Source organism: Somniosus microcephalus, unplaced genomic scaffold (assembly GCF_052327205.1).
Source record: "Somniosus microcephalus isolate GS21.2 unplaced genomic scaffold, FLI_Smic_1.0 unresolved_chr2, whole genome shotgun sequence".
Lineage (NCBI taxonomy): Eukaryota > Metazoa > Chordata > Chondrichthyes > Squaliformes > Somniosidae > Somniosus > Somniosus microcephalus.
In genome coordinates, this window is record NW_028225180.1 from 93,998,790 (window position 1) to 94,142,968 (window position 144,179).

The 144,179-nt window shown below is 49.1% G+C and overlaps 1 protein-coding gene across 2 annotated transcripts; it reads left to right on the forward strand.

Moving 5' to 3' along the window:
- Window positions 1–31,021: 31,021 nt before the first annotated feature.
- LOC147093046 (NACHT, LRR and PYD domains-containing protein 3-like) lies at window positions 31,022–99,995 on the forward strand. Of its 2 annotated transcripts, XM_085976371.1 has the most exons (9): window positions 31,022–31,106; window positions 35,248–35,414; window positions 41,681–41,852; window positions 41,958–42,023; window positions 74,380–74,652; window positions 77,915–79,382; window positions 99,340–99,426; window positions 99,568–99,735; window positions 99,908–99,995. In XM_085976371.1, exons 1-9 carry the CDS (start codon window positions 31,043–31,045, stop codon window positions 99,993–99,995), a joined length of 2,553 nt encoding a protein of 850 aa, XP_085832497.1. In that variant the 5' UTR covers window positions 31,022–31,042. The 2 variants fall into 2 exon arrangements, with proteins under 2 accessions (XP_085832497.1, XP_085832499.1); XM_085976373.1 differs by lacking the exons at window positions 99,340–99,426; window positions 99,568–99,735; window positions 99,908–99,995 and having other exon boundaries at window positions 31,028–31,106; window positions 77,909–79,386.
- The last annotated feature ends 44,184 nt before the right edge of the window (window positions 99,996–144,179 follow it).

The window sequence follows — 144,179 nt, forward strand, 5'->3', positions numbered from 1 at the left end:
GTCAGTGGGGTGTGGGGCTGGGTCAGTGGGGTGTGGGGCTGGGTCACTGGGGTGAGGGGCTGGGTCAGTATGTGTGGGGCTGGGTCAGTGGAGTGTGGGGCTGGGTCAGTGGAGTGCGGAGCTGGGTCAGTGGGGTGCGGGGCTGGGTCAGTGGAGTGCGGGGCTGGGTCAGTGGGGTGCGGGGCTGGGTCAGTGGGGTGCGGGGCTGGGTCAGTGGGGTGCGGGGCTGGGTCAGTGGGGTGCGGGGATGGGTCAGTGGGGTGCGGGGCTCGGTCTGTGGGGTGGGGGCTGGGTCAGTGGGGTGCGGGGCTGGATCAGTGGGATGCGAGGCTGGGTCAGTGGGGTGCGGGGCTGGGTCAGTGGGGTGCGGGGCTGGGTAAGTGGGGTGCGGGGCTGGGTGTTTGGAATGTGAGATTGAGTCAGTGGGGTGTGGGGCTGGGTCAGTGGTATGTGGGCCTGGGTGAGTGGAATGTGAGATTGAGTCAGTGGGGTGTGGGGCTAGGTCAGTGGGCTGTGGGGCTGTGCGAGTGGAATGTGAGATTGAGTCAGTGGGGTTTGGGGCTGGGTCATTGGGGTGTGTGGCTGGGTCAGTGGAATGTGAGATTGAGTCAGTGGGGTGTGGGGCTGGGCCAGTGGGGTGTGGGGTTGGGTGAGTGGAATGTGAGGTTGAGTCAGTGGGGTGTTGGCCTGGGTCAGTGGGTTGCAGGGCTGGGTGAGTGGAATGTGAGATTGAGTCAGTGGGTTGTGGGGCTGGGTCAGTGGGGTGTGGGGCTGGGTCAGTGGGGTGTGAGGCTGGGTCAGTGGGGTATGGGGCTGGGTCAGTGGGGTGTGGGGCTGGGTCAGTGGGGTGCGGGGCTGGGTGAGTGGAATGTGAGATTGAGTCAGTGTGGTGTGGGGCTGGGTCAGTGGGTTGCAGGGCTGGGTGAGTGGAATGTGAGTTTGAGTCAGTGGGGTGTGGGGCTGGGTCAGTTGGTTGCAGGGCTGGGTGGGTGGAATGTGAGATTGAGTCAGTGGGGCGTGGGGCTGGGTCAGTTGGGCGTGGGGCTGGGTGAGTGGAATGTGAGATTGAGTCAGTGGGGTGTGGGGCTGGGTCAGTGGGGTGTGGGGCTAGGTGAGTGGAATGTGAGTTTGAGTCAGTGGTGTATGGGGCTGGATCAGTGGGTTGCAGGGCTGGGTGAGTGGAATGTGAGATTGAGTCAGTGGGGTGTGGGGCTGGGTCAGTGGAATATGAGACTGAGTCAGTGGGGTGTGGTGCTGGGTCAGTGGGATGTGGGGCTGGGTCAGTGGGGTGTGGGGCTGGGTGAGTGGAATGTGAGATTGTGTCAGTGAGGTGTGGGGCTGGGTCAGTGGGTTGCAGGGCTGGGTGAGTGGAATGTGAGATTGAGTCAGTGGGGTGTGGTGCTGGGTCAGTGGGTTGCAGGGCTGGGTGAGTGGAATGTGAGTTTGAGTCAGTGGGGTGTGGGGCTGGGTCAGTGGGTTGCAGGGCTGGGTGAGTGGAATATGAGTTTGAGTCAGTGGTGTGTGGGTCTGGGTCAGTGGGTTGCAGGGATGGGTGAGTGGAATGTGAGATTGAGTCAGTGGGGTGTGGGGCTGGCTGAGTGGGTTGCAGGGATGGGTGAGTGGAATGTGAGATTGAGTCAGCGGGGTGTGGGGCTGGGTCAGTGGGTTTCAGGGCTGGGTGAGTGGAATGTGAGATTGAGTCAGTGGGGTGTGGGGCTGGATGAGTGGAATGTGAGATTGAGTCAGTGGGGTGTGGGCTGGGTCAGTGGGTTGCAGGGATGGGTGAGTGGAATGTGAGAGTGTGTCATTGGGGTGTGGAGCTGGATGAGTGGAATGTGAGGTTGAGTCAGGGGGTTGCAGGGCTGGGTGAGTGGAATGTGAGATTCAGTCAGTGGGGTGTGGGGCTGTTTCAGTGGGTTGCAGGGCTGGGTGAGTGGAATGTGAGATTGAGTCAGTGGGGCGTAGGGCTGGGTCAGTGGGTTGCAGGGCTGGGTCAGTGGAATGTGAGTTTGAGTCAGTCGGGTGTGTGGCTGGATCAGTCGTGTGTGGGCCTGGTCTGTGTGGTGTGCGGCTGGATGAGTGGTATTTGAGGTTAAGTCAGTGTGTTATGGGCTGTGTCAGTTGGGTGTGGGGCTGGGTCATAGGGCTGTGGGCTCGGTCAGTGGTGTGTGGGTCTGTGTCAGTGGGGTGTGGGGCGGGGTCGATGTGGTGTGGATCTGGTTCATTTGGGTGTGGGGCTGGGTCAGCGGGATGTGGGACTTTGTAAGTGCGGTGTGGGGCTGGGTGAGTGTGGTGTGAGGCTGTGTCAGTGTGGTATGGGCTGGGAAAGTGGGATATGTAACTGGGTCAGTGGGGTGCGGGGCTCGGTCAGTGGGCTGTTGGCTCGGTCAGTGGTGTATGGGTCTTTGTCGGTGGGGTGTGGGGCTGGGTCGATGTGCTGTGTAGTTGGTTCATTTGGTTGTGGAGCTGGGTCAGTGGAGTGTCGAGCTGCGTCAGTGGAGTGTGAGTTTCTTGGCTGGGCTATTGGTGTGTTGGGCTGTGTTTGTTCGGTTTAGGACTCGGTCAGTGGGCTATGGATCTGATGTAGTGGGGTGTCTGTGTTGGGCTGAAACAATGTGATGTGGATATGCATCAGTGGGGTTTGCGGCTGGGTAAGTGGGGTGTGGGGCTGGGTCATTGGGGTTTGGGGCTGCGTCATTGGGGTGTGAGTCTGGGTCAGTGGGGTGTGGGGCTGGGTCAGTGGGGTGTGGGGCTGGGCCACTGGGGTGTGGGGCTGGGTCAGTATGTGTGGGGCAGAGTCAGTGGGGTGTGGGGCTGGGTCAGTGGTGTGTGGGGCAGGGTCAGTGGAGTGTGGGGCTGGGTCAGTGGGGTGTGTGTCTGGGTCAGTGGTGTGCGGGGCTGGGACAGTGGGGTGTGGGGCTGGGTCAGTGGGGTGTGGGGCTGGTTCAGTGGGGTGTGGGGCTGGGTGAGTGGAATGTGAGATTGAGTCAGTGAGGTGTGGGGCTGTGTCAGTGGGTTGCAGGGCTGGGTGAGTGGATTGTGAGATTGAGTCAGTGGGGTGTGGGGATGGGTCAGTGGGTTGCAGCGCTGGGTGAGTGTAATGTGAGATTGAGTCAGTGGGTTGTGGGGCTGGGTCAGTGGGTTGCAGGGCTGGGTGAGTGGAATGTGAGTTTGATTCAGTGGTGTTTGGGGCTGGGTCAGTGTGTTGCAGGGATGGGTGAGTGGAATGTGAGATTGAGTCAGTGGGGTGTGGGGCTGGGTCACTGGGTTGCAGGAATGGGTGAGTGGAATGTGAGATTGAGTCAGTGGGGTGTGCGGCTGGGTCAGTGGGTTTCAGGGCTGGGTGAGTGGAATGTGAGATTGAGTCAGTGGGGTGTGGGGCTGGATGAGTGGAATGTGAGATTGAGACAGTGGGTGTGGGGCTGGGTCAGTGGGTTGCAGGGATGGGTGAGTGGAATGTGAGAGTGAGTCAGTGGGGTGTGGGGTTGGATGAGTGGAATGTGAGATTGAGTCAGTGGGTTGCAGGGCTGGGTGAGTGGAATGTGAGATTGAGTCAGTGGGGTGTGGGGCTGGGTCAGTGGGTTGCAGGGCTGGGTGAGTGGGATGTGAGTTTGAGTCAGTGGGGTGTGGGGCTGGGTCAGTGCGTTGCAGGGCTGCGTGAGTGGAATGTGAGATTGAGTCAGTAGGGTGTGGGGCTGGCTCAGTGGGTTGCAGGGCTGGGTGAGTGGAATGTGAAATTGTGTCAGTGGGGTGTGGGGCTGGGTCAGTGGGGTGTGGGGCTGGGTGAGTGGAATGTGAGATTGAGTCAGTGGGGTGTGGGGCTGGGTCAGTGGGTTGCAGGGCTGGGTGAGTGGAATGTGAGATTGAGTCAGTGGGGTGTGGGGCTGGGTCAGTGGGTTGCAGGGCTGGGTGAGTGGAATGTGAGATTGAGTCAGTGGAATTTGAGATTGAGTCAGTGGGGTGTGGGGCTGGGTAAGTGGGTTGCCGGGCTGGGTGAGTGGAATGTTAGATTGAGTCAGTGGGGTGTGGGGCTGTTTCAGTGGGTTGCAGGGCTGGGTGAGTGGAATATGAGATTGAGTCAGTGGGGTGTGGGGCTGGGTCAGTGGGGTGTGGGGCTGGGTCAGTGGGGTGTGGGGCTGGGTGAGTGGAATGTGAGATTGTGTCAGTGAGGTGTGGGGCAGGGTCAGTGGGTTGCAGGGCTGGATGAGTGGAATGTGAGATTGAGTCAGTGGGGTGTGGTGCTGGGTCAGTGGGTTGCAGGGCTGGGTGAGTGGAATGTGAGTTTGAGTCAGTGGGGTGTGGGGCTGGGTCAGTGGGTTGCAGGGCTGGGTGAGTGGAATATGAGTTTGAGTCAGTGGTGTGTGGGGCTGGGTCAGTGGGTTGCAGTGATGGGTGAGTGGAATGTGAGATTGAGTCAGTGGGGTGTGGGGCTGGGTCAGTGGGTTGCAGGGATGGGTGAGTGGAATGTGAGATTGAGTCAGCGGGGTGTGGGGCTGGGTCAGTGGGTTTCAGGGCTGGGTGAGTGGAATGTGAGATGGAGTCAGTGGGGTGTGGGGCTGGATGAGTGGAATGTGAGATTGAGTCAGTGGGGTGTGGGCTGGGTCAGTGGGTTGCAGGGATGAGTGAGTTGAATGTGAGAGTGAGTCATTGGGGTGGGGAGCTGGATGAGTGGAATGTGAGGTTGAGTCAGTGGGTTGCAGGGCTGGGTGAGTGGAATGTGAGATTGAGTCAGTGGGGTGTGGGGCTATTTCAGTGGGTTGCAGGGCTGGGTGAGTGGAATGTGAGATTGAGTCAGTGGGGCATGGGGCTGGGTCAGTGGGTTGCAGGGCTGGGTCAGTGGAATGTGAGTTTGAGTCAGTTGGGTGTGTGGCTGGATCAGTCGTGTGTGGGCCTGGTCTGTGTGGTGTGCGGCTGGGTGAGTGGTATTTGAGGATAAGTCAGTGGGTTATGGGCTGTGTCAGTGGGGTGTGGGGCTGGGTCATAGGGCTGTGGGCTCGGTCAGTGGTGTGTGGGTCTGTGTCAGTTGGGTGTGGGGCGGGATCGATGTGGCGTGGAGCTGGTTCATTTGGGTGTGGGGCTGGGTCAGCGGGATGTGGGACTTTGTAAGTGCGGTGTGGGCCTGGGTGAGTGTGGTGTGAGGCTGTGTCAGTGTGGTATGGGCTGGGAAAGTGGGTTATGTAACTGGGTCAGTGGGGTGCGGGGCTCGGTCAGTGGGCTGTTGGCTCGGTCAGTGGTGTGTGGGTCTTTGTCGTTGGTGTGTGGGGCTGCGTCGATGTGCTGTGTAGCTGGTTCATTTGGTTGTGGAGCTGGGTCAGTGGTGTGTCGAGCTGCGTCAGTGGAGGGTGAGTTGCTTCGCTGGGCTATTGGTCTGTTGGGCTGTGTTTGTTGGGTTTAGGACTCGGTCAGTGGGCTATGGATCTGATGTAGTGGGGTGTCTGTGTTGGGCTGAAACAATGTGATGTGGATATGCATCAGTGTCGTTTGCGGCTGGGTAAGTGGGGTGTGGGGCTGGGTCATTGGGGTTTGGGGCTGCGTCATTGGGGTGTGAGTCTGGGTCAGTGGGGTGTGGGGCTGGGTCAGTGGGGTGTGGGGCTGGGCCACTGGGGTGTGGGGCTGGGTCAGTATGTGTGGGGCATAGTCAGTGGGGTGTGGGGCTGGGTCAGTGGTGTGTGGGGCAGGGTCAGTGGAGTGTGGGGCTGGGTCGGTGGTGTGTGTGGCTGGGTCAGTGGTGTGCGGGGCTGGGTCAGTGGGGTGTGGGGCTTGGTCAGTGGGGTGTGGGGCTGGGTCAGTGGGGTGTGGGGCTGGGTGAGTGGAATGTGAGATTGAGTCAGTGAGGTGTGGGGCTGGGTCAGTGGGTTGCAGGGCTGGGTGAGTGGAATGTGAGATTGAGTCAGTGGGGTGTGGGGCTGGGTCAGTGGGTTGCAAGGCTGGGTGAGTGGAATGTGAGATTGAGTCAGTGGGGTGTGGGGCTGGGTCAGTGGGTTGAAGTGTTGGGTGAGTGGAATGTGAGTTTGAGTCAGTGGTGTGTGGGGCTGGGTCAGTGGGTTGCAGGGATGGGTGAGTGGAATGTGAGATTGAGTCAGTGGGGTGTGGGGCTGGGTCAGTGGGTTGCAGGGATGGGTGAGTGGAATTTGAGATTGAGTCAGTGGGGTGTGGGTCTGGGTCAGTGGGTTTCAGGGCTGGGTGAGTGGAATGTGAGATTGAGTCAGTGGGGTGTGGGGCTCGGTGAGTGGAATGTGAGATTGAGTCAGTGGGGTGTGGGGCTGGGTCAGTGGGTTGCAGGGATGGGTGAGTGGAATGTGAGAGTGAGTCAGTGGGGTGTGGGGCTGGATGAGTGGAATGTGAGATTGAGTCAGTGGGTTGCAGGGCTGGGTGAGTGGAATGTGAGATTGAGTCAGTCGGGTGTGGGGCTGGACCAGTCGTGTGTGGGCCTGGTCTGTGTGGTGTGCGGCTGGATGAGTGGTATTTGAGGTTAAGTCAGTGGGTTATGGGCTGTGTCAGTGGGGTGTGGGGCTGGGTCAGTGGGCTGTGGGCTCGGTCAGTGGTGTGTGGGTCTGTGTCAGTGGGGTGTGGGGCTGGGTCGATGTGGTGTGGAGCTGCTTCATTTGGGTGTGGGGCTGGGTCAGCGGGATGTGGGACTTTGTAAGTGCGGTGTGGGGCTGGGTGAGTGTGGTGTGTGTCTGTGTCAGTGTGGTATGGGCTGGGAAAGTGGGTTATGTAACTGGGTCAGTGGGGTGCGGGGCTCGGTCAGTGGGCTGTTGGCTCGGTCAGTGGTATGTGGGTCTTTGTCGGTGGGGTGTGGGGCTGGGTCGATGTGCTGTGTAGCTGGTTCATTTGGTTGTGGAGCTGGGTCAGTGGTGTGTCGAGCTGCGTCAGTGGAGGGTGAGTTGCTTGGCTGGGCTATTGGTGTGGTGGGCTGTGTTTGTTGGGTTTAGGACCCAGTCAGTGGGCTATGGATCTGATGTAGTGGGGTGTCTGTGTTGGGCTGAAACAATGTGATGTGGATATGCATCAGTGGGGTGTGCGGCTGTGTAAGTGGGGTGTGGGGCTGGGTCATTGGGGTTTGTGGCTGCCTCATTGGGGTGTGAGTCTGGGTCAGTGGGGTGTGGGGCTGGGTCAGTGGGGTGTGGGGCTGTACCCCTGGGGTGTGGGGCTGGGTCAGTATGTGTGGGGCAGAGTCAGTGGGGTGTGGGGCTGGGTCAGTGGTATGTGGGGCTGGGTCAGTGTGTGTGGGGCTGGGTCAGTGGGGTGTGGGGCTGGGTCTGTGTTGTGTGGGGCTGGGTCAGTGGAGCGTCGGGCTGGGTCAGTGGGGTGTGTGGCTGGGTCAGTGGTGTGCGGGGCTGGGTCAGTGGTGTGTGGGGCTGGGTCAGTGGGGTGTGGGGCTGGGTCAGTGGGGTGTGGGGCTGGGTCAGTGGGGTGTGTGGCTGGGTCAGTGGGGTGTGGGGCTGGGTCAGTGGGGTGTGGGGCTGGGTCAGTGGGGTGTGGGGCTGGGTCAGTGGGGTGTGGGGCTGGGTGAGTGGAAAGTGAGATTGAGTCAGTGGGGTTTGGGGCTTGTTCATTGGGGTGTGGGGCTGGGTGAGTGGGTTGTGGGGCTGGGTGAGTGGAATGTGAGATTGAGTCCGTGGGGTGTGGGGCTGGGTCAGTGGTGTGTGGGGCTGGGTGAGTGGAATGTGAGATTGAGTCAGTGGGATGTGGGGCTGGGTCAGTGGGCTGTGGGGCTGGGTGAGTGGAATGTGAGATTGAGTCAGTGGGGTGTTGGGCTGGATCAGTGGGGTGTGGGACTGGGTGAGTGGAATGTGAGATTGAGTCAGTGGGGTGTGGGGCTGGGTGAGTGGAATGTGAGATTGAGTCAGTGGGGTGTGGGGCTGGATCAGTGGGTTGAAGGGCTGGGTGAGTGGAATGTGAGTTTGAGTCAGTGGGGTGTAGGGCTGGGTCATTGGGTTGCAGGGCTGGGTGAGTGGAATGTGAGATTGAGTCAGTGGGGTGTGAGGCTGGGTCAGTGGGTTGCAGGGCTGGGTGAGTGGAATGTGAGTTTGAGTCAGTGGGGTGTGGGGCTGGATCAGTCGGGTGTGGGCCTGGTCTGTGTGGTGTGCGGCTGGATGAGTGGTATTTGAGGTTAAGTTAGTGGGTTATGGGCTGGGTCAGTGGGGTGTGGGGCTGGGTCAGTGGGCTGTGGGCTCGGTCAGTGGTGTGTGGGTCTGTGTCAGTGGGGTGTGGGGCTGGGTCGATGTGGTTTTGGAACTGGTTCATTTCGGTGTGGGGCTGGTCAGTGCGATGTGGGACTTTGTCAGTGGGGTGTGGGGCTTGGTGAGTGTGGTGTGAGGCTGGCTCAGTGTGGTATGGGCTGGGAAAGTGGGTTGTGTAACTGGGTCAGTGGGGTGCGGGGCTGGGTCAGTGGGCTGTGGGCTCGGTCAGTGGTGTGTGGGTCTGTGTCGGTGGGGTGTGGGGATGGGTCGATGTGGTGTGAAGCTGGTTGCTTTGGGTGTGGGGCTGAGTCAGTGGCGTGTCGAGCTGCGTCAGTGGAGGGTGAGTTGCTTGGCTGGGCTATTGGTGTGTTGGGCTGTGTTTGTTGGGTTTAGGACTCGGTCAGTGGGCTATGGATCTGATGTAGTGGGGTGTCTGTGTTTGCCTGAAACAATGGGATGTGGATATGCATCAGTGGGGTGTGCGGCTGGGTAAGTGGGGTGTGGGGCTGGGTCAGTGGGGTGTGGGGCTGGGTCAGTGTGGTTTGGGGCTGCGTCATTGGGGTATGTGTCTGGGTCAGTGGGTTGTGGGGCTGCATCACTGGTGTGAGAGCTTGGGTCAATGGAGTGTGGTGCTGGGTCAATGGGGTGTGGGGCTGCTTCAGTGTGGTGTGTGTTGCTTGGCTGGGCTATTTGTGTGTTGGGCTGTGTTTGTTGTATTTGGGACTCGGTCAGTGGGCTATGGATCTGATGTAGTGGGGTATCTGTGTTGGGCTGAAACAATGGGATGTGGATATGCATCAGTGGGGTGTGCGGCTGGGTAATTGGGCTGTGGCGCTTCATCAGGGAGGTGTCAGATAGGGTTTGGATCAATCTGGTTTCAGTGCTGGGGATTGGTCGGTGGGGTGTGGGGCTGCGTCAGTGGGGTGTGAGGCTGGGTCAGTGGGGTGTGGGCTGTGTCAGTGGGGTTAGGGGCTTTATCAGTGTGTGTGGGGCTGGGTTAGTGGGATGTTCGTCTGGGAAGTGGGGTGTGTGGCTGCATCAGTGGGATATTGGTCTGTTCCAGTGTGGTTTGGGCCTGTGTCAGTGGGGTGTGGGCTGGCTCAGTTCGGTGTGGGCTGTATCAGTGTGTTGTGGCGCTGGGTCAGCGGGGTGTGCGTCTGGATCAGTGGTGTTTTGGTCTGTGCCAGTGTGGTGTGGGCCTGTTTCAGTGGGCTGTGGGCAGGCTCAGTGGGGTGTGGGCTGTATCAGTCCGGTGTGGGCCTGTGTCAGTGGGGAGTGGGCTGGTTCAGTGGGGTGTGGGCGGTATCAGTGTGTTGTGGGCTGGCTCAGTGGGTTGTGGACTGTGTCAGGGTCGTTTTAGTGATAGGTCATTGGGATGTCATTGTTTGGCTGGGCCACTGGGTTTTGGGACTGGGTCAGTGGGGTATGGCGCTGGGACAGTGGGATGTGTGGTGGGTCAGTGGGGTTTGGGGTTGGGTCAGTGGTGTGTGAGGCTCTGTCAGTGGGGACTTGTTCTAGGCCAGTGTGGTGTGAGCCTGTGTCATAGCGGTGAGGGCTGTTTCAGTGGGGTGTGTGCTATGTCAGTGGGGTGCGGGTCTGTGTCAGTGGGTGTGGGGCTGGGCCAGTGTGGTTTGGGGGCGGGGCTGCGTCAGTGGGGTGCGGGGCTGTGTCAGTGGGATGTGGGCCTGGGTCAGTGGCGTAAGGGTCTGTGTCAGTTGGGTGTGAGGCTTGGTCAGTGGGATGCGGGACTTTGTCAGTGGGGTGTGGGGCTGGGTGAGTGTGGTGTGAGGCTGGGTCAGTGTGGTATGGGCTGGGAAAGAGGGTTGTGTAACTGGGTCAGTGGGGTGCGGGGCTGGTTCAGAAGGTTGTGGGACTAGGTCAGTGTGGTGTGGTGCTGCGTCAGTCGGGTGCGGGTCTGGGTGAGTCGAATGTGAGGTTGATTCAGTTGGCTGTAAGCCAGTGTCAGTGGGGTTTGGGCCTCTGTCAGTAGGGTGCTGGGTTGGGAGTGTGGGGTATGGGGCTTGGTCAGTGGGGTGCGGGGATGGATGAGTGGAATGTGATTTTGAGTCAGTGGTTTGTGGGTCTGGGCAATTGCAGTGTGGAGCTGCATCAGTGGGGTATGGGTCTGGGTCAGTAGGGTGTGGAGCTCCATCAGAGGGGTGTCGGTGCGGTGTTGGAGCAATCTGGTTCCTGTGTTGGGCTGGACAAGTGAGGTGCGGCGATGTGTCAGTGGGATGCGGGCCTGGGTCAGTGTGGTGTGGGGCTGGATCAGTGTGGTGTGGGGTTTGGTCAGTGGTGTGTGCGGCTGGGGCAGTGGGGTGTGGGGCTGGGTCAGTGGGGTGTGGTGCTGGGTCAGCGGACGGTGGCACTGGGTCAGTGGGGTGTCTTGCTGCCTCAGTGGGTTGTAGGGGTGGGTCCGTTGGATGTGGAGTTCGGTCAGTGGTGTGTGAGGCTGTGTCAGTGGGTTGCAGGGCTGTGTCAGCGAGGTTTGGGGCTGGGTCAGTGTGGTGTGGGGCTGGGTAAGTAGGGTGTGGGTCTTAGTCAGTGTGGTTTGGGGCTTGTTATGTGTGGTGTTCGCCTGCTTGTGATCTTTGGTCACTCATGTGTTCGTGTTGGGCTGGGCATTCAAGTTTCGGTGGGAGCTAGGTCAATGTGGGTGGGGCTGGATCACTGGTGCGAGGTGCTGTGTCAGTGGGGAAAGTGGGGCTCTGTCAGTGGGGTGTGCGGCTGGGTCACTGGGGTGTGTGGCTGAGTCAGTGGGGTGTGGGACTCTGTCAGCGGGGTATGGGGCTGGATCAGTGGTGTGTGGAGCTGGGTCAGTGGAGTGTGGGGCTAGGTCAGTGGGGCGTGGGACTGTGTTTTTGGGGTGTGGGGCTGGGTCAATGTGGTGTCGAGCCTGTTCATTTGTGTGTGGATGGGTCAGTGCCGTGTGGAGCTGCGTCAGTGGAGTGCGGGTTGCTTGGCTGGGCCAGTGGGGTGTTGAGCTGTGTTTGTTGGGTTTGGGACTCGGTCAGTGGGGTGTGGATCTGATATAGTGGCGTGTCTGTGTTAGGCTGAAACAATCGGGTGTGGATCTGCTTCAGTGTGGTGTGCGGCTGGGTGGGTGTGCTGTGGAGCTCCGTCAGGGAGGTATTGGAGAGCCGTTGGATCAATCTGGTTTCAGTGTCGGGGCTGGACAAGTGCGGTGTGGCACTGGGTCAGTGGGATATGGGGCTGAGTCAGTGGGTTGTGGGGCTGTGTCAGTGGGGTGTGGGCTGTGTCAGTGGCGTGTTGGGTGTGGGCTGTGCCAGTAGGGTGAGTGGCTGGGTTAGTGGGTGTGGGACTGGTTCAGTGGGTGTGGTGCTGGGTCAGTGGTGTGTGTAGCTGCGTCAGTGGGCTGTTGGTCTGCGCCAGTGTGGTGTGGGCTTGTGTCAGTGGGGCGTGGGCTGGGTCAGTGGAGTGTGGGCTTTGTAAGTGGGGTGAGTGGCTGGGGTGCTGGGTAAGTGGGGTGTGTAGCTGTGTCAGTGGGCTGTTGGTCTGTGCCAGTGTGGTGTGGGCGGTGTCACTTTCGTTTTAGGGATGGATCATTGGGATGTCATTGTTTGGCTGGGCCACTGGGTTTTGGTACTGGGTCAGTGGGATATGGGGCAGGGTCAGTGGGATATGGGGCTGGGTCAGTGGGGTGTGCAGCTGGGACAGTGGGGTGTGCGGTGGGTCAGTGGGGTTTGGGGTTGGGTCAGTGGGAATGAGGCTGCTTCAGTTTGGGTTTGGCATGTGTCAGTGGAGTGCGGGGCTGGGTCACTACGGTGTGGGGCTTTGTCAGCGGGATGTGGGACTTTGTCAGTGGGGCTGGGTCAGTGCAGTATGAGCTGGGAAGCTGGTTTGTGGAAATGGGCCAGTGGGTTGTGGGTCTTGGTCAGTGCGATGAGGGGCTGGGTCAGTCGTGTGTGGGACTGGGTCAGTGTGGTTTGGGGCTGCGTCAGTTGGGTGTGGGGCTAGGTCAGTGGGGTGTGAGGCTGGGTCCGTGTGGTGCGGGTCTGCGTTAATGGAGTGTGGGTCTGTGTCAGTGGAGTGTGGGTCTGTGTCAGTGGGGTGTGGGTCTGTGTCAGTGGGGTGTGGGGCTGGGAGAGTGGTGTGTGCTGCTTGATCAGTGGGGTGCAGGGATAGTTGAGTGGTTTGTGGGTCTCCACAAGTGCAGTGTGGAGCTGCGTCAGTGGTGTGTGGGGCTCGGTCAGTAGGGTGTGGAGCTCTGTCAGAGAGGTGTCAGAGAGGGGTTGGAGCTATCTGGTTTCTGTGTCGGGCTGGACAAGTGGGGTGTGCTGATGGGTCAGTGGGGTGTGCAGCTGTGTCAGTGGGATGTGGGCTGGGTCAGTCAGGTGTGGTGCTGGATTAGAGGAGTGTGCGGCTGGGTCAGTGGGGTGTGGGGCTTGGTCAGTGGGGTTTGTAATGATCAATAACATGTCATTCTAGAGTGGTACACTAGGTGCAGCTGTACAGCTGTATAGAGCTGTATATTTAGTTGTATGTGTTTAAGACTACACTACCCACAATGCCGTAGGCTACCCAGAATGCAGTAGTCAAGATGGTTGCCTGCACACAGAAGTACGCATGCTGAATCTCTACAGATGCTGTACCTAGAGAATGTGTACTGAATAAATGACTAGCTAGAAGCTAGCTGTTCATAATAAGAAAGTCTAGTTATTAATGAACATAACACGGTACCAGGATTGGTGAAGATCTGCTCAAAATTGTGAAACGCGACATGGAGAATTTGAAGCCACCGGAGTTTTTGAATCTCACGGGAAATGTCGACTACAATTGGCGGACATTCAAACAACAATTCGAACCCTACATTGCTGCCATCTGGTTCAGTACAAGCCAGACGCAAGGAAGGTAGCGTTGCTGCTCACGGTTGCAGGCCCACAAGCGATAGAGGCATTTAATACATTTGTATTCAATCCAGAGGAGAACAGAGAAAAATTATACGATGTGCTAAAGAAATTTGATACATATTGTTCTCCCAAAAAGAATGAAACCTATGAAAGTAACGTGTTCCGTTCAAGGACAAAGCAGCAAAATGAGACTTTTGATAACTTTGTGACCAGTCTGAAACTGAAAGCACAGACATGTAATTTCTCTGAACTAAAAGCATCCATGATTCGTGACCAGATTGTGTTTGGTATTCAGGATAAAAAGGTCAGGGAACGTCTGTTGAGAGAAACCGAACTGACATTGGAAAATGCTGTGAAAATATGCCAAGCCAGTGAGCTAGCTCGACAGCACGCGAAAACATTCAGTGAAATCAATAATGTTGCGATTGTCGTAAGTGCTGCTGTCGGTGCTGTGTCCTAGAAAGGGAAGAAACATGGGCAGAACAGAAATAAAAAGCAATCGGAGGAAGGAATTTTTAATTGTAAACGCTGTGGTTACAAACACCAGTTAAAACAATGCCCAGCGTTTGGAAAAATATGCACAAAATGTCTTGGAAGGAATCACTTTGCCAAACAATGCTTTACAAAAGTAAAAACAAAGAAAGGGCAACGAGTTAATGTGATTGAGGACACTGATTTAAGTGAGACATTTTTTGTAGGAATGGTGTCATGTGACAATATAGAAAAGGATACAGAAAATGTGCAGCCCTCAGGAATAAACAATGCTGAACATAAACTTAATGCAGTAAAAGAGGACAAATGGATGATCCCACTGCAGGTAAATGGAGCATTAGTTACATTGAAACTAGATACTGGGGCAAAAGCAAACTTAATCAGTATGAATGACATTAAAAACATGAAAGAAAAGCCCAAAATACAGAAAAAGTCAGTAATACTGAAGAGCTATAATGGACAGAAAATAGATAGCTTAGGTGTATGCAGACTTAAAGTGACAGTCAAAGAGAAAGTGCATCATCTCATGTTTTCTGTTGTGGCTGAAGGACTTGATTCACTAGTAGGTGACAAAGCTTGTGAAGACTTAGAACTGGTCAAGAGGGTCTTCCGTATAAACTGTGCCATAAGCAGACCAGATGACTCGGTGGATTCTGTAGTAAATAATTTCCAGGATGTGTTCAAAGGATTTGGAGTTCTACCATTCACTTACAAGATCCAGCTAAAGGAGGATGCTCAGCCAGTGGTACATGCTCCACGAAGAGGTCCAGCACCCCTGCGTGACCAGCTCAAGAAAGTACTGGACAGAATGACTAAACTAGGAGTCATCAGGAAAGTCGAAGAGCCAACAGACTGGGTTAACTCCATGGTATGTGTAAAGAAAAAGAACAATGATCTAAGAATATGCATGGATCCAAAGGACTTAAATGCAAACATAAAACGTGAACACTACCAGATTCCCAAGCGAGAAGAAATCACCAGTGAAATGTCAGGTGCCAGATACTTTACAAAGCTCGATGCCTCAAGGATTTGGCAACTAAAACTGGATGAAGAGAGCAGCAAATAATGTACCTTCAACACACCATTTGGCAGGTATTGTTTCCTCAGAATGCCTTTTGGGATAATATCTGCATCTGAAATCTTTCATCGAGCGATGGAACACATAATTGAAGGTCAGGAAGGAGTCCGGGTCTATGTTGAAGACATCATCATCTGGGGCTCCACACTGAAAGAACACAATGTGCGACTGACTAAAGTGCTACAGAGCAAACGCCGGAATGGACTGAAGCTCAACAAAGCCAAGTGTCAGTTTGGCGTCCAGGAAGTCACTTTCCTAGGAGATATTCTATCTGGTAAATGAATAGAGCCAGATATGGAAAAAGTAAATGCCATACTCAAATTGCCCCGACCCACTGACAAAAAAGGAGTACTACGCATCATGGGGATCCAGGCCGCACCTGGAATACTGCATACAGTTTTGGTGTCCATACTTAAGAAAAGACATACTTGCTCTTGAGTCAGTACAAAGAAGGTTCACTCGGTTAATCCCGGGATGAGGGGGTGGTCATATGAGGAGAGGTTGAGTAGATTGGGACTCTACTCATTGGAGTTCAGAAGAATGAGAGGCGATCTTATTGAAACATATAAGATTGAGAAGGGGCTTGATCGGGTGGATGCGGTGAGGATGTTCCCAATGATGGGTGAAACTAGAACTAGGGGGCATAATCTTAAAATAAGGGGCTGCTCTTTCAAAACTGAGATGAGGAGAAACTTCTTCACTCAGAGGGTGGTAGGTTTGTGGAATTTGCTGCCACAGAAAGCTGTGGAAGCTGCATCATTAAATAAATTTAAAAGAGAAATAGATAGTTTCCTTGAAGTAAAGGGAATTAAGGGTTACGGGGAGCGGGCAGGAAATTGGACATGAGTCTAGGTTCGGAATGGTCATGGCGCTGTGGGTAGTGGAGTGGGCCCAGGGGCCGTGTAGCCTGGTTCTGCTCCTACTGTGTTCTAATTCTGTGTTAGATTTCAGGAGATGGTTTTATTCCTGTTCCTGGCTGGGGTGGAGATCGCCTTTACAGAAGGCAAGTACTGTCGAAAATATAGGGACAGAGTGATCTCCTGGAAGAATTTCTATCGCCTAGATGGGTCGGAGAGTAATTTCCCAGATTTTTTTCTCCCAAATTGGCCAGTGGGTCTTTATCTGGTTTTTCGCATCTCCCGGGAGATCACATGGGTTCAGGTGGATGCACAGTGATAGAAGATTTGAGGTTAGAATCAGATCAGCCATGATCTTATTGAATGGTGGAGCAGGCTCGAGGGGCCGATTGGCCTACTCCTGCTCCTATTTCTTATGTTCTTATGAAAGTTAATTCCTAACTTGTCAGCCAAGACAACCTGTCTGCGAGACCTGCTACATAAAACAAATGAGTTCACATGGACAGAAAGTCATGAACAAGAGTGGATGAACCTCAAAACAGTGCTGACAACCACACCTGTACTCACTTTCTTTGACCCAACAAAGAGAATCAAAGTGTCAATGGATGCATCAAAGGATGGCCTAGGCGCGGTCTTGCTACAAGCAGAGGGTGACATTTGGAAGCCAGTTGCCTATGCCTCCAGGTCTATGACTGATACTGACTGTCGATACGCCTAGATTGAAAAGGAATGTCTAGGCTTGGTAGTTGGATTAGAAAAGTTCCATGACTACATATATGGACTTCCCACCTTCACAGTTGAGACAGACCACAGCCCACTGGTTGCCATCATAAAAAATAATCTGAATGAGATGTCTCCAAGGATCAACGACTCATGATGAAGCTGCAAAGATATGACTTTGAACTGATCTACACACCAGGCAAATTCATAGTGTTAGCAGATGCACTATCCTGAGCACACGCAATGAGTCATGTGAGCTCTACTGAAGAAGACGTGGATGTTCATGTGAATATGGTCACTGCTGCACTGCCCCTGTCAGACACAAAATCAAAGCAAATAGCAGAAGAAACAGTAAAAGAAACAGTGTTACAAACAGTAATAGAGAACATTCATCATGGTTGGCCAAAAGGTTCCTGTCCAAAATACTATCACATAAGGTCAGATGTGAGTGTCGTAAGTGGACTATTACTAAAACAGAACAGAATAGTCATTCCACAGGCTCTACGTCAAGACATGCTCAAAAGGATTCATGAGGGACACCTCGGAATTGAAAAATGCAAAAGGAGAGCAAGAGACACTGTTTATTGGCCTGGCATAAATAAGGACATTGAGAACATGATAGGCAAATGTGAGACATGTCAGAATCACCAAAACAAACAAACAAAGTAACCAATGATAGTAGCTGACTTACCAACAACACCATGGCAAAAGTTTGGTATGGACCTCTTTCATTTAAATGGTAAAGACTACCTAATAGTGATTGACTGCTATTCTAACTATCCTGCGATGGCGCTGCTCTCAAGCACCACAGCAAGCAGACATGGAATTCCCAGGATTGACATTAGCGACAATGGTCCGTGCTTCAACTGTAAGGAGTGGCAACAGTTTGCAGCACATTATGACTTTCAGCACATCACATCCAGTCCTTTGTATGCTCAGTCAAATGGTAAGGCAGAGAAAGGTGTTCAAGTTCTCAAGCAGCTGCTGAAGAAAGCGACAGAAAGCAAGTCTGATCCTTATCTCGCCCTGCTGAGCTACCAAGCCTCACCTTTAGACTGTGTTTCTTCACCTGCTGAACTACTAATCGGTCGCAAGTTGCGCACCACGCTACCCTGCTGTGCAAAAGATCAGCAAAGTAAGGAACTGAGACAGAGACTTCAACTGTTAAAGCTGAAACAGAAATCATACGATGGCAAGTCATCCAAAACTCTAAAACCATTGACAAGGGATGATGTTGTCAGGATTGAGGATCCAGATGCATGGAACAGGAAAGCTACAGTTCTTGAGGAAGTACGACCAAGGTCATACACTGTTAGAACTGAGGAAGGACAGATTCTCAGGAGGAGCCGCCGTTCCCTCCTGAAAACACAAGAAACTATCCAAGAGCAGATTGATGACAATGCCGCAACTGAATCTTGTCATTCACCACCAGAACAATCTCATGAAAACACATCAGACTTACCCGTGCTGAGAAGATCCACACGCGAAGTAAAAAAGCCTGATAGACTTAATCTTTGAGTACAAAGAAAAACTATATTGAAAATGTATTGACTGTTGTGAAAATGTTTATGTTTATAGAGCACTAACAAAAGTGTTACTGATATCATCTTTATCGTTTTTCTTGAAAGTTGATTGATATTGATTTTGTTAACCTCAAAGAAAGAGGGATGTAATGATCAATAACATGTCATTCTAGAGTGGTACACTAGATGGAGCCGTAGAGCTGTATATTTAGTTGTATGTGTTTAAGACTACACTTCCCACGATGCACTAGGCTACCCAGAAGGCAGTAGTCAAGATGGCTGCCTGCACACAGAAGTACACATGCTGAATCTCTACAGATGATGTACCAAGAGAACATGTACTGAATAAATGACTAGCTCGAAGATAGCTGTTCATAATAAGAATGTCTAGTTATTAATGAACATAACAGGGTTTGGGGCTGGGCCAGTGCGGCTTTGTTAGAGGGGTCTAGTGGTGGGTTAGTGAGGTACAGTGCTTGGTCAGTGGGATGCGGAGTTGTGTCAGTGGGGTGTGGGTCTGTGTCAGTGGGGTGTGAGTCTGCGTCAGTGGGGTGTGGTGCTGTGTCAGTGGGGTGCGGGCCTGTGGCAGTGGGGTGTGTGGCTGGGTCAGTGGGGTTCGGGACTGTGTCACTGGAGTGTGGGTCTGTGTCAGTGGGGTGCGTGGCAGTGTCAGTGGAGTGTGGAGCTGTGTTAGTGGGTTGTCTCTGTTGGGCTGAGACAATGGGGTGTGGAGCTGCAACAGTGGGGTGTGGGGCTGGTTCAGTGGGTTGCAGGGCTGTGTCAGCGAGGTCTCAGGCTTGGTCAGTGTGGTGTGGGGCTGGATAACTGGGGTTTGGGGCTGGGTCAGTGGTGTGTGGGGCTTGGTCAGTGGGGTGTTGGTCTGGATGTGATCTTTGGTCACTCGGGTGTTGGTGCTGGGCTGGGCCGTGCAGTTTCGGTGGGAGCTAGGTCAGTGTATGTGGCCTTGGGTCAGTGGGGTGAGGAGCTGGGTCAGTGGGGTGTGGGGCTGTGTCAGTGGGGTGCGGATCTGGGTCAGTCGGGTGTGGAGCATGAGACAGTAGTTTGCGTGACTGGATCAGTGGGGCGAAGGACTTGCTCAGTGGGGTGCGGGTCTGTGTCAGTGGGGTGTGGAAATGCTTCACTGGGGTGAGCGGCTGCATCAGTGGTTTGTGTGACTGGGTCAGTGGGGAGTGTGGCTGGGTGATTGGGTGTTGGGTTGTTTCAGTGCTTTGCGGAGCTGGGTCAGTGTGGTGTGGGGCTGTGTCAGAGTTATGTGGGGCTGGCTCATTGGGGTGCGGGGCTGTGTCAAGTGAGGGTGTGAGTCTGGGTCACTGGCAGGAGTGGCTGAGCCACTGGTTTCTGGGGCTGGGTGAGTGAGGTATGGGGCTGTGTCAAGTGGGGTGTGGTGCTGGGTCAGTGGGGTGTGACATAGAACATAGGAGCAGGAGTAGGCCTATCGGCCCATTGAAACTGTTCTGCCATTTAATGAGATCATGGCTGTTCATCCAAATTTTGTACCCTGTCCCTGCTTTCTCCACACATCCCTTTATCCTTAAGAAATATATCTAACTGCTTGTTTGATGTATTTATTGAATTGGCCTCAACTGCCCTATGTGGTAAATAATTCCACAGGTTCACCACACTGTGGGTGAAGAAATTCCTCCTCATCTGAGTCCTAAATGGCTTACCCCTTAACCTTAGACTGTGCCCCTGGTTCTGCACTTCCCCTCCATCAGGAATTTACTTCCTGCATCTAGTCTCTCTAGTCCTGTTAGAATGTTATAAGTTTCAAGGAGATCCCCTCTCATTCTTCTAATTTCTAGCGAATACAAGCCCAATAGACCCAATCGCTCTTCATACGTCATTCCCGTCATCCCAGGTATTAGCCTGGTGCATCTTCGCTGCACTCCCTCCATGGCAAGAATATCCTTCATCAGATAAGTCGACCAAAACTGCACACAGTACTCAAGGGGAGGTCTCATCAAGGCCATGTACAACTGCAGCAAGGCATCCAAGCTCCTTTACTCGAATCCTCTCGTTATGAAGGCTAACATACCACTTGCCTTCTTAACCGCCTGCTGCACCTGCATGTTTACCTTCAGCGACTGGCAGGGCTGTGTCATTGGTTGTGGGCCTGGGTCAGTGAGCTGTGTGGGGCATTGGTATGTGAGGCTGGGTCAGTGTGGTGCAGGGCTGGAGCAGAGGAGTGTGCGGCTGGGTCAGCGGCCTGTGGGGCTTGGTCAGCAGAGTGTGTGGCTTGGTCAGTGTGGTGTGGGCCTGGTTCAGTGAAGGTTGGGCCTGGATCAGAGGAGTGTGAGGCTTGGTCAGTGGGGTGTGCTGCTGGGTCATTGGGGTATGGGGTTGGGTCAGAGGGGTGTGGAGCTTGGTCAGTGGGGTGTGGGGCTGGGTCAGTGGGGTGTGGGATTGGGTCAGTGGGGTGCAGGGCTGGGTCAGTGTGGTATGGGGCTGGGTCAGTGTGGTGCAGGGCTGGGTCAGTGGAGTGTGGGGCTGGGTCAGTGGGGTGTGGGACTGGGTCAGTGGGGTGTGGGGCTGGGCCAGTGGGGTGTGGGACTGGGTCAGTGGGGTGCGGGGCTGTGTCAGTTTGTTGCGGGCCTGGGCCAGTGGGGTGCGGGACTCGGTTAGTGTGGTGTGGGGCTGGGCCAGTGGGGTGCGGGGCTGGGTCAGTGGGGTGAGGAGCTGGGTCAGTTGGGTGCGGGGCTGGGTCAGTGGGGTGCGGATCTAGGTCAGTGAGGGGTGGGGTTGAGTCAGTGGTGTGTGGAGCTGAGTCAGTGGGTTGTGGCGATGGGTCAGTGGGTTGTGAGGCCGGGTCAGTGGGTTGTGCGGCTGGGTCACTGGGGAGTGGAGCTGGGTCAGTGGGGTGCGGGGCTTTGTCAGTGGGTTGCATGGTGTGTCAGTCGAGTATGGGGCTGTGTTAGTGGGGTGCGGAACTGTGTCAAGTGGGGGTGTGAGTCTGGGTCGCTGGCGTGTGTGGCTGGGCTACTGGATTGTGGGGCTGGGTCAGTGAGGTATGGGGCTGTGTCAAGTGGGGTGTGGTGCTGGGTCAGTGGGGTGTGACATAGAACATAGGAGCAGGAGTAGGCCATCCGGCCCATCGAACCTTTTAATGAGATCATGGCTGATCATCCAAATTTGGTACCCGGTTCCTGCTTTCTCCCCATATCCCTTGATCCCTTTAGCCTCAAGAAATATATCTAACTTCTTGTTTAATGTATTTAATGAATTGGCCTCACCTGCCCTCTGTGGTAGAGAATTCCACAGGTTCACCACTCTCTGGGTGAAGAAATTCCTCCTCATTGCTGTCATAAAAGGCCTACCTCTTATCCTTAGACTGGGTCAGTGGGGTTCGGGGTTGTGTCAGTTCGGTGTGGCTGGGTCAGTGGGGTTTGAGACTCGGTCGGTTGGTTGTGGGGCTCGGTCAGTGGGGTGCGGGGCTGGCTCCTTGGAGTGTGGTGCTGTGCCAGTGGGGTATTGTGCCAGGTCAGTGTGGTGCGGGACTGGGTCAGCGGGGTGTGGGGCTTTGTCAGTAGGGTGTGTGAGGCTGGGTCAGTGGGTGCGGGGCTGTGTCAGTGGGGTGTGGGCCTGTGTCAGTAGGGTGTAGGGCTGGGTCAGTGGGTGCGGGGCTGTGTCAGTGCCGTGTGGTGCTGTGTCAGTGGGGTGTGGGGCTGGGTCATTGGCGTGTGGGTCTGGGGCAGTGGGGTGTGTGGCTGGGTCAGTGGCGTGTGGGGCTGGGTCAGTGGCATGTGGGGCTGGGTCAGTGGCGTGTGGGGCTGGGTCAGTGGCGTGTGGGGCTGGGTCAGTGGGTGCGGGGCTGTGTCAGTGGGGTGTGCAGCTGTGTCAGTGGTGTGTGGGGCTGGGTCATTGGCGTGTGGGGCTGCGTCAGTGGGGGTAGTGGGGCTGTGTCAGTGGTTTGTGTGTCTGTGTCCGTGGGGTGTCTGTGTCAGGCTGGACCAACGGGGTGTTTGCTGGGTCAGTGGGGTGCGGGGCTGCGTCTGTGTTCTGTGGGTCTGAGTCAGTGGGGTGTCTGTGTCAGGCTGGGTCAGCGGGGTGTTTGCTGGGTCAGTGGGGTATGGGACTCGGTCAATGGGTTGTGGGGCTCGGTCAGTGGTGTGTGGTGCTGGTTCATTTGGGTGTGGTGCTCTGTCAGTGATGTATTGTGCTGGGTCAGTGTGGTGTGGGGCTGGGTCATTGGCGTGTGGGGCTGGGTCAGTGGGATGTGTGGCTGGGTCAGTGGGGGTGGTGGGGCTGGGTCAGTGGTTTGCGTGTCTGGGTCAGTGGGTGTTGGGGCTGGGTCAGTGGGGTGTGGGGCTGTGTCTGTGGAGTGTGGAAGTCAGTAAGTAATTTGCAGGGCTGGGCCAGTGGTGTGGGTTGTTCTGCTGTGTTAGTTTATTTTGGGACAGTGTCTCTGGGGTGTGGAGATGATTAGTGGAGTGTCTGCGTTGTGCTGAATCAATGGGGTGTGGGGCTGGGTCAGTGGGGTTGGGACAGTGGCGTGCAGGTCTGGGTCAGTGCGGCGTGAGGCTGTGTCAGTGGGGTGTTGGGCTCTGTCATTTTAGTGTGGGGCTGTGTCAGTGCGGTGTGGGGCTGTGTCAGTGTGGTGCGGGTCTGGTCAGTGTGGTGCGGGTCTGGGTCAGTGGGGTGTGGGTCTGGGTCAGTGGGGTGCAGGGCTGGGTCAGTGGTTTTCTGGGCTGGGTCAGTAGCTGCTGGGGCTGGGTCAGTGGGGTGTGGGGCTGTGTCAATGGAGTGTGGGTCTCAGTTAGCATTTTGCGGGGATTGGCCGTTTATGTGGGGTGATGTGCTGTGTTAGTTTGTTTTGGGCAGTGTCCCTGGGGTGCAGAGATGATTTAGTGGCGTTCTGTGTTGGGCTGAATCAATGGGGTGTGGATCTGCATCAGTGGTGTGTGGGGCTGGGTGAGTGGGGTGTGGGGCTGGGAGAGTGTGGTGTGGGGCTGGGACAGTGGTGTGTGGGGCTGGGAAAGTGGGGTGAGCGGCTGGGTCAGTGGGTTGCAGGGCTGGGTCAGTGGGTGATGGGGCTGGGTCAGTGGGTGCTGGGCCTGAGTCAGTGGGTTGAGTGGCTGTGTCAGTGGAGTGCGGCACTCGGTCTGTATGTTGCGGGGCTGGGTCAGTGGTGTGGGGTGTTGTGCTTTATTAGTGTGTTTTGGGACAGCGTCTGTAGGGTATGGAGATGAATTAGTGGCGTGTCTGTGATGGTCTGAATCAATGGGGTGTGGGGCTGGGTCAGTGGGGTGTGGGGCTGGGTCAGTGGGGTGTGGGGTTGGGACAGTGAGGTGCGGGGCTGGGTAAGTCCAGCGTGGGGCTGTGTCAGTGGGGTGTTTGGCTTTGTCATTGTAGTGTGGGGCTGGTTCAGTAGTTTGCTGGGCTGGGTCAGTAGGTGTTGGGGCTGGGTCAGTGGGGTGTGGAGCTGGGAGAGTGGGGTGTGGAGCTGGGTCAGTGTGGTGTGGGGCTGGGTCAGTGGGGTGTGTGGCTGGGACAGTGGGTATCGGGGCTGGCTCAGTGGGTTGTGGATCTGTGTCAGTGGGGTGAGGGGCTGGGTCAGTGTGGTTTGGTGCTGTGTCAGTGGGGCATGGTGTTGGGTGAGGGTGATGTGGGGCTATGTCAGTGTGGTGTGGGATGTGCCAGTGGAGTGTGGGGATGTGTCAGTAGGGTGCCGGCCTTGGTCCGTGGGGTTCGGGGCTGTGTCAGTGGGTTGCGGGTCTGGGTCAGTGGGGTGTGCGGCTGTGTCAGTGTAGTGTGGCAATCGGTCAGTATATTGTGGGGCTGGGTCAGTTGTGTGGGGTGTTGTGCTGTGTTAGTGTGTTTTGGGAAAGCGTCTGTGAAATAGAGAATAGATTTGCGTTTCTAATCTAGGCTTTATTAACTTAAAAATCCTGTAGCACATCTTCAACACCCAGTCCCAACTAAAGGCTGGAAAGAACTGAATTTAAGATGGCCACCACAAATCACATGACATCAAGTACCAATGAGATTACAGCATATATCCCAAGGCAGGAAACAAACAACCAATCACAATACTTCTGACTAAACATAAAGAATAATCACCACATTCACCCCTCCTTTTAAAATATACTCCAATCTAAATAACCTTTACAATTTACAATTATTTACAACTAAAACTATGCACAGACAAAATAAAACTATTCAACATGACACAATACTAAGTGAGCAACAACAAATAGTAACATTGCCCAGAAGTATTAAGTATCTCTCAACTAAAACAATATAATATAATATAATATAATTTTAAAACATTACTATCAATTTAAATGTCCATTTTCAATCGGTCGACCGGATATCTTGTTTGTGTCGACCTTCTTAACCTTGGTGAAATTCCTTGCCCTCCCACACCAGGAGACAGAGAAGTATCTTCTGCAGGAAGGCTATCCATATCCCGATTTTCAACGGTTTCCGGATTAGAAATCCCATCAGGAGGTAAACTGGGATGATCATGAACTTCCATCAAGGGCTGACTAATAGAAGTATAATTATCTGCAGTCGGATTGGAAATATTCGTAGTATCTGTAACAGCATCCACATTACCTGAATCATGACTATTGTTAATATCCTCAGAAGAGGGCAGGCCACCACAAGAAGCCAAGTCTTTAATTGAAACGGTACTTTCTTTCCCATCTTGGAATCGAATATGAGCATATTGGGAATTTGCCTCCAACAGCTCCACCTCCTCCACTAAAGGATCATATTTTGACAATCTAACATGGCGTGGAAGCAGCACAGGTCCCTGCATAGTAAGCCATGAAGGTACCGAATATCCCGTAGTAGATCTCCGTGGATAGTTAAAGAGCCTTTCATGGGGGGTCACATTAGTAGCCGTTGAAAGCAATGATCTAATGGAATGCAGGGCATCAGGCAGTATCATTTCCCACTGTGTATTCTTAAGGTTCCGGGATGTCAAAGCCAACATAACTGCCTTCCAGATCACCCCATTGTATCATTCGCACTGTCCATTACACTGGGGATTATACGGGGTAGTTCTGCTAGCAGAAATTCCCCGACTCTGAAGGTATTCCTTCAACTGGGAAGACATAAAAGAACTTCCCTGATCCGAATGGATATACGCAGGCATCCCAAAGATGACAAAAAGTTGAGTCCGACATTTGATAACTGTAGCAGCTGATACATCTGTGCAAGGAAAAGCAAAAGGGAACCTTGAAAACTCATCCACAACAGTAAGTATATATCGGTTTTGAGTCGTTGAAGGAAGAGGCCCCTTAAAATCGACGCTCAAACGTTCAAAAGGAGAAGTAGCCTTTATAAGATGAGCTCGTTGAGGCTTAAAGAAATTCGGTTTACACCGAGCACAGATAGAACATGATGAAGTCATTCGCTTGACGTCTTCAACTGAAAAGGGCAAATTCTTACTGCGTACGAAGTGTATCTACCTCGTAACCCCAGGATGGCATAAGGCATTGTGAAGATTAATAAGCGTATCTCCGTGAATAACAGAACAATAAGCCCTCGACAGCGCATCAGCAGCAACATTATCCTTCACGGACGATAAACTATATCAAAATGGTAACATGCCAACTCAATCCTCCAGCTCATTATTTTATCATTCTTAATCTTTCCAAAATGTTTGACATCAAACATAAAGGACACAGACTTTTGATCAGTTACCAACGTAAAATGTCGCCCCGATAAATAATGTCTCCATTTACGCAGTGCTTCTACTATTGCATATGCCTCTTTCTCTATTGAAGAATGCCTTTTTTCACTATTGTTCAAGGTACGTGAGAAAAAGGCCACAGGTCTTCCATTTTGGTTCAGAGTAGCCCCAATTGCATAATCAGAAGCGTCCGTCTCAATCACAAAAGGAACCTGCTCATCAATAGAATGCACAACTGCTCCAAGGATATCCTTTTTAAAATTATCAAAACACGTTCTGGCCTCCCATGATAGAGGATATGTCGTAACCCAAATAAGAAGCCGGATCTTCTGTGAAAAATTTGCAATCCAATTAGAATAGTAAGAAAACAGTCCAACAACTCGTTGCAAAGCCTTAGAATTAGTAGGACAAGGTAAATCAATCAATGGTCGCAGACGTTCTGGGTCTGGTTTAATCTTGTTTCCCGAGATAATGTACCCCAGTAGATTTACCTCAGTGGTCGAAAAGGTACACTTCTCTTTATTGAAAGTTAAACCAACTTTTTCTGCAGCTTGAAGGAATCATTCTAAATTAGAATCATGCTCCACCCTTGATTTGCCACACACCGTGATGTCATCTAAGTATGAAAAGGTATCAGAGAGAGAGTTATCACTTATAAAAGCATCCATTGCCCGTTGAAAACAAGCAACATCATTAGTAACACCAAATGGTATTCGGCAAAACTGATACAGCTTTCCACCAGCCTCAAAGGCCGTATATGGTTGATCCTTCTTAACAATAGGAATCTGATGATAAGCACTCTTTAGGTCAATAGTGCTATAAACCTTATACTGAGATACTTTATTGATAAGCTCATCAGTCTTAAGCAAATGGTACGCATCTAATTGAGTATACCTGTTAATAGTTTGGGAATAGTCTATCACCATTCGTTTCTTATGTCTCATTAGTCGTGACAACTACCTGTGCCCACCAAGGCGAACAACTAGGTTCAATGATTCCTTCCAATAAGAGACGTTGAACTTCAGAATTAATAAATTATCTATCCTGACTGCTATACCTTCTTGACTTGGTAGCAATTGGCTTACAATCCGGCATCAAATTGGAAAAAAGTGATAATGGAGAAATGGATAAAGAGGTTAATCCACAAATAGATAAAGGTGGCTTAATCCCTCCAAATGAAAGACTGAGAGACTCGTGTAACTGAAGCACATCATGATCAATCAAAATATCCACACAGAGATTAGGCAAAACAGATAGGCGTATATCAGTATACGTATTACCTAGAAGAATCAATTTCACAAGGCAACAACCAGCTACTTGTGAAGTGAGAGTCGTCTGAGCCATACACACCTGATAGGAAACAGGCGAAATTTTCAAATGCTTCTCCTTTGCAAACTGAAGACTTATAAAACTCTGGGTACTGCCCGTATCTATAAGGGCCTTCACTTCCAACCCATTAACTTGGGCTGTAAATATAGCTTTGTTTAGGCCATGAGCAAATGCAGCAGAAATTGATGCAATAAATGCCCTATCTAAAGGCTGAATAATCACAGAGGAGGTAATTGAACCTGATGATTTACACACACGTGCTTAATGACCTCTCTTGCCGCATTTACTACACACAGCCTCCCGAGCAGGACACTTCAGACGAGGGTGCCGGACGTTCCCACAAAAATAACACTTCTGAATCCTAGAGGCAACAGCCGCTGAAGTAGAAACTATTTCAGAATCTAGTAAACCACTCCTATTAAGCCCACATAATTCCTTTTCATCCAGAACTGCCGAAACCTCAGTCACAGGCCGATTAAAAAGAGCATAAGAATCCGAACTTCTCTGAGCCACATCCAATGTAGAAGCTTGCTCAAAAGCACTCTTAAGATCCAAAGTCTTATTTTCTAACAACCGCTGAGGAATTGATCTAGACAGTAATCTATTAATAAAAGCATCCCGTACCGATTCTTCCTTATATTCTTCAGCCGTCACGGCCTTATAATTACAGTTAACACTAAGGCACCGAAGTGCTTGTAAATAAGTATCCAAAGATTCTCCCACCTGCTGCCTACGGGCAGATAGAAGGTGACGTGCAAATACCTCATTCTTTGGTTTAACAAAAATCTTTTCCAATGTAGAAATAGCCACTTCGTAAGTTTTACAGTCCAAAATATACTTATACACATCCGGAGCAATGTAGTTGATCAGCATATTCAGCTTATTTAGAGACTCCTGATCCAACACGCCCAAAAAGTTTTTAAATGTACAATACCAGTGTTTCCATTTATCATCCACTCCTGCAGAATTAGGGTCAGCATTGAATCGTTCTGGTTGTAGATATCGCTCCATTCTGACATAAAGTTAATAAATTGAAATAAAGAATAGATTTGCCTTTCTAATCTAGGTTTTATTAACTTAAAAATCCTGTAGCACTTCTTCAACACCCAGTCCCAACTAAAGGCTGGAAAGAACTGAATTTAAGATGGCCACCACAAATCACATGACATCAACTACCAATGAGATTACAGCATATATCCCAAGGCAGGAAACAAACAACCAATCACAATACTTCTTACTAAACATAAAGAATAATCACCACAGTCTGTCGGGTGTGGAGATGAATTAGTGGCATGTCTGTGTTGGTCTGAATCAATGGGGTGTGGATCTGCGTCAGTGGGGTGTGGGGCTGGGTCACTGGGGTGTGCGGCTGGGTCAGTAGGATGTGGGGCTGGGACAGTGGGGCGTTGGGGTGGGTCAGTTGAGTGTGGGGCTGGGATAGTGGGATTTGCGACTAGGTCAGTGGGGTGTGGTGCTGGTTTAGAGTGGTGTGGAGATGGCGCAGTGATGTGTGGAGCTGGGTCAATGTTGTGCGGAGCTGGGTCAATGTTGTGCGGTGCTGGTTCAGTGGGGTTCGTGGCTGCGTCATTGTGTTCAGTGCTGGGTCTGTAGGGATCGGGGCTGGGTCAGTGTGGTGTGGGGCTGTGTCAGTGGGGTGTGGGGCTGTGTCAGTGGGGTGTGGGGCTTGGTCAGTGGTGTGTGGGGCTGGATCAGTGGTGTATGGGGCTGGGTCAGTGAGGTGCGGGGCTGGGTCACTGGGGTGTGGGGCTGGGTCAGTGGTGTGTGGGGCTGGGTCAGTGTGTTGCGGGGCTGGGTCAGTGGGGTGTGGGGCTGGGTCAGTCATGTGTGGAGCTTGGTCTGTGTCAGTGTGTTGCGGGGCTGTGTCAGTGGGCTTCGAGGCTCGGTCAGTGGGGTTCTGGGCTGGGTCTGTGGGGATCAGGGCTGCGACAGTGTGGTGTGGGGCTTGGTCAGTGGGGTGCGGGGCTCTGTCAATGGTTGGGCGCAGCTGGCTCACTGTGGTGTGTTTCTGGGTCAGTTGGGTGAGGGGCTGGGACACTGGGGTGTGTGGCTAGGTCAATGTGGTGCGGGGCTAGTTCAATTTTGTGTGGGGTTTGGTCAGGTGGGTGCGTGGTTGGGTCAGCGAGGTGCGGTTCTGGGTCAGTGTGGTGTGCGGCTGTGTCAGTGGGGTTTTGGGCTGTGTCTGTGTGGTGCGGGGCTGGGTCAGTGGGGTGCGGGGCTGGATCATTGGTGTGCAATGCTGGGTCTGCGGGCTGCAGGACTGGGTCAGTGGGGTGCGGGGCTGTGTCAGAAGGGTGTGTGACTGGGTCAGTGGGTTTGGGTCTGTGTCATTGGGGTGTGGGCCTGCGTCAGTGGGGTGTTGAGCTGGGTCTGTGTGTTGCCAGGATGGGTCAGTGGGATGTGGGGCTGGGTCACTGGGGTGTGGGACTTGGGCAGCGGTGTGTGGGACTGCATCAGTGTTGTGCGGGGCTGGCTCAGTGGGGATCGGGGCTGGGTCAGTGGGGTTCGGGGCTGGGTCAGTGGGGTTTCGGGGCTGGGTCAGTAGGGTTTCAGGGCTGGGTCTGTGGGGTTCGGTGCTGGGTCAGTGGGGTGTGCGTCTGTGTCAGTTTGGTGTGGGGCTGTGTCAGTGGGGTATGGGGCTGGGTCAGTGGGGTATGGGGCTCGGTCAGTGAGGTGCGGAGTTGGCTCAGTGGTGTTCCTGGCTGGGTCTGTTGTGTGGGTGGCTGCGACTGCGGTGTGAAAAAAAGCATCAAAACTCTGCTCACAGATCCCCCCTGTCCTTGCGAACTTGCAATGGCTCGTGGATCCCCAGCACATGCAAATTAAAACAGACAACATCGTTTAAATTCCGTCATGGTCTTCTCCCTCCCTGTCTCTGTATTCTCATCCAGCCCTACAATCCAGCACCACCAAGATCGCTCTATTCCTGCGGCTCTGGCCTCTTGTGACATTTCGCCCACTCCTCCCCATGTCTATGGCGACTGTACCTTCCGTTATCCCAGCTCAATGCTCATCAATTCCCCACGTAGACCTCTCCAGCTCCCTCCTCCTTTAGAACCCCCCGAAACTCACTGCTGTGACCAACATTCTGACCACGCCTCCTTCTACCTCCTTTAGTCTGAGCCCATCTTTTGTCATGCTTGGCTTCTGTGAAGCACCTTGTGATGTGTTTCGATGGAAATGTAAGTTGTTGTTGCTGTGTGTTTATTGTGCCAGTGGCAGCGTGAGTGACACAGCAGATAACTGAATCTTACAAGATCTCAAACTTGGTTATAATTTAATGCGGGAGAATAACTTCAATTACATTTTGGAGGTATTACTGATCCGAGACTGAATCACTTTTACATTTCCCCAGTGGGGAAAGGAAAGGTCACTGATTGAGAATTTGATTGAACGCACGTACGTGGACACACATACAGCGAGACACGCGTACAATTGCAGAATTGTGTTTGTTAAACAGCAGGCAAATCCACCACTTATATATACATGGCCAATTTTGAGATTGCAAGACCCCTAAAGATAATCCACAAATCAATGTTGAGCAGCATCTTAACATTTAAAGTTACATGATGCACTTCATTATACATTGGTGTTAATATTAGTGGAACAGCGGTAAATGCCCTACAGTGATCAATAGTCGGTGCTGACACCATGAGAGATATGCTGAATATATTCAAATATAAACACCAACCAGGACACGTCTGCATGAAAACACGGACAATGTCACTGCCCATAGAGACCAGAGCGATCACACCCAGCTATATATTGTATATGTGGATAGATGTCATATTCATAAAGCACCAGAATTTAATATCAAAACTCAATCTTGTCATTCAACACAAATCTGTGCTTAAAAATAATCCAATTCCACCAGACTGCGAAAACCTACTGGTGGATTATTCAATTCATCAATGATCGCCCCACTCCATATTTCCCTGCAGAATATTCTCTACCTCAGGAATAAGGCTGGTTTTCGCCTGCACTGTGTGAGTAAATCTCACCAATAGGCGCTCCCAGTGCGGAGTCTTGGCCGATGCGAACCCGTCAGGAACTGGGTTGTGGAGATTAGCGGAACTCACTGGATTTCACTGGGCAGCTGTCTGTGTCACACCTGATGTGGAGAGTTGATCATAACACTCGGGAAATGCTCGATCCCGGAGCTAACAGCTGTTGTACTGATGGGGGAGGAGGGATTGATATCATGTTTAACAAGGCAATATTCTCCATCTCATTTTATTATTTCCATCTATCCCTCCTAATATTACATTTATTACAGGGAATAAGAATCTGGGAACGCCTGTCACCACAATGGCTGAAGGTCCAACCAGGGGAGAAGATCGAATAACTTCAAGAAGAATGAGAATGGACACAGGTTGGTTCACAAAATTCCTTAGAGTTTTATGTTCGTCCTGACAAAAGGTCCAGATCTCCAGCAAGAACCAACAACTCACACCGGGTGAGGGAATAGGACAGGAGCTGAGTAAAAAGAGGGCAGTGACTGATTTTCCACTGGGGCATCACAGTCACAGTTGTAGGGAGCCCCTGAGTACTGGAACTGTCCAATATGTACTTGGTATTGGAGCTTATAAGGTGGATAGAGACAGTGATTCAGAGGAGTGTTTTCCTGAGCAACAGTTTGACACCAGGGAGCAGGAAACCACCCCAAGTTTGGCTGAGGTGAGGGGCAGGTTGCGAACATGTATAGCAGAGCGATAGTGACGGGAGATTTTACAGTCAGGGGGATACACGTACTCTACTGAAGCCCTGACCAGGTCGCGAATGGTAAGTTTCCTCCATGGTGCCAGAGGGAAGAACCTACTGGAACGGGTTTGACCATCTCTGGAAAGGAAAGGAGAGCAGAATTTATCCATGGTAGGAACCGATAACTTAAGTTTATGAAGGGAATTTTAAGACTTCTGCACTAGACTACAAACAAGCTCTCAGTACAAGAACACATTCGTAATCTTGCAGATGGGACAGTTAAGTGGGAAATGAAATTTAAAATAGATAAAACTGTGGTGATGCACTTTGGTAGGAAAAATAGAAACATCACCTACACCTTAGAAAATACAAAGTGAATGAGATAGAATGGAAAGATAACTAGGAATACAGGTAAACAACTCCTTAAAACAGTTTCAGAGGTCAGAAAAACATTTAGATACCCCAACAAACACTGGGTTTATTTCTGGGGGTTTAGCGTTCAATATTAATGAAGTTATTTTAAACTTGTAAAGAAACCTGGTCAGGCAGTACTTCGAGTACAGTGCACAGTGCTGGTATCCAGAATATACAAAATAACATTCAAGCACTGAAGAAAGTGCAGAAAAAATTATAAGGATGGTACTAGAACTGAGGGGTTACAGCTGTCGGGAAATATTGAACAGATCAGGACTTTTCCTTAGAAAAAGATCTTAGATGCGACCTGATAGAGTTCTTCAATATTTTGAATTGTTTGGACAGTGTAGATGTGGAATGAATGTATCCATTTGTGGGAAAATCCAAAACTAGGGTCCATAAGTACAAGACAGTTAATAATAAATCCAATAAGGAACTAAGCAGAACTTTCTTCCCTCAAAGAGTGGTTAAAGTGCGGAATTTGCTATCGCATGAAGTGATTGAAGTAAATAGCTTAGATGCTTTCAAAAGGAAACTAGATGAGTACGTGATAGAAAAAAAAAGATTGTAAAGAGGGGCTGAAAGGCTGAGGTGACGTAGATAGAATTGAAGGGGAATCATGTGGTGTGTAAGCACCAGCACAGACTAAAATAGCCAAATGAGCTGTTTCTATGCTGTACATTCAGTGTAATTCAAGGTGGTGATCTACAGATTGTTTTACACTGTTTCGCTTCAGTAGTGCAACATGGGGCAGTTCAATGTGCGGCGGCAGGGCTGGAGCAGAAGGGAAGTGTTCACGTTCTTGGGACACTAGAGTGAGTTCAGGTAGAATGGAATGGATGGCCATGATCTGAACCGATAGCCAACAATGGTTTTGCATAAAAATGAATGGAGCAGTGAGAAGCTGATAGGAATGGAAGTTGGGAAATTTCAGGATCTGAGACTAGAGAGAGGAATTATTAAAACTGTTAGAGATGGAACACAAGATTATGAAATAGTGAAAAGCCATTACCAGGAAAGAAGGAAAATATTTTCAAGTAGTGAGCGATAAAGTCACTTGCTATTAAATGAAAAATGAAAACGGGTAAATATTCAAAGGAAATGGAATTTGGATTGAGTGCTTTGCCGGTAATATGTGCAAATCACTCCAAACACATATGGATCTTAAGAGGCATGTGAGCTGTGATTTGGTATCTATAAGACAGTTTTTTTTTAAATTCATTGATGGGATTGGGCGTCGCTGGCTAGGCCTGCATTTAGTGCCCATCCCTATTTGCCCTTGAGAAGATGGTGGTGAGCCGTCTTCTTGAACCGCTGCAGTCCATATGGTATAGGTACACCCACAATGCTGTTAGGAAGGGAATTCCAGGATTTTGGCCCAGCGACAGTGAAGGAACGGCGATACAGGTCCAAGTCAGGATGGTGTGTGGCTTGGAGGGGAACTTGTAGGTGGTGATGTTCCCATGCGTCTGCTGCCCTTGTCCTTCTAAGTGGTAGAGGTCGCGGGTTTGGAAGGTGCTGTTGAAGGATCTTTGGCGAGTTGCTGCAGTGCATCTTGTAGATGGTACACACTGCAGCCACAGTGCGTCGGTGGTGGAGGGAGTGAATGTTGAAGGTGGTGGATGGAGTGCCAATGAAGTGGGCTGCTTTATCGTGAATGGTGTCGAGCTTCTTGAGTGTTGTTGGAGCTGCACTCATCCATGCAAGTGGAGAGTATTCCATCACACTCCTGACTTGTGCCTTGTAGATGGTGGAAAGGCTTTTGGGCGTCAGGAGGTGAGGCACTCGCCACAGAATTCCCAGCCTCTGGCCTGCTCTTGTAGCCACAGTATTTATATGGCTCGACCAGTTCAGTTTCTGATCAATGGTAAGACCCAGGATGTTGATAGCGGGGGATTCAGCGATGGTAATGCCATTGAATGTCGAGGGCAGATGGTTTGAGTCTCGCTTGTTGGAGATGGTCATTGCCTGGCACTTGTGTGGTGCGAATGTTACTTGCCACTTGTCAGCCCAAGTCTGAATGTTGTCCAGGTCTTTCTGCATATGGACACGGGCTGCGTCAGTATCTGACGAGTCTCGAATGGTGCTGAACAGTGTGCAATCATCAGCGAACATCCCCACTTCTGATCTTATGATGGAGGGAAGGTCATTGATGAAACAGCTGAAGATGGTTGGGCCTAGGACACTGCCCTGAGGAACTCCTGCAGTGATGCCATGTGATTGAGATGAATGACCTCCAACAACCACAGCCAACTTCCTTTGTGCTAGGTATGATTCCAACCAATGGAGAGTTTCCCCCTTGATTCCCATTGACTTCAGTTTTGCTAGGGCTCCTTGATGCAACACTCGATCAAATGCTGCCATGATGTCAAAGGCAGTCACTCTCACCTCACCTCTTGAGTTCAGCTCTTTTGTCCATGTTTGGACCAAGGCTGTAATGAGGTCAGGAGCTGAGTGGCCCTGGCGGAACACAAACTGGGCGTCAGTTAGCAGGTAATTACTGAGTAAGTGCCGCTTGATAGCACTGTCGACGACACCTCCCATCACTTTGCTGATGATTGAGAGTAGACTGATGGGACGGTAATTGGCCGGGTCGGATTTGTCCTGCTTTTTGTAGACAGGACATACTTGGGCAATTTTCCACATTGCTGTGTAGATGCCAGTGTTGTAGCTGTACTGGAACAGCTTGGCTAGGGGCGCAGCTAGTTCTGGAGCAGAAGTCTTCAGTACTATTGCCGGAATATTGTCAGGGCCCATAGCCTTTGCAGTATCCAGTGTCTTCAGCCATTTCTTGACATCACGTGGAGTGAATTGAATGGGCTGAAGACTGGCATCTGTGAAGCTGGGGACCTCAGGAGGAGGCCGAGATGGATCATCCACTCGGCACTCCTGGCTGAAGATAGTTGCAAATGCTTCAGCCTTGTCTTTTGCATTCATTTGCCTGGATTTTCACAGAATTCTAGAAAAATATTCCGGTCATAATGTTTTGAGAGGAGAAAGAAACAACCGTGGATGCCACTATTAAGAAAGGGTTCCCTGATGGCACCAGAAAAGAAGGGTGTGTCGGGAGTTTTGTTAAGATAAAATCCTTATGTACGGACGTAGTTGAGGAATAGGAAGGGAAATATCACAATTCTCGGTGGGCATTGCTGGCCGTGCAGCAGAGATGAGATAGAGGGGAAGATTCACAGACACTGCAGGGACCCGTACAAGAACAACAGGACTTTAATACTGGCAGTCGCAACTGTCCCAAAATATAACCTGCGGTGTATGTGCGTTATCAGAAGCTGTTTGATAATGTGGCTCACAGGAGCTTTCAATCGTTTGATATTAGAGGGAATATAGCCACCCGGATAGAAAGTGTTAAAGTATTTAGTTTTCTCCATTTGTGTTCACAGATCCGAACACTACAATCACTTGGTTCTTGACGAAGTGTGACGATTACCAGCTGTTCCAGTTGACGAAATTCTACCGGGACAGTCTAGAACAGGCGATCGAAGAAGGTGTGGAGGGACTCGGTCTCTGGTTAACAGGAGAGGACCATTTCAATTCACAAGAATATCACGTAAGTGAGAGAGACGCAGATTGAGTTTAGTTTATTCTATCATCACAGAACTAACAAAATATCAAATTTTAGAATTATAGAATGTTATGGAATTGAAACCGGCAAATGGGGGAATAGAGGATAAAACTGCAAATATTGTGAATCTGAAACCATGATACGAAAAGGTGACAACTGAGTGCAAAAGAGGAAATCCTCTGGCCCTGTGCTCTTGGTGGGGAATGTCAGTCCCCAGAAGGGAATATGAGATTGAGCTCATTCCGTGTGTCATTTCCTGGTCCTGTGCTCTTGGTGGGAATTGGCACTTCCCAGCAGAAAGAGGAGACTGAGCTCATTCAGTCTGTCATTTCCTGGTCCTGTGCTCTTAGTGGGGAATGTAAGTCCCCAGAATGGATATGAGATTGAGCTCATTCAGTCTGTCATTTCCTGGTCCTGTGTTCTTGGTGGGGAATGTCACTCCCCAGGAATAATATGAGATTGAGCTCATTCAGTCTGCCATTTCCTGGTCCTGTGCTCTTGTTGGTCAATGTCACTTCATTGAGTCTGTCCCACACAATTGCGATACCTTGTGTATCACAACATATAGGCCTAGAAATTCAGTGGTGTTAGCGCCCACTTAGCGCCTAAAGAGGTCTTTTGCGCCGGCGCTGTTGGTAGCCTGGAATTCAGTGTAGCGCAAATGGTGGCATTAGCCGGTAGCGCTGTGCCGGCAGCGATGATGTCATCGGTGTGCGCAATGCCCCAGTTCCAACGCGATGCCGGCCCGACACCCAAATTCAGTTGCCGCCACCTCTCCCGTAGCGGGCGCAAAGAGCGTTTGTAAAACGGGGCCTTGCAGCTCCGAGAGGCCGGGGCATAAAGGTGGAGGTGCGGCCGGCCGCTTTCCCGGCGGCCGCTTGGCCGCACCTTCCTCCCCGGACTCCCACACCAACCCCCCCCGCGGCATTGGTCTCTGACCCCCGCGAGCCCGGCACTTCTCCGTGGTGCCGGGCTCATTTGCCGGGGGAATCCAGCGGCGATCTCACGGCTGCAGGCAGCTCCTCCTTAAGAGAAGGAGGAGGCCTGCAGTACCCCAGCCTGCCGCACCGCATCGGGTGGCGCTGCGGCAGCTGGACGCCTGAAATTGACTTTCGGCGCCCCAAGCGGAGGCGGCCAAACACTGCAATAGCGCCCGCCTCCGTCTTGGGGCGCTGCAACTGAATTTCAGGCGGGCGCTACGGGAATCCGGGCGTGCGCTAACTTTCGGGCGCTAAAGACCTGGCGCGGCGATAGCGAATTTCTAGGCCATACACTCCTCCCCACCCCAACCGAAACCATGTGATCTCCTGGGAGAGGCAAAAATACAGGTAAAATTCCAGGTCAATTTGGGGGAAAAAATCTGGGAACTTCCTTTCCGACCCATCTGGGCGATCGAAAAAAGTCCAGGAGATCACTCTGACCCAGAATTCCCTGCAGTACCTACCTTCTGTAGGAGGTGATCTCCACCCCATCAGAAACAAAAAAAAGGGTATCAGGATGCCAAAAGGAAACAGACACTGTGGATAGAGGATCACTTCCGCAACAACTCGGACACCCGGCGCATGTGGCAAGGCATCCAGTCCATCACTGACTATAAGGGCAAAAACACCAGCCCCCTGGCTAGCGATGCCTCTCTTCCGGAGGAGCTTAACAACTTCTACGCTCGCTTCGACAGGGACAACAGGGAGCCGGCTACCACAGCCTTGCCTCCCCCGGAAGACCAGGTGCTCACTCTGTCGACATCCGACGTAAGGGGTGTTCTACGCGGAGTGAACACACGAAAGGCTGCTGGACCGGATAGCATCCCTGGACGGGTACACAAGGAATGTGCTGATCAGCTGGCTGATGTCTTCACAGCCATCTTCAATCTGTCATTGGCCCAGGCAGTTGTCCCTACATGCTTCAAGACCGCTACCATTATTCCTGTGCCAAAACAAACGGCTGTGACGTGCCTGAACGACTATCGACCTGTCGCACTCACACCCATCATAATGAAGTGTTTCGAGAGACTGGTCTTAGCCCACATCAAAGCCAGTGTTCCTGCCTCTCGTGCAAACAGATCAACGGAGGATGCAATCACAACTGCTCTACACTCGGCACTGAATCACCTAGATGGTAAGGAGACCTACATCAGAATGCTGTTCATAGACTACAGCTCAGCATTCAATACTATCGTCCCCAACAAGCTGGCCAGCAAACTCCAAACTCTTGGCCTGAACACTTCCCTCTGCAACTGGACCCTGGACTTCCTAACAAACAGACCCCAGTCTGTCAAATTAGGTAACCACACCTCCCCGCCCTAACCCTGAACACGGGGGCCCCACAAGGATGTGTGCTGAGCCCCCTCCTCTACTCCCTCTGCACCCACGACTGTGTGACTGTTAATGGTTCCAACACCATCAAGTTTGCAGATGACATCACGGTAGTAGGCCAGATCACCAACAACGATGAGTCAGCCTACAGGGAGGAGGTCCAGCATCTCGTGAAGTGGTGCGCCGATAACAACCTGGCCCTTAACATCAAGAAAACCAAAGAAATCATTGTGGACTTCAGGAAGTCCAAAGGCGGAAGTCACACCCCCATCCACATCAATGGGGCTGTGGTGGAAAGGGTGGACAGCTTTAAGTTCCTCGGAGTCCACATCACGGAAGACCTCTCCTGGTCCCTCAATACCTCCTCTCTGGTGAAGAAGGCCCAGCAGCGCCTATATTTCCTAAAGAGGCTGAAGGGATGTAACCTGTCTCCCCTGATCCTCTCTAACGTTTATCGCTGCACTATGGAGAGCATCCTGACAAACTGTATCACAGTATGGTATGGCAGCTGTAGCTACTATGATCGGAAGGCCCTGCAGCGGGTAGTCAAAATTGCCCAACGCATTACCGGCACCCGGCTACTGACCATAGAGCACATATACCAGAAACGCTGTCTACGGAGGTCACAGTCCATCATCAAAGACCCTACCCACCCCAGCCACAGTCTGTTCGCCCTCCTGCCATCTGGGAGACGCTACAGATGCATTCGCACCCGTACGACCAGATTTAGGAACAGCTTCTTTCCCAGGGCTGTCATCCTACTGAACTCCACAAATAAACTCTAAAGCCTGCACATCTGCCAATGCACTTTATTATGATTATGTTTATGTTAATATACTACAAGCCAAATGTATGTTGAATGTTTAAATGTCTTAATCCAAATGTACACTCTCGGGAGCCGTAAGCCTACATTTCGTTGTACTGCACTTGTGCACTAACAATGACAATAAAAGTCGATTTGATTTGATTTGAACAGGTCCAGCCTGTTCCAGACATCCACTGTTCTCTGGGAAAGAACTACCTCCTGACATCTAACTTAAATCTAGCCTTATACAACTTAACTTTGTGACCCTAGGGAACAGCAGTAAATTGAGCTCATTCATTCTGTAATTTATTGTCGGTTAACTTTAATTTGGTGGTAGTTTGATTATGGAGATAGTGACTGAGAGATTGGTAGCTAAGTCTTTTTATATTCTTGCACTGGTTAGCATCTGTATATTTCTTTAGATCATGCCGTTTATTTAGTTTGATTGATTTCCAGTTAAATATTGGGAAGACTGAATCATCATCTAATATCAATCCCACAAACTCTGTCTTCTCACCGCTTGATTACATTCCCCTCCCCGGCAACTCTCTGGTGCTAAACCTAAATGTTCACAACCTCGGCATCCTATATTCTCTAGAAATAAGCTTTCGACCCCACATCCTCTCCATCTCAAATACCACATCTTCACCTTCATAACATTGTCCACCTCCACTCCTACCTCAGCCCATCTCCTGCTGATACCTCATCCGTGCATTTGTCACCTTTATCCTTCATCATAATAATGCTCCCCTGGCCGACCGAACTTCCTGAGCCCTCCGTTAACGTCAGCTCATCCAAATCTTTGCTTGTACCCTGTCCTGCCGCAAACCCCGTTAACCAACGCTCATGTGCTCTTTCCCGGTCCTCGAATGCCTTCTGTCCATCTTCCAATATAAATTCCTTCACCACCTCGCCCTCTCCTATCTCTGTATCCAGCTCCAGTGCAGAAACCTTCTGCAGGCCTAGGATTGCCTGTTCCACGATCTCTGGCCTCTTGTGCACCCCTCGACCTTCTGCTTACCAGTGGTGGTACAGCATGCATTTGCCTTAGGATCTACGCTCTGGAATTCACTCACTAGATCGCTCCACCTTTCCAGCTTCATTTCCTCCTTAAAACTAAACACATACTTTCTGCTTTCTCTCAACCCTACTCGGTAAAATGCTGCATTGATGTCAAGGACAATCACTCTACCTTCACCTCTGGAATTTAACTCTTTTGTTCATGTTTGGACCAAGGCTCTGATGAGGTCTGGATCCAATTGGTCCTGGTAAAAACTAAATTAAGCACCGGTGAGCTGATTAATGGTGAGTAAGTGCTGCTTGACTGTATTTTGATGACTGCATCCCTCAATTTGCTGAAGATTGAGAGTTGTTTGATAGGACATTAATTGGCTGGATTGGATTTGATCTGCCTTTTGTGAACAGGACTTATCTGGGCAATACACTACATATTTTGTTATCAAAAGTTATATTTTATAATCCATAATAATGATGTAGCAATTCACACAAGCCTCAAGCGATACATACAACCTTTATACCAAGGAATCCATGTCAAGGCAGCAGAGTGATCAGCTCCCACCTGGCACTTTAGGTTCTTCGAATGGGAAGCCCTCGTCCACGGCGCAGCCAGTGTCAGAGCAAGGAAGGACATACCGCAACTTCAGGATGTCCAGATTTAGATGCCCATGTGCTAAATCCTGATGTTGTGGTCATTTTCAGTGGTGTAATAATGGCGAACGCTGATAGGGCCGTTGTTTTTGCAGTGAGGAAAGGCTGAACACCTCAGCAGTTTTTGATCATTTGGTACATTTTATAGTTTATTATTCCTGTCCCAATTGCCTCCTTACTTCCTTATCAGTAGTTTTTGCAAACGAGACGCCTGCTACTAAACAGTTATTGAATATTCTTAAAGCCGCTAAAGTGATTTCAGTGACAACACACTGCCATTTTTGCAGTTTAAACTATCAATGCCCAAATGGATTTTCGAGTATTTACTTTACCACCACCTACAAGGCAAAAGTCAGGAGTGTGATGGAATACTCTCCACTTGCCTGGATGAGTGCAACTCCAATAATACTCAAGAAATCTCGACACCATCCAGGACAAAGCAATCCACTTGACCAGTACCACTGGCGGAAGGTGGTTGAAGTGTTTATCAGCTACAAGATGAACTGCAGCAACTTGCCAATCTTCTTCAGCAGCACCTCATGAACTCTTGACCTCTATCACCTAGAAGGACAAAGGCAAAAGGAGCAGGGCAACATCATCATCTGCAAGTTCCCCTCCAAGGAATACACCATCCTGACTGGGACATATATTGTTGTTTCTTCATCATCGCTGGGTTGAAGTCCAGGAACTCCCTCCCTAACATCACCGTGGGAGTACCTTCACCAAATAGACAGCAGCGCCTCAAGGAGGCATCTCACCCCTACAATCTCAAAGGTAACTAGAGATGGGCAATAAATGCTGTCCCCATCAGTGACGCCCACATCCTGTGAATTAAAAAATGGAATTAAAAAAGACGACATATAAATTTAGGCTATTGTCGATGAAAGTGCCCCATTGCTGGACATGTGCTCCTGGTTATCGAGGTTTCATACTGGCAGCGGGTGTGCAAAATAATATTTCAATTACTGAGGGGGAACAAGAGATTAGAGTGAAGGGAATTTTCATTGTTAGAATTACTGGTCGATTCTCCACACCGATAACCACCAATGGTTGTTTTGATCAGTCGGTGTAAATTCTCAGCCAGTTTTCTAGCTGCTTCCCTCACTTAACATTAGACCGAGTGCATCATCTTATCAATCAGTAATCTGATGTCATGTTAGAGACGGAAGGGCAGAGAAAATTAATCCCATTGAAACTATTGCAGATTCTCAGTGATTCCTGACTTTCCAGAAATGATATTTCTGATTTTATTTTAGTTTCTTTACATGTATGTCCCGTTAATGAGTGGATCAAGATGTTTACAGAATATTGTCCCCCTGGTCAGAATGGATCAGTACCCGGCCTTGTGATTGTTTTCTTTGATCAAAACAAATTGGAGATCCCATCACTGAGCAGATCATTTCCTTCCCATTCTCACTGTTTGTCTTTCAATGCGGTCCTCAATATATTCATTAATGTTTTAAGAGACAATAACTGAGCTCGCGGAGAAGGGAAACCGGGAGGACAGTTCCAAACTTCTTCTAAACCTGGTGATGGATAAAGGCTCTCAGGCCCTAAGGGTGATGTGGGAATCATTTGTGAAAATGCGCCACAGGTTACCAAAGCTGAACAAAATACTGATAGAAATACAGGAACATGGTACGGTAAAATCACACACTGAAAGCAAATTCAGATTCAAACACTGAAGACTTTATTATAATGTTACACAGATATGATTCCATGAAGTTTAATTGATTTAAACAGGTTTTGATCCAGTTGATTACATGAACATCGCACGAGATTTATCCGAAATACCCAGTCAACTGAAAGGTAAGTGATGGAATGGAGATTAAAAAACGTTTATTTACCTTCGGAAAATCGGAATGATTGAATGTAGCCATATGTTTAGAGATTGTCAGAATATGGGAATCAGAGGCGCAAAGTCTGGGTAAACAGGATTGAACGTGGTTTGGATTTGTCATCAATTCTGAACTACTCACTGTCAATTCAAGTTACAATTAATATGATTTTTATTGTTTCCTGTAAACGTGCTCTAAATTCAGCTGCTGATCGCTATCACTTGTGAAGTGTTAAGTACAACTGACAAGTACCTGATACACTGTCAAACCCCATACACACATGGCAGGATCCTGATACACTGTGAAACCCCATACGCACCTGGCAGGATCCTGATACATTGTGAAACCCCATACACACCTGGCAGGATCCTGATACACTGTGAAACCCCATACACACCTGGCAGGATCCTGATACAATGTGAAACCCTATACACACCTGGCAGGATCCAAATACACTGTGAAACCCCATTAACACCTGGCAGGATCCTGATACACTGTGAAACCCCATAAACACCTGGCAGGATCCTGATACACTGTGAAACCCCATACACACATGGCAGGATGCTGATACACGGTCAAACCCCATACACACCTGGCAGGATCCTGATACACTGTGAAACCCCATACACACCTGGCAGGATCCTGATACACTGTGAAACCCCATACACACATGGCAGGATCCTGATACACTGTGAAACCCCATACATACCTGGCAAGATCCTGATACACTGTGAAACCCCATACACACCTGGCATGATCCTGATTCACTGTGAAACCCCATACACACATGGCAGGATCCTGATACACTATGTTCCCCATACACACCTGGCAGGATTCAGATACACTATGAAACCCCATACACACCTGGCAGGATCCTGATTCACTGTGAAACCCCATACACACATGGCAGGATCCTGATACACTGTGAAACCCCATACACACCTGGCAGGATCCTGATTCACTGTGACACCACATACACACATGGCAGGATCCTGATACACTATGTTCCCCATACACACCTGGCAGGATTCAGATACACTGTGAAACCCCATACACACCTGGCAGGATCCTGATTCACTGTGAAACCCCATACACACATGGCAGGATCCTGATACACTATGTTCCCCATACACACCTGGCAGGACCATGATTCACTGTGAAATGCCAGACACACCTGGCAGAATCCTGATACACTCTGAAACCCCATAGGGCAGAGATGGGGAAGAATTTCTGAAGAGTGTTCAGGAGAACTTTCTTGATCAGTATGTTTCCAGTCCAATGAGAGAGGAGGCATTGCTGGCTCTGGTTCTGCGGAATGAGGTAGGACAAGAGGAGCAAAGTGAATATTTAGGGATCAATGGTCATAATATCATAAGGTTTAGATTAGATATGGAATAGGACAGGGAGCAATGTGGAGTTAAAATACTTAATTGGTGGAAGGCAATTTTCCGTGGAATCAAAACAGACCTGGCCCGTGTAAATGCGATCAAAAGAGTGGCAGTCAAACCTGTAATCAAACAATGGGCTGCATTTAAAGAGGAAATAGTTTGGATACTGTCGAGGTACATTCCCACTGGGGCGAAAGGTAGGGCAAATAATGTCAGAGCTCCGTGGATGACGAAAGAGATAGAGTGTAAGAAAAAGCAGAAAAAGAGCACTTATGACAGATTTCAGATCGAGATTACATCTGAGAATCAGGCAAAATATAGAAGCTCAAGCAAGAGCTGCAAAAGAAAATAAGAGGGGAAAAGAGAAGGTATGAAAATAGAATGGCAGTTAACAAAATCATTCTAAAAGTCTTCTATTGGCATATAAATAGTAAGCGGGTAGTAATAGGAGGGGTGGGGCCGAGTAGGGACCAAAAAGGAGACCTACATATGGAGGCAGAGGGCATGGCTAAGGTGCTAAATGAGTACTTGCATCTGACTTCATCAAGGAAGCAGATGCTGCCATAGACATATTGAAGCAGGAGGTATAGGAGATAATGGATGGGGTAAAAATGATAAAGAAGAGGTAATAGAAAGGCTGGCTGAACTTAAAGTAGGTAAGTCACCACGACCTTATGGGATGCATCGTAGGATACTGAGGGAAGTGTAGAAATAAATCACGGAGGGACTGGACATAATTTTGCAATCCTCCTTAGAAACGAGAATGGTGTGAGAGGACTGGAGAATTGAAAATGTTACACCCTTGCTCAAAAAATGATATACAGATAAACCGAGCAACTACAACCACGGAAGTGGGCATTCTTTTAGAAACAATAATCAGGGACAAAATTAAAAGTCACTTGGACAAGTGTGTATTAATTAAGGAAAGCCAGCACGGATTTGTTAAAGGCAAATCATGTTTAAACAAATTGATCGATTTTTTTGATGAGGTAACAGAGAGTGTTGATGAGGGCAATGAAGTTGACATGGTGTACATGAATTTCCTAAAGGCGTTCGACAAAGTGCCACATAAAGGCTTGCCAACAAAGTTGAAGCCCCCGGAATAAAAGCGACAATGGCAGCAGTGATAAGAAATTAGCTAAGTGACAGCAAACAGACAGTAGTGGTGAACGGTTGTTTTTTGGTCTGGAGAAAGGCCATAGAATCATAATGGCGCAGAAGGAGCCCATTTGGCCCATGGAGTCCGCCCCAGCTCCCTGTAGAGCAATCCAGTCAGTCCCATTCCCCCGCACTATCCAAGTAGCACTGCAAGTTTATTTCCATAAAGTGCCTATCCAGTCTCCCCTTGAAAACATTGAGCGTCTCTGCTTCCACCACTTTCGTTCACAGTTAAGCCCAGGTCACCACTCGCTGTGTAAAAAAGCGTTTCCTCATGTCCCCCCTGTATCTCTTGCCCAAAACCTTAAATCTGCAGCCATTAGTCCTTTTACCATCAAGTAGTGTCAACATCCTTTCTCCATCTAGTCTATTCAAACCCGTCATAATCTTGTACACCTCTATCAAATCACCCCTCAACCTCCTTTGCTCGAATGAAAGGAAATCCAGCTTCTCCAACCTGTCCTTGTAGCTAAGATTCCTCATCCCCGGAACCATTCTGGTAAATCTCCTCTGCACCCTCTCAAGGACCTTCACATCCTTCCTGAAGTGTGGTGACCAGAATTAGAAGCATTGGTTCAGTTGTAGCCTAACCAGTGCTTTATAAAGGTTCAGCATAAGGTCTCCAATTTTGTGCTCAATACCTATATTTATGAAGCCCAAGATACAATGGCCTAGAAATTCAGTTGGTTGCGCCAGCAGTTAGCGCCTAAAGAAAAGTGAATGTCGGGCGCTATGCGTGTTGCGCCCGGGCGCAGCGCAGTTTGCGCCTCTCCCCAAATTAAGTTGGCCGTTAGCGCCGGCGCAAAGTTTTGCGCCCGCCCGGATGCGCACGCAGAAAATGACGTCACATCCTCGTGCAACGCCCTTTGGCCGCCCCGATTCCAAACTTCAGTCGGACCGCCCCATTGTGCGGCTGGCGGCCGGAGCATTTGAAAAAGGGAACACAACACAGCCAGCGCGGGCCCCAGGGGGCGCAAATTAAAGGGGACGTACCCTCCAGTATAAAGGCCAGCCATTTTGTAGCAAACACTCTTGTGCAACGCATTTCTGGACACACAACAAGGAGGATAGCTAGCTGGTTTCAAGCAGCAACAGCTCAGGTATTTTTGGACTCAGGCCAGAGCGCTGCAAGTGGCCTTTTGGAAATTTGACTGTTTGCCAGGATTTGATGGGGGTTGCATGGGGTGCCAACGCGGAACTGCAGCGCCATGTCCGTAGGGCTCGCAGACACATTGTGAGAGGGGCATCCCTGGCTAGAGGCAGAGGGGGCAACAGGCGTCGGCCACGTAGGCTTTACCCAGTCAGGCTATACCGCCAGCAGCGCTCCTACCTCAACATGACTGGCGCGTGATGTGTTAGAAGGCTCCGATTCCGAAAAGAGGTGGTTGCAGAGATCTGCCACCTGCTTCGCAGAGATCTGCGTCCAAAGCTCACGTGCAGGATGTCTCTGTCGGTGAAAGTGAAGGTGATGGTGGCATTGAACTTCTATGCCACCGGCTCCTTCCAATCCGCTGCTGGGGACATAGCTAACATCTCCCAGTACGGCGTGCATCACTGCATCCACCAGGTGACCGAAGCACTGTTCAGAAGGAGACGCCAATTCATCTCCTTCCCCATGGCCCTGGAGAGCCAGCATCAGCGCGCATTGGGATTTGCAAGACTCGTGGCCTTCCCCTTGGTGCAGGGCGCCATTGACTGTACGTATGTGGCTTTGCGGGCCCCTCTGGAGCATGGCGAGCAGTATCGCAACAGGAAGGGCTACCATTCTCTGAATGTGCAGCTGGTGTGTGACCACAAGCAGCGCATCATGGCTGTCAATGCCAGCTTTCCAGGCAGCAGCCACGATGCGTTTATCCTGCGGCAGAGTACTGTGCATGACATGCTCGAGGCACAGCCTCCCCCAAGAGGATGGCTACTCGGGGACAAAGGCTATCCTTTGTGTACCTGGCTCATGACCCCGCTCCGCGCGCCCAGGACCGCTGCTGAAGAGGCATACAACGACAGCCATCAAACCACCCGCAACATCATCGAGCAAACTATTGGGGTCCTCAAGCAGCAGTTCCACTGCCTTGATCACTCCGGAGGATCTCTGCAGTATTCGAAGGACCGGGTCTCCAAATTTGTGGTAGTTTGCTGCATGCTACACAACCTGGCTATCTGCAGGACTCAGGCACTGCCACCTGATGTTGGACCACCACCTCAGGAGGAGGAGCAGGAGGAGCAGGAGGAGGAGGAGGAGGAGCTGGAGTACATTCCCAGGAGGGAGCGACCAGGGCCAAGGGCCATGCGACGCCACTTTATTACACGTTACTTCTAAGCCCCCTGTCAGGGAATGCCTTGTGGCCATGAGGGAAGATGAATGCAGCCGCTCCGCAAGCCCTCAGCCAGAGAAGCCAACAAACACTGACAAGAATAACCATGGAGACTCTATGAATAAAGATAATTATTTATTACACAAAAATGAAAACCCCTTCCCACATGAATCCCCAAAAACAATCAATGGGCCCCACAAAAGCCCAACGAACGACTCACTCCCACAAACTGGGGAGGAGTAACTCCACATTTGTACAAACCTGGCCTCAACCTCGGCCTTAACGCAAAAAATAAGCCCACGAACCAAACAACCATGGGCAAAAATAAGATGGCCACCGCCATATAAAATGAAAGCTGGCCACACCCTCTACTGAGTGGCCCGCGAGGGCGAGACCTTGTCCAGCCTTTTGCCTCCCCTGCCCGGCCTGCTGCTCCTTCGCAAACTCTGCCCAGTGGCTGCTGCGAGGCTGGGGGAAGGTGCCTGAGGCTCAGATGTCCTTCCGCCAGATGCCCTTGGGGGGCGGCATACACGGCCTTTGGGCCTCGAGGGGCCGGCTGCTGAGTGGCGCACCTGAGCCTGGCCACCATCAGCTCCAGCCGCTTGCCCTTGACGCCCCAGTGGGGGAGTGGCAGCGACGGATGGCACAATGTGGGTAAGCTGGTGTCTGGGATGCGCTGGCTGGTGCTGTGGCGCGCTGGCACTCGGCCGGGCCCGCACTGCAGGATCCGCACCAATCAGCCGAGGAGCGGCTCGCTGGGATGCTGCAGTGCGGCGGGTGCCCTGGCGATGCCTGCCTGAGACAGCGCGTGTGGTAGCAGTGAGTGCCCCTGTTGTCCTGGTGTGCGCCCGCATCACACCCGCCAGGGACTTGACGGCATCAGTGAGCATGCGGCCACTCGCGGCAGTTGATGCCCCGAACTCGCGCACACTGTTCGCCAGCGACTCGATGGCCTCAGGCATGCGCCCCACCACACGCATGAGCTCCGTGTGGCGCCGGTCCGAATCCTCTGCCATCTTGTCCAGCTTCCGCGCCTCCTCCGAGGTGAAGGTGTCCGGACTGGAGTCGGGACTCTCTCGCTGGGGAGCAGGGGACCGAACTAGGGGAACCTTACCACGTTGGTGGCAACGAGTGTCCCGATCAACTGCACTCCCCTCTGATCCTTCCCCCCTTTGGGGGAAGGCCGCGGCCCATGCGCAGGGCTCCTGGGTGGCTAGACGCCACTGGTCCCAGCAGCTGCAATCCCCTGCGACAGTTGGTCCAGGCACTCGTGCAGTGAGGACGTGTCAATCATTTTGTCCTCTCCTGCGGGATCTGAGAGTTCCCCTGATGGTCCGGCTTGCTCTTGCTCCTCCTCCTCCTCCTCCTCCTCCTCCTCCTGCTCGGAGGGGCTGTCACTGGCAGCTTCATGGACCTGGTGTCACCAGCTGAAAGCAGGAATGCACATGAGTAGCTTTAGAGTGAGGAGACGGCATCAGCGAGGGAGTCAGGACTGGTGGCATTCAGCGCATTGGTGGGACAGTGGCAAAGGATGTAGCTCGGATGCGCAAGTGTGACGCAAGAGGGCCAAAAGGCGAGGTCCTTACCATTGCCGGGCAGTGGAGGGTCGGCTACTCCGCACGCTGTGGGCACGATCAGCCGGGCTCCCATGAGCCCACTCACGCGATCCTCCAGGGGAGTGAGCTTCTGCAGCTTGGCGTGGCCTCCCCTGGTCCTGGCACGGGCCTGGGACTTATTGGCAAGTTTAGCCTGCAAGAGAAAGGACGGGCTGTAAGTAAGGAGTGTAGCCCTGATGTAGTGTGCACTGCCTCCCATGGTGGAATAGCTTGGCCAGAGTGTAGCCCTGATGTACTGTGCACTGCCTCCTATGGTGGAATAGCTTGGCCAGAGTGTAGAGTGCAGAATGGGCAATTGATGCTCATGACAGTCCCAAAGCTGCTGGCTGAGGGCTGGCCATTAGGCCTTTCAGCTCCCTTTGCCCATCATGTCAGGTGTACATGCAAGAATGAGAAGGAGACTGGAAAGGGTACTCACCCTGACAATCCTGGTCAGGTCGTTGAATTTTTTCCGACATTGGGTGTGGGTCCTGGGGGCATCGCCGGTGACCGTCACCCTGTTGGCGATCTGCTTCCAGGCTCTGGTGTATTCTTGCTGGGTCGGATTCCTCCCAGTCTCTGGGAACAAGATCCTGCGCCTCTTCTCCAGAGCTGTCACCATTATTCCCAGATCACGCTCTGAGAAACGCAGGGCACGCTCACGGGCCTTCTCTGGCGTTGCCATGACTCCCTGGGGCTGAGCAGCAGTGTTGAGGCCTATTTGCAAAGCTGCAGTGTGCAGGGCGTGGCAGCAGACCAAATCGTCCCTTCCCCCTTTAAGAGCTGGTTGGCGCCACGGGTTCGGCTGTCAATCAAAAAATGACCGCACCCGCGCTGCGCCCCGCCTCGGCGCTATCCCTCTGCACCGCCGACTTAGCGCCTAAAGATGGTAGGGGAACGCCTCTTTTAGCGCTCCAGCAACCTATTTGGGTGAAGCGACTGAATTTCCGGCAAGGTGGTGCCACTTTGGGGCGGGCGCTAACTTCGGGCGGGCGCTAACATTAGCGCCCCAAAACTGGCTATACTGAAATTCTAGGCCAAAATGCTTTGTTAACCACTCTCTGAATATGTCCTGCAACCTTCAAGGACGTATGCACATTAACTCCAAGTCCCTCTGTCCCTACACACACTTTAAAACTGTGCCATTAAGTGTATATTTCCTCTCCCTGTTCCTTCTGCAAAAATGCATCACCTCACACTTCTCTGTATTAAGTAACATCTGGTAAATTTAGATATTCTACACTGTATTCCAATATCCAGAGTCACATATATTATATATATATATATAAAAAAGCAATGGCCCTAGTATTGGCCCCTTGGGGAACACCAATGTCTACCATCCTCCAGTCTGAAAAACGGCCATTTAAAAAAACTCGCTGTTTTATGTCCTTAAGCCAAATCCTTACCCACGTTGCCACTGCCCCATCTATTGCATGAGCCTCAATTTTGTTAATCAGCCTTCTATGTGGTACTTTGTCAAACGCCTTCGGAAAATCAATGTGGACAACATCTATTGCATTCCCTTCATCAATCCTCTTTGTTGCTTCATTAAAAAATTCAATTAGATTCGTCAAACACGGTCTGCCTTTTACAAATCCGTGTTGGCTCTCCTTAATTAGGGTAATACTCTCCAAGTGGCTGTTAATTTTTTCCTTCATTATTGTTTCTAAAACTTTACCCACCACTGATGTTAAACTGACCGGCCGGTAGTTACTCGGATTGTTCTTGCACCCTTACTTGAATAATGGTGTCACATTTTCCACTTTCCAATCCTCCGGCACCCCACCCGCATCAAGGGAAGATTGGAAAAATTGCAAGCCCACCCGCTATCTCCTCCCACAATTCCCTCACTAACCTGGGATGCAAGCCGTCTGGACCAGGCGACTTCTCCACTCGAAGCATACCCAGCCTTTCTAGTATATACTGTCTATCAATCTTCACCACTCGATTGCTTCTACCTTTTCCACTTCTACTGATATTTTGTCAGCATCCACTTCCTTAGCAAACACTGATAAAAAGTGCACGTTGAGTATTCTAGCCTTGCCCTGCACCTCTAAGCATGTATCTCTCCTTTGTTTCTAATAGGCCCCACCACAACTCTTATTACACGCTATATAATAGCAAAATACTGCAGACACTGGAAATCTGAAATAACAACAGAAAATGCTGGAAATACTCAGCAGGCCAGGAAGCATCCGTGGAGAGAGAAACAGGGTTAACGTTTCAGGTCTGGGACCCTTCATCAGAACTGGAAAAAGCTGGAAATGTAACAGATATTAAGCAGGTGCAGAGACAGGGGGGCGGGGTGAGGGGCTTCGGAGGGGAGGAAGGAATTGAAAGAACATGCTGTGAAAATGTTGCAAATGGGAATGGCAGAATCATACTGCATGAAAAATGGGGGCGGGGATAATAATCTGAAATTGTTGAACACTACGTTGAGTCCGGCAGGCTGCAAAGTGCCTAAACGAAAGATGAGGTGCTGCTGCTCGAGCTTACGTTGAGCTTCATTAGAATGTAAGAGGCCGAGGACAGAGAGATCAGAGTGGGAGTGAAGTGGAGAATTAAAGTGACAGACAACCGGAAGCTCAGGGTCACCCGTATGGACTGAACGGAGGTGTTCTGCAAAGTGATCGCCCAATCTACGTTTGGACTCCCCAATGTAGAGGAGATCGCATCGTGAGCAACGAATAGAGTATATTAAATTGCAAGATGTGCAAGTAAATCGCTGTTTCACCTGGAAGGGGTGTTTGGGGCCCAGGACAGTGGGAAGGGAGGAGGTAAAAGGGCATGTGTTGCATCTCCTGCATTTTCACGGGAAAGTGCCAGGTGAAGGAGAAGGGCTGTTGGCTGTGATTGAGGAGTGACCAGGGAGTCACGGAGGGAGCGGTCCCTTCGGAATGCTGAAAGGGGAGGTGAGTGGAAGATGTGTTTGTTGGTGGGATCACGTTGGAGGTGGCGGAAATGGCGGAGGATGATCCATTGAATGTGGAGTCTGGTGGGGTGAAAGGTCAGGACAAGGGGAACCCTATCATGGTTCTGGGAGGGAGCGGAAGGGGTGAGAGCAGAAGAGCGGGAAATAGAACAGACACAGTCAAGGGCCATGTCAACCGCAGTAGAGGGGAATCTTCGGTTGAGGAAAGAGGAAGACATGTCGGAAGCACTGGTATGGAAGGTGGCATCGTCAGAACAGATGCGGCAGAGATGGAGAAACTGGGAGAATGGAATAGAGTCCTTACAGGAAGCTGGGTGGGAGGAAGTGTAGTCCAGGCAGCTGTGGGAGTCGGTGGGCTTGTAGTGGATGTTTGTCGAAAGCCGATCGCCAGAAATGGAGATGGAGAAGTCAAGCAAGGGAAGGGAAGAGTCGAAGATGGACCATGTGAAGGTGAGGGAAGGGTGGAAATTGGAAGTAAAGTGAATGAACTTATCTAGTTCAGGGCGAGAGCAGGAAACGGCACCAAAACAGTCATCGATGTACCGGAAAAAGAGGTGAGGGAGGGGACTTGAGTAGGACTGGAACAAAGAATGTTCCACATATCCCATGAACAGGCAGGCATAGCTAGGGCCCATGCGGGTTCCCATAGCAACTCTTTTAATTTGCAGGAAGTGAGTGGAGTCAAAGGAGAAGTTGTTCAATGTGAGACCAAGTGTGAGTTCAACAATTTCAGCTTATAATCCCTGCCCCCATTTTTCATGCAGTATGATTTTGCCATTCCCATTTGCAACATTTTCACAGCATGTTCTTTCAATTCCTTCCTCCCCTCCTAAAGCCCTCCCCCCTCTGTCTCTGCACCTGCTTAATATCTGTTACATTTCCAGCTTTTTCCAGTTCTGATGAAGGGTCCCAGACCTGAAACGTTAACCCTGTTTCTCTCTCCACGGATGCTGCCTGGCCTGCTGAGTATTTCCAGCATTTCCTGTTGTTATTTCTTACTACACGCTTACTGTTTACATGCTGGCAGAAAATGTTTGTGATCCCTTTTATGTTAACCGCAATTCTACTCTCATGTTCTCTCTTTGCCAATAATATTTTCAGCTTCACAGCCCCTCGCAACTTATTGTATTTGGTCTGGTTCTCCCTTGAAGAATTCACATTACATGCATCATATACCCAGTTTTCTTGTTTCATCGTCTTCTCTATCTCCCTCGTCATCCAAAGATCCCTTGCTTCAGTTCCCTTACTATTCCGTCGTGTTGGAATATACCTCGCCTGTACGTGGATCATCTCCTCCCTAATGATCACCCATTGTTCCATTACAGTTCTTCCTGTCTGCCTTTGGTTCCATTTTACCCTTCTAGATCCTTTTGTATCCCATTGAAGTTAGCCCTATTCAAGTTTAGAAGTTCCACTCTAGATTGTTCATTGCTCCTCTCCATTGCTAATCTAAATCTTAATACAGTGATCCCTCGTAGCCAAGTGTTCTCCCACAGACACTTGGTCGTCCTGGTCCACCTCATTCCCCAGCACCAGATCGAGCAATGCCTCCTTCCTAGTTAGGCCAAGAACATACTGGTAAAGGAAATTCTCCTGAACACATTTCTAAAATTCCTCTCCTTCCTTTCCCTTTACCCTAGCATTATCCCAATCGACATTTGGATAATTAAATCCCCCAATATCAGCACTCTATATATTTTGCTTACCTTTGCGATTTATCTGCAGATTTGCTGCTCTACCTACCTCTCACTATTTGGAGGCCTATAGAATAACCCCTATAGCGTGCTCATAAGCGTTTTGCTCCTCAACTCTAACCAGACGGATTCTGTCCTTGTACCCTCAAGAACACTCTCTCTTTCCAGCACCACAATTTCTTCCTTAATCAGCACTGCCACCTCACTTCCCTTCTTCCTTACCTCTCTTGTCTGAACACCTTGTACCCTTGTATATTAAGTGCCCAGACCTCTCCGTTTTTAAGCCACGTTTCTGTTATTGCCATAACATCAAATTGTGCTTGTAGCTCACCAACCTTACTCACCACACTTCATGCGTTTAAGTACATGCATTCATAAACCAATTTTTTAATTTTCCATCGTCTTTCTGTTTGCTCCGATCTAATATGGTTCTGCAACCGCCTATAGTACTACTTTCTCTAGCACTATCCAACACACTCAATTGTTAATGCAACTTATTCCTCTTTTCTACTCCTATATGCTGCTGCCCATTCCCCTGCCAAGCTAGCTTAAACCATCCGCAACAGCACTAACAACCTCCCCGCGGGAATATTGGTCCCGGCTCTGTTGAGGTGTAACCCGTCCAGCTTGTGCAGTTCACACCTTCCCCAGTAATGGTCCCAATGCCACAGGAATCTAAAGCTCTCCCTCCTGCACCATGTCTCCAGCTATGCATTGATCTGCTCTATCCTCCTATTCCTCTACTCACTAGCAGGTTGCACCAGGAGTAATCCGGACATTACTAACTTTGAGATCCTGCTTTTTAATCTCTCTCCTAGCTCCCTAAATTCTGCCTGCAGGACCTCATCCCTCTTTCTGCTAATGTTGTTTGTACCAATATGGACAATGACCTCTGGCTGGTCACCCTCCCCGCTCAGAGTGTCCTGCAGCCGTTCAATGACATCCTTAACCCTGGCACGAGGGAGGCAACATAACATCCTGGAGTCACATCTGCGGCCGCAGAAACGCCTGTCTGCTCCGCAAACTATCGAATACCCTAACACTATTGCTCTTCCAGTTGTTTTCCTCACCCACTCTGCAGCTGAGCCTCCCGTGGTGCCCTGTACTTGACCCTGGCTACACTCCACAGAGGAACCATCGCCCTCACTTGTATTCAGAACAGAATACTGGTTGGAGACAGCGATGCACTCCGGGTCCTCCTCTTCTGTCAGGTGATTACCCATTCACTCTCAGCCTGCATACTCTTAAGCTGCGGGGTGACCACCTCTAGAAACGTGCTATCCACGTGACACTGAGCCTTACGGATGCACTGCTGTGACTCCAGCCGCCACTAAAGCTCTGAAACCTGGAGCTCGAGTAAGAGTAGCTAGCAACAACTCCCGCACATTTGGTCGTCCAGACTACTTGAAGTGTCCAGGACTTCCCACATGGCACAAGATGTGCACTCCACTGGACTGAGCTGTCCTGCCTCTATTTAATAGACTTAGAACTAACCCAGCAGAAATAAGCTTATAACATAAAACACACTCCCCAGCTACTTACCATCATCACTTTCCCTCTATTTAATAGGCCATTAACAAACTTAGCAGAAATAAACTTATAAACTTAAAAAAATACACTTACCAGCTACTCGCCATTCAGCTCCTTCCCTTGTGTGATGTCACTTTTTCAAATACTACCTCCGTTGATTTGCTGCCGCTCCTTTTAACTGCTCCACTCTCGCAGTGCTCCCTCCATGACTGCTTCTTCCGGTATCGGGCTCCTTCCACTCAGGGCTGCTCCTTTTAACTGCTCCACTCTCACGGTGCTCCCACTCTCGTGGTGCTCCCACCAGGACCGCTCCTTCTTGTATCAGTCTCCTCTGCTCGGGACAGCTCCTGTTAACTGCTCCGCTCTCGCAGTGCTCCCTCCAGGTCCGCTCCTTCCGGTCTCAGGCTCCTGCCACTCAGGACAGCTCCTTTTAACTGCTCCGCTCTCGCAGTACTCCCTCCAGGTCCGCTCCTTCTGGTCTCAGGCTCCTGCCACTCAGGGCAGCCCCTTTTAACTGCTCTGCTCTCGCAGTGCTCCCTCCAGGTCCGCTCCTTCCGGTCTTAGGCTCCTGCCACTCAGGGCTGCTCCTTTTAACTGCTCCGCTCTCGCAGTACTCCCTCCAGGTCTGCTCCTTCTGGTCTCAGGCTCCTGCCACTCAGGACAGCTCCTTTTAACTGCTCCGCTCTCGCCGTGCTCCCTCCAGGTCCGCTCCTTCCAGTCTCAGGCTCCTGCCACTCAGGGCTGCTCCTTTTAACTGCTCCGCTCTCGCAGTACTCCCTCCAGGTCTGCTCCTTCTGGTCTCAGGCTCCTGCCACTCAGGACAGCTCCTTTTAACTGCTCCGCTCTCGCAGTACTCCCTCCAGGTCCGCTCCTTCCGGTCTCAGGCTCCTGCCACTCAGGACAGCTCCTTTTAACTGCTCCGCTCTCGCAGTGCTCCCTCCAGGTCCGCTCCTTCCGGTCTCAGGCTCCTGCCACTCAGGACAGCTCCTGTTAACTGCTCCGCCATCGCGGTGCTCCCTCCAGGTCTGCTCCTTCCGGTCTCAGGCTCCTGCCACTCAGGACAGCTCCTTTTAACTGCTCCGCTCTCGCTGTGCTCCCTCCAGGTCTGCTCCTTCCGGTCTCAGGCTCCTTCCACTCGGGACTGCTCCATTTAACTGCTCCACTCTTGCTGTGCTCTCACCAGGACCGCTCCTTCTTGTATTAGCCTCCTGTGCTCGGGATTGCTCCTTTCAACTGCTCCGCTCTCACTGTGCACCCACCAGGTCCGCTCCTTCTGGTGGTGGTCTCCAACAGCGGTCAGTTCTAAGAAACAAATAACTACATATGGGTATGATCTTGTGGCCATTACAGAAACATGGCTGCAGAGTGACAATGCCTGGGAATTAAACATACCAGGTTATTTAACGATCAGGAATGACAGGAAGGAAGGGGAGGTGGCTATGTTAATAAAGGAAGGAATCACTGTAATACAGAGAAATGATATTGGGTCAAAAGATCAGGATAATGAAACAGTTTGGGTGGAGGTAAGGAATAATAAGGGGAAAAAAACACTAGTGGGCGTAGTCTATAGGCCTCCGAACAGTTGCAACTCTATTGGACGGAATATCAATCAGGAAATAGTTGAGGCTTGTAATAAGGGAACATCTATAATTATGGGGGATTTTAACTATCATATTAATTGGACAAATCAAATTGGGCAGGGCTGCCTTGAGGATGAGTTCATTGAGTGTGTTAGGGATGGGTTTCTTGAGCAGTATGTAACTGAACCGACCAGGGGGCAAGCAACCTTATATCTGGTCCTGTGTAACGAGACAGGATTAATTAAAAATGTCCTAGTAAAGGATCCCCTTGGAACGAGTGACCATAACATGGTTGAATTCCATATTCAATTAGAGGGTGAGAAGATTGGATCTCAAACAAGCGTGCTAAGCTTGAATAAAGGAGACTATGAAGGTATGAGAGCGGAATTGAGTAGAGTGGATTGGGAAAATAGATTAAAGGGTAAGACGATACATGTTCAGTGGTGTACATTTAAGGAGTTATTTTACAACTTCCAAAAAATATATATTCCACTGAGAAGAAAAGGGTGTAAAAGAAAAGACAGCCATCCGTGGCTAAGTAAAGAAATTAAGGATAGTATTCGACAAAAAACAAGGGCATATATGGTAGCCAAATCTAGTGGGAGGATAGAGGATTGGGAAAACTTTAAAAGAAAGCAAAAAATAACAAAAAGATTGATTAAGAAAGGGAAGATAGATTATGAAAGTAAATTAGCAAAAAATATAAAAACAGATAGTAAGGGCTGAAAATTCAGTAGGGTTAGCGCCCATTTTGCGGCGCTAGAGGGCCTAGCACCGCAATGATAGCCGTTTCTGAAATTCACTTCGGCGCTGCCATCGGTGTTCGCCGGTTGCGCTGCGCCGGGACCGATGACATCATCGGTGTGTGCAGCATCCCGGTTGCCGTGGCAACGCGCCCGAACGCCGAAATTCAGTTGCGGCCGCCTCGCCCGTGGCAGCCGCAACTAAGACTCTGGCAACCGAGTCTTACACAAGTTAGCGCCGGCGCATTAAGGTCGGGCGGTGGCCGGCCGCTTTCCCGCCGGCCGCCTGCCCGCACCTCCCTCCACGGAGTCCTCCACCACCCCCCCACGGAACAGATGCGTCTGCCCTGCAAGCCCGGCACTTGTCCGAGGATTCCGGGCTCATTTTTGAAAAAATCAAACGGCCAGCAATCGGGTGAAGGCAGCGCCTCCTTAACGGGAGGAGGAGGCCTGAACTTCCCCAGCCTGCCGCACCACATCGGGTGCCGCAGCGCCGGATTAGCGCCGCAATGCGGCACTCAGCGCCCATTGGGAGACACTCACGCCCGCCAGTAGTGCCGGCAGCCGTCTGGGCGCGGCGCTACTTAATTTTTGGCGCGCGCAAGGGAATTAGCACCAGCGCTAAATTTCCAGCGCTAAAGCCCTGGCGCTGCGTCAACTCAATTTCTATGCCTAAGAGTTTTACAGTTATATGAAAAGAAAAAGGGTGGCTAAAGTAAATGTTGGTCCCTTAGAGGATGAGACCGGGAAATTAATGGTGGGAAATATGGAGATGGCAAAAAAACTGAATAAATTTTTTGTTTTAGTCTTTACAGTAGAGGACACTAAGAATATCCCAACACTGGACAAACAGGGGGCTATAGTGGGGGAGGAGCTAAACATGATCAAAATCACTAAGGAAGTGGTACTCGGTAAAATAATGGGACTCAAGGCGGATAAATCAGCTGGACCTGATGGCTTACATCCTAGGGTCTTGAGGGAAGTTGCGGAAGGGATTTTGAATGCATTGGTAATAATTTTCCAAAACTCCCTGGACTCAGCAAAGGTCCCGGCAGACTGGAAAACTGCTAATGTAACATCCTTATTTAAAAAGGGCAGTAGACTGAAGGCTGGAAACTATAGACTGGTTAGCCTAACATCCGTGTTAGGTAAAATTTTGGAGTCCATTATTAAGGAGACAGTAACAGGACATTTGGATAATCATAATTTAATAGGACAAAGTCAGCATCGTTTTATGAAGGGGAAGTCATGTTTGACAAATTTGCTGGAGTTCTTTGAGGAAGTAACATATAGGGTTGATAAAGGGGAACCAGTGGACGTAGTGTATTTAGACTTCCAAAAGGCATTTGACAAGGTGCCACACAAAAGATTATTGCTTAAGATAAAAAATCACGGGATTGGGGGTAATATTCTGGCATGGATAGAGGATTGGCTATCTAACAGAAGGCAGAGAGTTGGGATAAATGGTTCATTCTCCGACTGGCAATCAGTAACTACTGGTGTTCCGCAGGGGTCAGTGCTGGGTCCCCAACTATTTACAATCTATATTAATGATTTGGAGGAGGGGACCGAGTGTAACATATCAAAGTTTGCCGATGATACTAAGATGGGAGGGAAAGTAGTGAGTGAGGAGGACATAAAAAACCTGCAAGGGGACATAGACAGGCTAAGTAAGTGGGCAGAGATTTGGCAGATGGAATACAATACTGGAAAGTGTGAGGTTATGCTCTTTGGCAGGAAAAATCGTAGAGCAAGTTATTATCTTAATGGCAAGAAACTTTAAAGCACTGAAGTACAAAGGGATCTGGGTTCCCTGATGCACGAAACTCAAAAGGTTAGTATGCAGGTGCAGCAAGTGATTAAGAAGGCCAATGGAATGTTGGCTTTCATTGCTAGGGGGATAGAATATAAAAATAGGGAGGTATTGCTTCAGTTGTACAAGGTATTGGTGAGACCGCACCTGGAATACTGCATACAGTTTTGGTGTCCATACTTAAGAAAAGACATACTTGCTCTCGAGTCAGTACAAAGAAGGTTCACTCGGTTAATCCCGGGGATGAGGGGATGGACATATGAGGAGAGGTTGAGTAGGTTGGGACTCTAGTCATTGGAGTTCAGAAGAATGAGGGGCGATCTTATTGAAACATATATGATTGTGAAGGGTTTGGATTGGGTGGATGTTCCCGATGATGGGTGAAACTAGAACTAGGGGGCATAGTCTTAGAATAAGGGGCTGCTCTTTCAAAACTGAGATGAGGAGGAACTACTTCACCCAGAGGGTGGTAGGTCCATGGAATATGCTGCCCCAAAAAGCTGTAGAAGCTACATCATTACATAAATTTAAAACAGAAATAGACAGTTTCCTAGAAGTAAAGGGAATTAAGGGTTACGGGGAGTGGGCAGGAATTTGGACATGAGTCTAGGTTTGGATCGGACATGGCCCTGTGGGCAGCAGAGCGGGCCCAGGGGCCGTGTAGCCTGATCCTGCTCCTATTTCATGTGTCTAATTCTGTTAGATTCAGGAGATGGTTCTGTGATAGTGGATTGGCGGTTAGGATCAGATCAGCCATGATCTTATTGAATGGCGGAGCAGGCTCGAGGTGCCGATTGGCCTACTCCTGCTCCTATTTCTTATGTTCTTAAGTTCTTATGGATGTGGGTGTACAGGGCACAATTTCAAAATTTGCAAATGACACAATACTTGGAAGTATAGTGAACAGTGAGATGAATAGTGATAGACTTCAAAAAGACATAGACATGCTGGTGGAATAGACAGAGACATGGCAGATGAATTTTAACACAGAAATGTGCGAAGTGTTACATTTTGGTACACAGAAGGAAGAGAGGATATATAAACTAAAGGGTGCAATCCTAAAGGGTGTGCATTAACAGAGAGACCTAGGGGGATATGTGCACAAATCATTGAAGGAGGCAGGGCAGGTTGACAAAGCAATTTAAACAGCTTACGGGACCCTGGGCTTCCTGAGTAGAAGTATAGAGTTCAAAAGTGTGGAGATTATCATTGAATCATAGAATCATAGAAATTTACAGCACAGAAGGAGGCTATTTCGGACCATCGTATCTGCGCCGGCCAACAAGCAGCTATGCAGCCTAATTACACTTCCCATCTCTTGAGCCGTAGCCCTGCAGGTTACAGCATCTCAAGTGAACATCCAGGAAATTTTAATTTGTGGTTAGTGTTCCTGCCTCTACCAGCCTTTCAGGCAGCGAGTTCCAGACACCCACAGCCCTCTGGCTGAAGAAATTTCCCCTCAAATCTCCTCTAAACCTTCCACCAATTACTTGAAATCTGTGCCCCTTCATTTTTGACCCATCTGCTAAGGGAAATAGGTCCTTTCTATTCATTTTATCTAGGCAGCTCATAACTTTATACACCTCAATAGGGTCTCCCCTCAGCCTCCTCACTTCCAAGGAAAACAAACCCAGCCTATCCAGTCTTTCCTCATATCTAAGATTTTCTACACCCGGCAACATCCTTATAAATCTCCTCTGTACCAACTCTAGTGTAATCACATCTTTCCTGTAATGTGCTTACCAGAACTGCATGCAGTAATCTAGCTGAGGCCAAACTAGTGTTTTATACAGTTGAAGCTTAATCCCCTCCTCTTGTATTCTATGCCACGGCTAATAAGGGCAAGCATTCCGTATGCCTTCTTAACCAACTTATCTATCCGGCCTGCTACCTTCAGTGGTCTGTGGACATGCACTGCAAGGTTCCTTTGTTCTTCTACACTACTCAGTGTCGTACCATTTAACGTGTATTCCCTTTCCTTGTTGGCCCTCCCCAAATACATTACCTCTCCCTTCTCCGGATTGAAATCCATTTGCCACTGTTCTGCCCACCTGTCCAATTTAATGATATCGTCCTGCAGTCTACAGCTTCCTTCTTCAGTATCAACCACACAGCCGATTTTAGTATCATCTGCAAACTTCTTAATCATACCCCTTATATTCAAGTCTGGATCATTGATATATACCACAAAAAGCAAGGGACCTAATACTGAGCCCCGCGGAACCCCACTGGAAACAGACTTCCAGTCAAAAACACCTATCAACCATTATCCTCTGCTTCCTGCCTCCAAGCCAGTTTTGAATCCAACTTGACACTTTGTCCTGGATCACATGGGCTTTTAACTTCGTGACCAGTCTGCCATGTGGAACCTTATCAAAAGCCTTGCTAAAGTCCATATACACTACATCAAATGCACTACGTGCATCTACCCTCCTGATTATCTCCAAAAAAATTCAATCAAGTTTATCAGACACGACCTTCCTTTAACAAATCCATACTGACTATCCTTGATTAATCCGTGTCTTTCTAAGTTAAGATTTATCCTGTTGTTCAGAATTCTTTCCAATAATTTTCCCACCACCGAGGTTAGGCTGACTGGCCTGTAATTAATCGGTTTATCCTTTTCTCCCTTTTTAAACAAGGGTACTACATTAGCAGTCCTCCAGTCTTCCGGCACCACACCGGAAGCCAGAGAGAATTGGAAAATGATGGTCAGAACCTTTGCTATTTCCTCTTTTGCTTCAGTTAACAGCCTGGGCTACATTACATTCGGGCCTGTGGATTTATCCACTTTTAAAGCTGCTAAACCACTTTTTACTTCCTCTCTCACTATGTTAATTTCATCTAATATTTCACACCGCTTCCCCCCTGATAGCAATATCTGCCTCGCCCCTCTCCTTTGTGAAAGCCGATGTAAAGTATTCATTAAGAACGCTGCCGATGTCTCCCGCCTCCACACACAGATTACCCTCTTGATCTCTAATAGGCCCTACCCATTCTTTAATTTCTGTCTTAATCTTAATATATTTATAAAATATCTTTGGGTTTTCCTTGATTTTACTTGCCAAGAATTGTTCCTGCTCTCTCTATGCTTTCCTAATATCCTTTTTAATTGCACCCTACACTTTCTGTTCTCCTCTAAAGATCCTGGTAATCGGTCAAACACCTCCCTTTTTTCTTTATCCTATCCTGTAATCCCACCTTTTTTCTTTCAGGGCACTTATTTGGTCTGAACCATTTGGACCTCCTCCTTGAATGCTTCCCACTGCTCTGACAGTGATTTACATTCAAGTAGCTGTTTCCAGTCCAATATGGCTAAGTCCCCTCTGAGCTTAGCAAAATTTGCTTTTCCCCAATTTAGAAATGTTATTCCTGGTCTATCCTTGCCCTTGTCGAGAACTAGAGGACAAAGATTTAAGGTGATTGGCAGAAGAACCAAAGGCAAAATGAGGAAAATATTTTTTACTCAGCGAGTAGTTCTGATCTGGAATGCACTTCCTGAAAGGGTGCTGGTGGCAGACTCAATCCTGGCTTTCAAATGGGAGTTGGATAAGTACTTGCAGGAAAAAAATTGCAGGGCTATGGGGAAAGAATAGGACAGTGAAGACTGGCTGAATGCCGAGAGCCGGCACGGATTCGCCGGGCCGAATGGCCTTCTTTTGTGCTGTAACCATTCTATGATTCTACAGACCTGGCAAGATCGTGATTTACTATGAAACCCCAAGACAATACTTATGGTGTGTAGGACGTTATTGGCGAGCTTCCTAATGGCAGTGAAAGGGATAATATTAATATTCCTATTGTCAGCATTTTCCTTCATTTCAGATATCATTCTAGACCCAATGGAATATCTAACAGCAGCAAATATTTAATTTCCCAATTCTGCATTATAGAAAACTAAGTCCAAAATTAAACCTATACTTTTGGTAGATCTGAACGAATTCTGCTCTAACATTACATTTAAAAAAAACAAGAAAATGCTGGAAAAACTCAGCAAGTCAAGCAGCATCTGCAGAGTGAGAAACAGAGTTAACGTTTCAGGATGATGACCCTTCGTCAGATAAGAAGTATGGAAGAGCATGCCAGGAACAGCACCAGGCGTAGCTAAAAATGAGGTGCCAACCTGGGGAAGCTACAACACAGGTTTACATGCAAGCAAAAAAGTGGAAGCAGCATGCTTTAGACAGGGCTGAGCGATGCCAGATTCAGCGGAACAGCTCCAAGCTCTGCAGTCCTGCCACATCCAGTTGTGAATGGTGGTGGACCAATAAACAACTGGAGGAGGAGGCTCCCTGAATATCCCCATCTTCAATGTTGGTGGAGCAACAGACAAGGCTCAAGCGTTTGCAACCATCTTCAGCCGGAATTGCGAAGTGGATGATCCATATCGGGCTCCTACTGAGGTCCCCACCATCACAGAAGCCAGTCTTCAGCCAAATCGACTCACTGCACGTGATATCAACAAACGACTGAGCGCACTGGAAACAGCAAAGGCTATGGACCCCAACAACATCCCGGCTATCATGCTGAAGACATGTGCTAGAGAACTAGCCGTCCCTCTAGCCAAGCTGTTCCAGTACAGCTACAATACTGGCATCTCTGCAACAATGTGAAATGCTGCTCATATATGTCCTTTCCACAAAATGCAGGACAAATCCAATCCGGTCAATTACCGCCCCATCAGTCTACTGTCAATCATCAGCAAAGTGCTGGAACGTGTCATTGACAGTGCTATTACATGGCTCTTACTCACCAATAACCACCTCACTGATGCCCAGCTTGGTTTCCCCCAAGGTGTCTCAGCTCCCGACCACATTACAGCCTTCGTCTAAACTTGGACAAAAGAGCTAAATTCCAGAGGTGAGGTGAGAGTGACTGCGCTTGACATCAAGGCAGCATTTCATCGAGTGTGGCACAAGGAGCCTGGGAAAACTGAAGTCAGTATGAATCGGGGATAAATCCCCACTGGCTGGCGTCATACCCAGCACAAAGGAAAATGGTTGTGCTGGTTGATGTTCAATCATCACAGCCCCAGGACATCGCTGCAAGAGTTCCTCGTGGCAGTGTCCTATGCCCAACCATCTTCAGCTGCTTCACCAATGACCTTCCCTCCAACAAGAGGTCAGAAATGGGGATGTTCGCTGATGAGTGCAAAGTGTTCATTGGCATTCATAACTCCTCAGATATTGAAACAGTCCATGCCCCGCATCACAGATGCCAGTCTTCAGCCCATTCAATTCACTCCACGTGATGTCAAAAAATGGCTGAAGACACTGGACACTGCAAAGGCTTTGGGCCCTGAAAACATTCCGGCAATAATATTGAAGACTTGTGCTCCAGAACTAGCTGCGCCCCTAGCCAAGCTGTTCCAGTACAGCTACAAAACTGGCATCTAGCCGGCAATGTGGCAAATTGCCCAAGTATGTCCTGCCTACTAAAAGCAGGACAAATACGACCCAGCCAATTATCGTCCCATCAGTCTACTCTCAATCATCAGCAAAGTGATGGAAGGTGTCGTCGAAAGTGCTTGGACAAAAGAGCTAAATTCCAGAGGTGAGGTGAGAGTGACTGCGCTTGACATCAAGGCAGCATTTCATCGAGTGTGGCACAAGGAGCCTGGGAAAACTGAAGTCAGTATGAATCGGGGATAAATCCCCACTGGCTGGCGTCATACCCAGCACAAAGGAAAATGGTTGTGCTGGTTGATGCTCAATCATCACAGCCCCAGGACATCGCTGCAAGAGTTCCTCGTGGCAGTGTCCTATGCCCAACCATCTTCAGCTGCTTCACCAATGACCTTCCCTCCAACAAGAGGTCAGAAATGGGGATGTTCGCTGATGAGTGCAAAGTGTTCATTGGCATTCATAACTCCTCAGACATTGAAACAGTCCATGCCCCGCATCACAGATGCCAGTCTTCAGCCCATTCAATTCACTCCACGTGATGTCAAGAAATGGCTGAAGACACTGGACACTGCAAAGGCTTTGGGCCCTGAAAACATTCCGGCAATAGTACTGAAGACTTGTGCTCCAGAACTAGCTGCGCCCCTAGCCAAGCTGTTCCAGTACAGCTACAAAACTGGCATCTAGCCGGCAATGTGGCAAATTGCCCAAGTATGTCCTGCCTACAAAAAGCAGGACAAATCCGACCCAGCCAATTATCGTCCCATCAGTCTACTCTCAATCATCAGCAAAGTGATGGAAGGTGTCGTCGACAGTGCTATCAAGCGGCACTTGCTCAGCAATAACCTGCTAACTGACGCCCAGTTTGGGTTCCACCAGGGCCACTCAGCTCCTGACCTCATTACAACCTTGGTCCAAACATGGACAAAAGAGCTGAACTCAAGAGGTGAGGCGAGAGTGACTGCCCTTGACATCAAGGCAGCATTTGATCGAGTGTGGCATCAAGGAGCCCTAGCAAAACTGAAGTCAATGGAAACCAAGGGGAAAACTCTCCATTGGTTGGAATCATACCTAGCACAAAGGAAGTTGGCTGTGGTTGTTGGAGGTCATTCATCTCAATCACATGACATCACTGCAGGAGTTCCTCAGGGCAGTGTCCTAGGCCCAACCATCTTCAGCTGTTTCATCAATGACCTTCCCTCCATCATAAGGTCAGAAGTGGGATGTTCGCTGATGATTGCACACTGTTCAGCACCATTCGAGACTCGTCAGATACTGACGCAGTCCGTGTCCATATGCAGCAAGACCTGGACAACATTCAGACTTGGGCTGACAAGTGGCAAGTAACATTCGCACCACACAAGTGCCAGGCAATGACCATCTCCAACAAGCGAGACTCAAACCATCTCCCCTTGACATTCAATGGCATTACCATCGCTGAACCCCCCACTATCAACATCCTGGGGGTTACCATTGATCAGAAACTGAACTGGACCAGCCATATAAATACTGTGGCTACAAGAGCAGGCCAGAGGCTGGGACTTCTGCGGCGAGTGTCTCACCTCCCGACTCCCTAAAGCCTTTCCACCATCTACAAGGCACAAGTCAGGAGTGTGATGGAATACTCTCCAGTTGCAGGGATGAGTGCAGCTCCAACAACACTCAAGAAGCTCGACACCATTCAGGATAAAGCAGCCCGCTTGATTGGCACTCCATCCACCACCTTCAACATTCACTCCCTCCACCACCGGCGCACTGTGGCTGCAGTGTGTACCATCTACAAGATGCACTGCAGCAACTCGCCAAAGCTCCTTCAACAGCACCTTCCAAACCCGCGACCTCTACCACTTGGAAGGACAAGGGCAGCTGACGCATGGGAAAACAACACCTACAAGTTCACCTCCAAGCCGCACACCATCCTGACTTGGACCTGTATCGCCGTTCCTTCAGTGTCGCTGGGCCAAAATCCTGGAACTCCCTTCCTAACAGCATTGTGGGTGTACCTACACAATATAGACTGCAGCGGTTCAAGAAGGCGGCTCACCACCATCTTCTCAAGGGCAGTTAGGGATGGGCACTAAATGCAGGCCTAGCCAGCGAAGGCCAAATCCCATCAATGAATAAAAAAAATAAAAAAAATAAAAAAATGCTCGCATGCAACAAGACCTGGATAACGTTCATGCTTGGGCTGATAAGTGGCAGGTAACATTTGTGCCAAACAATTACCAGGCAATCACTTTCTCCAACAAGTGAGAGTCTCACCACCTCCTCTTGACATTCAACAGCATTACCATCACTGAGTCCCCCACAATCAACATCCTGGGGGTCACCATTGACTAGAAACTTAACGGGACCAGCCACATAAATACTGTGCCAACAAGAGCAGGTCAGGGCTTGGGTATTCTGCGGTGATTGTCTCACCTCCCGCCTTTTAACCATCCACAAGGCACAAGTAAGGAGTTTGATGGAATACTCTCCACTAGCCTGGATGAGTACAGCTCCAACAGCACTCAGGAAGCTCGATACCATCCAGGACAAAGCAGCCCGCTTGATTGGCATCCCATCCACCACCTTGAACCGTCACCCCCTCCACCACCAGTGTACCGTGGCTGCAGTGTGTACCATCTAAAAGATGCACTGCCGCAACTCGCCAAGGATTTTTCGACAGCACCTCCCAAATCTGCGACCTCTTCCACATAGAAGGACAAGAGCATCAGGTGCATGGGAACACTGCATGTTCACCTCCAAGTCACACACCATCCTGGCTTAGAAAAAATCGCCAATTCTTCATCGTCGCTGGGTCAAAACCCTGGAACTCCCTACCTGTCATCAATGTGCGAGTACTTTCACCACACGGACTGCAACGGTTCAAGCAGGTGGCTCACCACCATCTTCTCGAGGGCAATTAGGGATGGGCAATAGATGCTGGCCTTACCAGCGGCGACAACATCCCAGAAATGAATAAAAAAATCAAAAAACTTTAACTCTGTTTCTCTTTCTACAGATGCTGCCCAACCTTTTGAGTATTTCCAGCATTTTCTGTTTTTAATTCAGATTTCCAGCATCCGCAGTATTTTGCTTCTGTGTTACACTGAGTGAAGTGGGTGACAGTTCTATTTCTAATTCCAATCAGAGATATGACAGGATTGTTATAAAAACAATTGTAATGAATGTATGCATAAATCTGCTGCAAAATATTTCATAATTTATGAAGCAGATGTAATATAGAGTCATAGAGTCGTAGAGTTATACAGCACAGAAAGAGGCCCTTCGGCCCATCGCGTCCGCGCCCGCCATCAAGCCCTATCTAATCTAATCCCATTTTCCAGCATTTGGTCCGTAGCCCTGTATGCTATGGCATTTCAAGTGCTCATCCAAAAATTCTTGAATGTTGTGAGGGTTCCTGCCTCTACCACCCTTTCAGGCAGTGGGTTCCAGATTCCAACCACCCTCTGGGTGAAAAAGTTTTTCCTCAAATCCCCTCTAAACCTCCTGCCCCTTACCTTGAATCTATGCCTCCTTGTTATTGACCCCTCTACTAAGGGGAAAAGTTCCTTTCTATCCACCCTATCTATGCCCCTCATAATTTTATATACCTCAATCAGTTCCCCCCTCAGCCTTCTCTGCTCCAAGGAAAACAACCCAGCCTGTCCAGTCTTTCTTCATAGCTGAAGCGCTCCAGCCCAGGTAACATCCTGGTAAATCTCCTCTGCACCCTCTCCAAAGCAATCACATCCTTCCTATAGTGTGGCGACCAGAACTGCACACAGTACTCCAGCTGTGGCCTTACCAGCGTTTTGTACAGCTCCATCATAACCTCCCTGCTCTTATATTCTATGCTTCGGCTAATGAAGGCAAGCATCCCATAACCCTTTTTAACCACCTTATCCACCTGTTCTGCTACCTTCAGGGATCTATGTACATGCACACCAAGGTCCCTCTGATCCTCTGACTTTCCTAGGGTCTTACCATTCATTGTGTATTCCATTGCCTTGTTAGTCCGTCCAAAATGTATCACCTCACACTTTTCAGGGTTAAATTCCATTTGCCACTGTTTCGCCCATCTGACCAACCCATCTATATCGTCCTGTAGCCTGAGGCTTCCCGCCTCGCTAATTACCACCCTAACAATTTTTGTGTCATCGGCAAACTTACTGATCATACCTTTTACATTCACATCCAAATCATTAATGTAGACAACAAACAGCAAGGGACCCAGCCCCGATCCCTGCGGTACCCCACTGGACACAGGCTTCCAGTCACAAAAACAACCTTCCACCATCACCCTCTGCCTTCTGCCACTAAGCCAGTTTTGGATCCAATCTGCCAAGGCACTCTGGATCCCATGGGCTCTTACCTTCCTGACCAGTCTCCTATGTGGGACTTTATCAAAATCCTTACTGAAATCTATGTAATCCACATCCACTGCACTACCCTCATCCACACATCCAGTCATCCCCTCCAAAAATTCAATCAAATTGGTCAAACATGATCTTCCCTTGACAAAGCCATGCTGGCTATCCCTAATTAATCCCTGCCTCTCCAAGTGGAGACCAATTCTGTCCCTCAGAAGTTTTTGCAATAATTTCCCTACCACTGATGTTAGGCTCACTGGCCTGTAATTCCCTGGTTTATCCCTACTACCCTTCTTGAATAATGGTACTACGTTAGCTGTTCTCCAGTCCTCTGGCACATCCCCTGTGGCCAGAGAGGTTCTGAAAATTTGTGTCAGAGCCCCTGCAATCTCCTCCTTTGCCTCACATAGTAGCCTGGGATACATCTCGTCCGGGCCTGGGGATTTATCCACTTTTAAGCCTGCTAAAACCGCTAGTACCTCCTCCCTCTCGATGCTAATATGTTCAAGTATATCACAGTCCCCCTGCCCGATTTCTATGTCCACATCGTCCTTCTCCATAGTGAACACAGATGCAAAAAATTCATTTAAAACCCCACCTAAATCCTCTGGCTCTACACACAGTTTGCCACTTTTGTCCCTAACGGGCCCTACTTTTTCCCTAGTTATCCTCTTGCCCTTAATATACTTATAAAATACCTTAGGATTTTCCTTTATTTTGCTCGCCAGTGTTATTTCATGGCCCCTCCTAGCTCGCCTAATTTCTTTTGTTAGTATCCCCCTGCACTTTTTATACTCTTCTAGGTCTTCCTCTGTCTTTAGTCCTTTGTATCTGCCAAAAGCTCCCCTTTTTTTCCTAATCCATTCTCGTATATCCCTTGACATCCAAGGTTCCCTGGGCTTGTTGGTCCCACCCTTGACCTTTACATGTTGCCATTGTACTCTCTCAATTTCCTTTCTGAAAGACTCCCATTGCTACGATGTGGATTTTCCTTCAAGTAGCTGATCCCAGTCCACATTGTCAGAGCCTGCCTTATCATATTAAAATCGGCCTTCCCCCAATTTAGAACATTTATTTCTGGTCCATCCTTGTCCTTTTCCATGACTACCTTAAATCTCACCGAATTATGGTCACTGTCACCAATGTGCTCACCTACTAACACTTCTACCACTTGCCCGGCCACATTCCCTAGAATTAGGTCCAGTACCGCCCCCTCTCTTGTAGGACTTTCTACATGCTGGCTCAAAAAACTCTCCTGGATGCACTTTAAGAATTCTGCACCCTCTAAGCCTTTCACACTCTGACTATCCCAGTTAATATTGGGGAAGTTGAAATCCCCCACTATAATTACACTATTATTTGCACACTTCTCTGAGATTTGCCTGCATATCTGTTCTTCTATCTCCCCCTGGCTGTTTGAGGCCTGCAGTACACTCCCAGCAAAGTGCTAGCCACCTTTTTGTTTTTAAGTTCAACCCATATGGCCTCATTAGAGGAATCTGCTAATATATCATCCCTCCTTACAGCAGTAATTGTTTCCTTAATTAATATTGCGACACCCCCTCCTCTTTCCCCACACCCCCCCATCTCGCCTGAAGATTCTATACCTCGGAATATTGAGCTGCTAGTCTTGCCCCTCCCTCAAACATGTATCCGCGATAGCAACAATATCATACTCCCATGTGTTCATCAACACCTTCAGTTCATCCACCTTATTCGTAAGACTCCTTGCATTAAAAAACATGACATTTAGCCTTGCCCTACTCCCTTGTGCCGTTACATATTTGCTCTGCCTTCCAGTCTGACTTATTTTTTCCTCTATACTTTGCTGTACATCACCCCCTATTATAGCTCCACTCTGTATCCCATCCCCCTGCCAAGTTAGTTTAAACCCCCCCGAACTGTGCTAGCAAACCCATCCGCAAGGATATTTGCCCGCTCTGGTTCAGCTGCAACCCGTTCGACTTGTACAAGTCCCACCTTCCCCAGAAGCAGGCCCAGTGATCCAGGAAACTAAAGCCCTCCCTCCTGCACCAAATCTTTAGCCACGCATTCATCTGCTCTATCCTCCTATTCCTATACTCACTAGCTCGTGGCACTGGGAGTAATCCAGAGATTACAACCTTTGAGGTCCTGCTCTTTAGTCTGCTGCCCAGCTCCTTAAATTCTTGATGCAGGACCTCATCCCTCTTCCTACCCATGTCATTGGCCCCAGTGTGAACCACGACCTCTGACTGTTCACCATCCCCCTCAACAGTATCCAAATCGGTATACCTGTTTGAGAGCGGGATGTCCACAGGGGACCCCTGTACTACCTGCCTGCTTCTACTGCTCCGCTTGATGGTCACCCATTTCCCTTCTGCCTGTGCAGCCCTTACCTGCGGTGTGACCAACTCACTAAATGTGCTACTCACGACCCTCTCAGCATCGTGAATGCTCCAAAGCTCATCCATCCGCAGCTCCAGCGCCGCAATGCGGTCTACTAGTAGCTGCAGCTGGATACATTTCTGGCACACATGGTCGTCAGGGACACAGGCAGCGTCCCTGAATTCCCACATAGAGCAAGAGGAGCATAACACGGGGCTGGGCTGTCCTGACATGACTTACCCTTTAATTAATTTAAATTAATTCAATACCACCAATTAAAGATATACACTAGGGCGCTTGTATGGTTTACCAACAGTCTCCGCTACACCAGAAAGATCTTAGCAACTATAAACCAGAGTTAAAGTTTAAAAAATAGAGAAATACTCACCAACCAATAAATTACCTTCTCCCTGGTGACGTCACACTCTGATTACTTTTTACCTCTCTCCCCGCTGCTGGGTTGGTATGCCTCGCTGCTGCCGCCGCTTTTCTGCTCCGCCTCGGTCACTGCTCTCCCCCAGATCCAGCCGCTTTGGTCGGGCCTCGCTGCTGCTGCTGCTTTTATGCTCCACCTCGGTCACTGCTCTCCCCCAGGTCCAGCCGCTCTGGTCGGGCCTCGCTGCTGCCGCCGCTTTTATGCTCTGCCTCGGTCACTGCTGTCCCCCAGGTCCAGCCACTGTGGTCCGGCCACGCTGCTGCCGCCACTTTTATGCTCCGGCTCGGTCGCTGCTCTCCCCCAGGTCCAGCCGCTGTGGTCGGGCCTCGCTTCTGCCACAGCTTTTATGCTCCGCCTCGGTTGCTGCTCTCCCCCAGGTCCAGCCGCTGTGGTCGGGCCTTGCTGCTGCCACCGCTTTTATGCTCCGCCTCGGTCACTGCTCTCCCCCAGGTCCAGCCACTGTGGACAGGCCTCGCTGCTGCTGCCGCTTTTATGCTCTGCCTCAGTCGCTGCTCTCCCCCAGGTCCAGCTGCTGTGGTCGGGCCTCGCTGCTGCTGCCGCTGTTATGCTGCGCCTCGGTCACTGCTCTCTCCCAGGTCCAGCCGCTGTGGTCGGGCCTCGCTGCTGCCGCCGCTGTTATGCTCTACCTCGGTCACTGCTCTCCCCCAGGTCCAGCAGCTGTGGATGAGTAGGGTCAGGAAAATTACCTTTGGCCAAATGATTCTCTCTCTTTAGCAGAGATGATCCCACCTACCCTTCCTCTTAGTGTATACGCAGACACAGACACATCTTTAATTGTATGTAAACCCCGCTTATATTGCACCTTTAGTGTCCTTCCCCAGTAACTAGTCCCTCACTATATTTAGTCTTTGGGCGAACACATATCCCTGATTTCACTTCTTACTTCTGACATTCAATTTTCTCCATTATTAATTGTTTGGTAATTGTGAAACTGTTTCCTGCACTAATGTTGTGAATTCCATTTAAATACCTGAGTCTCATGTCCAAACACAATACATCTTAACACCCTCATCCTAAACTCTTGTTAACGTAAATCAACTATCTGATTCCCCTCATTCATAATAGTAGTAAACTTTGCCTGTGATCGGGTAACGATAGCAGTGCAGGTAATACCCCAGTTAACCTGCATGATCCCTGAAACACAAACAATCTGCCCTTCTCTCTGCACACAATAAAGCAGAGCATCTGCCCGAGTCCTGATACAATAACACTGGAGCTTATATTAAGAGAAGGAACAGTTAAGGAGGTAATGGGGAACTCAGGGCCGAGGAATCTGACGGCACGGCCGCCAATGTTGGATGGATGGCAATTTGGGGTGCACAAGAGCCCAGAACAGGAGGTGCACAGAGATCTCTGTTGGTTGTAATGCTGGAGAAGGTTACAGAGATATGGTGCTGACAATACCATTGAGTGATTTGAAAACAAGAATGAGAATATTTAAATCGAAGAGTTTCTGAACTGTGAGGCAACGTAGTTCAGTGAGCACGGGGGTGATGGGTGAACGAGGTTGGTGCGAGTGTGGATACGAGCAGCAGGATTTTAGATGAGCTCAAGTTTATAGAGTTTGCAACATTGTAGGACTAAAATAGAGCCTTGGAATAGACCAGACAGGAGGTAACAAACGCTGTAGGATTACAATAGAGCCTTGGAATAGACCAGACTGGAGGTAACAATGCTTTGTTTAAGGTTTGAGCAGCAGATGAGCTGGGGCATACAGAGGCGATATTATGAAGGTGATCTTCGTGGTGGAGGGGATATGGGCTGGGAAGCTCAGATTAGGGTCAAAAAGGACACAGAGTGGAACTTCTGTCCATTCACAGTCTGCTCCTCTTTCACTGAACAAAGTACCACAGATAATCTGTGTAAGATCTGATAAAATTACAGTGGATCTCTGATATATTTGCAATCTGCTCCTCTCCCATTGAACAGAATACACCAACTCATAGAATGATACAACAAATAAGAGGACCATTTGCTCCATCTTGCCTGTGCCGACTCTCTGGTAAAGCTATTCAATTAGGCCCACTTCCCTGCCCTTTCCCCATAGACCTGCAATTATTTTCCCTTCAAGTATTTATCCAATTCACTTTTAAAAGTAATTATTAAATCTGCTTCCACCACTGTTTCAGGAAATTAATTCCAGATCACCAAAAATCGCTGCGTCAGCAAATTAGTCACCTCGCCTTTGGTTCTTTTGCCAATCACCTTAAATGTGTGTCCTCTAGTTACCGACCCATCTGCCACTGGAAACAGTTTCACTTATGTACTCGATGAAAACAGTTCCAAGGAACATATGAACAATGGCGGACAGGTAAAGACCCTTTGGTCCACCACGCCTGAGCCACAGAATTGTGATACTTTGTGTAAATTATATACACTCTCCACCTATTAGACACAGTGATCTCCAGGGAGAAGCAGAAAACCAGGTAAAAACCTAAACTAATTGGGGGTGGGGGATATCTGGGAATTTCTTCTCCTAGGCGTTTGGACATGTTCCAGCAGATCACTGTGGCATTACATTCCCCGCAGTATCTATCTTTTGTAAGAGGTGATGTCCAGCTCAGCGAGAGAGCTGTCCAGATCTAGGTTGAAGGAATTCAGCGAATCAGCATCCACTGTTCGAGATGCCAGCGTTCCACTATTCTATGCACTATTCATACATTTAGCATTAGAACCACCACTGTTTTCTAACCAGAATCATGATTGATTTTTAATGAGATGTTCATAGCGCTGGTAGGGCTGATAATATTAACCATCATAGGGAAACTAGCACCTTCAGGGAAATGTCCAAATTGCATAAATAGTAAAATCAATGAGCATCTGAAACATTTCTGAGCCAACATTGTCTTTCAACCACATTTCTCACTCACTTGATTTCATATTCTCTCCACGCCTCCAATGAAGCTGTGAAATAAATCGTTTGTAAGCTTACTGAATTGCAAAGTGCTATTTCCAATTTGTGTTGATATTGAGAAGAAATTTCTGTCTGTTCTAATTAAAGATGTTCAACAGAAACATAAGGAAATACTCCGGGTACAAATTGAAACTCTGAGAGTGAACATTATCCTAATAAAGGAGAAGGTTAAGAGTTTCCAGCTGGCTGATCGATACACTGAGCTAATGGTCATTTCTACTATTCGAGATAGGAAACTTGTAGAACATGAACTGCTGGCAAGAGGCCAAGATCATGAAGAGTGGAGAGAGAAACACCTACGGAGAGAGCTTGAAAAAATCCGAACTGACCAATTGTTCAAGAGCAGTTTCTCCCGGAGATGCCGATTGCTCCAGAAAATACATAGATACATATATACATAGAAGATAGGAGCAGGAGTAGGCCATTCGGCCCTTCGTGCCTGCTCCGCCATTCGATGAGATCATGGCTGATCCTTTAATTCAGTATCCCGTCCCCGCCTTCTCTCCGTAACCCTTAACCCCTTTTGCCCGTAGAAATATATCTAATTCCCTCTTAAATATATTTAATGAGCTGGCGTACACTGCCCTCTGTGGCAATGAGTTCCACAGGTTCACCACTCTCTGAGTGAAGAAATTCCCCCTCATCTCTGTCCTAAATGGTTTAGCCCTTATCCTTAAATTATGTCCTCTAGTTCTGTTCTCACCCGCCAAGGGAAACATTCCTTCTGCATCCAGTCTGTCTAGACCTGTCAGAATTTTATACACTTCTATGAGGTCCCCTCTCAATCTTCTAAACTCCAGTGTGTACATCCCTAAACTACATAGTCTCTCCTCATAGGTCATTCCCGCCATTCCTGGTATCAGCCTGGTGAATCGCCGCTGCACCCCCTCCATGGCAAGAACATCCTTCCTCAGATGAGGCGACCAAAACTGTACACAGTACTCGAGGTGTGGTCTCACCAGTGCCCTGTACAGCTGCAGCAAGGTATCCCTGTTCCTGTATTCTAACCCTTTTGCTATGAAGGCCAGCATACCGTTTGCCTTCTTGACCGCCTGTTGCACCTGCATGCTCGCCTTCAGTGACTGGTGTACAAGAACACCCAGGTCTCTCTGTACTTCCCCCTCTCCCAATCTATTGCCATTTAAATAATAATTTGCCCTCCCGTTCCTGCACCCAAGGTGGATAACTTCGCACTTGTCCACATTATAGTGCATCTGCCATTTATCCGCCCAATCGCCCAGTCTGTCCAAATCGCTCTGGAGCTTCCTGGTCTCTTCCTCTGAGCCCACCCCCCCTCCTAGTTTAGTGTCGTCTGCAAATTTGGAAATGCTGCATCCGACTCCCTGATCCAGGTCATTAATGTAAATTGTGAACAGCTGGGGGCCCAGGACAGATCCCTGTGGTACCCCACTTGTTACTGCCTGCCATTCAGAAAATGAGCCGTTTATTCCAACTCTCTGTTTTCTATCTGACAGCCAGTTCCCTATCCACGCCAAAACTTTCCCCTTTATCCCATGAGCCTCAATTTTCCATGCTAATCTTTTATGTGGGACCTTATCGAAGGCCTTTTGGAAGTCCAGGTACACCACATCTACTGGCTCTCCCCCATCTATTCTACCAGTTACTCCCTCAAAAAATTCCAATAGATTAGTCAAGCACGATTTACCCTTTGTAAATCCATGTTGACTCTGTCCTATCCTGTCCCCATTTGCTAAGTGCTCCGCTATTTCATCCTTAATGATGGACTCCAGCATTTTGCCCACAACTGATGTAAGGCTTACAGGTCTGTAATTACCTGCTTTTTCCCTACCCCCCTTTTTGAATAGTGGGGTAACGTTAGCTACCCTCCAATCCATCGGCACTGTTCCCGAGTCTAATGAATTCTGAAAAATCATCCTTAGTGCATCCGCTATCTCTAGGGCCACCTCCTTCAGTACCCTAGGATGCATGTCATCAGGCCCTGGGGATTTGTCCACCTTCAATCCCTTTAGCTTCCTTAACACCATATCCTTAGAGATATTGATTTGCGTCAGTTCCTCCTTTGCCAATGTCCCTATTTTTCCCGATATCCCAGGGAGGTTTTTTGTGTCTTCCTTCGTAAAGACTGACCCAAAGTATGCATTTAGTTGATCTGCCATTTCCTTATTTCCCATTATATATTCCCCCGTATCTGACTGCAATGGACCAACTTTGGTTTTCACCAGTCTTTTCCTTTTGATATACTTATAAAAGCTTTTGGAGTTAGTTTTTATATTTTCCGCCAGCTTGTTTTCGTAAGCTATTTTGCCCCTCTTGATTATGCCCTTTGCCCTCCTTTGCTCTATCTTAAACTGTTCCCAATCTTCCGCTCTGGCGCTTTTTTTGGCTATTTTATACGCCCTATCTTTGGATTTTATGCTGTCTCTAATTTCCCCTGTTATCCACGGTTGAGTCACCTCTTTAGATTTCCTTTTATGCCAGATTGGTATAAACAATTTTTGCAATTTTGTCATTCTATCTTTAAATGTTTGCCATTGTTTATCTACCTCCAGTCCTCCCAGGAACGTTGTCCAATCAGACCTACTCAGTTCCCGTCTCATGGCATCATAATTCCCCTTGTTTAAATTCAGGACCTTAGTCTCTGAGTCAATTTCTTCGCTCTCCATTTCGAGTGAGAAATCGATCATGTTATGATCGCTCTGACCCAAGGGTCCCCGTACAACAAGATTACTGATTAGTCCCTTCTCATTGCACAGTACCCAGTCCAATATAGCCTGTTCCCGAGTTGGTTCCTCGACATATTGATCCAGATAACCATCCCTCAAACACTCAAGGAATTCCTCCTCCTCATTATTTTTACTGATTAGGCTAGTCCAATCTATATGTAAGTTAAAGTCACCTATGATGACAGCTGTGCTCTTATTGCACGCTTCTCTAATTTCCCTCGTGATGCCCTCCCTAACCTCTATTTTACTATTTGGAGGCCTATATACCACTCCTATTAATGTTTTTCGCCCCTCGCTATTTCTTAGCTCCACCCATATAGATTCTGTATTAACTGAGTTAATATCCTTCCTTTCAATTGCATTTATCCCCTCTTTTACTAGCAATGCTACCCCTCCTCCCTTTCTTTTTTGTCGATCCTTCCTAAATACTGAATACCCCTGTATGTTAAGCTCCCAGCCCTGCTCACCCTGCAACCATGTTTCCGTAATCCCAATTAGGTCATAATTATTAACCTCTATTTCCACAGCTAATTCATCTACCTTGTTCCTGATGCTTCTCGCATTAAGGTATAAAACCATCAGGCTTTTTTTATGCTCACATTTTTTATGAATTAGTTTGGCCCTTTGTTTTTTGTTCCTCACCCTTTTATCATTTATTTCTGTCTGCCTTTCACTTTCCTCTATTTCACTACATAGGTTTCTAGCCCCCTGCCATACTAGTTTAAATGCTCCCGAACTGCTTTATCAAAAATTACCCCGAGAACATCAGTTCCATCTCTGCACAGGTGTAGACCGTCCCTTTTGTATAGGTCACACCTACCACAAAACTGGTTCCAATGCCTCAAAAATTTAAAACCCTCCCTCTTACACCACTGCTCAAGCCACGTATTTAGCCAAATCTTGGAGCTCAGCAGCAGTGAGTGAAGTGCAGGGGAGTTCAGCAGCAGTGAGCGGAGTCCCAGGGATTGGAAAAGCAACAATGGTACAAAAGATTGTTCATGACTGGGCCACTGGGAAAATATACCCGCACTTTCAATTTGTTTTCAGTTTCAAATTCCGGGATTTGAATGCTGTTAACTGTAGAATAAACCTGAGGAATCTGATACTGGATCTGTATCCTTACTTTGGGAATATTCTTAGGGAGCTCTGGAAGAACCCAGAGGGATTGCTGTTTATATTCGATGGTTTGGATGAATTCAAGGACGGGATCGATTTTGCTGACAATCGGAGGAATACAGAACCTCAGCACATGTGCACAGATCCCGAAGACTGGTGTGAAGTGTCTGACATTGTGTACAGTTTAATACAGCACAAGCTGCTCCCGGGATGTTCAGTGCTAGTGACCAGCCGCCCCACTGCATTACATTTATTGGAAAATGTTGAGCTCAGTGTCTGGGCTGAAATCATGGGATTTGTTGGTGAAGAACGGAAGGATTATTTCAACAAGTTTTTTGAAGATCAGACGGTGGCAGCAGCTGTTTTCAAACACGTGGAGGAGAACGAGATCCTGTACACCATGTGCTACAACCCTTCCTACTGCTGGATCCTTGGCCTGTCACTGGGCCCCTTCTTTACACAAAGAGACAGGAAAAAGCAGCGAGTTCCCAAGACCATCACCCAACTATATTCCTACTATATTTACAACATTCTGAAAAACCACGGCCGAGAAATTGAAAGCCCCCGTGATGTGTTACTGAAGCTTGGTGAGATGGCCTTCACAGGAGTCTCCGAGAAGAAGGTTGTGTTTAGAAATGATGATTTGATCAAGTACAATCTGCAACCTTCCCAGTTCCTGTCTGGGTTTATGATGGAACTTTTGGAGAGAGATGATTCTGTCCAGAGCGTGGTGTACACACTCCCGCACCTCACCATCCAAGAGTTTGTAGCCGCACTCGCACAATTCCTGACTCCAGATCCTGGGGACATCCAGAAAATCCTCAGCGAAGCCCACAGCAAAGAAGATGGGCGATTTGAGATATTTCTCCGTTTTGTTGCTGGTCTCTCCTCCTTAAAGTCAGATCGGCCACTGGAGGAGTTTCTGGGTCCATTTCTTCATCAAACCACCTGCCGAGTGATTGACTGGGTAAAGGAGAAATTTGAAGGAAAGATTGGAAATACAGCGAGAGCAACTGGTAAAAGGGACTTCCTGAAAACGTTGCACTATCTGTTTGAGTCTCAGAATACAGCGCTAAATCGGGCCACAGTGGGAACTGTGGAAAGACTTACATTTAATGGCTTGCGACTGACCCCAATTGACTGTGCGGTCCTGTCTCATGTCATTGGACTCTGTGATACAATAAAACACCTCAATCTAGTGAACTGCTACATTCAGTGTGAAGGCCTCCAGCGGCTCGGACACGTACTGCACAAATGCCGAGAGTTGAGGTAACTGTTTATTTGTCTTGAACTGTTGGGTGAATTGTAGAATAGTCACGGATGGTGTTGTTTCTCCGTAATTAAGGGTAACAAACAGTTCAGATAAACCAGATTCAACAAAATATGACCAATAATAAGAGGATCGGTTGGTAATTCCCTGAGGGCGGGAAAATATAGAACTGATCCTCATGGAAAGCTAGGGATTTTAAAGTCATTTCAGATGAGCAAATACAAGTCACTGAAATGGTCTAATAATTGAATTACAATGGCCCGGATTTTCTGATCGCAGGCCTCCCGCATGCGGAGGCCTGCGATCTGGAAAAATCTGCACTCTTACCTGAGGGTTCTCGGGACGCACACACTTCCGATCCTGGGCCTATCCAAACTCCAAGTGCGCAGGGCTCATGTATCCCAGAGACGCAGGCATTTCGCAGCATCCCTGGGATCACGTGGGCCATGGGGAGCCAATCAAAGAAGGGAATCTCCTTTCATACACTTGAAAGGAAGAACTGTCAAATATATGAATGGAGATCACCTCAAAACATAGTAAAATTTATACACTTTTAAAAAAAAATCACATTTTTAAAATGACTTGAAATTACAATAAGTTAAATATTTTAAACAAAAAATTAATTAAAGATTTTAACGGGGCTAAAAATAAACTTACCTTTTTTTAAAAAGTATTTTTAAATGATAAATCAGTGAAAACATTAAAAAAAAAACTTTTTCCACTATTATCCTGGTAAAAGCAGGCCTTACGCTTTTACCAGGCGTAAGAATTGTAATGATTTTCTGCGGGCGGAGGGTCTCCAAAAAACGGATCTATGTGCCCACAGAGGCACTTCTCCAGGGCAGGCAAAGGATCTGTCAGGAGAAGTCTTGACAGATCAGAAATGCTGGTATTCAGCGCATGTGCTGTGCATGCCTGAAACCGGCATTTCCGAGGACACTACGGGTGGGTACACAGCATGTAGGGATCGGAATATCTTCGCCATCAAATCATATTTAATACGCCTGGAAAGCAGAAAGTAAACAAAATACAATCCAGCAGTAAATATAAAATTAATTTAAAATGTTTTCCACATCCACCATTTCAACTAGAAACAGGAGAGAAACCCGAGTATAAATCACTAACAGTTCGATTTTTAACCCAATACCATGGAGGCTGTGTCTTCTCGAGTGAGAAGTTTCCAGGATTGGGAGTTTTGGGGTATTGAGAATTATTTCAAGACCTTAAATCTGCCCGTAAAAACGTTCCAATCTAACGTGTTGTGGGGTATTAGACCCGGCCAGTGGTGGGGCTATGCACACAGTGGGCAGTTCCTGGATAAACCGGGGGCAGTGAACCAGGGGAATTTCCCATATTCCCACCCTTGTGTGTGAGGCCCTGCTCGGGAAGGGAACTCCGAAAATTCCCCAAAAACTGTCGGGACAGTTACACCTGAAATAAATGAAGGGCCTGTTTAATGGGGAACAAGTGAGAGACTCCCCTGCCCTATAAACTAGGAGTACAGGGACATTTAAAATTGTAATGGGACAGAATCAAATCTCCTTGATATATAAAATCCGGGGGGCGGATTTTACAGCAGCAGTTGGCGCCGTTTCACAATATAACTCACCCCAAGATATTATACAGATTCATATAATGCACAAAGTACAGGGAATCAATGCTTTATCATTTGATTAGTGGTAATTCGTCCCGTTCCCAAAAAATACTGAACTTAAGGAGCAGCTGAAATGAGACATGTTTCCCCAAACATGACGGGGCCGGTCACTGAGCTCCATGAGGGTAATTTTCATCATCAGGGAATGTGACCGGACTGAGGGACATTTAAAGGCTTCACACAGACCGCACTTTATTTAATAAACACATTTACTGACCGCCCCTGAATATATGGGGAGCTGGACAGAGTGAGATACATTCACAGTGAGGAGGACATTTTGAGAGAGTTCAGCGCACACGATCAGTGGCGGGTGGGTTGGGAACATGGACTTTTCCCTGGCGGGTCTGGACCCCGCTGTCAACCCTCTACCACGAGCATTACCCAAATATCCGGTCTGTCAGTGCTGAGCATACACGATATGCAGCAGCGGGGGAGGCAATTCACTTCCTTATGACCATGTTAACAAAGGATTAACAACTATTTTCAGCACGCCTCCAGAGTTTACCAGGTCTCCTACGTGTTGCACAATACTCCGCGATCACGTAGGTGAAGCATTGTAGGAGTTGAATGGCCATGGAATCATCTCATTACTTGACAGCTTAAAATGTGCTATAAATGCTCCCATCTCACAGCTTGTCACTTTCCAAGCTCACAAGTTAGTACTTACTGCATTTGGAAGACAGATTGATCTTTATGCAGGTTGCAAGTGTTTGGATAACACACTCTAACCAGTGTCCCCTCATTGGAACAACCTCTCTCAACCTCTCTCACCATTAACAGATTTCTTCTGTCATCTCAAATTCACCTGCCATTTATTATGTCAGAATCGGTACAGTTTATACTTTCTCACCTTGGGCCTCAGAATCTGACCAGGATCAGCACCAACACCTGCAACTCCAGGCACAGCAGCAGCACAAACATCAACACCAAGCTTCTCCACAATCACCTGATGCCGTACAGGACAGAGGACATCAGCACCTGACAATATTACTTCCCGGGAGACCAGGAATGGTCACCATGGCTAGATTTACTTCACTTGACGCTGCACAACCTGACTGCCACATGATGTACCAGGTTGGCACCACCCCACACCAATAAAATAAAGTATCCCTACAATGCCCAAACCATTCCTTTCACACTTAGCAGTATTGCGGGTGTACCGTTATGTCACACCATTCACTGCATCTGATTAAGCCGCATCAAAATGCAGTAAAATCAGTCTAAGAATGGAATGTATTGAAAATAAATATTTACATTTTTGATAAAACATTAACAGAAACTTCTCATGAATATTGGCTAAAACACATATTTGTATGTTGTTACTTGGTATGATTGGACTAGGATGAAGCATTACAGGAAGGTATTAACGTGGGAAATGATAAACTGACCATAACAGGAAGGAATAGAGAGGATAAATCTAAGAGTAAATCAACAGATAAGGCTAGAGGTTACAAAAATAATAAATGGACAAAACTAAAGGCTTGCGCGTCTGAATGCATAGCATTCAAAACAAAAAAGATGAACTGATAGCGCAAATAGAAATAATTAAATTTGTTCTGATAGCCATTACAGAATCCTGGTTGCAGGATGATATAGATTGGGACCGGAATATTGAAGGGTACATGACATTTAGGAAGGGCAGGAAGGTGGGAAAAGGTGGCGGCGTGGCTCTGTTAATTAATCATGGTATTAGCACAATAGAGAGGGATGACCTAAGTTCAGGAATCCAGGATGTAGAAGCGGTTTTGGTACAATTGAGAAATAATAAAGGCAAGAAGTCACTTGTAGGAGTGGTGTACAGGCCCCCTAACAGTAACCACATGGTAGGATGGAGTATAAAGGAAGAAATAATGGGAGCTTGTCAGAAGGGTACAGCAATAATCATGGGGGATTTTAATATGCATATAGACTGGGAAAATCAGATGGGCAAAGGTAGCCTAGATGAGGAGCTCATGGAATGTTTTCGGGATAGTTTCTTAAACCAGCTCGTTCTGGAGCCAACCAGAGAGCAGGCTATACTAGATCTGGCATTGTGCAACGAGATAGGATGAATTAATGACCTCCTAGTGAAGGCGCCCCTAGGTCGCAGCGATCATAAATGATTGAACTTTACATTCAGTCTGAGAGTTAGAATTGGGTCCAAAACTAATATTTTAAACCTAAATAAGTACAATTGTGAGGGCATGAAATCAGAGCTAGCTAAAGTGAACTGGCAAATTAGGTTAAGGGATAGGTCAATAGAGTTGCAGTGGCAGACATTTAAGGGGTTATTTCAAAATACACAGAATATATACATTCCAACAAGAAGGAAAATTTCCTAGGGGAGGACCCACCATCCATGGTTAACTAAAAAAGTTAAAGATAGTATTGTAGGCATAAGTGTATTCCTAACCAAATCAGTGAAGTCGACTCGGGAGAAACAATCCAACAGGTTTTTAATGAAAGATTTGACGAAGTACAGAAAACAACCAAGATCAATGCAGGGGAGCCTTGGAACAGGTCTTACCTGAACGGGGACATCACGAGGACTGACTAGGCAGTCCGGAGGTTTGCGCGATGACGTCATCGCGTTTGCATCATGACGTCATCGCTTTGCTCGCGTTTCCCGCGCTTAGGGCATCACGTGACTTGCGATGTGACGTCATCGCGTTTACCCGGCACTGGAGCTGGCCGGTGCGGCCGAAGTCGCGGGAGCAGGAGGCCGAGCTGGGCCGGCGATTGCCGTGGGAGCGGGAGGCCGAGCCAGTCCGGCAATTGCCGCGGGAGCGGGAGGCTGAGCTGGGCCGGCTCGCGTTTAGGTGAACCATGTGATGCGCGACGTGACGTCATTGTGTTAGGTCGCGTTCTTAAAGGGGCAACGGCCTGAACAGGTAAACTACATATATACATAGGTAAGTTAAAGTGAATTATTATCTATCTATCTATATATATATGTATATATATATATATATATAAAAAAGAGTTTGTCTGTTTGTCTGTCTGTCTGTCTGACTGTCCGGCTATACAATCAAAAGTTATAGAGCGTACCTACATGCATGTTATATCAAAAGAAAGCTTATCATTAGGGCAGTCTCGTAGGTGTATTTACTTTTTGGTCAGACAAAAATTGTTCGGACAGTACACAAAAAACTTTCAAAAATCCTCAAAACTCCGCTCATTAGCAGTTGACCAATCCTACCACTCATTAGCATTGAGTGACGTGCTGGTTGACCAATCCTAAAGTTCAGTGAACTGATGGTTGACCAATCGGAGTGTCATGGGCGGGGCCTAATCCTCCAGTCTCCCGAAACTTTGCCGCCATTTTTTTCATCCCCACAGCGACAGCACCAGCACAACAAACCCCCACATTGCGGCTCCGGGAGCGGCAGGTGAGTTTACACACAGCGGGTGGGGGAGTGGCAGCGGCTGGCCGTCGACCATGCCATCTGCGGGGTAGCTCAGCTGGGGTCCGTCTCGGCCAGAGAACCCGGTCGTGCCTGAAGCGCTAGGCCCCACACGGCCGGTATCACAACGGCACCGGGCCTCAGGCGCTAGGCAGGGAGAGGGGAGGGATGGAGGGCAGGGAGGGAGAGGAGAGGGGGAGAGGAGGAGACAGAGAGAGGGGACAGACAGGGGCAGGGAGACCACGTGGCCCAAAATTGCCCTGGCAACGCCAGGCACCCCCAGCTAGTGTATAATAAGTAAGGGACACTCAGTGGTACCACTACATGCACTTCCCCAGAATTCGCTTTAATGAACGACAAAAGGTCAGGTAGTCTGACGAGCCTGTCCGAACGCCTCCTGTGGTGTCGAGACAGAGACTGTTGGGTGGTTGGTCATCAGGCGGACGATCGTAACAGATGTGCTGTAAGGAAGATGGGTGGTCGGTGATCACGGCAGTCGTGCTGTCTGCACTTGGCGGGCGAGGTCAAAAGGTGCTGGACATGAGAGGATCCTTGCGTGCATCGTGGTGAATAAAATGCATCCAGCCATGCGAAGGACTGTGGCGTCATGGCAAATAAATGTATTTCGCCATGCAAAGGACCGTGGAGATGCGGCCCGTGGGTCGAAGCGGGCACCGGGGCGAAAGAGCAGGCTGCATCATAGTGACGGGCAGGTTGGGCAGACGCGGACCATGGTTCTGATGATGTTGGAAAAGGTCCCCAGGCTGACAAAATCTGCAGGAACGCCGAACGGGTGATCCAGGAGGACTTGGCGGGCGAGTTTCGTGAACTCGCCAACAGGTGAGCGAACTCTTCGGCAGTCTGGAACGCATGGAACTGTGTGTGCCGTAGTGCTAAGATGGTAACACAAAAGAGCGTGAACCATTGCTGCGTTGATCAGTGATCGGTGATGACAGCAACTTTCGCGTAACCGAGCGCGGCCGCCGGATGCCCGTTGGACCTGTCGTCGGTGTTTGCAGCGACAGTAGATGTTTGCGTTTGTTGAGGGGAACACTGTAGAGAGGGTGGCAACGCTTCGAGTTGTTGTTGATTTAGGGGGAAACCTGCCGGGAGGCCGGCAACGCTTCGCTTTTGCACCAAAAAGCTTGGTAGAAAACACAACCAGCAGGCTGACGGGCTGGTGCGTCGTCGGTGGGGAATGAGTCTTCTTGTTTCACGAGGGATGGATCCTCGTGGTTTGCGAGGGATGGGTCCTCATGGTTCATAAGGGATGGGTCCTCGTGGTTCACGAGGGATGGTTCCTCGTGGTTGGCGAGGAATGGGTCCTCGTGGTTCACGAGTAGTGCGTCCTTGTGGTTCATGAGGGATGGGTCCTCGTGGTTCGCGAGGGATGGGTCCACGTGGGTCTTGAGGAGCGAGTTCTCGTGGCATCTCCGCGAGGGCACGCTCCAATCTTGTGGGCCCGCAAACCTGCGGAACCCGCGCTTGGAGGGATTCATACTTGCTGTAGCGTTGCGAGATGTCGTGGAGGCGGACGATTCGTAAGGCGGTAGAGCTGATGAATAAGGAGACCTCGTTGGTCTGCACTGCATTGAGGTTCTTGGCGAACGGGGCTTCTACCTGAATAAATCACGAGGGCAGTTGCTGCTCCCTGAATTGTGGTAGCGACAGCGAAACGGCTGATGCTTCCATGGCGTGCTTCTTTTGTGAAAATCGTTCACAAAAATCGGGGTCTGGTTGAGTTTCGTTCGTGAAAAAAGGGATCACCTCCAGGTTGCGCTTCCTTTGTGAATACATTCGCCAATGTAGGAATAGGTGTTCATCGGTTGTTGCTTGTCGGATGTTGTTCGTCGGGCTCTTCTTTTGTGAAAGCGTTCACACGAATTCGGCTGTGCACGTCGGTCATCTTCTGTGAAGGCGAGGTTCAGGCTGTGCGCTTCTGCCATGAAACACGTTCATGGAGGCGGAGTCACCAATGTAGCTGTTGGACGAATTCAGCTGTGCACGTCAGTCATCTTCTGTGAAGGCGAGGTTCAGGCTGTGCGCTTCTTCCGTGAAAAGCCTTCGTGGAGGCGGGGTCACCAATGTAGGAATAAGTGTATTCTTAACGAAATCACTGAGGTCGACTCAGGAGAAAGAATCCAATAGGTCTTTAATGAAAGATTTGATGAAATACAGAAAACAACCAAGATCAATGCAGGAAAGCCTTGGAACAGGTCTTACCCGAACGGGGATGCCAAGAGGACTGACTCGGCAGTCTGGAGGTTTGCTCGATGACGTCATCGCGTTTGCATCGTGAGGTCATCGCGTTGCTCGCGTTTCCCGCTTTTGGGGCGTCATGTGAATTGCGATGTGACGTCATCGCGTTTAACCGGCACCCGGTATTGGAGCTGGCCATTGCGGCCGAAGTCATGGGAGCGGGAGGCCGAGCTGGGCTGGTAATTGCCGCGGGAGCAGGAGGCCGAACTGGGCCGGTGATTGCCGCGGGAGGCCGAGCTGGGCCGGCTCGCATTTAGGTGAGTCAAGTGATGCGCGACGTGACGTCATTGCATTAGGTCACGTTCTTAAAGGGGCAACGGCCCGAACAGGTAAACTATATATATATACATAGGTAAGTTAAAGGGAATTATGTATAATAAGTAAGGGACACTCGGTGGTACAGCTACAGTATTAAACTTTAAGAAAAAGCATATAATTGCGCAAAGATCTGTGGTAAGCCAATAGATTGGACAGAATATCAAGAAACAGAAAAGAATGACTAAATGATTAATAAGGAGAGAAAAAGTAGAGTCTGACAGAAAGCTAGCTAGTAATATAAAAACAGATAGTAAGAGATTCTATAGATATTTTAAAAAGAAAAGATTTAACAAAGTGAGCGTTGGTCCTATAAAAAGTGAGTCTGCGGAATTAATAATGGAAAATAAGGAGACGGCAGTTGAATTGAACAGGAATTTTGCATCGGTCTTCACGATAGAGGATACAAGTAACATCCCAGAAATAGCTATAAATCTGGAAATAGAAGGGAGGGAGGAACTCAAGAAAATTATAATAGCCAGGGAACTGGTACTGAGCAAATTGTTGGAGCTGCGGGCTGACAAGTCCCCGGGTGCTGATGGACTTCATCCTAGGGTCTTCAAATAAGTGGCTAGCAAGATAGTTGATGCGTCAGTTTTAATTTTACAAAATTCCCCAGATTCGGGGAAGATTCCATTAGTTTGGAAAATAGTGAATGTAACTTCTTTATTCAAAAAGGGAGGGAGAGAGAAAGCAGGAAACTACAGGCCAGATACCTTAACATCTGTCCGAGGGAAGATGTTACAAGCTATTACTAAAGAGCAGGGCACTTAGAAAAGTTCAAAGTAATCAGGCAGAGTCAACATGGCTTGTGAAAGGGACATCGGCCTAGAAATTGAGTGGGCTTTGCGCCCATTTTGCGGCGCTAGAGGTCATTGCGCTGGACTTACAGCCGGTTCAGAAATTCCCTGGGGCCCTACCATCGGCGGTAGACCGGTTGCGCTGCGCCGGCACCGATGACGTCATCGGTGTGCGCAGCATCCCGGTTGCCGTGGTGACGGGCCCCAGCGCCGAAATTGAGTTGCGGCCGCCTCGCCGGTGGCAGCCACAACTAAGACTCTGGCAACCGAGTCTTACAGGAGTTTGCGCCGCCGCATTAAGGTCGCGCGGCGGCCGGCCGCTTTCCCGCCGGCCGCCTGCCCGCACCTTCCTCCCCGGACTCCTCCACCGCCCCCCCGCCGAACAGATGCTTCTGGGCTGCGAGCCCGGCACTTCCCCGAGGTGCCGGGCTCATTTTTGTGAAGATTTCACCGGCCAGCGGGCGGGTGCAGGCAGCTCCTCCTTAACTGAAGGAGGAGGCCTGCACTTCCCGAGCCTGCCGCACCGCATTGGGCGCCGCAGCGCCGGAATAGCGCCGCAATGCGGCAGGTAGCGCCCATTTTCAGGCGCAAACACCTTTCAGTAGCGCCGGCAGCCATTTGGGCGCGGCGCAACTGAATTTTTGGTGCGCGCAGGGGGACTTAGCGCCGGCGCTAACTTTCCGGCGCTAAAGCACTGGCGCGGCGCCAACTGAATTTCTAGGCCATCATGTTTAACCAATTTATTGGTGTTTTTTGAGGAAGTAACGTGCTGTGGAGAAAGGGGAACCGGTGGATGCACTGTACTTAGAATTCCAGAACGCATTTGATAAGCTGCCACATCACAGGTTATTGTGGAAATGAAAGCTATGTAGGGGGTAACATATTGGCGTGGATAGAAGATTGGCTAGCTAACATGAAACAGAGAGTAGGCCTGAATTGGTCGTTATCGGTTTGGCCAGATGTAACGGGTGGTGCGCCACAGGCATCAGTGCTGGGGCCTCAACATTTTACAATTTACATAAATGACTTTGATGAAGGACTGAAGGTATGGTTGCTAAATTTGCTGAGGACACAAAGATAGGTAGGAGAGTAAATTGTGAGGAGGACATAAGGAGGCTAAAAAGGGATATAGATAGGTTACGTGAGTGGGCAAACATCTGGCAAATGGAGTATAATGTGGGAAAATGTGAAGTTGTCCAATTTGGCAGGAAGAATAAAAAAGAAGCATATTACCTGATGTGCCTCAATAATTCCGAGACTCGAAGGGAGCAGAACAAAACAAGGCTTTTATTAACTTAGAACGAAACACGTAAGCGAGAGAGATGTCGTCCTTTTGGAGATTGGGGCTACACTGAAGCTGGCTTACAAACGGGGCCAGGTATGGGCGGAGCCCTACACACAGCACATTCCAGCACATTCCAGTATACAATACAGCACATTCCACTACACAATACAATGAGGTCTGGGGGAAGGGAAATGACACTGAAACCGATCTCAGTCACAGGCAGTGATGAATGGAAATATTTCATCACGTTCATTCCTTCTATAGATTTAGGGCTAGATTTTCAGTATAGGCAGTTTTGGGGCGCTAACCTTAGCGCCCGCCCGAAGTTAGCGCCCGCCCCAAAGTAGCGCCCCGTTGCCGGGAATTCAGTGGCTTCGCCCTAAGAGGTTGGTGGAGCGCTAAAAGAGGCGTTCCACTACTCTCTTTAGGCGCTGAGCCGGCGGTCCAGAGGGATAGCGCCCAGGCGGGGCGCAGCACGGGTGCGGTCATTTTTGCACTGACAGCAGACCCCGTGGTGCCGAACAGCTCTTAAAGGGGGAAGGGACGAATTGGTCTGCTGCCACGCCCTGCACACTGCAGCTTTGCAAAGAGGCCTCAACACTACTGCTCAGCCCCAGGGAGTCATGGCAACGCCAGAGAAGGCCCGTCAGCGTGCCCTGCGCTTCTCAGAGGGCGATCTGGACATAATGGTCACAGCTCTGGAGGTGAGGCGCAAGATCTTGTTTCCAGAGAGTGGGAGGAATCCAACCCACCACGACTACACCAAAGCCTGGAAGCAGATCGCCCAGAGGGTGACGTTCACCGGCGAGGCCCCCAGGACCCACAAACAATGCCGTAAGAAATACAACGATCTGACCAGGATTGTGAGGGTGAGTAGCCTTTCCAGTCTCCTCCTCATTCTTGCATGTACACCTGACATGATGGGCAAAGGGACCTGAAAGTCCTTTTGGCCAGCCCTCAGCCAGCAGCATTGGGACAGTCATGAGCATCAAATGGCCATTCGGCACTCTACACTTTGGCCAAGCTATTCCACCATGGGAGGCAGTGGACAGTACATCAGGGCTTCACTCTGTCCGAGCTATTCCACCATGGGAACAGTGCACACTACATCAGGGCTTCACTCTGTCCAAGCTATTCCACCATGGGAGGCAGTGCACACTACATCAGGGCTTCACTCTGTCCAAGCTATTCCACCATGGGAGGCAGTGCACACTACATCAGGGCTTCACTGCGCACTTACAGCCCGTCCTTTCTCTTGCAGGCTAAAGTAGCGTTTAATCGCCAGGCCCGTGCCAGGGGTGGCCGCGCCAAGCTGCAGAAGCTCACTCGGCTGGAGGAGCGCGTGTGTGTGCTCATGGGAGCACGTGTGATTGTCCCCACAGCGTGCGGTGTATCCGACCCTCCACTGCCCGGCAATGGTAAGGACCTCGCCTTTTGGCCCTCTCGCGTCGCACTGGCCCATCCGAGCTACCTCCTTTGCCACTGTCCCACCAATGCGCTGAATCCCACCAGTCCTAACTCCCTCGCTGACGCCGTCTCCTCACTCTGAAGCTACTCTTGTGCATTCCTGCTTTCAGCTGGTGACGACCAGGACCCTGAGGCTGCCAGTGACAGCACCTCCAACCAGGAGGAGGAGGAGGAGCAAGCCGGACCTTCGGGGGAACAGTCACGTCCCGCAGGAGAGGAGGAAATGCTCGACACCTCCTCACTGGACGAGTGCCTGGAGGAACTGTCGCAGGGCAATGCAGCTTCTGGGACCAGTGGCGTCCAGCCACCCAGCAGCCGTGCGCGTGGCCCGCGGCCCTCCCCCCAAAGGGGGGAAGGATCAGAGGGGAGTGCTGCTGCTCGGCACACTCGCCGTCACCAACGCGGCAAGGGTCCCCTAGTTCGGCCCCCTCCTCCCCAGCGGGAGAGTCGCGACTCCAGTCCGGACACCTTCACTTCGGAGGAGGTGCGGAAGCTCGATCAGATGGCCGACGACTCGGACCGGCGCCACACAGAGCTCATGAGCGTGGTGGGGCGCATGCCTGAGGCCATCGAGTCGCTGGCGACCAGTGTGCGCGAGTTCGAGGCAGCAACTGCCGCGACTGGCCGCATGCTAACTGATGCCGTCAAGACCCTGGCGGATGTGATGCGCGCGCACACCAGGACCACAGGGCCACTCACTGCTGCCACATGCGCTGTCTCAGGCAGGCATCGCCAGGTCAGGCGCCGCGCTGGACCATCCCAGCAAGCCGGCCGTCGGCTGATTGCTGCGGATCCTGCAGTGCGGGCCCGGCCGAGTGCCACCGCGCCACAGCACCAGCCAGCGCATCCCAGACGCCAGCTGGCCCACATTGCGCCATCCGTCGCCGCCATTCCCCCTCTGGGGCGTCAAGGGCAAGCGGCTGCAGCTGAAGGTGGCCAGGCTCAGGTGCGCCACTCAGGAGACGGCCCCTCGAGGCCCAAACGCCGTGTAGGCCGCCCCCCAGCGGCATCTGGCGGAAGGGCATCTGAGCCTCAGGCGCCTTCCCCCAGCCTCGCAGCAGCCACTGGGCAGAGCTTGCGAAGGAGCAGCAGGCAGGGCAGGGGAGGCAAAATGCTGGCCAAGGTCTCGCCCTCGCGGGCCACTCAGTAGAGGGTGTGGCCAGCTTTCCTTTAATATGGCGGTGGCCATCTTTATTTTGCCCATGGTTGTGCTTTTGGAGGGCTTTTTTTTTGCGTTAGGCCGACGTTGAGGCCCGGTTTCAATAAAGGTGGAGTGGCTCCTCCCCAGTTTGTGGGAGTGAGTCGCTTTTTGTGGGGCCCGTTTATTGTTTTTGGGGATTCATGTGGGAAGGGCTTTTCATTTTTGTGTAATAAAAAATTATCTTTATTCATGCAGTCTCCATGGTTGTTCTTCTTAGTGTTTGTTGGCTTCGCCGGCTGAGGGCTTGCGGAGCGGCTGCATTCATCTTCCCTCATGGCCCCTGGCCATTCCCTGACAGGGGGCTTAGAAGTACCGTGTAATAAGGTGGCGTCGTGCGGCCCTTGGCCCTGGTCGCTCCCTCCTGGGAACGTACTCCTGCTCCTCCTCCTCCTCCTCCTCCTCCTCCTCATGCTCCTCCTGCTCCTCCTCCTGAGGTGCTGGTCCAACGTCAGGTGGCAGTGCCTGAGTACTGCGGATAGCCAGGTTGTGTAGCATGCAGCAAACCACCACAAATTGGGAGACCCGGTCCGGCGAATACTGGAGAGCTCCTCCGGAGCGATCAAGGCAGCGGAACCGCTGCTTGAGGACCCCAATAGTTAGCTCGATGATGTTGCGGGTGGTTTGATGGCTCTCGTTGTAGGCCTCTTCAGCAGCGGTCCTGGGCGCGCGGAGCGGGGTCATGAGCCAGGTGCACAAAGGATAGCCTTTGTCCCCGAGTAGCCATCCTCTTGGGGGAGGCTGTGCCTGGAACATGTCATGCACAGTACTCTGCCGCAGGATAAAGGCATCGTGGCTGCTGCCTGGGAAGCTGGCATTGACAGCCATGATGCGCTGCTTGTGGTCACAGACCAGCTGCACATTCAGAGAATGGTAGCCCTTCCTGTTGCGATACTGCTCGCCATGCTCCAGAGGGGCCCGCAAAGCCACATGCGTACAGTCAATGGCGCCCTGCACCAAGGGGAATTCCCCGAGTCTGGAAAATCCCAATGCGCGCTGATGCTGGCTCTCCAGGGCCATGGGGAAGGAGATGAATTGGCTTCTCCTTCTGAACAGTGCTTCTGTCACCTGGCGGATGCAGCGATGCGTGCCGTACTGGGAGATGTTTGCTATGTCCCCAGCAGCGTATTGGAAGGAGCCGGTGGCATAGAAGTTCAATGCCACCGTCACCTTCACTTCCACCGACAGAGACGTCCTGCACCTGAGCTTTGGCCGCAGATCTCGGCGAAGCAGGTGGCAGATCTCTGCAATCACCCCCTTTCGGAATCGGAGCCTTTTAACACATCGCGCGGCACTCATGTTTAGGTAGGAGCGCTGCTGGCGGTATAGCCTGACTGGGTAAGGCCTACGTGGCCGACGCCTGTAGCCCCCTCTGCCTCTAGCCAGGGCTGCCCCTCTCACAATGCGTCTGCGAGCCCTACGGACATGGAGCTGCAGCTCCGCGTTGGCACCCCATGCAACCCCCATCAAATCCTGGCAAACACTCTAATTTCCAAATGGCCACTTGCAGCGCTGTTGCCTGAGTCCAAAAATACCTGGCTCTTGCTGCTTGAAACCAGTTAGCTATCCTCCTTGTTGTGTCTCCAGAAATGCGTTGCACAAGACTGTTTTCTGAAAAAAGGATGGCCTTTATACTGGAGAGGACGTTCCCTTTAATTAGCGCCCCCCGGGGCCCGCGCTGGTTGTGTTGCGTTCCTTTTTCCAAACGCTCCGGCCGCCCGCCGCACAATGGGGCGGTCCGACTGAAGTTTGCAATCGGGGCGGCCAAAGGGCGTTGCACGAGGATGTGACGTCATTTTCTGCGTGCGCATCCGGGCGGGCGCTAAACTTTGCGCCGGCGCTAACGGGCAACTTAATTTGGGGCGGGGCGCAAACTGCGCTGCGCCCGGGCGCTACACGCATAGCGCCCGGAAATCACTTCTCTTAAGGCGCTAACTGCTGGCGCAAGCTACTGAAAATCTAGCCCTAAATCTGTTCGGGGGTTTGATAGTCGTCTGCGACCGATGTGGCTGTTGCGGTGCCGCGGGTGTCGGCTGGGTGTCCCCGGTAGCCTCCTGGGTCTCTGCCGGGGGTGCCACCAGGGTTGTTGAAGGGGTAGTTGGTGGGGGTGCCATTGGTCGGTGTTCTTCCGGGGGTGATGAAAGAGTAGTGGGTGGGTAAGAGTTGCTGTGATCGTCGTTGCCGCTATTGCCGTGGTTTTTGTCGATGCCGGCTGGGGCAACGTCTTTTATGGACACGGTGTCCTCCCTTCCGTCGGCGTGCCGGATATATGCGTATTGGGGGTTGGCGTGGAGTAGGTGTACTGGCTCCATGAGAGGGTCCATCTTGTGGCCCCTCACATGCCTTCGCACGAGTATCAGACCTGGGGTGGTGAGCCATGACGGCATGGATACGCCTGAGGTGGATTTCCGGGGAAAGACAAACATTCGTTCATGAGGCGTGGTATTAGTGGCCGTACACAATAGCGACCATATCGAATGGAGCACATCCGAGAGGACTTCCTGCCAGCAGGAGATAGGGAGGCCCTTTGGTCCTTAGAGCTAGAGTGACTGCTTTCCATACTGTCCCGTTCTCTCGCTCCACTTGGCCGTTACCCCGGCGGTTGTTGCTGGTGGTACAGATCGTGGCGATCCCCCTGGACAGCATGTACTGGCGTAGCTCTTCACTCATGAAGGACGCTCCCCTATCCGTATGGATGTAGCTCGGCATACCGAACAGGCAGAACAGGCTGTTGAGGCATTTAATGACCGTGGCGCTGGTCATGTCTGGGCAGGGGAAGGCGAATGGGAACCGGGAGTATTCGTCCACAATGTTCAGGAAGAAAAATTGCGGTCGACGGACGGGAGTGGGCCCTTGAAATCTAAGCTGAGCCGCTCAAAGGGCCGTGTAGCTTTGATTAAGTGGGCTCTAACTCGGCGGTAGAACCGAGGCTTTCACTCAGCGCAAGTGCGGCAGTTCCTGGTCACGGACCGAACTTCCTCAATCGAGTAGGGTAAGTTACGGGACTTTATGAAGTGGAACAGCCGCGTGACCCCTGGGTGGCAGAGGTCGTTGTGGAGGGTCTGTAGCCGATCCCCGGTGGCGCTGGCACACATCCCTCGTGAGAGGGCGTCAGGGGATTCGTTAAGGGCCCCTGGCCGGTAAATGATGTCGTACTCGAAGGTGGAGAGCTCGATCCGCCACCTAAGAATCTTATCATTTTTAATCTTCCCCCTCTGTTTATTATTGAACATAAACGCTACCGACCGCTGGTCGGTAAGTAGGGTGAAGCGTTTGCCAGCTAGGTAGTGGCGCCAGTGGCGCACTGCCTCCACGATGGCTTGGGCCTCCTTTTCCACGGAGGAGTGTCTGATCTCGGGCCCTTGGAGGGTCCTCAAGAAGAAAGCTACGGGCCGCCCCACCTGGTTGAGGGTGGCCGCCAAGGCGAAGTCAGACGCATCACTTTCCAGTTGAAATGGAGTGTTCTCGTCCACTGCCTGTAGCGTGGCCCGCTCAATATCCTGCTTAATGCTTTTGAAGGCAGCGTGGGCCTCAGCAGAGAGCGGGAAAGAGGATGCTTTCAAGAGGGGGCGGGCTTTGTCGGAGTAGTTGGGGACCCATTGGGAATAATAAGAAAATAACCCCAGGCATCTTTTCAGGGCTTTGGGAGTGTTGGGCAGGGGCAGCTCCCGTAGGGGGCGCAATCGGTCGGGGTCTGGTCCGATTTCCCCATTCTCCACCACGCTGCCTAGTATGCAGAGGCGTGTGGTGTTGTAAATGCACTTGTCCTCGTTGCAGGTGAGGTTGAGTTTTTGTGCGGTTTTCAGGAACCTCTCGAGGTTCGAGTCGTGATCCTGCTGGTTGTGACCGCAGATTGTGATGTTGTCGAGGTAGGGGAAGGTTGCCTGCAAGTGGCGGTCATCGACCATGCGGTCCATCTCCCTCTGGAAGACCGAGACCCCATTCGTCACCCCAAAGGGGACTCTGAGGAATTGGTAGAGGCGTCCGTTCGACTCAAAGGCGGTGTACAGGCGGTCCTCTGGTCTGATAGGGAGCTGGTGGTATGGCGACTTGAGGTCGATGGTGGAGAACACCCGGTGTTGGGCGATTTGGTTCACCGTTTCTGATATGCGGGGTAGCGGGCAGGCGTCTAGTAGGGTGTACCTGTTGATTGTTTGACTATAGTCGATCACCATCCGTTTCTTCTCGCTACCCCTTACCACTACCACTTGGGCGCGCCACGGGCTGTTGCTGCATTCAATAATGCGCTCTTTCAGGAGCCTGTCTACCTCGGTCGCGATAAACTGCCTGTCCTCCCAGCTGCACCTCCTGCTTTTGGTCGCTATTGGCCGGCAGTTAGGGGTAAGGTTCGTGAATAGCGAAGGCGGCTTTACCTTTAGGGTAGCCAGGCCGCACACTGTGAGGGGCGGCTGGGACCCACCGTACTTGAGCATGATGCTTTGGTGGTTGCACTGGAAATCCAGGCCCAAGATCACGCTCGCACATAGATTCTTCATGATTAATACTTTAAAATTATCATATACAGTTCCGTTAGCGCACAATTGTACCGTGCAGTAACCCAGAATGGTCGATGTCTGGGTTTTGTCAGCCATAGAGATGGTACCCTGAGTAGGGACCACCTTTAGGGAGAGTTGTTGTGCCAGTTCTGGGTGGATAAAGCTCTCCGTGCTTCCACTGTCAATTAAGCATTTAACCCGGCACCCGTTTACCTCGATGTCCACCATTGATCTGGACAGCGGGTGCGGCCTGGTCTGGTCCACTGTGACCGATGCCACTGTAGGGCCCTGATCGATACAAGATGGCGTCCACGCTGTCTGCTCACAAGATGGCGGACCCCACGAGGTCGGGCAAGATGGCGTCCAAGATGGCCGCTCCCACGGCACACACGCGGCGGTGGCGGGTTTTCCGTCGGGGTTCCCTCTGCACACCTTCCCGAAATGCCCCTTCTTACTGCACTTAAAGCAGGTGGTGCCTTTCACCGGGCACAGGTTTCTGGTGTGCTTTGGCTGCCCGCAGAAGTAGCAGTTGGGTCCCTGATGCGTCGCGGCTGTCGTAGGGCTTCTGGGGGGAGAGCGGGGCCCAGCCGGTGTCGGGCTGTCGGGCGGGGAAGATGCCTTCCAAGATGGCGGCGCCTTCGGTGCACACGTGGCGGCGTGGATGGCGCGGGCTGAAGAGTAGGCGTCCGAGTTTCTCTGGGCCACATCCAGGGATCGCGCGGTGTCCGCAGCCTGTTTCAGGCCCAACCCCGTTTTTTCCAGCAGTCTTTGCCGGATGTAAGGGGAGCTGAGGCCTGTGATGAAGGCATCGCGAACAAGCTCGTCAGTGTACACCGCGGCTTTTACATCTCGGCACTTGCAGTCTTTGCCAAGCATTTTCAGGGTGCTTAGGAACTCCTCCACCGATTCCCCAGGTCGCTGTGCGCGGGTGGCGAGCAGGTGCCTAGCATACACCTCATTCATAGGCTGCTGGTAATGCACCTTTAAGGTGTCGCAGGCGGCCAGGTACGCCTCGGCGTCTTGGATGAGGGGGTAAACCCGGTGGCTTACCCAATTCCGCAGAATTCCGAGTCTCATCCTTGCAGCGTCCGTAGCGTCTTTGACGGCTGCGGAATTTTCCAAGAAGAATTCCATACACTCAAACCAGTGTCCGAAGCGTGCTGATGCGTCCGGAGCATGTTGATCCAAATCCAAACGTTCGAGTTTCAGGAGTTGATCCATAGTGTTGAAAAAATAAGTTAATAAAATTGATGTGCCTCAATAATTCCGAGACTCGAATGTAGCAGAACAAAACAAGGCTTTTATTAACTTAGAACGAAACACGTAAGCGAGAGAGATGTCGTCCTTCTGGAGATTGGGGCTACACTGAAGCTAGCTTACAAACGGGGCCAGGTATGGGCGGAGCCCTACACACAGCACATTCCAGCACATTCCAGTATACAATACAGCACATTCCAGTACACAATACAATGAAGTCTGGGGGAAGGGAAATGACACTGAAACCGACCTCAGTCACAGGCAGTGATGAATGGAAATATTTCATCTCATTACCTAAATGGTGAGAGATTGCAGAGCTCTGAGATGCAGTAGGATCTGGGTGCCCTAGTACATGAATCACAAAAAGGTTACTTTGCAGGTACAGGAATTCATTAGGAAAGCTAATAGAATGTTATTGTTTAATGCGAGGGGAATTGAATACAAAAGTAGGGATGTTATGCTTCAATTATATAGGGCATTGGTGAGACCACATCTGGAGTACTGTGTACAGCATTGGTCTCCGTATTTAAGGAAGGATGTAAATGCGCTGAAAGAAGTACAGAGAAGGTTTACTGGACTAATACCTGGAATGGGCGGGTTATCTTATGAGGTAAGCCTGGACAGGCTAGGCTTGTACATGCTGGAGTTTAGAAGAGTAAGAGGTGACTTGATTGAAACATAGAAGATACTGAGGGGTCGGGACAGGGTGGATGTGGAGAGGATGTTTCCTCTTGTGGCAGAATCTCCAACTAGTGGTCACTGTATATAAAATAAGCGATCGGCCATTTAAGACAGAGATGAGGATTTTTTTTCTCACAGAGGGTCGTGACTCTTTGGAACTCTCTTCCTCAGAGGGTGGTGGAAGCAGAGTCTTTGAATATTTTTAAGGCAGAGGTAGATAAATTTTCGGTAAACAAGGGGGTGAAAAGTCATCGGGTGTAGGCGGGAATTTTGAGTAATCAGATCAGCCATGATCTTATTGAATGGCGTAGCAGGCTCGAAGGGCAGAGTACCATAATCCTGCACCTAATTTGTATGTTCGAATGGGTGAGTGTGGGCTAGTGAGATGGGGAAGTGATAATGTAGATAGAACGGGATGGGTGGAGGTGCAAGTAAAGCGGTGTGAGTAAGCATGTGCAGGATTAGGGTAGAGAAGGCAGAATGATGGGAATGTGATGAGTGGAACAGCAGGATGAGGTTGAGTGTGACGTTGCAGTAACTCTTCGTGATCTACTGGCATTAGTGAAAGGTTTGCCCCACTAAAGCCTGGTCCTCCTGACAACATCCCTGTTTGTGTGCTCCTGTACAATGTGCAACCAGGCTGCGTTAGTCTAAGGGGGAAGGCTCTTCCGCTCAATAGAAGGGAACAGAATCTCTCTGCGGGTTGTGATTCCCTCCATATGCATATGGAGCGAGTCATGGGAGAGCCTGGGTGCATCCGCGCACCTATGTGCAATGTTTCTCAGTGCTTGCAGCGCTTCAATGCTGTAAAATACTGACAGCACAACTGTCAAACTAAATTTGCGCATGATCCCTTTAAGGAAATCGGTTGCTGACTCGCATCGGTGACGTCACCAGTCCCGCTTCTTCTATTTGGTCGGGAAACGTGCTGGGCGGGGCTAAGCAATCCAATCAGGAGAAAGTTGTTTAAAAGATAGGGCAGAGACCCGCCAGCGACCCTGCTGCACCCGACCTGCCGAGGTAGGGAAATCGCGGGGGGAAAGCGGGTTATCAATTTCCTTAAGTACTTTCAGTGATTACTGTAATATCTGCAAGAGAAAAATATTTCCAATGCGGGGTTTCATTCAGTTTGTTTCTCACTCTCTGTCTGTTTCTGTTTAGACTAAGGGGCAATAACCTGGGAGATTCAGGAGTGAAACTACTGTCTGCGGCTCTGAGGAACCCGGACTGTAAAATACAGGAACTGCGGTAAGTACCAGACTGTGTGAGATTGTGTTTATAATAACTGGATGTCTGACACTGAACATTATTATGAGTATCAATAATACTGTTATTAATATACACTGGGGATTTACTCTGATTCCTGTTATTTCTCTCTCTGCTCACCAGGTTGGATGGCGGCGGTCTCACAGTTTCTTGTACCGAGGATCTCGCCTCCGCTCTCAGTTCAAACCAGTCAGTGACGGATCTGGACCTGGGATCAAACTCCTTCACAGATCGATCTGTTCCCGTTCTTTGCCGCCTCATACTGACCTGCAGGAGTCTACAGCTGATCGAGTGAGTGTTTGTTTTAATGTTTAATGTAATAAATAAAATATAAATGGGGTTCAGTCACTTTTATGGGTAATATTTGTCTTTTATTATTATTGAAATATTAACCCACGTCTCTCTGTTATTTACACTGTTGTTCAATCTGTTTATTTTCTGTTTAATATTTAATCTGTTTCAGGCTGGGCTGGAATCACTTCAGTTTAACCGGAAAGAGACACCTGGAGTCGCTGCAGGGAACAAGATGCGGACTGAGTGTGGTTGTGTGAACATTTCAATTGAAGACCATCGCTGCTCTCATTTACAATTTTTGGCCGATTTCCTGCCCCTCCCCTTTAATCGGGTGCGCTCAGGGTTTAAATCCATCGGCCCCTTTTAGGGTTTCCAGTTCGAGCTGAGCGAGTGTCATCTCGCATTTTGACATCAGAGGGTCAGCCACCGGGTCCCGATACTCAGCCGCCCGGCCACACAGCGCTGCCTCAGGATATCCAGGGCTGAATGTTCCCCAATGGGCCACTGTGGAAATGCACAGACAGGAAGGGCCCAGGGTGGGGCTACATCTGGGCTGCAGTGAAACACTGACAATTGCATTCAATATTCCTGCGTGTCTGTCCCAGAGTCAGTTTCCGTAAAAAAGTGTCCCTGTGTACAGTGTGTTTCTCTCCCAGTGAGGAGTCGGACTCTGTAACAAGTGTCCCTGTGTACAGTGTATGTCTCTCCCAGTGAGGAGTCTGACTCTGTAACAAGAGTCCCTGTGTACTGTGTGTGTGTCTCTCCCAGTGAGGAGACGGACTCTGTAACAAGTGTCCCCAGGTACAGTGTATGTCTCTCCCAGTGAGGAGTCTGACTCTGTAACAAGTGTCCCTGTGTACTGTGTGTGTGTCTCTCCCAGTGAGGAGTCGGACTCTGTAACAAGTGTCCCTGTGTACTGTGTGTGTGTCTCTCCCAGTGAGGAGACGGACTCTGTAACAAGTGTCCCTAGGTACAGTGTGTGTCTCTCCCAGTGAGGAGTCTGACTCTGTAACAAGTGTCCCTGTGTACTGTGTGTGTGTCTCTCCCAGTGAGGAGTCGGACTCTGTAACAAGTGTCCCCGTGTACAGTGTGTGTCTCTCCCAGTGAGGAGTCAGACTCTGTAACAAGTGTCCCTGTGTACAGTGTGTGTCTCTCCCAGTGAGGAGTCAGACTCTGTAACAAGTATCCCTGTGTACAGTGTGGGTCTCTCCCAGTGAGGAGTCAGTCTCTGTAACAAGTGTCCCTGTGTACAGAGTGTGTCTCTCCCAGTGAGGAGTCGGACGCTGTAACAAGTGTCCCTGTGTACAGTGTGTGTCTCTCCCAGTGAGGAGTCAGACTCTGTAACAAGTGTCCCTGTGTACAGTCTGTGTCTCTCCCAGTGAGGAGTCAGACTCTGTAAGAAGTGTCCCTGTGTACTGTGTATGACTCTCCCCGTGAGGAGTCTGACTCTGTAACAAGTGTCCCTGTGTACAGTGTGTGTCTCTCCCAGTGAGGTGTTGGACTCTGTAACAAGTGTCCCTGTGTACAGTGTGTGTCTCTCCCAGTGAAGAGTCAGACTCTGTAACAAATGGCCTTACAACCCTCAAGATCCCTCCCGTCATAAGAACCCTTGCGCATCCTACATTTTCATTGCTCCACATTGCCGCCCATGACTTCAGCTGCTAAGGCACTAACCTGTGGAATTCCCTTCCTAAATCGCTTTGCAGCTCTACCTCTCTCTCCTCCTCCTCCTTTAAACGCTTCTTAAAACATAGAGGCCTAGAAATTGAGTTGACGCCGCGCCAGGGCTTTAGCGCCGGAAATTTAGCGCCGGCGCTAATTCCCTTGCGCGCGCCAAAAATTCAGTAGCGCCACGCCCAGACGGCTGCCGGCGCTACTGGTGGGCGTGAGTTCCTCCCAATGGGCGCTGAGTGCCGAATTGCGGCGCTAATCCGGCGCTGCGGCACCCGATGCGGTGCGGCAGGCTGGGTAAGTGCAGGCCTCCTCCTCCCGTTAAGGAGGCGCTGCCATCACCCGATCGCTGGCCGTTTGATTTTTTCAAAAATGAGCCCGGCACCTCGGACAAGTGCCGGGCTTGCAGGCCAGATGCATCTGTACCGCGGGGGGGGGGTGGAGGAGTCCGGGGAGGGAGGTGCGGGCAGGCGGCCGGCGGGAAAGCGTCCGGCCGCCGCGCGACCTTAATGCGCCGGCGCTAACTTGTGTAAGACTCGGTTGCCAGAGTCTTAGATGCGGCTGCCATGGGCGAGGCTGCCGCAACTGAATTTCGGCGCTGGGGCCCGTCGGCATGGCAACCGGGATGCTGCGCACACCGATGATGTCATCGGTGCCGGTGCAGCGCTACCGGTGCAACGCCGCTTTAGGGCCCCAGGGAATTTTTCAACTGGCCATAACTCTGGCGATAGTCCCTCTAGCGCCTCAAAAGCGGCGCTAAGGCTAGTGAATTTCTAGGCCAGAGTCATAGGCCTAGAAATTGGGTTTTGGCTTAGCCAGGGCTTTAGCGCCGGAAATTAGTGCCGGCGCTAAGTCCCCTGCGCGCGCCAAAAATTCAGTGGCGCCGCGCCCAAACGGCTGCCGGCGCTACTGAAGGGTCTTAGCACCTGGAAAAGGGCGCTAACTGCCGTTTCGCGCAGCAATTCCGGCGCTGTGGCACCCGATGCGGTGCGGCAGGCTGGGGAAGTACAGGCCTCCTCCTTCCATTAAGGAGGAGCTGCCTGCACCCGGCCGCGGCCCGCGCAAATCTTCTTAAAAATGAGCCCGGCACCTCGGACAAGTGCCGGGCTTGCATCTGCTCCGGGGGGGGCGGGGGGAGAGAAGTCCGGGGAGGGAGCTGCGGGCAGGCGGCCGGCGGGAAAGCGGCCGGCCGCCGCGGAGCCTTTAATGCGCCGGCGCTAACTGCAGTAAGGCACCTCTGACAAAACGCTGGTTGCGGCTGCCACGGGCGAGGCGGCCGCAACTCAATTTCGGAGTTCGGGTGGGTTACCACGGCAACCGGGACGCTGCGCACACCGATGACGTCATCGGTGCCGGCGCAGCGCTACCGGAGCAACGCCGATTTAGGGCCCCAGGGAATTTCACTACTGGCCATAACTCCGGCGCAAGCCCTTCTAGCGCCTCAAATGAGGCACTAAGGCTACTGAATTTTCAGCCGATAGAGTTAGGCAGCACAGAATGACGCCCTTCGGCCCATCGTGTCCGTGCCCGCCATCAAGCCCCGTCTATTCTAATCCCATTTTCCAGCACTCGAACCGTAGCATTGTATGCTATGGCGTTTCAAGTGCTCATCTAAATGCTTCTTGAATGTTGTGAGGGTTCCTGCCTCAACCACCCTTTCCGGCAGTGAGTTCCAGATTCCAACCACACCCTGGGTGAAATTTTTTTTCTCAAATCCCTTCTAAACCTCCTGCCCCTTACCTTGAAATTATGTCCCCTGGTTATTGACCCCTCTACTAAAGGGAAAAGTTCCATTCTATCTAACCTATCTATGCCCATCAACATTTTGTACACTTCAATCAGGTCCCCCCTCAGCCTTCTCTGCTCTAAGGAAAACAACCCCAGCCTGTCCAGTCTCTCTTCATAGCGGAAATGCTTCAGCTCAGGTAACATCCTGGTGAATCTCCACTGCACCCTCTCTAATGCAATCACGTCCTTCCTATAGTGTGGCGAGCAGAAATAGACACAGTATTCCAGCTGTGGCCCAACTAGCGTTTTGTACAGCTCCATCATAATCTCCCTGCTCTTATATTCTATGCCTCAGCTAATGAAGGCAAGTATCCCATATGCCTTTTTAACCAGCATATCTATCTGTCCTGCTGGCTTCAGGGAACAATGTACATGCACAGCAAGTTCCCTCTGAGTCCTTCCTAGGGTCCTACCATTCATTGTGCATTCCCTTGCCTTGTTAGTCCACCCAAAATCTATCACCTCACACTTTTAAGGTTTAAATTCCATTTGCCACTGTTCTGCCCATCTGAACAACCTGTCTATATCGTCCTGTAGCCTGAGGCTTCCCCCCTCGCTATTTACCACTCCACCAATTTTCGTGTCATCTCCGACCTTACTGATCATACCTGCTACTTTCATATCAAAATCATTAATGTACACTACAAGCAGCAAAGGACCCAGCACCGATCGCTGCGGTACACCACTGGACATAGGCTTCCAGTCACAAAAACAACCTTCGACCATCACTCTCTGCCTCCTGCTACTAAGCCAATTTTGGATCCAATATGTCAATTTGCCCTAAATCCCATGGGCTCTTACCTTCTTGACCAGTCTCCCATGTGGGACTTTGTCAAAAGCCTTACTGAAGTCCATGTAGACTACAAAAACTGCACTACCCTCAATCACACATCTTCCCCCCCCTCGAAAAATTCAATCAAATTGGTTAGACATGATCTCCCCCTGACAAAGCGATGCTGACCATCCTTGATTAATCCTTGCCTCTCCAAGTGGAGACTAAATCTGCCCCTCAGAATGTTTTCCAATAATTTCCCTACCGCTGATGTAAGGCTCACTGTACTCTAATTCCTTGGTTTAACCTTACTTCCCTTCTTGAATAATGGTACTACGTTAGCTGTTGTCTAGTCCTCTGCCATCTCCTCTGTGGCCATAGAGGTTCTAATAATTTGTGTCAGAGCCCCCGAAATCTCCTCTCTTGCCACACATAGCAGCCTGGGATACATTTCGTCTGGGCCTGGTGATTTATCCACTTTTAAGCCCGCTAAAACCGCTAGTACCTCATCCCTCTCACTGCTAATTTGTTCAAGTATATCACAATACCCCTGCCTGATTTCTATGCCTGCAGCGTCCTGCTCCCTAGTGAACACAGATGCAAAATATTCATTTAAAAACCTACCTCTTTAACAAAGCTTCTGTTCATTATTCCTAAAATTTCTATTTGTTGCTCAGTGTCAAATTTTGACTGAGATTTGCCCCGTGAGGTTTCACTGCATTAAAGTCACTATATAAATGTAAGTTATTGTTGTTGTCCCTGTGTTGTGTTAATAGAACTCCACCGCTTACTTCAACTCGCGCCTGGTCTCCTCGTTATTTTCACAAAAACTGGCTTCATTGTTTGAATATATTAAATAAAGTTTCCTCAACCTTCTCCAAACGACACTGTAGACATGACCTGTCGGTCTATTGAAGTGGGTGGTCTTACTCGGGGGCTGGATATACAATCTACAGAAGATGGCGAGACTGAGTCAGCAAAAGAGCGCAGCTGGGACACTAAAATTGCCACCGCACAGGCATTGGGAAATGGCCGCCATGAACTTGTTGGAAAATGGCCAACATCACCCTGCAGCAAAAGTACCCCCATCAATCTGCAACATATCAGAGAATCATACAGCCCATTGGGTCCATCCTGCGCATTGGAGGAGAGAAACAATTAGTCCCTCTCTCCCCGTAGCCCTGCAAACTGTGTCTTTACAAGTATACAAGTACAATCCGTCTCTACCACCCTTTCAGGCCGTGCGCATCCCATATCAGAAGAAATCGCTGCATAAAAAAAAATCCTCCTAATCTCGGCTCTGGATCTTTGCCAATAAGTTTAAACCTGTGCACTTTGCTTTCCTAACGACCTGCCACTGGACATAATTTCTCCCTATTTACTCTATCAAAACATAAGAAAGGAGAGCAGGAGAAGGCCACATGTCCCCTCGAACCTGCTCGGCCTTTCAATAAAAGTATTGCTGATCATCGACCTCCACTTTACTTTCCTGCCCTATCTCCATATCATTAGTTTCCCTTAGAGTTCAAAATCTATCTAAATCGGCCTTGAATATACTCAAAGACTCAGCATTCAAAGCCCTCTGGGGCAGAAAATTTCAAAGATTCACAACGCTGAGTGAAGAAATTCCTCCTCATCTCAGTCTTAAATGGCCTGCCCCTAACACTGACACTATGCCCCCTACTTCCAGACACTCCCACCAAGGGAAACAACCTCTCAGCGTCTACCCTGTCAATGCCCTTCAGAATTGTGTATATTTCAATGAGATCACTGCTAATTCGTCTAAGCTTCAGCTAGTAAATGCCCATTCTACAAAATCATCATCACAGGACAGCCCTCTCATCCCAGGAATCAATCTAATGAACTTTCGTTGCACCGTATCCAAGGCAAGTATATCCTTCCTTAGATAAGGTGATTATAACTGTGCACAGTACTCCAGGTGTGGTCTCACCAAGGCCCTGTACAATTGCAACAAGACTTCAATACACTTAACATCCAACCTCCTTGCAATAAAGGCCAACATGCCACTTGACTTCCTTATTGATTGCTGTACCTGCATGGTAGCTTTCGGTGTTTCTTGCACGAGGACACCCAAACCTGTCTGAATACCAACATTTGAAAGTTACTCCCCATTTAAAAATATTCTATTCTTCTATTTTTCCTACCAAATTAAATAACCTCACATTACCCTATATAATACTCCATCTGCCACCTTATTGCCCACTCACTTAGTCTATTTATATCCCTTTGCAGACTCTTTGTATTCTCCTCACAGCTTACGGTCCCACCGAGCATTCTATCATCAAATAATGCAACATCAAAACGCCTCAAATAGCCTCCATGCCCCCTCAAATTTGTCGCATCGCTCCAAAACACCAGAATTTTTTTGCAATCTCCATCCACAATGTTTGCGTTTCGGCCTTTAACTTCCTTCTCAGCCCCTGTTCATCACGCACCGAGTTAACATATTTCTGTTAGATTGCAGGCCGGGCTATTTTAATCACAGGCTTTAATCTCTTTAAAAGGCAAGGGCCAGAATCGAACAGGAACTTGTTAACACGAGGCAACAAAACAGGGCCCAGAGAGGAAATTCAACCCCAGGTAATAAGCAGAGAGAACTCATGTGCGCCCCATTGGACACAACCTCTGGAGGATGTCTCGGTCAGTCCCATCTGGAGGAGGCTTCATTCAATCCCCTCTGGTGAAGCTCTAGGTCAGTCATCTCTGGAGAATATCTTCGTCTGTCCCCTCTGGAAAAGATGTCGGTCAGTCTCCTCTAGTGAAGGCCGAGGCCAGTCCTGTTCGACGACCTGATTATCTGACAATTTATAGAGTTCTGCCCCGTGGAACAGACAACACAAAACACAATGAATCTGTGAAACTTCTTTTACTTAATAATCAAGAGGTTACAAATAATTCCCAGAATACAAACTGCACTCAATTCATGTACATATCATAAGCAAGCACCTAAATTCATCGACTTTAAGGTCAGATGATTATAACAAAACCACATACATACTATTCAGCAGATGAGAGATCAATTCATTGATGACGAGATTTATGACTAACTGTAACTGGCAACTGGCCAGGTAATTTCAACTATAGCCACGAATGTCAGTGTCGAACAGTTATACCCCAAAACTTGGCAACTCGCCCACATCATTCATGTTTCTAACTATATGGCATAATGGCCATTAATTGTATCTCAGACACTCGTATCACTAGTTAGTTGAGCAACTGTGGGTCTCACTGCTAGGTACATTCCATCATCTGAAGAAGCTTCGTTATTGCACTGATCTCACAGTCAATAGCGTGTTACCACAGAACCTCAATTAGTTTGTTTTCCATATCTTTTGAAAGGCAATTGGCAGCTTTTGCCGTTTGCAAGTCAAACAGATTATTTTGCAATGTTCTCACAGCAACCAGTCTTGTCCTCGTGAAGCATGATGGAAAAATGTGATCAATTGTTACAGCAAATATTGTGTTCCACAGTGACCACCCTCAAATAGTGTGTTCTACAGTGTCCATCGTCAAATAGTGTGTTGTACAGTGTCCACCCTCAAATAGTGTGTTCCACAGTATCCACCCTCAAATGGTGTGGTGTACAGTGTCCACCCTCAAATAGTGTATTCCACAGTGTCCACCCTCAAATAGTGTGTTCTAGTGTCCACCCTCAAATAGTGTGTTCCAGTGTCCACCCTCAAATAGTGTGTTCCAGTGTCCACTCTCAAATAGTGTGTTCCACAGTGTCCACCCTCAAATAGTGTGTTGTACAGTGTCCACCCTCATAGTGTGTTCCACATTGTCCACCCTCAAATAGTGTGGTGTACAGTGTCCACCCTCAAATAGTGTATTCCAGTGTCCACCCTCAAATAGTGTGTTCTACAGTGTCCACCCTCAAATAGTGTGTTCCAGTGTCCACCCTCAAATCGTGTGTTCCACAGTGTCCACCCTCAAATAGTGTGTTCCACAGTGTCCACCCTCAAATAGTGTGTTCCACAGTGTCCACCCTCAAATAGTGTGTTGTACAGTGTCCACCCACAAATAGTGTGTTGTACAGTGTCCACCCACAAATAGTGTATTACACAGTGTCCACCCTCACATAGTGTGGTGTACAGTGTCCACACTCATATAGTGTGTTGTCCAGTGTCCACCCTCAAATAGTGTGTTGCAGTGTCCATTCTCAAATAGTGTGTTGTACAGTGTCCACCCTCAAATAGTATGTTGTACAGTGTCCACCCTCAAATAATGTGTTGTACAGTGTCCACTCTCAAGTAACTGTGCCTCTGAGTCAAAGGTCACAGGCACTTACAATGTGTAGATGCTGTGTTCTTCCTTCGGCATGTTCTGTAATAGCTTGACCAGTGCTTGCTGCTTGCACCTTCTGTTGACTCGACAAGTTATCGTTAGTAAATATAACACAATCATGAACTGAACAACGACCAGAACATGGGAGATAATTATTATCCAGGGATGATCCTCAATACTCATTCAGATATCCCACCAGGAAGAACCGTCCCCAAACTTAGATACTTATTTGCATAGGTTCCGTTTTTTCTGGGTCAGGGTTTACAAGTACCTTTGTGACTGACTAACTCGTTGCATTAACTCTACCAGGTGTTCTGTTAGAGGTGAAATGTCACGGCCGTTTCGATTCACGTACTGGTGTAAATGAACTGTTAATTTATCTTCTACAGCGATATCTACTTGCCTATGCGAATAAATGCTTAATAAACCCCGCGCCCCAAGTCTTACAGGTTGGACTGGGGTAAAGCAAAAAGTTCCCGCAGCAATGGGACAAGTCAGGTTGTTGTTGTAGTGTCCGCGTATCAATAATACACGGACTGCAGGAGGACAATAATTACAGGTATTTACTGAACAGAGGGTAAGCTTAAACTGAAAGTACAGAAGTCTGCTATGGCTTTATATACAGGTGTGGTCACTGCTGGTACTACAGTATAAAATCCGTTCTCTCTTAAAGGTACATACACAACAATTCCTCCCCTTTTAGATAAACAGTACATAACATTCATTTAACAATTAAATAATAACTAATTACAATTACAATTTTCTCTGTACTATATACATCAACTGAAATAATCATTTATAAGTTCAGTCTTTGAGGAGGCTCCCTGATCCTGACTGGATAGCGCCTTTCTCGAGTATCCTGTTCTTGCGGCGGAGTCGATTCTGGCTCATTGTCATTGGTTGGTTCGGCAGCTTCCAATACCACCGATTCTGAGGTAGACGCAAACTGTACTTCGGGTTCATTACCAGGTGCACATGCTCGTGGTATGGGTTTGGCTTGTTCCTGTGACTCTAGAATCTGGTCAGCATGGCGTCTCACGATGCTCTCTCCAACGTCCACTGTGTACATTAGTGGTCCCTTCTGTGTGCATATCGTTCCTGGCTGCCATTTTTCTGTTCCGTAGTCGTGGGCCAAGACTGGTTGCCCTATCTTGAAGCTCCTGATTGGCTTCTCATTGATGTGCTGGAATTGCTTATCCTCAACATCCCGTCTTATGTTTGGTTTGAGCAAATCCAGGCGACATCTTAGCCTTCGGTTGAGGAACATTATGGCTGGAGCTTGGTTGGTGACGGCATGTGTCGCATTCCGGTAAGTAAACAGGAAGTTATCCACCTTGTGTTGTTGTGGTATGTTGTTGTCATACATCGCCTTTATTGCCTTTTTAAAGGTCTGAACAAACCTCTCACCCAATCCATTTGTGGCTGGATGATATGGGGCAGATGTGTAATGTTTCACCCCATTATTCCTCAGAAACCTCCGGAAATCCTCGGATACAAACTGTGGTCCATTGTCGGAGCAAATCTGTTCTGGCAAGCCATTCCTGGTGAAGATGGTCCGTAGGACTGCAATAGTTTTCTCCGTGGTGGTGGAGGACATTTTGATGACCTCTGGCCATTTCGAATGGGCATCCATGGCGATTAAAAACATTGAGTCCATAAATGGACCAGCAAAATCAATGTGTACCCGTTGCCATGGAGATGAGGGCCACTCCCATGGGTGTAGCGGGGCCTGTGGTGGAGCGTTTTGGGCCTTCAGGCATCCTGTGCATCTCTTGGTCATATCCTCGATTTCTTTATCGATTCCCGGCCACCACACAAACGCCCTGGCTAGGCTCTTCATTTTTACCCCTCCCAGATGACCCTCGTGAAGCTCATTGAGCACACTATCTCTCAACTTGGGTGGAATTACCACTCGGGATCCACACATCAAGGTCCCCCGGCACACTGACAGCTGTTCTCTCCTTGGCGAGAATGTTGGCAACAGTGAGTCGCCATGTGCTGGCCATCCCTTCACCGTCAAATCATAGAGTGTGTCGGGTCATTTTGGGTTTCCTTCTCTATACTTGAGTTTGTAACAGGTAGACATTCGGCTGTGGTCGAATGGAATTTATCAACAGGGTCCACTGCAGGTGCTCCATCCACCATAGGCAATGGTAGGTGCGACAGCCCATCAGCGTTTCCATGCTGTTTCGTACCCTTGTACTCTATGTCGTACTGATGTGCCCCTAAAAAAAGTGACCATCTTTGCAGCTGTTGCGCTGTCATCACCGGAACGCCCTTCTTTGGGTTAAAAATGGAGACCAGAGCCTGATGATCAGTCAGTAGGGTGAATTTCTACCCGTGCAGATAGTGATTGAACTTCTTCAGCCCCCACACCAGGCTGAGGGCCTCCCTGTCAATCTGGGCGTAGTTACGCTCGGCTGAGTTTAACGAGCACGACACAAAGGCTTTTGGCCTCTCTGAACGGTCAAGGAATTTGTGTGACAGCACCGCTCCAATGCCGTAGGGAGACGCATCACATGCCAACCGAATCGATAGTGTTGGATTGTAGTGGGCCAATACTTCTTTTGAAGTGATTAGGCATTTACATTACTGAAAGGCACGCTTACACTCATCACTCCATTTCCATGTTACTCCAGTTTGCAGCAGGGCGTTCAGTGGGTGCAGAATTGTAGATAAATTCGGCAAGAACTTATGATAGTAGTTCACCAACCCGAGGAACGACCTCAGTTGCGACACATTTTCCGGTGCTGGAGCCTTGACTACTGCCTCAATCTTGTCTGGGGACTTATGCAACCCTTCCTCATCAATCATGTGGCCACAATACGAGATTTGTCTCCTGAAGAACTGGCATTTGGGGCGGTTGGCTCGTAGCCCATATTCTTGTAATCTAGTGGGCACCTGCTCCACGTTGGCAAGGTGTTCACTGTCATTTTCGCCCGTAACCAGGATGTCGTCCAAATAATACTGGGTCCCCGGGATCCCTTGCAGGACTTGTTCCATCGCCCTCTGCCAAATAGCCGGGGCCGATGCTACCCCGAATACCAATCGGTTGTACTGGTAAAGACCTTTGTGAGTGTTTATCGTAAGGTATTTCCTAGATGCTTCTTCCACCTCCATTTGTAGATACTCTTGGGCCAGATCAATCTTTGTAAAGCGTTTCCCACCAGATAGCGAGACGAAAATATCTTCTATCCGTGGCATGGATATTGTACTGTGTGCAGGACTGGGATCACAGTTACCTTGAAGTCCCCACAGATGCAAACCTTCTTCGGCTCCCCAGGCGTGCTGCTCAATGATTTCTTCATTACAGGAACGATGGGTGTGGCCCACTCACTCCAGTCCACCTTGGACAGCACACCTGAACGCTCCAGACTCTCCAGCTCTGCTTCAACGGCTGGGCGGATTGCGTACGGTACCGGTCTGGCCTTAAAAATTTTTGGCTTTGCGTTATCTTCGATTTTTATCGTTGCTGTTACTCCTTTTAGAGTCCCAAGTCCTTGTTGGAACATCTCATTCGCGTCAGTTAGAATTTTTGACAGTCGTCCAGGTGTGACGTTGTCATCCTTTTTGTCAGTCACAGTTAGCGCCTGAATGGAATGCCAATCCAATTGTATTTTTCGGATCCATTCACGTCCCAATAATGGTGGTCCTCCATCTTGTAGTATATATATACAATTTCTGTGTTTCCTTGCCGTTGTATTTAACTGGCACCCTTATTTTTCCTCTGTGGTAGACTTTTAGCCCCGTGTATGTCTTCAATACAATGGACGTGTCCTTCAAGGTTATGTGTGAGAATAGCCGCTCATAGTCTCGTCGATTCATGACAGTTAGGGCTGCTCCTGTGTCCAATTCCATCTTTACTTGGGACCCTGCTATCATGAGGGTGACCCAAATGGTTCGGTGATCCTCCTTTGCCATCACGTTGTGTAACTTTAGACAACTTAGTCTCCTGCTCCCGGAGTCATTATCACTCTCCTGAACTACTGTCTGTCATTTTTTTTTACTTTCTTGTACTTTTCCTTAGTTGTTCTTTTAGTGTTGGTTTTCTTTCCCGACCTGCAGACTCTTGCTATGTGTTCCATTTTCCCACATTGCCTGCATACTTTGTCCTTAAACCAGCAGTCCTTCTGATCATGGGTTGTTCTGCCGCAGCGATCGTACTTTTCTGCTCCATATGCCATTTCGTTAGCGCTGTATTCTTGTGGTTTCTGTTGTATTTCCACAGCTCCCCGTGCTGCTGCTTCGTAGGATACTACCACGCTGAAAGCCTGTTCTAGCATCAGGTCCTTTTCCGAAAGTAGTCGTTTCTGCGTTCCTTCACTCTGGAGCCCGCAGACAAACTTATCCCTTAAGGTGTCTGCCAGTCTTGCTCCGAACTGGCAGTTCTTCGATAACTTGCGTAGTTCCGTAAGATAGTCAGCATTGCTCTCATCTTTGTGCTGGTTTCTTTTATGGAGCTTGAATCTTTCTGCTATCAGCAGCGGTGTAGGGTTTAGGTGTTCCTGTAAGATATTAACTATCTCTTCAAAACTTTTCTCCATTGGTTTAGCTGGGGTAATTAAATTCTGCAATAGGCCGTATGTTCTCGGGCCCATCAAATTTAATAATACCGATGCCTTCTTTCCATCGGCCACCTCATTTGCCTTGCAGTACACTTCAATTCTTTCCACATACGTGGTCCAGTCTTCTACCTCGTTGTCGAAAGCAGTGATACTGCCACTCTTTGGCATCTTGGGTGGTTTAAAGTGGCGCCTCCCGCGCTTTTCCTTCTTCCCCAATGGAAAAAAATGGCGCCTCCCACGCTTTTCCTTCTTCCTCTTGCTGCCACGCTGCTCCTAGCGTTCTACAGGGTAATGGCAGCGACCCGCGGCTTCAGCGCGTCTCACTTTTCCTTCCCCTCGTTTTATTTTCTCTACGCTGCCTGGTTCTTGAACACGGACCGTGCCCTGTGCGCTCCACCCTCTCTCTCTCTTTTCCTCCCGACGATGCTGCACGGCCCCTTTGCAGAGCCGCTTGATCGAGCTCGAGCGCGCCGCAGTCCGCAAGGGTCAGCGCACTACCTGCTACCAGCACAATTTGCTGGAACACCTTGACTGGGGAGCCAAGCCCAGCTCTCCAGAGCCTCCCCTGCAATTCTCCGAACTCTGATGGATCCCTGGGCGGTTGCCCGTGGTCGACGCCCGTTGCTCTGACTTCGACCTCCAAGAAGCTTCTTTGCAGGGAAAGATCCCCGTGAGGTGATGCAATACTGCAGGCGAGTATGAACCTGCTCGTCGCCAGAGTAGTGTCCGCGTATCAGTAATACACGGACTGCAGGAGAACAATAATAACAGGTATTTACTGAACAGATGGTAAGCTTAAACTGAAAGTACAGAAGTCTGCTATGGCTTTATATACAGGTGTGGTCACTGCCGGTACTACAGTATAAAACCAGTTCTCTCTTAAAGGTACATACACAACAGTTATCATCCTGGTATTCCGGTGTATGGTGGTGACACAATACTCACCTTTCCCTCGGTACCCAGATTTTACGGGGAAATGCTTTCCTGCAACTACTTTCACGGTGCAGTTCCACTCCATCCCATCCCAATCGAATCTGCACACAGGTGCTGCGTGCTCTACCACGTCATAAGTGCAGGCAAATGCATCCCGGGCTTGAGCGCACTCGGTCAAATCTGGGGCCACCCATGTGGTCCCATCCACCCGGGTCAAATGCTGCGGGGGTTCGGCATCCCTTACTGAGCGGTCTCCCTGGCGTAATCCTCATTCTCCACGTGGAATAGGGGATTTTGGGTCGCCTTTTCGTGCAGGGTGGGATAATACAATACCATCTCTAATGAGCTGATGTCGCTCTGTTCTTGCAAATGACATTCATATTTCACCGGATACACCTGAACCAACACCGGACTTTGCACATATTCATGGTACATTGATAAGTGGACATTGCCCTCAGGTGTCGATCAGTTGCCCACAATGGGAGTTCCCCTCAGCAATGCTCTGCAGGTTATCAAGGGCTTGTTCCACTAACCAGGATCCATACATTACATAAACATCATTCTGTGCGGCCTCACTAGAGGCATTCAGATTCTCCTTTAAAATTTGTTTTATCTTTTTAGCATGGGATTCTAAATAATTAACCATGTCCTTCAGATGACTATATCATAATTCCTCTTGTTCCAGACCATTCAGTTTATTCAGAATTTCCTTTAGACGATTCCTAACTGCCTTTACATATTGATCAAAACTAACCAAATCAAGACTATTAACAAGGGAGGTTCCGGTATTAAAAACAGTGGCTGCATCATTTATCAGACCCCGTCGTGTTCTGATATGGTCCCCTTTAATACCGAAACCGACGTTGTTTCGTTCAGTGATCTCAGTATTTTCGCCAATGTTATTGTTAAATCCATTACAATCTCCTGATCCCTTGCGATATAATGGGCCTAAGTCCGATACCGCCAAAGTTGAGCTGACTCTTTTCCAAAATCCATTTATTAATTCCCGCAACATTCTCCTATATAACCGTGCTGTTCTGGTTTGCACCGGTCCAGTATTCGCACCTCGGTCAGATTTAATATCACAGGTGCCACCTCGTGATGCACATCATGGTACAATATCCGAGTTGGGAGGACCATTTGTCGGCCCCGAAGTGTGGTTGGGAGAGACAATCCGGGTTTTTTCTTCTTCTTCCCGTGATTGTGTTTTATTTGCGGGTGGTGGGAGGGGGAGTTTAGGACAGACTTTCACTTTTAATTCTGTGGCATCTATGGTTCCGTTTTCGTATTCCGATACATGATAATTAACATACATTTCTTGGGATATCCCTCCCTCCTTATCATCCAGCATCCATTGATAAGGGGGTAATTTTCTGCACTGTACACAAACGCAGGAGAAAGGCTGCAAACCAGGAATTCGAACCCAAAATTGACCCAATTCTTCAGTGGGCCTGGTCGATGATTTACGCATCCATACATACCCTCATGCTCCTGCCACCACCGTGGCCAACACAACATGGTTTCCCCATTGTCTTCCGATTGAGTTGCGCTCCCAATATATCCCCAAGGATCTCCTATCTGGTGGTAACTAGTATTGTCACCCACCTTTGCCTAAATTAACCCTACACACGGCTGATTCACAGTCACACTCTTACACTTTATGCATATCCCCCTCCCTTCTTGAACTATGAATGTGGTTACCCATACAATTCCTGAACTAATTGTGTCGCATGTACCCTTGTTAGATTGGAGGGTAGCGTCCCGAGCGATACCTTGGGGCGGAGTTATGGACAATGGTATTCTGACTGTCATAATTGAATCGCTGGATGCTTCCCCATGAGTTCCTGCTGCCCTTTCGAGATGGAGCGCTATGTCACACAGCAACTAAAATATCCTCCACATTTCCCTGCCTTGTTCTGGCCTGTGGAAGAGGCGAACAAGGCACAGAGTTACTCCCTGTCCTGCCTCCCTTCTTCCCAACATTGCCGTTTTAGGCTCTGCACTGACTATTCACTGGACCACCTTTACCGTTTCCGAGGTCGTTGTCTCAGATCACAATCACCATACCTGGGCAGCCACCTTGTCATGCGGAGGTGCCTCAGGTGGGGCTGCCACATCAGGCACGCCTTCTCCATCATTGGAGCGGCTGAGTCAGTCTCACCATGCTCATAATCGTGGCTTGCGGTCTTCACCTGCTTGTGGGCTGAAAACTCTTCATCTGTTTAATGATAAACCGTTTGATTTTCTTCGGTAATGAACAACGTATAGCAGAGGACAAACTTTGTCAACAATGTTATACGGTCCCTTGTAGAAGGTTTCGAGAACGCCCACCCTCGCATAGTTTCGTACCATTACCTGGCCCTCTACTTCCCACTCCTGGGTTTTAAGAACATAAGAACATAAAAAATAGTAGCAGGAGTAGGCCAATCGGTCCCTCGAGCCTGCTCTGGCATTCAATAACTTTATTGGTTGATCTGATCCTAACCGCCAATCTACTATCACAGAACCATCTCCTGAATCTAACAGAATTAGACACACGAAAAAGGAGCAGGATCAGGCTACACGGCCCCTGGGCCCGCTCCGCTACCCACAGGGCCATGTCCGATCCGAACCTAGACTCATGTCCAAATTCCTGCCCGCTCCCCGTAACCCTTAATTCCCTTTACTTCTAGGAAATTGTCTATTTCTGTTTTAAATTTATGTAATGATGTGGCTTCTACATCTTTTTGGGGCAGCATATTCCTTAGACCTACCACCCTCTGAGTGAAGTAGTTTTTCCTCATTTCAGTTTTGAAAGAGCAGCCCTTTATTCTAAGACTATGCCCCCTAGTTGTAGTATCACCCATCATCGGGAACATCCTCCCCGCATCCACCCAATCCAACCCCTTCACAATCTTATATGTTTCAATAAAATCGCCTCTCATTCTTCTGAACTCCAATGAGTAGAGTCCCAAACTACTCAACCTCTCCTCATATGTCCATCCCCTCATCCCCGGGATTAACCAAGTGAACCTTCTTTGTACTGACTCGAGAGCAAGTATGTCTTTACTTAAGTATGGACACCAAAACAGTATGCAGTATTCCAGGTGCGGTCTCATCAATACCTTGTACAACTGAAGCAATACCTTCCTATTTTTATATTCTATCCCCCTAGCAATGAAAGCCAACATTTCATTGGCTTTTTAAATCACTTGCTGCACCTGCATACTAACCTTTTGAGTTTCGTGCACCAGGACCCACGGATCCCTTTGTACTTCAGTACTTTCCAGTTTCTTGCCATTAAGATAATAACTTGCTCTACGATTTTTCCTGCCAAAGTGCATAACCTCACACTTTCCAGTATTGTATTTCATCTGCCAAATCTCTGCCCACTTACTTAGCCTGTCTATGTCCCCTTGCAGGTTTTTTATGTCCTCCTCACTCACTACTTTCCCTCCCATCTTAGTATCATCTGCAAACTTTGAAATCTTATACTCGGTCCCCTCCTCCAAATCGTTAATATAGATTGTAAAGAGTTGGGGACCCAACACTGACCCCTGCGGAACACCACTAGTTACTGATTGCCAGTCTGAAAATGAATCATTTATCCCAACTCTCTGCCTTCTGTTAGATAGCCAATCCTCTATCCATGCCAGAATATTACCCCCAACCCGTGATTTTTTATCTTAAGCAATAATCTTTTGTGTGGCTCCTTGTCAAATGCCTTTTGGAAGTCTAAATACACTACGTCCACTGGTTCCCCTTTATGCACCCTATATGTTACTTCCTCAAAGAACTCCAGCAAATTTGTCAAACATGACTTCCCCTTCATAAAACCATGCTGACTTTGTCCTATTAAATTATGATTATCCAAATGTCCTGTTACTGTCTCCTTAATAATGGACTCCAAAATTTTACCTACCACAGATGTTAAGCTAACCGATCTATAGTTTCCAGCCTTCTGTCTACTGCCCTTTTTAAATAAAGGTGTTGCTTTAGCAGTTTTCCAGTCTGCCAGGACCTTTGCTGAGTCCAGGGAGTTTTGGAAAATTATTACCAATGCATCCACAATCACTACCACCACTTCCCTCAAGACCTTAGGATGTAAGCCATCAGGTCCAGGTGATTTATCCGCCTTGAGTCCCATTATTTTACCGAGTACCACTTCCTTAGTGATTTTGATCGTGTTTAGCTCCTCCCCCCCTCTAGCCCCCTGTTTGTCCAGTGTTGGGATATTCTTAGTTTCCTCTACTGTAAACACTGATACAAAATATTCATTGCGTTTTTGCCATCTCCATATTTCCCACCATTAATTTCCCGGTCTCACCCTCTAAGGGATCAACATTTACTTTAGCCACCCTTTTTCTTTTTATACAACTATAAAAACTCTTACTATCTGTTTTTATATTTTTTGCTAATTTACTTTCATAATCTATCTTCCCTTTCTTAATCAATCTTTTTGTTATTTTTTGCTGTCTTTTAAAGTTTTCCCAATCCTCTATCCTCCCGCTAGATTTGGCTACCTTATATGCCCTTGTTTTTAGTCGAATAATATCCTTAATTACTTTACTTAGCCACGGATGGCTGTCTTTTCTTTTACACCCTTTTCTTCTCAGTGGAATATATATTTTTTGGAAGTTGTAAAATAACTCCTTAAATGTACACCACAGATCATGTATCATCTTACCCTTTAATCTATTTTCCCAATCCACTCTACTCAATTCCACTCTCATACCTTCATAGTCTCCTTTATTCAAGCTCAGGTGTAATCTGTTGCGTTGGTGTCTATTCCCAATGTTGTGGGCGACTCTCAAGTTTAGTTCTTTCAATTGTCCCCACAGGTCACTCAGGAATTTGTCCCGAGTGAATTATTTCTTTGGTTTATCAGTCAGAGTGGGGGTCAACAGTTGTGTAGGAGTTCGCATGGGTCCCCCTGTTATCAATTAATGAGGGGAGTGACCTGCTCCTTTGGATTTGTTACTACTTTTCTCCATAAGGATTAGGGGAAGTACCTCATCCCACTTAGTGTGCTGTTCATTTAATTCCTTTCACAGGGCCAACTTCAATGCGTAGTTCATTCTTTCCACAATCCCTGATGACTGCAGGTTGTGGGTTACGTGTCAATTCCCTTCAATTTCAAACAATTTCAGGGTGGCTTGCATCACTTGACCTGTAAATTGACTCCCTTGGTCTGACTCGACCAATCGAGAAAATACCTCCCTAACTAGGGTCTTGGCCGTCCACAATGCTGTGGCCCACTTGCATGGGCAAGCTTCGACCCACTTGTTAAAATTGTTTATATATCCTTCTTAATGGTGGGCAGGGGTCCGATAAAATCTATCTGGACAGACTGCCCCCGTCCCTCTGGTCGACGGGGGTCTCCGAGGGGAGCCTTTCATTCATGTTGGTCAGGTTTGTTAGCTGCACACACTAAACTGGTTTTACACTAATCTTCTATGTCTTTCCTCCGATGAGGCCACCACCCTACCTCCTCGACCGGCTTCCAGGTTGTTTCGGGTAAGGTGTGTACAGCCCCCGGTCCCACGTGAGCTAGCTGCACGAGTTCCTCCCTTTATCCCCCGGGCAAGGTCCACTTACCTTCTTTGAACAACATAGCTTCCCAGATATTTACATCTTTGGCCCCATAAGGCCCTTCTACAATCTGACATGCTTCTATTTCCTTGAGGACAACTTTTAGCATTACATCTGTCAGCTAAATTGTTTTGATATCAGGGGGAAGCAGAATAGTAGCAGCTGGAGTGATGGCTGCCACCACTCCCGATTGATATGGGTCCCATGGGACAACTCGCTCCACTCCCACCTTAGCAAGCTCGGCTGCTTTCACATTTCCCTCCCATCTGGGTTCTGCATTAGAGTGGGCTTTGACCTTATGGATATAGTATTCCTCGCCTCCCTTTCTTATGACTTCCACTATGGTTGCCAGTATTGCTGCGGTAACCAGTGGCTTGCCAACTGCTGATTTAAAACCTCTTCTAGCCCAAATCGCCAAATATTCTGTGCAAGACTTACATGTAATCAGAGTGTCAGAGTAGGTCGTATAGGGTGGGGAGAAATCGGTGGGATGCGTTACCACATAAGTTACGGCTGCTAACTCTGCCTGCTGAGCACTAAGAGTGGTGGGCAACTTAATCGCCACTTCCATTCCTTTCAGTTGGTCGTAAATTCCACATCCTGCTTTATGTTCCCCCTTTTCCACAAAACTAGACCCATCCACATATATGTCTCTCCCTTCAGCGTGGTTACCAGGTTTGAATCCGTCTTCTGTTTCCCACACCCTCTCGGCTGTACAAGTGTGAGTTTCCCCAATATATATAAGGCTGGGTGCTAATTTCGGATTGTTTACCGGTTTCACTTTCAGGTTCATCCCTTCGAACTGCAGGGTCTTTGTAGCTACCCGAGTGCTTGACACTGTTCCTTCTTAATTCGGCCATCTAACAGGAGGAAGGTTCGCGTGTGATGGGTAAGGTGAATGATGGGCTGGGTCCCCGAGAATAGGAAAAAATGCTTCACTGCCCAGAATGTGGCCAGCAAGTGCCGCTCACAGGCACATTATCCTGTCTCCAACTGAGGCAGCACTTTGGAGACATAAACAACTGGTCTCTCACTCCCAGTCACTACCTGTATTAAAATATTAAAACAGCACTCAGACTGGTCTGAGACTCCCATTCACTTCCTGTATTAAAACAGCACTCAGACTGGTCTCAGACTCCCATTCACTGCCTGTATTAAAACAGCAGTCATACTGGTCTCAGACTCCCATTCACTGCCTGTATTATAACAGCACTCAGACTGGTCTCAGACTCCCATTCACTCCCTGTATTATAACAGCACTCAGACTGGTCTCAGACTCCCATTCACTACCTGTATTAAAACAGCACTCAGACTTGTTAAATCCATGAATCTTAAGGTATGGTGTTCTTCAATAAATAGGAGGCTGCAGATGAACAATCAACAGGTTGTAGCGGTTCGTGTAGATAGCCACTAAATAAGAGAGTTTGACTTCGACGAACTATAAATAAGTTATTTACTTACAGGAACAGACTAATTACATCAGGTAAGATGGCTGACTCTAGGAGCACCGTGGTGTAGGTCTTGTCCCAGCGGGGACTCCACGAGGCCTCAGTTCGCAGTCCTGTGGAGAGCGCTCGCGTGCGCTTAGGCAGTCATGTGACCTGCGCCGTTGCGTCGGTGCCTCTTCCCGGTATGGAGGCTGGCCATTGAGACCGAGGTCGAGGCTGGGCTGTGCTGGCGCTTGCCGCGGGAGCGGAGGATCACTTCGCTCCCGCCGGCTGGCCGATGCGGCCGAAGAGGCTAGGCTGGGCTGTGCCGACAGCCGTCCTGGAAGGCCGAGTTGGGCCGGTGGCCACCGCATGCACGTCACGTCGTACGTGACGTGACATAAGCACGCTAGGGCACGTCTTAAAGGGGCAATGGCCCCAGCAGGTAAGTTAAAAGCGCAACGGCCCCAAAAGGTAAGTTAAACATACAGTAAGGTAAGTTAAAGGGAATTATGTGTCTCAATGTAAGGGACAACCAGTGGTACCACCACAAGGTGTTTACTGGATGAGGGTATTCTAAAATCTAACAGTACAATCCCTTCTCAGGGTTTATATACAGGTGTGTTCACTGCCTATATATACAGTATACAGGAGCTGTAAAAGTAGTTCTCTTAAAAAGGTACATACACTACAATTCCTCCCCTTTTAGATTAACAGTACCATAATATTCAATTAACAGTTAACACTTTTTACATACATATTAACTGAAATAGTCCATTTATAGATTCAGTCTTTGGGGCGGCTTCCTGATCCTTTCTGGATAGCGCCTTTCCCGAGTGTCTTGCTCTTGGTGCGGAGGCGATTCTGACCCCCTGTCGTCGGTTGGTTCATCAGCTGCCGATGCTACTGTTTCTGGGGTAGATGCTTCCGGTATGTCGGGTTCATCACCAGGTACGCGAGACATGGGGTTGACTCGTTCCTGTGACGCCAGGATCTGGTCGACATGGCGTCTCTCAATGTTCTCCCCAACATCCACTGTGTACATTAGTGGCCCCTGCCGTGTGCATATCGTTCCTGGTTGCCATTTCTCTGTTCGGTAGTCGCGGGCCAGGACTGGTTGTCCTACATTGAAGCTCCTTGTCGGCTTCTCATTGATGTGCTGGAATTGCTTATTCTCAACATTTCTTTGTACATTTGGTCTGAGCCAATCCAGATGAGATCTCAACCTTCCGTTAAAGAACATCATGGCCGGGGTCTGGTTGGTAACTGCATGTGTCGCATTTCTGTAGGCTAACAGGAAATTGTCCACCTGATGCTGCAGTGGAATGTCGTCATCGCACATGGCCCTTACTGCCTTTTTAAGGGTTTGTACGAACCTCTCAGCCAATCCATTTGTGGCTGGATGATACGGCGCGGATGTGTAATGCCTTACCCCATTCCTTCTCATAAACATCCGAAACTCTTCGGACACAAACTGTGGTCCGTCATCAGAGCAAATCTGCTCTGGCAAGACGTTCCTGGCAAATATGGTCCGTAGGACTGCAATCGTTTTCTCCGTAGTGGTGGAGGACATTTTGATCAACTCAGGCCATTTAGAGTGCGCATCCACTGCTATTAACAACATTGAGTCCATGAATGGACCAGCAAAATCAATATGCATCCGTTGCCATGGAGAGGAGGGCCACTCCCATGGGTGGAGAGGGGCGTGTGGTGGAGCATTTTGGACCTTCTGCCATCATGAGCAGCTCTTTGTTAGGTCCTCGATTTGTTGATCCATCCCCGGCCACCACACATAAGCCCTAGCAAGATTTTTCATTTTCACCCCTCCCAGATGGCCTTCGTGAAGCTCATTGTGCACTCTCTCCCTTAACTTGGGTGGAATTACCACTCGGGATCCACACATCAATGTCCCCTGGCATACTGACAGCTGTTCTCTTCTGGATGAGAATGCTGACAGTGAGTCGCCATGTGTTGGCCATCCCTTCACTGTCAGGTCATATACCCGAGACAGTGTTGGATCATTTCGGGTCTCCTTCTCTATATCCACGTTAGTTACTGGCAAGCGTTCAATTATAGTTGAATAAAATATTTCGACAGGGTCCACTGCTGGTACTTCCTCCACAGTAGGCAGTGGCAGTTGTGATAGCCCATCAGCGTTTCCATGCTGTTTCTTGCCTTTATACTCTATTTCATATTGGTTCGCCCCTAGAAAAAGGGACCACCTTTGTAGCCGTTGTGCAGTCATCACCGGAACGCCTTTCTTTGGATTAAAGATGGAGACAAGTGGTTGGTGGTCAGTCAGCAAGGTGAACTTCTGCCCGTGCAGAAAGTGGTTGAACTTTTTCATTCCCCATACTAGGCTGAGGGCCTCCCTGTCAATCTGGGCGTAGTTGCGCTCGGCTGAGGTTAGTGACCGAGACGCAAAGGCTACTGGCCTCTCCAACCTGTCTGGGAATTTGCGCGACAGCACCGCTCCAATGCCATAGGGTGATGCATCACACGCCAACCGAATTGATAGTGCTGGGTTGAAATGAGCCAACACCTCTTTTGATGTGATCAATTCTTTGCTCTTCTGGAAAGCTCGTTCACATTCGTCATTCCACTTCCATGGTACCCCCGTTTGCAATAGGGTGTTCAGTGGGTGTAATATTGTAAACAAAGTTGGTAAGAACTTATGGTAGTAGCTCACCAGCCCGAGGAATGACCTCAGTTGTGACACATTTTCCGGTGCTGGAGCCTTGACTACTGCCTCAATCTTTTCAGGGGACTTATGTAACCCCTCTTCAACAGTAACATGTCCAAAATACGAGATCTGCTTCTGGAAAAACTCGCATTTGCGGCGATTAGCTCGTCGTCCATATTTCTTCAATCTAGTGAGCACCTGCTCCAGGTTGGCAAGGTGATCACTTTCATTTTCGCCCGTGACCAGGATGTCGTCCAAATAACACTGGGTCCCTGGAATCCCTTGCAGAACTTGATCCATTGCCCTTTGCCAAATAGCCGGAGCTGATGCTACCCCGAACACCAGCCGGTTGTATAGGTAGAGACCTTTGTGAGTGTTGATCGTGAGGTATTGTTTCGAGGCTTCTTCTACCTCCATTTGCAGGTACGCCTGGGCCACATCAATCTTAGTGAAGCATTTTCCTCCAGATAGCGAGGCGAAAATATCTTCAATCTGCGGAAGCGGATATTGTACTGTGTGAAGGACTGGGTTCACTGTTACCTTAAAGTCCTCACAGATGCAAACCTTCTTTGGTTCCCCAGGCGTATTACTCAACGACCTCTTCATTACAGGAACGATGGATGTAGCCCACTCGCTCCAGTCCACTTTGGACAGTACTCCTGAACATTCCAAACCTTCCAGCCCTGCTTCGACGGCTGGCCTTAAAAAACATTGGGCTTGCATTTTCCTCTATTTTGAACGTCGCTGATATGCCTTTTAGTGTTCCGAGTCCCTCCTGGAATACTTCTTGTGCGGCAGTTAGCATTTTTGACAGTCGTCCAGGTGTGACGTCGTCATCCTTTTTGGCCTCAACCATCAGTGCCTGTATGGAATGCCAATCTAACTATCTTCCAGATCCATTCACGTCCTCGTAGTGGTGGTCCTCCATCTGGCAATACAAATAGGTCCATTTTTGGTGTTTCCTTGCCATTGTATATCACGTTCACCCTTATTTTTCCTTTGGAGTAGACTTTTTGCCCCGTGTACGTCTTCAAGACAATCTCTGTATCTCTCAAGGGTATCTGTGAGAATAGCCGCTTGTAGTCCCTTCAGTTTATGACTGTTAGGGCTGATCCTGTGTCCAATTCCATTTTCACTTGGACTCCGTCTATCTTGAGTGTGACCCAGATAGTTTGGTGATCCTCCAATTTGATTACTTTATGTAGTTTCAGACAACCCAGCTCCTTGCTTCCGGAGTCTATCACTTTTCTGTTCGTCTGAACTACTCTCCGTCACCTTATGTACCTTTTTGTACTTCTCCTGTGGAGATTTCTTGCTGCTGGTTCTCTTTCCCGACCTGCAGACTCTGGCTATGTGTCCTGCTTTTCCACACTTTCTGCACACTTGGTCCTTGAACCAACAATCCTTCTGGTCGTGTGTTGTTCTGCCGCAGCGATAACACTTCACTGCTCCATATGACATTTCATTGGTGCCATATATCTTGCGGTCTCCATTGTATCTCTGCAGCGCCCCGTGCGGCTGCTTCGTGTGATACTGCCATGCTGAAAGTCTTGTCCAGCCTAAGATCCTTTTCTGATAGAAGCCGTTTCTGGGTTCCTTCACTTTGAAGCCCACACACAAACTTGTCCCTTAACGTATCTGCTAGTCCCAATCCAAACTGGCAGTGTTTCGATAGCTTGCGCAGTTCCGTTAAATACTCAACATTACTTTCGTCTTTATGCTGGTTCCTTTTGTGAAACTTAAATCTTTCTGCTATCAGCAGCGGTGTGGGGTTTAAGTGGTCTTGTAGGATTGCCACTATGCTTTCAAAATCGTTATCCACTGGCTTCTCTGGGGTTACTAGGTTTTGCAGTAAGCCATACATTTTTGCACCCATGGAATTCAACAATACCAGTGCTTTCCTGGCATCTGGCACTTCATTCGCCTTGCAGTACACTTCAATGCGTTCCACATATGTTGCCCAATCTTCGACTTCATTGTCGAACGCTGTGACACTGCCATTCTTCGGCATCCCTGGGTGTGGTTAAACTGGCTAAAATGGTGTCTTCCGCGCTCTCCCTTCTTCTCCGCTGGCTCAAAATGGCGTCTCCCACGCTTCACTTTCTTCCCACGCTCCCCTTTCTTCCCACGCTCGCCCTTCTTCTCCGCTGCGGCTTCAAAAATGGCGTCTCCCACGCTTCCTTTCTTGCCCCGCGGACGCTGCTCAGCCCTTGAGCACTGGCTGCGCTCTGCGCATTTTCATGCACACCTCTCTCGTTGCTGCCGCTCGGTCCTGAACCCAGGCTGTGCTTTACCCTCTCTCTCTTTTTTGTTTTCCGTCGACGCCGCTCGGTATTCAACCCCCGGCTGTACCCTGTGCGCTTTACCCTCTCTCTTACCCCGTTGGCACTGCTCGGCCTTTTCTGTGCTGTCGGTCGGCTCCAGCCGCCACTGTCCGGGAAGGGTCTGCGCCGTACCTGTTGCCACCCTGTTGCGCTGGATCGTCGTGAGTGGAGAACCAAGCCCAGCTCTCAACAGCCTCCCCTGCGATGCTCACTCTCTGCTGGATCACTGGGCGGTTGCTCGTGGTCGACGCCGGTGCTTCTGGCTTCGACTTTCTTCCACTGTCCTCCAGCAACGAATCCGTGGGAGGAAATGCAGAGTTGCAGGTAGGTTCGAATCGGCCTCATCGCCACTGTTAAATCCGTGAATCTTATGGTATGGTGTTCTTCAAAAAATAGACAGAGACTGCAGATGAACAATCAACAGGTGTTCAATGGATGAGGGTATTCTAAAAACTAACAGTACAGATCCCTACTCAGGGTTTATATACAGGTGTGGCCACTGCCGGTACTAAAGTATACAGGCGCTGTAAAAAGTAGTTCTCCTCTTAAAAGGTACATACACTACAAGACTGGTCTCAGACTCCCATTCACTTCCTGTATTAAAACAGCACTCAGACTGATCACAGGCTCCCATTCACTTCCTGTATTAAAACAGCATTCAGACTGGTCTCCGACTCCCATTCACTTCCTGTATTAAAACTGCACTCAGACCGGTCTCAGACTCCCATTCACTGCCTGTATTAAAACAGCACTCAGACTGGTCTCAGAACCCCATTCAATTCCCCTTTTAAAACAGCACTCAGACCGGTCTCAGACTCCCATTCATTAACTGTATTAAAACAGCGCTCAGACTGGTCTCAGAACCCCGTTCACTTCCTGTTTTAAAACAGCACTCAGACTGGTCTCAGACTCCCATTCACTTCCTTATTAAAACAGCACTCAGACTGGTCTCAGACTCCCATTCACTTCCTGTATTAATACAGCACTCAGACTGGTCTCAGACTCCCATTCACTTCCTCTATTAAAACAGCACTCAGACCGGTCTCAGACTCCCATTTACTTCCTGCTTTAAAACAGCACACGGACTGGTCTCAGGCTCCCATTCACTGCCTGTATTAAAACAGCACTCAGACTGGTCTCAGACTCCCATTCACTTCCGGTATTAAAACAGCACTCAGACTGGTCACAGACTCCAATTCACTACTGATATACCTATCAATTCCGTTCATGAAAAGCGACGAGTTAAGTTAGTAACTATAGGTTTATATTGGCTAAATAACAGAGCCCACCCTCGTGGGTGATCGGATCCAACAAGGAGGAATACCAGCTAGTCGACCGCCTTTATACCTGGGCAGGCAGGCGGAGCCATGGGCGGAGTCAGCTGTGGTCAGCCCAGGTATAAGAGCGTGGCAAGACGTGACCTTGTGTAGTGATACAACAGTGTAAACAGTGATAACCATAGTGTAACGACATAAACAGTGATAACCATAGTGTAACGATAGTGAACGATAAAAGTGGTTTACCACATTCACCCCTTGTTTAAATTTGAGTCCGGCGGGGTGAAGTGTACTACCAGTTCGGGTATGTCAGTCTGTCCGGAGGCCTCGTAAGCCTTTCTGATCGGTGCAGCAGCGGCGGCGGTGGTGCAGTATCCGATGTTAATGCTGGTGTCTGCGTGGTCGGCGAAGGCTCGTGGGGTTCCGGCATGCCGTCTACCTGGGCTGGATTTGAGGGGGTGGTGGGGGGGTAAAGGTGGTGTCTCAGGGGTGCCCGAGGGTGCGAGGTCTCGTAAGGAGACTTTGTCCTCCCTCCCGTCTGGATATGCCACATAGGCGTACTGGGGGTTGGCGTGCAGGAGGTCCACCCTCTCGACCAGGGGGTCCGTTTTATGGGCCCTCACGTGCTTTTGTAGCAAGATGGGCCCCGGAGAAGTCAGCCATGTTGGTAGCGAGGTTCCCGTAGTCGACTTCCTGGGGAAAACAAACATTCGTTCATGGGGGGTGGCGTTAATGGCAGTGCAAAGCAGTGACCAGATGGAATGCAGCGCTGCCGGGAGGACTTCCTGCCAGCGAGAGGTTGGGAGGCCCTTAGACTTTAAGGCTAAGAGAACGGCCTTCCAGACAGTCGTGTTCTCTCTTTCCACCTGGCCGTTCCCTCGGTGGTTGTAGCTGGTGGTCCAGCTTGCAGCAATACCTCTCGCTAGTAGGAACTGGCGAAGTTCCTCGCTCCTGAAGGATGAGCCCCGGTTGCTATGTATATAGTTCGGGAACCCGAGCAAGGTGAAGAGGTCGTTCAGGCATTTGATGACCATGGTACTGGTCATGTCTGGGCAGGGGAAGGCAAAGGGGAAACGGGAGTACTCATCAATAATGTTGAGGAAGTACACATTACGGTCAGAGGACGGGAGGGGCCCCTTAAAATCGATGCTCAAGCGTTCGAAGGGGCGGGTGGCCTGGATCAGGCTTGCTCTGGCCGGCCTAAAGAAATGCGGTTTGCATTTGGCACAGGTTTGGCAGTTCCTGGTCATGGTCCTGACCTCCTTGATGGAGTAGGGCAGGTTGCGGGCCTTAATGAAGTGGTAAAGTCTGGTGACCCCGGGGTGGCAGAGGTCGTTGTGGAGGGTCTGCAGTCGATCAATTTGCGCGTTGGCGCATGTACTTCGTGATAGAGCATCTGGGGGTTCGTTCAGTTTACCAGGCCGGTACAGGGTATCATAATCGTAGGTGGAGAGCTCGATTCTCCACCTCAAGATCTTGTCATTCTTGATTTTGCCCCTCAGCTTGTTATTAAACATAAAAGCGACCGAGCGCTGGTCGGTGAGGAGGGTAAATCGTTTGCCTGCCAGGTAATGCCTCCAGCGTCGTACTGCCTCCACGATCGCCTGGGCCTCCTTCTCGACCGAAGAGTGTCGGATCTCAGGGCCCTGGAGGGTCCTTGAGAAGAAGGCCACAGGTCTCCCCGCCTGGTTAAGGGTTGCGGCCGCCGCGGAGCCTTTAATGCGCCGGCGCTAACTGCAGTAAGGCACCTCTGACAAAACGCTGGTTGCGGCTGCCACGGGCGAGGCGGCCGCAACTCAATTTCGGAGTTCGGGTGGGTTACCACAGCAACCGGGACGCTGCGCACACCGATGACGTCATCGGTGCCGGCGCAGCGCTACCGGAGCAACGCCGATTTAGGGCCCCAGGGAATTTCACTACTGGCCATAACTCCGGCGCAAGGCCTTCTAGCGCCTCAAATGAGGCACTAAGGCTACTGAATTTTCAGCCGATAGAGTTAGGCAGCACAGAATGACGCCCTTCGGCCCATCGTGTCCGTGCCCGCCATCAAGCCCCGTCTATTCTAATCCCATTTTCCAGCACTCGAACCGTAGCATTGTATGCTATGGCGTTTCAAGTGCTCATCTAAATGCTTCTTGAATGTTGTGAGGGTTCCTGCCTCAACCACCCTTTCCGGCAGTGAGTTCCAGATTCCAACCACACCCTGGGTGAAATTTTTTTTCTCAAATCCCTTCTAAACCTCCTGCCCCTTACCTTGAAATTATGTCCCCTGGTTATTGACCCCTCTACTAAAGGGAAAAGTTCCATTCTATCTAACCTATCTATGCCCATCAACATTTTGTACACTTCAATCAGGTCCCCCCTCAGCCTTCTCTGCTCTAAGGAAAACAACCCCAGCCTGTCCAGTCTCTCTTCATAGCGGAAATGCTTCAGCTCAGGTAACATCCTGGTGAATCTCCACTGCACCCTCTCTAATGCAATCACGTCCTTCCTATAGTGTGGCGAGCAGAAATAGACACAGTATTCCAGCTGTGGCCCAACTAGCGTTTTGTACAGCTCCATCATAATCTCCCTGCTCTTATATTCTATGCCTCAGCTAATGAAGGCAAGTATCCCATATGCCTTTTTAACCAGCATATCTACCTGACCTGCTGGCTTCAGGGAACAATGTACATGCACAGCAAGTTCCCTCTGAGTCCTTCCTAGGGTCCTACCATTCATTGTGCATTCCCTTGCCTTGTTAGTCCACCCAAAATCTATCACCTCACACTTTTAAGGTTTAAATTCCATTTGCCACTGTTCTGCCCATCTGACCAACCTGTCTATATCGTCCTGTAGCCTGAGGCTTCCCCCCTCGCTATTTACCACTCCACCAATTTTCGTGTCATCTCCGAACTTACTGATCATACCTGCTACTTTCATATCAAAATCATTAATGTACACTACAAGCAGCAAAGGACCCAGCACCGATCGCTGTGGTACACCACTGGACATAGGCTTCCAGTCACAAAACAACCTTCGACCATCACTCTCTGCCTCCTGCTACTAAGCCAATTTTGGATCCAATATGTCAATTTGCCCTAAAACCCATGGGCTCTTACCTTCTTGACCAGTCTCCCATGTGGGACTTTGTCAAAAGCCTTACTGAAGTCCATGTAGACTACAAAAACTGCACTACCCTCAATCACACATCTTCCCCCCCCTCGAAAAATTCAATCAAATTGGTTAGACATGATCTCCCCCTGACAAAGCGATGCTGACCATCCTTGATTAATCCTTGCCTCTCCAAGTGGAGACTAAATCTGCCCCTCAGAATGTTTTCCAATAATTTCCCTACCGCTGATGTAATGCTCACTGTACTCTAATTCCTTGGTTTAACCTTACTTCCCTTCTTGAATAATGGTACTACGTTAGCTGTTGTCTAGTCCTCTGCCATCTCCTCTGTGGCCATAGAGGTTCTAATAATTTGTGTCAGAGCCCCCGAAATCTCCTCTCTTGCCACACATAGCAGCCTGGGATACATTTCGTCTGGGCCTGGTGATTTATCCACTTTTAAGCCCGCTAAAACCGCTAGTACCTCATCCCTCTCACTGCTAATTTGTTCAAGTATATCACAATACCCCTGCCTGATTTCTATGCCTGCAGCGTCCTGCTCCCTAGTGAACACAGATGCAAAATATTCATTTAAAAACCTACCTCTTTAACAAAGCTTCTGTTCATTATTCCTAAAATTTCTATTTGTTGCTCAGTGTCAAATTTTGACTGAGATTTGCCCCGTGAGGTTTCACTGCATTAAAGTCACTATATAAATGTAAGTTATTGTTGTTGTCCCTGTGTTGTGTTAATAGAACTCCACCGCTTACTTCAACTCGCGCCTGGTCTCCTCGTTATTTTCACAAAAACTGGCTTCATTGTTTGAATATATTAAATAAAGTTTCCTCAATAGTACATCCCACCTTCTCCAAACGACACTGTAGACATGACCTGTCGGTCTATTGAAGTGGGTGGTCTTACTCGGGGGCTGGATATACAATCTACAGAAGATGGCGAGACTGAGTCAGCAAAAGAGCGCAGCTGGGACACTAAAATTGCCACCGCACAGGCATTGGGAAATGGCCGCCATGAACTTGTTGGAAAATGGCCAACATCACCCTGCAGCAAAAGTACCCCCATCAATCTGCAACATATCAGAGAATCATACAGCCCATTGGGTCCATCCTGCGCATTGGAGGAGAGAAACAATTAGTCCCTCTCTCCCCGTAGCCCTGCAAACTGTGTCTTTACAAGTATACAAGTACAATCCGTCTCTACCACCCTTTCAGGCCGTGCGCATCCCATATCAGAAGAAATCGCTGCATAAAAAAAAATCCTCCTAATCTCGGCTCTGGATCTTTGCCAATAAGTTTAAACCTGTGCACTTTGCTTTCCTAACGACCTGCCACTGGACATAATTTCTCCCTATTTACTCTATCAAAACATAAGAAAGGAGAGCAGGAGAAGGCCACATGTCCCCTCGAACCTGCTCGGCCTTTCAATAAAAGTATTGCTGATCATCGACCTCCACTTTACTTTCCTGCCCTATCTCCATATCATTAGTTTCCCTTAGAGTTCAAAATCTATCTAAATCGGCCTTGAATATACTCAAAGACTCAGCATTCAAAGCCCTCTGGGGCAGAAAATTTCAAAGATTCACAACGCTGAGTGAAGAAATTCCTCCTCATCTCAGTCTTAAATGGCCTGCCCCTAACACTGACACTATGCCCCCTACTTCCAGACACTCCCACCAAGGGAAACAACCTCTCAGCGTCTACCCTGTCAATGCCCTTCAGAATTGTGTATATTTCAATGAGATCACTGCTAATTCGTCTAAGCTTCAGCTAGTAAATGCCCATTCTACAAAATCATCATCACAGGACAGCCCTCTCATCCCAGGAATCAATCTAATGAACTTTCGTTGCACCGTATCCAAGGCAAGTATATCCTTCCTTAGATAAGGTGATTATAACTGTGCACAGTACTCCAGGTGTGGTCTCACCAAGGCCCTGTACAATTGCAACAAGACTTCAATACACTTAACATCCAACCTCCTTGCAATAAAGGCCAACATGCCACTTGACTTCCTTATTGATTGCTGTACCTGCATGGTAGCTTTCGGTGTTTCTTGCACGAGGACACCCAAACCTGTCTGAATACCAACATTTGAAAGTTACTCCCCATTTAAAAATATTCTATTCTTCTATTTTTCCTACCAAATTAAATAACCTCACATTACCCTATATAATACTCCATCTGCCACCTTATTGCCCACTCACTTAGTCTATTTATATCCCTTTGCAGACTCTTTGTATTCTCCTCACAGCTTACGGTCCCACCGAGCATTCTATCATCAAATAATGCAACATCAAAACGCCTCAAATAGCCTCCATGCCCCCTCAAATTTGTCGCATCGCTCCAAAACACCAGAATTTTTTTGCAATCTCCATCCACAATGTTTGCGTTTCGGCCTTTAACTTCCTTCTCAGCCCCTGTTCATCACGCACCGAGTTAACATATTTCTGTTAGATTGCAGGCCGGGCTATTTTAATCACAGGCTTTAATCTCTTTAAAAGGCAAGGGCCAGAATCGAACAGGAACTTGTTAACACGAGGCAACAAAACAGGGCCCAGAGAGGAAATTCAACCCCAGGTAATAAGCAGAGAGAACTCAGGTGCGCCCCATTGGACACAACCTCTGGAGGATGTCTCGGTCAGTCCCATCTGGAGGAGGCTTCTTTCAATCCCCTCTGGTGAAGCTCTAGGTCAGTCATCTCTGGAGAATATCTTCGTCTGTCCCCTCTGGAAAAGATGTCGGTCAGTCTCCTCTAGTGAAGGCCGAGGCCAGTCCTGTTCGACGACCTGATTATCTGACAATTTATAGAGTTCTGCCCCGTGGAACAGACAACACAAAACACAATGAATCTGTGAAACTTCTTTTACTTAATAATCAAGAGGTTACAAATAATTCCCAGAATACAAACTGCACTCAATTCATGTACATATCATAAGCAAGCACCTAAATTCATCGACTTTAAGGTCAGATGATTATAACAAAACCACATACATATTATTCAGCAGATGAGAGATCAATTCATTGATGACGAGATTTATGACTAACTGTAACTGGCAACTGGCCAGGTAATTTCAACTATAGCCACGAATGTCAGTGTCGAACAGTTATACCCCAAAACTTGGCAACTCGCCCACATCATTCATGTTTCTAACTATATGGCATAATGGCCATTAATTGTATCTCAGACACTCGTATCACTAGTTAGTTGAGCAACTGTGGGTCTCACTGCTAGGTACATTCCATCATCTGAAGAAGCTTCGTTATTGCACTGATCTCACAGTCAATAGCGTGTTACCACAGAACCTCAATTAGTTTGTTTTCCATATCTTTTGAAAGGCAATTGGCAGCTTTTGCCGTTTGCAAGTCAAACAGATTATTTTGCAATGTTCTCACAGCAACCAGTCTTGTCCTCGTGAAGCATGATGGAAAAATGTGATCAATTGTTACAGCAAATATTGTGTTCCACAGTGACCACCCTCAAATAGTGTGTTCTACAGTGTCCATCGTCAAATAGTGTGTTGTACAGTGTCCACCCTCAAATAGTGTGTTCCACAGTATCCACCCTCAAATGGTGTGGTGTACAGTGTCCACCCTCAAATAGTGTATTCCACAGTGTCCACCCTCAAATAGTGTGTTCTAGTGTCCACCCTCAAATAGTGTGTTCCAGTGTCCACCCTCAAATAGTGTGTTCCAGTGTCCACCCTCAAATAGTGTGTTCCACAGTGTCCACCCTCAAATAGTGTGTTGTACAGTGTCCACCCTCATAGTGTGTTCCACATTGTCCACCCTCAAATAGTGTGGTGTACAGTGTCCACCCTCAAATAGTGTATTCCAGTGTCCACCCTCAAATAGTGTGTTCTACAGTGTCCACCCTCAAATAGTGTGTTCCAGTGTCCACCCTCAAATCGTGTGTTCCACAGTGTCCACCCTCAAATAGTGTGTTCCACAGTGTCCACCCTCAAATAGTGTGTTCCACAGTGTCCACCCTCAAATAGTGTGTTGTACAGTGTCCACCCACAAATAGTGTGTTGTACAGTGTCCACCCACAAATAGTGTATTACACAGTGTCCACCCTCACATAGTGTGGTGTACAGTGTCCACACTCATATAGTGTGTTGTCCAGTGTCCACCCTCAAATAGTGTGTTGCAGTGTCCATTCTCAAATAGTGTGTTGTACAGTGTCCACCCTCAAATAGTATGTTGTACAGTGTCCACCCTCAAATAATGTGTTGTACAGTGTCCACTCTCAAGTAACTGTGCCTCTGAGTCAAAGGTCACAGGCACTTACAATGTGTAGATGCTGTGTTCTTCCTTCGGCATGTTCTGTAATAGCTTGACCAGTGCTTGCTGCTTGCACCTTCTGTTGACTCGACAAGTTATCGTTAGTAAATATAACACAATCATGAACTGAACAACGACCAGAACATGGGAGAAAATTATTAACCAGGGATGATCCTCAATACTCATTCAGATATCCCACCAGGAAGAACCGTCCCCAAACTTAGATACTTATTTGCATAGGTTCCGTTTTTTCTGGGTCAGGGTTTACAAGTACCTTTGTGACTGACTAACTCGTTGCATTAACTCTACCAGGTGTTCTGTTAGAGGTGAAATGTCACGGCCGTTTCGATTCACGTACTGGTGTAAATGAACTGTTAATTTATCTTCTACAGCGATATCTACTTGCCTATGCGAATAAATGCTTAATAAACCCCGCGCCCCAAGTCTTACAGGTTGGACTGGGGTAAAGCAAAAAGTTCCCGCAGCAATGGGACAAGTCAGGTTGTTGTTGTAGTGTCCGCGTATCAATAATACACGGACTGCAGGAGGACAATAATTACAGGTATTTACTGAACAGAGGGTAAGCTTAAACTGAAAGTACAGAAGTCTGCTATGGCTTTATATACAGGTGTGGTCACTGCTGGTACTACAGTATAAAATCCGTTCTCTCTTAAAGGTACATACACAACAATTCCTCCCCTTTTAGATAAACAGTACATAACATTCATTTAACAATTAAATAATAACTAATTACAATTACAATTTTCTCTGTACTATATACATCAACTGAAATAATCATTTATAAGTTCAGTCTTTGAGGAGGCTCCCTGATCCTGACTGGATAGCGCCTTTCTCGAGTATCCTGTTCTTGCGGCGGAGTCGATTCTGGCTCATTGTCATTGGTTGGTTCGGCAGCTTCCAATACCACCGATTCTGAGGTAGACGCAAACTGTACTTCGGGTTCATTACCAGGTGCACATGCTCGTGGTATGGGTTTGGCTTGTTCCTGTGACTCCAGAATCTGGTCAGCATGGCGTCTCACGATGCTCTCTCCAACGTCCACTGTGTACATTAGTGGTCCCTTCTGTGTGCATATCGTTCCTGGCTGCCATTTTTCTGTTCCGTAGTCGTGGGCCAAGACTGGTTGCCCTATCTTGAAGCTCCTGATTGGCTTCTCATTGATGTGCTGGAATTGCTTATCCTCAACATCCCGTCTTATGTTTGGTTTGAGCAAATCCAGGCGACATCTTAGCCTTCGGTTGAGGAACATTATGGCTGGAGCTTGGTTGGTGACGGCATGTGTCGCATTCCGGTAAGTAAACAGGAAGTTATCCACCTTGTGTTGTTGTGGTATGTTGTTGTCATACATCGCCTTTATTGCCTTTTTAAAGGTCTGAACAAACCTCTCACCCAATCCATTTGTGGCTGGATGATATGGGGCAGATGTGTAATGTTTCACCCCATTATTCCTCAGAAACCTCCGGAAATCCTCGGATACAAACTGTGGTCCATTGTCGGAGCAAATCTCTTCTGGCAAGCCATTCCTGGTGAAGATGGTCCGTAGGACTGCAATAGTTTTCTCCGTGGTGGTGGAGGACATTTTGATGACCTCTGGCCATTTCGAATGGGCATCCATGGCGATTAAAAACATTGAGTCCATAAATGGACCAGCAAAATCAATGTGTACCCGTTGCCATGGAGATGAGGGCCACTCCCATGGGTGTAGCGGGGCCTGTGGTGGAGCGTTTTGGGCCTTCAGGCATCCTGTGCATCTCTTGGTCATATCCTCGATTTCTTTATCGATTCCCGGCCACCACACAAACGCCCTGGCTAGGCTCTTCATTTTTACCCCTCCCAGATGACCCTCGTGAAGCTCATTGAGCACACTATCTCTCAACTTGGGTGGAATTACCACTCGGGATCCACACATCAAGGTCCCCCGGCACACTGACAGCTGTTCTCTCCTTGGCGAGAATGTTGGCAACAGTGAGTCGCCATGTGCTGGCCATCCCTTCACCGTCAAATCATAGAGTGTGTCGGGTCATTTTGGGTTTCCTTCTCTATACTTGAGTTTGTAACAGGTAGACATTCGGCTGTGGTCGAATGGAATTTATCAACAGGGTCCACTGCAGGTGCTCCATCCACCATAGGCAATGGTAGGTGCGACAGCCCATCAGCGTTTCCATGCTGTTTCGTACCCTTGTACTCTATGTCGTACTGATGTGCCCCTAAAAAAAGTGACCATCTTTGCAGCTGTTGCGCCGTCATCACCGGAACGCCCTTCTTTGGGTTAAAAATGGAGACCAGAGCCTGATGATCAGTCAGTAGGGTGAATTTCTACCCGTGCAGATAGTGATTGAACTTCTTCAGCCCCCACACCAGGCTGAGGGCCTCCCTGTCAATCTGGGCGTAGTTACGCTCGGCTGAGTTTAACGAGCACGACACAAAGGCTTTTGGCCTCTCTGAACGGTCAAGGAATTTGTGTGACAGCACCGCTCCAATGCCGTAGGGAGACGCATCACATGCCAACCGAATCGATAGTGTTGGATTGTAGTGGGCCAATACTTCTTTTGAAGTGATTAGGCATTTACATTACTGAAAGGCACGCTTACACTCATCACTCCATTTCCATGTTACTCCAGTTTGCAGCAGGGCGTTCAGTGGGTGCAGAATTGTAGATAAATTCGGCAAGAACTTATGATAGTAGTTCACCAACCCGAGGAACGACCTCAGTTGCGACACATTTTCCGGTGCTGGAGCCTTGACTACTGCCTCAATCTTGTCTGGGGACTTATGCAACCCTTCCTCATCAATCATGTGGCCACAATATGAGATTTGTCTCCTGAAGAACTGGCATTTGGGGCGGTTGGCTCGTAGCCCATATTCTTGTAATCTAGTGGGCACCTGCTCCACGTTGGCAAGGTGTTCACTGTCATTTTCGCCCGTAACCAGGATGTCGTCCAAATAATACTGGGTCCCCGGGATCCCTTGCAGGACTTGTTCCATCGCCCTCTGCCAAATAGCCGGGGCCGATGCTACCCCGAATACCAATCGGTTGTACTGGTAAAGACCTTTGTGAGTGTTTATCGTAAGGTATTTCCTAGATGCTTCTTCCACCTCCATTTGTAGATACTCTTGGGCCAGATCAATCTTTGTAAAGCGTTTCCCACCAGATAGCGAGACGAAAATATCTTCTATCCGTGGCATGGATATTGTACTGTGTGCAGGACTGGGATCACAGTTACCTTGAAGTCCCCACAGATGCAAACCTTCTTCGGCTCCCCAGGCGTGCTGCTCAATGATTTCTTCATTACAGGAACGATGGGTGTGGCCCACTCACTCCAGTCCACCTTGGACAGCACACCTGAACGCTCCAGACTCTCCAGCTCTGCTTCAACGGCTGGGCGGATTGCGTACGGAACCGGTCTGGCCTTAAAAATTTTTGGCTTTGCGTTATCTTCGATTTTTATCGTTGCTGTTACTCCTTTTAGAGTCCCAAGTCCTTGTTGGAACACCTCATTCGCGTCAGTTAGAATTTTTGACAGTCGTCCAGGTGTGACGTTGTCATCCTTTTTGTCAGTCACAGTTAGCGCCTGAATGGAATGCCAATCCAATTGTATTTTTCGGATCCATTCACGTCCCAATAATGGTGGTCCTCCATCTTGTAGTATATATATACAATTTCTGTGTTTCCTTGCCGTTGTATTTAACTGGCACCCTTATTTTTCCTCTGTGGTAGACTTTTAGCCCCGTGTATGTCTTCAATACAATGGACGTGTCCTTCAAGGTTATGTGTGAGAATAGCCGCTCATAGTCTCGTCGATTCATGACAGTTAGGGCTGCTCCTGTGTCCAATTCCATCTTTACTTGGGACCCTGCTATCATGAGGGTGACCCAAATGGTTCGGTGATCCTCCTTTGCCATCACGTTGTGTAACTTTAGACAACTTAGTCTCCTGCTCCCGGAGTCATTATCACTCTCCTGAACTACTGTCTGTCATTTTTTTTTACTTTCTTGTACTTTTCCTTAGTAGTTCTTTTAGTGTTGGTTTTCTTTCCCGACCTGCAGACTCTTGCTATGTGTTCCATTTTCCCACATTGCCTGCATACTTTGTCCTTAAACCAGCAGTCCTTCTGATCATGGGTTGTTCTGCCGCAGCGATCGTACTTTTCTGCTCCATATGCCATTTCGTTAGCGCTGTATTCTTGTGGTTTCTGTTGTATTTCCACAGCTCCCCGTGCTGCTGCTTCGTAGGATACTACCACGCTGAAAGCCTGTTCTAGCATCAGGTCCTTTTCCGAAAGTAGTCGTTTCTGCGTTCCTTCACTCTGGAGCCCGCAGACAAACTTATCCCTTAAGGTGTCTGCCAGTCTTGCTCCGAACTGGCAGTTCTTCGATAACTTGCGTAGTTCCGTAAGATAGTCAGCATTGCTCTCATCTTTGTGCTGGTTTCTTTTATGGAGCTTGAATCTTTCTGCTATCAGCAGCGGTGTAGGGTTTAGGTGTTCCTGTAAGATATTAACTATCTCTTCAAAACTTTTCTCCATTGGTTTAGCTGGGGTAATTAAATTCTGCAATAGGCCGTATGTTCTCGGGCCCATCAAATTTAATAATACCGATGCCTTCTTTCCATCGACCACCTCATTTGCCTTGCAGTACACTTCAATTCTTTCCACATACGTGGTCCAGTCTTCTACCTCGTTGTCGAAAGCAGTGATACTGCCACTCTTTGACATCTTGGGTGATTTAAAGTGGCGCCTCCCGCGCTTTTCCTTCTTCCCCAATGGAAAAAATGGCGCCTCCCACGCTTTTCCTTCTTCCTCTTGCTGCCACGCTGCTCCTAGCGTTCTACAGGGTAATGGCAGCGACCCGCGGCTTCAGCGCGTCTCACTTTTCCTTCCCCTCGTTTTATTTTCTCTACGCTGCCTGGTTCTTGAACACGGACCGTGCCCTGTGCGCTCCACCCTCTCTCTCTCTTTTCCTCCCGACGATGCTGCACGGCCCCTTTGCAGAGCCGCTTGATCGAGCTCGAGCCCGCCGCAGTCCGCAAGGGTCAGCGCACTACCTGCTACCAGCACAATTTGCTGGAACACCTTGACTGGGGAGCCAAGCCCAGCTCTCCAGAGCCTCCCCTGCAATTCTCCGAACTCTGATGGATCCCTGGGCGGTTGCCCGCGGTCGACGCCCGTTGCTCTGACTTCGACCTCCAAGAAGCTTCTTTGCAGGGAAAGATCCCCGTGAGGTGATGCAATACTGCAGGCGAGTATGAACCTGCTCGTCGCCAGAGTAGTGTCCGCGTATCAGTAATACACGGACTGCAGGAGAACAATAATAACAGGTATTTACTGAACAGATGGTAAGCTTAAACTGAAAGTACAGAAGTCTGCTATGGCTTTATATACAGGTGTGGTCACTGCCGGTACTACAGTATAAAACCAGTTCTCTCTTAAAGGTACATACACAACAGTTATCATCCTGGTATTCCGGTGTATGGTGGTGACACAATACTCACCTTTCCCTCGGTACCCAGATTTTACGGGGAAATGCTTTCCTGCAACTACTTTCACGGTGCAGTTCCACTCCATCCCATCCCAATCGAATCTGCACACAGGTGCTGCGTGCTCTACCACGTCATAAGTGCAGGCAAATGCATCCCGAGCTTGAGCGCACTCGGTCAAATCTGGGGCCACCCATGTGGTCCCATCCACCCGGGTCAAATGCTGCGGGGGTTCGGCATCCCTTACTGAGCGGTCTCCCTGGCGTAATCCTCATTCTACTCGTGGAATAGGGGATTTTGGGTCGCCTTTTCGTGCAGGGTGGGATAATACAATACCATCTCTAATGAGCTGATGTCGCTCTGTTCTTGCAAATGACATTCATATTTCACCGGATACACCTGAACCAACACCGGACTTTGCACATATTCATGGTACATTGATAAGTGGACATTGCCCTCAGGTGTCGATCAGTTGCCCACAATGGGAGTTCCCCTCAGCAATGCTCTGCAGGTTATCAAGGGCTTGTTCCACTAACCAGGATCCATACATTACATAAACATCATTCTGTGCGGCCTCACTAGAGGCATTCAGATTCTCCTTTAAAATTTGTTTTATCTTTTTAGCATGGGATTCTAAATAATTAACCATGTCCTTCAGATGACTATATCATAATTCCTCTTGTTCCAGACCATTCAGTTTATTCAGAATTTCCTTTAGACGATTCCTAACTGCCTTTACATATTGATCAAAACTAACCAAATCAAGACTATTAACAAGGGAGGTTCCGGTATTAAAAACAGTGGCTGCATCATTTATCAGACCCCGTCGTGTTCTGATATGGTCCCCTTTAATACCGAAACCGACGTTGTTTCGTTCAGTGATCTCAGTATTTTCGCCAATGTTATTGTTAAATCCATTACAATCTCCTGATCCCTTGCGATATAATGGGCCTAAGTCCGATACCGCCAAAGTTGAGCTGACTCTTTTCCAAAATCCATTTATTAATTCCCGCAACATTCTCCTATATAACCGTGCTGTTCTGGTTTGCACCGGTCCAGTATTCGCACCTCGGTCAGATTTAATATCACAGGTGCCACCTCGTGATGCACATCATGGTACAATATCCGAGTTGGGAGGACCATTTGTCGGCCCCGAAGTGTGGTTGGGAGAGACAATCCGGGTTTTTTCTTCTTCTTCCCGTGATTGTGTTTTATTTGCGGGTGGTGGGAGGGGGAGTTTAGGACAGACTTTCACTTTTAATTCTGTGGCATCTATGGTTCCGTTTTCGTATTCCGATACATGATAATTAACATACATTTCTTGGGATATCCCTCCCTCCTTATCATCCAGCATCCATTGATAAGGGGGTAATTTTCTGCACTGTACACAAACGCAGGAGAAAGGCTGCAAACCAGGAATTCGAACCCAAAATTGACCCAATTCTTCAGTGGGCCTGGTCGATGATTTACGCATCCATACATACCCTCATGCTCCTGCCACCACCGTGGCCAACACAACATGGTTTCCCCATTGTCTTCCGATTGAGTTGCGCTCCCAATATATCCCCAAGGATCTCCTATCTGGTGGTAACTAGTATTGTCACCCACCTTTGCCTAAATTAACCCTACACACGGCTGATTCACAGTCACACTCTTACACTTTATGCATATCCCCCTCCCTTCTTGAACTATGAATGTGGTTACCCATACAATTCCTGAACTAATTGTGTCGCATGTACCCTTGTTAGATTGGAGGGTAGCGTCCCGAGCGATACCTTGGGGCGGAGTTATGGACAATGGTATTCTGACTGTCATAATTGAATCGCTGGATGCTTCCCCATGAGTTCCTGATGCCCTTTCGAGATGGAGCGCTATGTCACACAGCAACTAAAATATCCTCCACATTTCCCTGCCTTGTTCTGGCCTGTGGAAGAGGCGAACAAGGCACAGAGTTACTCCCTGTCCTGCCTCCCTTCTTCCCAACATTGCCGTTTTAGGCTCTGCACTGACTATTCACTGGACCACCTTTACCGTTTCCGAGGTCGTTGTCTCAGATCACAATCACCATACCTGGGCAGCCACCTTGTCATGCGGAGGTGCCTCAGGTGGGGCTGCCACATCAGGCACGCCTTCTCCATCATTGGAGCGGCTGAGTCAGTCTCACCATGCTCATAATCGTGGCTTGCGGTCTTCACCTGCTTGTGGGCTGAAAACTCTTCATCTGTTTAATGATAAACCGTTTGATTTTCTTCGGTAATGAACAACGTATAGCAGAGGACAAACTTTGTCAACAATGTTATACGGTCCCTTGTAGAAGGTTTCGAGAACGCCCACCCTCGCATAGTTTCGTACCATTACCTGGCCCTCTACTTCCCACTCCTGGGTTTTAAGAACATAAGAACATAAAAAATAGTAGCAGGAGTAGGCCAATCGGTCCCTCGAGCCTGCTCTGGCATTCAATAACTTTATTGGTTGATCTGATCCTAACCGCCAATCTACTATCACAGAACCATCTCCTGAATCTAACAGAATTAGACACACGAAAAAGGAGCAGGATCAGGCTACACGGCCCCTGGGCCCGCTCCGCTACCCACAGGGCCATGTCCGATCCGAACCTAGACTCATGTCCAAATTCCTGCCCGCTCCCCGTAACCCTTAATTCCCTTTACTTCTAGGAAATTGTCTATTTCTGTTTTAAATTTATGTAATGATGTGGCTTCTACATCTTTTTGGGGCAGCATATTCCTTAGACCTACCACCCTCTGAGTGAAGTAGTTTTTCCTCATTTCAGTTTTGAAAGAGCAGCCCTTTATTCTAAGACTATGCCCCCTAGTTGTAGTATCACCCATCATCGGGAACATCCTCCCCGCATCCACCCAATCCAACCCCTTCACAATCTTATATGTTTCAATAAAATCGCCTCTCATTCTTCTGAACTCCAATGAGTAGAGTCCCAAACTACTCAACCTCTCCTCATATGTCCATCCCCTCATCCCCGGGATTAACCAAGTGAACCTTCTTTGTACTGACTCGAGAGCAAGTATGTCTTTTCTTAAGTATGGACACCAAAACAGTATGCAGTATTCCAGGTGCGGTCTCATCAATACCTTGTACAACTGAAGCAATACCTTCCTATTTTTATATTCTATCCCCCTAGCAATGAAAGCCAACATTTCATTGGCTTTTTAAATCACTTGCTGCACCTGCATACTAACCTTTTGAGTTTCGTGCACCAGGACCCACGGATCCCTTTGTACTTCAGTACTTTCCAGTTTCTTGCCATTAAGATAATAACTTGCTCTACGATTTTTCCTGCCAAAGTGCATAACCTCACACTTTCCAGTATTGTATTTCATCTGCCAAATCTCTGCCCACTTACTTAGCCTGTCTATGTCCCCTTGCAGGTTTTTTATGTCCTCCTCACTCACTACTTTCCCTCCCATCTTAGTATCATCTGCAAACTTTGAAATCTTATACTCGGTCCCCTCCTCCAAATCGTTAATATAGATTGTAAAGAGTTGGGGACCCAACACTGACCCCTGCGGAACACCACTAGTTACTGATTGCCAGTCTGAAAATGAATCATTTATCCCAACTCTCTGCCTTCTGTTAGATAGCCAATCCTCTATCTATGCCAGAATATTACCCCCAACCCGTGATTTTTTATCTTAAGCAATAATCTTTTGTGTGGCTCCTTGTCAAATGCCTTTTGGAAGTCTAAATACACTACGTCCACTGGTTCCCCTTTATGCACCCTATATGTTACTTCCTCAAAGAACTCCAGCAAATTTGTCAAACATGACTTCCCCTTCATAAAACCATGCTGACTTTGTCCTATTAAATTATGATTATCCAAATGTCCTGTTACTGTCTCCTTAATAATGGACTCCAAAATTTTACCTACCACAGATGTTAAGCTAACCGATCTATAGTTTCCAGCCTTCTGTCTACTGCCCTTTTTAAATAAAGGTGTTGCTTTAGCAGTTTTCCAGTCTGCCAAGACCTTTGCTGAGTCCAGGGAGTTTTGGAAAATTATTACCAATGCATCCACAATCACTACCACCACTTCCCTCAAGACCTTAGGATGTAAGCCATCAGGTCCAGGTGATTTATCCGCCTTGAGTCCCATTATTTTACCGAGTACCACTTCCTTAGTGATTTTGATCGTGTTTAGCTCCTCCCCCCCTCTAGCCCCCTGTTTGTCCAGTGTTGGGATATTCTTAGTTTCCTCTACTG

Bases quoted from the DNA above. Each gene is read 5' to 3' on its own strand.
- LOC147093046 (XM_085976371.1), top strand. From the start codon at position 31,043: ATGGCTGAAGGTCCAACCAGGGGAGAAGATCGAATAACTTCAAGAAGA. The intron at 35,415-41,680 runs GTAAGTGAGAGA...ATGTTTTAAGAG, and splicing joins TCAATTCACAAGAATATCAC to ACAATAACTGAGCTCGCGGA. The intron at 99,427-99,567 runs GTAAGTACCAGA...TCTGCTCACCAG, and splicing joins TGTAAAATACAGGAACTGCG to GTTGGATGGCGGCGGTCTCA.